Source organism: Dama dama, chromosome 4 (genome assembly GCF_033118175.1).
Source record: "Dama dama isolate Ldn47 chromosome 4, ASM3311817v1, whole genome shotgun sequence".
In the NCBI taxonomy this organism is placed as follows: Eukaryota; Metazoa; Chordata; class Mammalia; order Artiodactyla; family Cervidae; genus Dama; species Dama dama.
This window is the reverse complement of record NC_083684.1, coordinates 64,793,917-64,919,200: the sequence shown is the minus strand read 5'-3', so window position 1 is coordinate 64,919,200 and position 125,284 is coordinate 64,793,917. Positions and strand designations below refer to the sequence as shown.

Below are 125,284 nucleotides of genomic sequence, written 5' to 3'. Positions count from 1 at the left end.
CCCACTCCAGATTTCTTGCCTGGAAAATACCATGGACAGAGGAGTCTGTGGGTTACACTCCATGGGGTCTCAAAGAGTCAGACACGACTGAGGTGACTTAGCATGCATGCAAACAAACATTCCTGAAGCTAGGCCCCACACAACTGTCTGAAGAGAGTCTCTGATAGGAAAAGGGGCATAAAACCTGTCTATGCAAAATGCTTCATGGACCTAACGTGAAGCCTGGGTTGTGCACCACTCAGAGGCACACCCAGCACGGCCCCAAGTTCTCTCTCTCTCTGACCCGGGGTGAACTGCTATCACCAGCAACCAGCCACGGAAGGGGAAGGAGCAGAAAAAAATACGCCAAGCAGCCCTTAAGAACAGAGGTGGGGGTGAGGGTGGGGCTGGCACGGGCGCAGGGAGCTCAGAGATGGCTGCACTCAGAAAGTGACGTCAGAACAAAGGCCTGGGGGAGGAGGCCATCTGCATCTGCTTGGCCAGAGAGTTCTAGGCTGAGGGACACTCCCTTAAGGTCCCTGAGCCAGTAGCAAACTTAGGGCTGGAAGGGGAAAGAGGACTGTGCGCTTGGAGCAGGGGAAGGGGAGGGGGAGACAGGAGAGGAGGCCAGAGAGGCATGGGGTGGGGAAGCCAAAGAGGAAGGACCAGACGTTCTTCTTCCATCACTTAAGAGAATTTTGAAAGCTATGTGTTCCTTCTTTCACTTTAAGTAAACATCTAACCTCTTCTTTACCTTATATAGTAAAACATTTACAAATTATGGAGTGCATATTTCAAAGCATGCTGAGATATTCACCTAAGTCCTGGAAAGTACAGGGTTGCCCTTAAGCAACCTTAAGGAGGGCGGCAGAGGGAATAGGACTGGAGGCGACCAAGACCAGTTCTGGACAAGTTAAGGCGGAGATGCCTGTTGGTCATCCCAGGAGAGATGTTGAGGAGACAGCCGGACGCAGTACTGACAGTTTAGGGCAGCAGTGTGGATGGAGAGGATAAACTGGGAGACGAGTAGGTGGGGCTGAAAACCATTTAGTGAGATGATGAGGAAAGTCAGCGGGTGTAGACAGAGAAGAGGTTCATGGACTAAGTCTTGGGGTGCTCCCATATTCAGAGACCGGGGAGTTCAGGAATTCATCAGAGGAAACTAAGAAGTGAACAGGGAGGGGAGAAAAAAATAAAACAAATAGGCAGATAGGTCTGTAGAGGTTAGTGAGACATCCTCAAAACCAAGGTCTCAAGGAAGAGGGAGTGATGACTGGTGGCACCTGCGGCTGACAGGAAAAGCAAATGTGCCCAGGAAGTTAAATACTGGACTTAGAAATGAGGTGCTGCTGGGAAGGTAAACTGGTGAAGCCACTATGGAAAACAGTAGGGAGGTTCCTCAAAACACCAAAAATAGAGCTACCATATGACCCAGCAATCCCACCCTTGAGCATATATTCAGATAAATCTACAGGACATGGAAGCAGCCTAAATGTCCATCGACAGAGGAATGAATAAAGAAGATGGGGTACTTAGGAATATTACTCAGGCATAAAAAAGGATGAAACAAAACCATTTGCAGTAACATGGATGGACGTAGAGATGATCATACTAAGTGAAATAAGCCACAAACAGAAAGCACAGGCAACTATATTTAACATCCTATGTTAAACCATAATGGAAAAGAATATGGAAAGAATGTATATATGTGAAAGTGAAAGTGTTAGTCGCTCAGTTGTGTCCAACTCTGCGACCCCATGGACTGTAGCCTGCCAGGCTCCTCTGTCCATGGAATTCTTGAGGTAAGAATAGTGGAGTGGATAGCCATTCCCTTCTCCAGGGGATCTTCCTGACCCAGGGATCAAACTCGTGTCTTCTGCATTGCAAGCAGATTCTTTACTATCTGAGCCATCCGGGAAGCCTCTGCCTCAGATGGTTAAGAAACTGCCTGTGATGCAGAAGATGCCACAGGTTTGATCCCTGGGTGCGGAAGATCCCCTGGAGGATGGCATGCAACCCCCTCCAGGATCCTGAGTAGGTTGAGTCACTTTGCTGTACAGCAGAAATTAACAGAACATTGTAACTATACTTCAAGAAAATAATTTTTTAAACAAAGAGATCATCAGTGACTCTGAAAAACAAAGTGTCAGTGCGGCTGGGGAGCATGCAACCAGCAGACAGTAATCTCCACTCCCCTGGCAGCGAGGAAGTTAGACTGTGTCTTTCCAATGGGAGTCCCAGCTAGTGGTGATCACACTAAGGGGAGTGAGCCAGACACAGAAAGACAAACATTGCATGATACGGCTTATATGTGGTATCTTAAAGAAAGAAAGACACAGATGAGCTTATTTACAAAACAGAAATACACTCACACAGGAAACAAACTTACGGCTACCAAAGGGGAAAGGAGAGGGTAGGAATAAATTAGGAGTTTGGGATTAAACTATTCACTACTATACATAAAAAATAACCAACAAGGACCCACTGTATAACACAGGAAACTCTACTCAATATTTTGTAATAACCTATAAGGGAAAAGAATCTAAAAAAGAACACATATATATTTATATATATATCTGAGTCACTGTGCTGTACACTTGAAATTGGGGCATTTCTAGTGGCTCAGAGGTCCAGAACCTGCCTGCCAATGAAGGAGACCTGCAGAAGACATGGGTTCGACCCCTAGGTGGGGAAGATCACTTGCAGGAGGAAACGGCAACCCATTCCAGTATTCTTGCCTGAAAAATCCCATGGACAGAGGAGCCTGGCAGGCAGTCCATGAGGTTGCAAAGAGTCGGACATGACTGAGAGACCAGACAATAACAACACTTGAAGTTGACACACCAACGTAAATCAATTATAGTTTAAAAAAAAAAAGAGTCCCCAGGAGGAGCCTGTCTGCTGCAGATGTTTTGCTGTCGCGTCACTGCCCTCTGATTCTTCAGAGGTCTTTCCCTACGTCATGGCTCTCTTCTGGTGTTTTGCCTCCAGGCCCACTCCCAGCAAATTCTCCCTTGTGAAAACCATCTGCCGGTTAAGCTGTTTGAAAGGCCCCACCGATCTACTTCTGGAATCAGATGCACTAACAAACTCCCATGGGGTCCCCACACACTTCCCAGATACTCCGTGATGAACCTCCCGCCTGTGACGAAATCCCACCAACCCCAGCAATTCATGAATTCACAATGAGCCCACTGCAGGCCTTGGTTTCAACACTGCAGGATGTCTTTTCGCTCGGCCTAATTCCACTTCATTCCTCAAGTGTGACCATGAGTTTCTCAATTAAACCCACACCTGCAAATCTCAGTCTCTGCATCTGTGTCCCAGGGAACTTAAGCTAAGGTAATAGCACCCCTCGCAGCCCCATAACCAGCCATTAACCCATCTGCAGGTGTTCTAGGCAGACCTTAGACTGCCTTTCCAATGGTTCTACACTTGCTCCAGGACCCTTGATGTAATTCCTTGGCAGTTCAGTGTGAGGACTCAGCGCTTTCACTGCAGGGTGTATGGGTTCGATCCCTGGTGGGGAACTAAGATCCTGCAAAATGGACAGTGTGGACACAACCAAACAGCACCATGTAGGGACAGCCATTGCGTGCCCTCCTTCTGACCTCCCTGACCTTTTACCCCACACTAAGAAAAGGGAAGAGGGTGACCGACAACCAGCAGAGTCAAATCATTGCCTCCTGGCTGAATAGGGACTGCAAATGGAAGTTATCTTCTGATACAAATAATTATAAAAATGTACAAGCCCTTTAGAAAGGAATTTTGCAAATGTCATCTTCATGTGCCTAATTTAACCAGATCTTGAATGCATTCTATGAGAAGTGAAGTGAAAGTCACTCAGTCGTGTCTGACTCTTTGCGACCCCAAGGACTATAGTCCATGGAATTCTCCAGGCCAGAATACTGGAGTGGGTAGCCTTTCCCTTCTCTAGGGGAGCTTCCCAACCCAAGGATTGAACCCAGGTCTCCTGCATAGTGGGTGGATTCTTTACCAGCTGAGCCACGAGAAAGCCACACCCAAATATCTCATCCCCTCATCATCCATCTCCAGTCAACTCAGCACTCATCTGGCTCCTTCTCTTTCCACAGCTCCCAGTTCCCCTCTCATCATTTCCACTGGCTTTCCCGTGTTTTCCTCCCAGGTTACTGCTGATTTTGGTGTCCTCCCCTATCTGCTGTTTCTCCCCTTGGCTGAACGATCCCTCCTCTCAGCCTTGTTCTGCTCCACTCTGGGGACTTGTTTCTCGCCCTGTTGTTCTTCCTCCTCAATCTCCCTGATTGCTTCACATCTTCATGGATTTCTGCCTCTTTCTTCCCCCACCTTTGCTCTCTGCTGTGTGCACTCTTTTCCTGTTACACCTGCCTCATCCCCACCCCCTCTGCCGCTCCCCGCCCCCAGCTTGCTCTGCTTTCTCCCTGCTTTCTTCTCTTTCTGCCCCTCTCATCTCCCATTGTTCCTTCTTTCTGTACCAGCTCCAAGTTGCTCTGTCTGCCCACTCTCTTACCCTTCTCCCCCACTCTAGGTAAAGTGCTCCTCTTGCGGATCACGGGCCTTCTCTCCCTGTTTTCCTCCCCTCATCTCCCTGGAGAATCTCCCCATCCCAACCTTACTCTAAATAATCTCGGTCTTCTTTTCTCCCCCTGCTACTTTCTCAGCTTATCCTTTCACTCTGTGAAACAGAACAAAGAAAATTTCGAAAATGTGGAGTCTGGACGTTTTCAGGGAAAGGCCTCAGTCACTACCACTGGAGTTCAATTACAGGGACTTTCCCTGGTGGTCCAGTAGTTAAGAATCCCCCTTGCAATGCAAAGGATGACAAGGGTTCGATCCCTGGTGTGGGAACTAACATTCCACATGCCCCAGAGCAAGGAAGCCCACAAGTCACAGCAAAGAAGATTCCCGGTGTCTCAACTAACACCCAATGCAGCCAAATAAATATTTCAAAACAGAAAAAGATATTGAGCACTTGGCGGGGGGTGGGGGCAGTAAAAAAAAGAATTACAAATGCCAAGAAGACAATTACAAACCCAACAGGGATTATCCACCACACCCAGGAGCCCAGCCAATGGGAGACACCTTGGCTGTGTTTCCAAACTCTCCACTTCCCTCCATGAGACTTCTGTTCAAAACAACTACTCCCAGCTTTCTCCTTTTTCTCCATAAAGCAATTCCTCATCATGGCTTGTTGGTCTTGTCTATGGTTTTCTGCTACTGTTTGCCTGTCCTGTTTTGCAATTCCTTAATAAACCCAACTGCTGGTAAAATAACCTGCTGTTTTATTTTTTAGGACAATAACCGTTTCTTAGGCCTTCCCTTGGTGGCTCACAGTAAAGCATCTGCTTACAATGTGGGAGATCTGGGTTCAATCCCTGGGTCAGGAAAATCCTCTGGAGAAGGAAATGGAAACCCACTCCAGTACTCTTGCCTAGAAAATCCCATGGCCAGAAGAGCCTGGTAGGCTACAGTCCATGGGGTCGCAAAGAGGCGGACACAACTAAGTGACTAAACTTCATCTATCCTTCCCTGTGCCATCTGTGGATGGTTCCCCTTCAGTTTTCTTTCCTCATTTTACTAATTCTCTCAGTTGAGTCAGTCCCAGGTATGGGATGTGTGGTTGAAGAATGTCGCCAGCCTTATCTAAATAAAGGATGTTGCAAGAGCCACAGCAGCCACCCCAACTGTGCACTCTGAGGGAATTCAGGCTGGAGAAAAGCCAGATACTATGATAAGGTGCATACCAAAGGAATGACTTCAATGTACCCAAACGCTAACATTTTCCTATGCATAGAAAAGTACTAAATTCATTAGCTTGAGATGTCTGGTTTCCTTAAATCTTTTGATGTTCCAACTACCTGTTTTTTGTTTTTGTTGCTGCAACACTCCTATATACCCTGGTTCCTCCCTTACTTCTTGAGAGCTCTGGGAGGCTGTCTTACATGCCTAAGTCCTCAGTTTTGTCTGCCAAATAAAACACAATTCTCAGCTTCTATGTGGTGCACTCCCGTCCCCCGTCCCCCAAGTGGATACATGGGATTATATTGTTTTTAGCCCTGTCTGACTCTTTTGTGACCCCATGGACTGTAGCCCGCCAGGCTCTTCTGTTCATGGGATTTCCCAGGCAAGAATACTGGAGTGGGTTGCCATTTCCTTCTCCAGGGGATCTTCTCGACCCAGGGATTCCCCCCACGTCTCCTGTTCGGCAGACGGCTTTTTTTTGGGTCACTGAGCCATTAGGGAAGCCCTGGAATTAGATACCTATTAATTTCACATTAATAGGACACATTATTCAGTGGGGTAGAATTTCGGACAGAAAAATCCTGGGTGTCTCAAGACAGGCTCTTTTTAGCCTCCTTCCCCAACGCAAGCTGAGGAGAGGCGGTGACTAACTCGGGGAGGCCTGGGGATGGGTACGACTTTGCTGAGGAGTGTGCGAAGTGAAGGGACGTGTGTCTCGGGAACGCAGCGGACTCTCCAGAGCCCCAGCGTCACAAAGCTGCACCCGGGCAGCTGGCGCTGTCCTCCAGGGGCCGAGAGGGCGAGGCTGAAGGGGGCGCGCAGCGCACGGTGACAGCTCGCGGATTTCAAAAAGACGGAGAAGCGGTACCCCACCCTTCCCCCCTCTCAAGGCGACGTCCGTATTTACTTCGGGTGGAGGATGAGTGCCGGAAGGTTAAGATTCGTACTGACCCTCAGACCCAGGTATGGAGGACGGCGTACCGCAAAGCGCAGGTTTAAACAAGAAAGATGAAACTCACGCTCCCGTAGGGCGACCTTCGCTCCGCGATAACCACTTCCGGGTCTGCAGGAAACTGCGCAAAGGAACGAAGAGAAGAGGCGGGGCAATCCAGAGGCGGGGCAACCAGGGGGCGGGGCCTTGGCTGGGCGGGAACGTAGAGGCGAGAAAGAGGCATAATTGGACGGGGCCAAGCAGGGGCGGGGCCAGGGCTTTCGCTCTCAGCTCCGCTGCGTTGTCAGGGCTTGGAAGGGCTTGACTTGTTTATTCTGTGCATGCCTGTTGCTTTCGTTTGCTTTTTTTTTTTTAAACGATACATGACTTTATTTACACAACTGAAATTATTAGTCACCTTGATTACAAAAGCAAATTAACATGGTAGGCTTTAATAACCTTTAAAAAATAGATTTAACAAATTTTAAACGTAAAGATTGCTACTTAATATTCAGTAATACTTAACAATAACTGCTGTATATATCCATATGAAATTTTTGTCTGATAGGACGAACAAATATGAGTACCTTTATAATTTAGGAATAGACAATTAGATTATGAGTCAAGGGTTAATTCCTCATCACTCGGTCAGCCAGGCCGGCTTCCCAGGTAGCACAGTGATAAAGAATCCGCGTGCAATGCAGGAGAGGCGGGTTCAAAGCCTGGGTCGGGCAGATTCCCTAGAAAAGGAAATGGCAACCCACTCCAGTATTCTTGCCTGGGAAATCCCATGGACAGAGGAGCCTGGCATGCATCCATGGTGTTGTAAGAGTTGGACACTACTGAGCATGCTTGCAAGTTGTCCAGTTAGACCTGCAGTTCTCACTCTGCCGAGGACAAACCTGCTGCAGCCACTCACACTGAGTAGGCCTTCTTAATAACTTGAGCAAGTTTATCCCCTCTTGTTCAGAAACACCTTACAAACATCTAGTTGTGGTAAACTTTTGGGTTTCAGATGTGCTTAGTGATAGTCCTGCTTATTTTAAGTTCCTGTGAAAATGGAGCAGCACACTGTCAGACCCTCTTGGGGATAGATCTTTTCTGTGTCCCCCTTCTTTCCAGCCACCCCCCCACCCCCCCCCCCCGCCCTCCGGCCCATCTTATTTGTAGGAAATAGGTTTCCGCCTCCAAGACCTTCCCTGAGCACCAAAGGAGGCTTCATTCAGCATCCATGATCCGCTCTGAGTTCCAAAGGGCAGATTCAATTGCTAATCAGGGAAGGAAGCGGGTGCTGAGACAAGGGAGAAGCAATAGAGCAGCTTTGGGGCAGGAGTCCTTGCTCCTCCTCAAGGAATGTATTCAATGCAGAACAATATCTTTGAGCTTTTCTGCAGGAACTAAGGAATAGGCAATGGCACCCCACTCCAGTACTCTTTCCTGGAAGATCCCATGGATGGAGGAGCCTGGTAGGCTGCAGTCCATGGGATCGCTAAGAGTCAGATATGACTGACCGACTTCACTTTCACTTTTCATTTTCATGCATTGGAGAATGAAATGGCAACCCACTCCAGTGTTCTTGCCTGGAGAATCCCAGGGACCGGGAAGCCTGGTGGGCTACCATCTATGGGGTCGCACAGAGTCGGACATCACTGAAGCGACTTAGCAGCAGCAGCAGCAGCAGCAGCAGCAGGAACTAAGTCCCCCAACTCAGGTGGAGGATGGTAACTTCAGGCTGAGCACAAGATTCTTGGAGCATCGCCACCAAACAATGAGAGTCACACAACATGCAGCCTTTGCTTCAAATTCTGCCTATAAAACTCCTCTCTGAAAACCCTGAGGGAGTTAGAGGTTGTTGGGCATAAGCCACGAATCCTCCTTGTACTGGTGCTTTTACAATACAAATACAAATTCCATATTTTCCTTTTCCATAACCTGGTGTCAGTAGATTGGCTTTATTGCACTCATGTGAGCAGACCCAAGTTTGCTTCGGTAATAAAAGAAGAAAAGGAAATTTTAATTTGAGCACATGGAAGTGTCATAGGAACCTAATTTTTGTTGTTGTTTAGTTGCTAAGTCACATCCAACTCTTTTGCAACCCCATGGACTGTAGCCTGCCAGGTTTCTCTGTCCAGGAGATTTTCCAGGCAAGAATACTGGAGTGGGTTGCCATCTCGTTCTCCAGGGCATCTTCCAGACCCAGGGATCGAACCTGTGGCTCCAGTAGCATCTCTTGCATTGCAGGCAGATTTCTGTACCACTGAGCCACCAGGGAAACCCCATAGGGATGTCGTAAGAAGTGGCCAGAACAGGCAGCTTTTATATTTGTTGGAGAAAGAAATAACAAATTTGCAAGGAATTGACAGGACATAGAAACTTAGGCTTTGCATGCTTGATTAATGAAGAATCTAAACAGAATCGGGTATTTGGATAGTAAATTAAAGAGTAATAAGGTGGTGGGTTCTTTTTTTTTTGGCTGCTCCACGAATTTTGCAGGATCTTAGTTCCCCGATCAGGGATTCAGCCTGTGCCCTAGGTAGCGAAGATGCAGTGTCCTAACCACTAGCAAGACTCTTGCTCCTTGGAAGAAAAGTTATGACCAACCTAGACAGCATATTAAAAAGCAGAGACATTACTTTGCCAGCAAAGGTTCATCTTGTCAAAGCTATGGTTTTTTTTCAGTAGTCATGTATGGATGTGAGAGTTGGACTATAAAGAAAGCTGAGCACCAAAGAATTGATGCTTTTGAACTGTGGTGTTGGAGAAGACTCTTGAGAGTTCCTTGGACTGCAAGGAGATCCAACCAGTCCATCCTAAAGGAAATCAGTCCTGAATATTCATTGGAAGGACTATGCTGAAGCTGAAACTTCAATACTTTGGCCACCTGATGCGAAGAACTGACTCACTGGAAAAGACCCTGAGGCTGGGAAAGATTGAAGGTGGGAGGAGAAGGGGATGACAGAGGATGAGTTGGTTGGATGGCATCACCGACTCAATGGACATGAGTTTGAGTAAACTCCGGGAGTTGGTGATGGACAGGGAGGCCTGGTGTGCTGCAGTCCTTGGGGTTGCAAAGAATCAGACAGGACTGAGTGAACTGAACTGAACAGAACTACGAGACCACCAGGGAATTTCCAAAGTTTGTTTACACAGGCATCTTGCCTGGATTTCTTATCTCTGGTGATAAGGGCATCCTTCTACCTCCAGAGGCAGGGAATGAATCTTCCACATGAAAGATTTATTTCTTGCTTTCAGGAGATAGAAAGGAGGATCAGAGTGTCTCCCTCGCACTGGTTGTTTCTTAAGTAGATTTAATTCAAAATTTGCACTGAGGCACATTTTGGGGTGGCCCACTCTGGGCTTCTTGTCACAGATGCCACGGAGAATGAATATATGTATATATGGCTGAGTTCCTTTGCTGTTCACCTGAAACAACATTGTTAACAAGGTATACCCCAATACAAAATAAACAGTTTAAAGTTTGGAAAGAAAAAAACCCAAACAGATGCCAATTATTAAAGATTCAAAAATAAGAAGGGAGTTCCCTGGTGGCCTAATGATTGGGGAACTGAGATTCTGCAAGCTCCATAGCATAGCCAAAAAGAAAAAGAAAGAAAAAAAAAATAAAGGAACTAATTTTTTGTTTGTTTTTCTTTTTGGCCACACTGAACAACTTAAAGAATACCCTACCAGGGATCAAACTCATGCCCCTCCTGCAGTAGAAGTGCAGAGTCCTAACCACTAGGCAATTAGGGAATTTCTACAAGGAACTCTTTTTTCTCTTTTTGGTTGTATTCATGGTCTGCAGGATCTTAGTTCCCCAACCTGTGCCCCCTGCGGTAGAAGTTTGGAGTCTTAACTACAGGACCTCCTGGGAAGTCCCACATAGGCATGGTTGATCATTAACTTCATTATCAGTCCTCCTCTCTCTGGAGACTGGGTAGGAAGTGAGGAATGGAAAGTTCCCACCTTCTAATCATAGACTGGTCTTTCTGGTGACTAGCTCCCATCCAGGAACCCACCAAGATTTGTCTTATTAATACAAAAGACACTCCTATCACTCTGGGAAATTCTAAAGGATTTGGTGCCCTATGTCAGGAATCAAAGACCAAAATTAGAACAAAAGATGCGCCTAGTGCCCTCATCACTTAGGAAATCATAAGAGTTTTAGGTGCTCTGTGCCAGGAACCAGCGGCAGAGAGTAATAAATACATTTTCCATGATTTCACACTATCACACATAAAACATCATTATCTGTTATAACACAATATTGTAAATCAACTGTATTTCAATAAAATTGTTTTTAAAAGACATCACTATCTGTCAGAAGACATGGCTCTAAATAACCAAAGTCAGAGAGGTCTCTGTGACTGTTAAGTTGAACAAGAACCTAGGGACAGGGTAGTGGAGGGAAGCATTGGAAGTTTGGGGAGCAGATGCAAACTATTATACATAGGGTGTATAAACAGCAAGATCCTACTATATAGCTCAGGGAGCTATATTTAATATCCTGCAGCAAACCATAATGGGAAAGAATATGAAAAAGAATACATATACACATATAACTGAGTCAGTTTACTGTACAGCAGAAATTAACGCAACATTGTAAATCAATTATGCTTCAATAAAATAAAAGTACCGTGGGGCTATATTAAGAAAAATATTTGTACCTTTGTCATTTTTCTGCTGATCATGGGAAAAAATTTTTGAAGACAGTATTATGAATTTTATGGTCACGATTAGATACCACAAGCAATGTATAAACAAAGCCATGGTCAGAAGGACACGACAGAACCTCGCCAGGACACGGGTCTTCAAGAGGTAGCTTCTCCCTGGAATTTAGGAAGTGACAGCCTAGGCCAGCAAGCCCACTAGACGCTTTACGCCTCTGTACGTTGCGCCTACACAAGCGCATGCGCACAAGAACTTGAGGTAGCCCCGCCCCTCGTGGGACGAGACTCCGCCCTCAAGAGTCATTTCCCAAGGCGTCTGCGCTGCTTTCCTGCCCAGATGGTACACCTCTGCCCAGAAGTCTTCTATCTCAGTGCCCCTTTAGAGCCCCTTTATCCAGGATCCAAACTTGCAGCAACAACTTGGTGCTTATATCGGTCTGGGGCTCTGATCAATCATCCAGAATCCAATCTGACCCAAGCCCACAGGAAGAAGCTGCGGGGTTCAGTCCCCTGGGACGTATTAAATCGGCAGCGCAAACCAGTCCTACCACCATCCCATGCGGTACTTTGTCCCCCCCCCCCCCCCCCCCACCCCACCCCCCGCCTTCCCCTTTCTTGCCTAAACCCTCCGGCCTACACACAAGGGAAAGCCTACAGCCCCTCAGGGCCTGAATCCAGCACTAGGACCGCAGGGGACTGGCCGTCCAGATTTACCTCGTGCTGTATAAATAGAGGGGCTTGGGCCCACAGGCCCTAACTAGAGCTGCTCCTCCAAATTTGCTAGGTTTCTACCTCACACTTCTGGCCCAACAATAGTTGTGCACACAAAACTCAGTTGTCTCCAAAGCTGCACCCTAGAGGAGATCGCTGCCTAGCTGGGGTCTCTGGGGTTCAATAAAACTCTCAGGTACCCTCTAAAATAACTTAGATGCGAATTTACCTCTTGAATCTCTCCGATCCTCTACCTGTCCTCAGATCCTCCCTTCTCACAACTACTTAGAGGGGAACTCAGTTTAGGGCGACTTCTGCTGCTAACTGGCCTCAGAATTCCCAGTTTCCGGAAACCTGGCCACACACAGAAGGGAGCAAAGAACTTAAAGTTTGGTAAGTTTATTTGCTTTTTTGCTTATAACTTGTATTTAGAGAATTCCTCAAAGCATCATGCTCTTAGGGGCCCATTGGTTGTTTCACGAGTTAAAAACAAAATATGTGAACACAAATGGACAAAGCATCTGAAGATCACTCAGAATGACTAATCCCACCATCCTTTTTTTTTTTTTTTTTTAAATAAATGTATTTATTTATCTATCGTGTGGTAGTGCTGGGTATTTGTTGCTTTTGCTCAGGCTTACTCTAGTTATGGTGAGTAGGGGCTACTCTTTGTTGTGGTGTGAAGACTTCTCATTGTGGTGGCTTCTATTGTCGTGGAGCACAGACTCGGGAGCTGTGGTACACAGGCTTAATTGCTCCAAGGCATGTGGGATCTTCCAGACCAGAGATGGAACCCATGTTTCCTGCATTGGCAGGCAGATTCTTATCCACTTGGCCACCAGGAAAGTCCTAATTCCACCATTCTTTTCTGCCTTCCTCTCTTCTGTGTATACTGAGTGAGCTGCCATCACATGTAAGATTATTTTAATGGTCACAGGGAAACTGAAGAGGCATAGGAATCTCTACCTGCAAGAAAGGCACAGCCCAGCACTCAAATCCTCCTAGGGAAGATAGACATATAACACCCAACTCCCACAGTATTATAAGAATTGAAACACATAATTCATGTGAGGTTCCCAGCACAGTCATGAGATAGAGAGAGGACATGCTACCATTCTTGTGAACCTATGGTAGATGTTAAAAAAATAATGCCTTAATGTATGAATGCATGCTGTTTCTATAAGGACAAATACAAACTAAAAATAATAACAAAAAAACCTGGCTTAATTTTCTTTGTTGAGCATAAGAGAAGAGACTATTTCCCCTCCTTTTCTTAGAGCATTTCCTTTAGAAACTTGTAAGTTCTTTTTCTGCTTCCTTGAAATGTATGTACAACCTTAAAAAAAAGCTATATAAGGCTCTTGTCAACTTTGCAACCCAGGAATATTTCCTTAAGGATCTGGAAGCCATCTCTTTGAATGGTAAACATCAAAGGAGATAGCAAACTTACCTCCCAGTTTCTTTAAGGGTAAGAACCTAACTTGGGCTTCTCAGGTAGCTCAGTGGTAAAGAATCTGCCTGCCAATGCAGGAGACTCCAGTTCAATCCCTGGGTGGGCAAGAACCCCTGGAGAAGGAACTGGCAACCCACTCCAGTATTCTTGCCTGGGAAATCCCATGGACAGCAGAGCCTGGCTACAGTCCATGGGGTCACAAAGAATTGGATACAATTTAGCAACTGAACAACATCAAGAACCTAACTTAGCAGGTGCCTTGCTCCATGCTGCAGAACTCTCTCCTGTCATAAAGATAGAAGTTTGTTTTTCCTCTGGATAAAGACAATTAGCTAACACAGTTGGTTAGTCCAATTACCTAGTGAGGTTAGGATGAACTTTTTGTGACAAATGATGCTATCACATCTTCTTATCTGAGAACTAGTTATTGTTTGTTTTGAGAACAAGTATGTAAACACTTGTATCTGCTTATCTAATATAGGACTTTCTAATATAGGTTAGGACTTTGAGTCTGCAGTCTCTTAGCAGATTGCCTGTGATGGACATCACTCTCTGGTTTAATACTTGTTTTATAGTAAAACTGTTTCCTTCCTCTACTACCTTTGTGGAGAGGACTTCTAGGTTGTAAGATGACGTAATTTTAAATTATATTACCCAACACTACCCGCTAGCAAAAGAGCGTTGACTTAAGCCATTTTCAACTTAAGAGGAAAACATCTCAGCTTGAAATTTAAGTGGCCCTCACAACTTTAATCTTTTATCTTCACTGATGAAAGTGAAGTCACTCAATCGTGTCCGACTCTGCGACCCCACAGACTGTAGCCTACCAGGTTCCTCTGTCCATGGGATTTTCCAGGCAAGAATACTGGAGTGGGTTGCCATTTCCTTCTCCATCATTGATGAAACATTAACTTAAAATAGCAAAGAAGCGGTAGGGTCCAAGGGACACCAAAGGGATTTTACTGATCCAGGAAAATCTCACTTGCCGCGGAGTAAATAAATCCGTGCGCACAACTACTGAGCCCGAGGGCTGCAAATACTGAAGCCAGACGCCTATAGCCCGTGCTCCCCAACAAGAGAAGCCACTGTTAGGAGAAGCCCAAGCCCAGCAAGGAACACCCAGAGCAGCCGAAAATAAATAAATAAATTTTAAAAATAAAAAAAAAATTAAAGAAAATTCAGAAGAAGAGGATTATGCCCTGCTGGGCAGAACAACAGTGGGACGAGAAGCCAGATTCTGATTCCTCCAGGCCCTGCCCTGTCGGCTCCGCCCTCAGTCGGCCCCGCCCCCAATCAGCCCCGCCCCTCTTGCTTTCAGTTCTGTCCCTGCCACCGCCCACGCCCCGCCCCTCACCGGCCACGCCCCGCCCCTCACCGGGCCCGCCCTCGCTCCGCCTGCGCAGGCGCAGTTTCCCGCAAACCCGGAAGCGGAGAGAGGGGCGCAGCCCTTGTTTTTTCTGTCACGACTGGGTATTTTAGACGCCCCTCAAGTCCCCGATCCGCCACATCCGAGGTTCAGGGGTCGTCACGTACGTTAAGACCCCTTCAACCACTCGTTCCGCGCTCGGTAAGTCCCCGCAGCATCGCGAGGCACTGAAGGCCTGACAGCTCCGCGGCGCGTCGGAGGTCCTTGTCTATTTCGAGTTAAAATTGCTCTGTAAAGCGGGTCCCCGCACTGGCCTTTCGGCCTTGGGTCCAGGTGACGCCTCTTGCCTGCTTGAAGTGCTTGCAGTGACTTCCACAGGCTCCGATCCTCTCTCTTTCTCAGCCGCGCCGTGTAAAGCTCTCACTCCCGGGATGGATTCTGGTCTGCCACTCGGCCGTGCAGACCTGGAGGCCACATCTTCTCCTTGGCCTCGGGGTCTTGGAGACATATCCCTCTCCTGACATCCTCCCTATCTACGCAGCCCTGGAGTCGGCCCCTCCCCTCCGTAGTCATCCTTTGCACTTTGCACTCACCGCCTTGGAGTTCTCTGCCCCCCGCGCTGGAAGAGGGGACACACACCCATTTGGTTACATTCTTTGTGTTTCTTCTGCACAAAACGCATCCCACTGTCTGTGCTTGTCGTGGTGTGTTTACATTCCCGAAGCCCCACTGGAAAATGCATTTCGTGGGTAGGGGACATCTCCCTATCTCTTCCGTACCTGTGAATGTACAGGGTAGGGGATGAGAAAGACCGAGAGAGAAAGGAAGAGTGAAAAAGAGAGGCTGAAACAGACGATGGACCAGGTGGATGTGGAGATACAGTCAGAGCAAAAGAGTGAGTCAGAAGAAACCTAGATAGAAAGGCGCCTCCAAAAAGACAAAGGGAAGCAAACTGGGTGAGAGAGACCTTGATCAGGGTAGATGTGGAAACTGCAAGGGGTAGGTACGTGGAACTGAGAGAATGAAGGGGAAATAAAAGCATCCGTGCCCTGGACAACAGAGAGAGTGGTCCTGGGACAGAAAGAGGGGGAAAGAGACGAAAGACAGGGAAAGCAGAGGGGGAAACAGAGCAGGGAAGAATTCTCTGGTATTAATCCCTCCCATGTCTTCCCTTTGCCCTCAGGGTGAGAATCCAGACTCCACTGTAGGACTTTACAGGAGCGGGCTCCAGAGGTGGGGTGACCCTCCAGAACTGGTCCAATTTGAGGGAAGATACAGGCCCTCCCATCCGGGGCTGAGCAGACATTGTCCTGTCCAGGGAGGTGCTGTGATGTTGCGGAGGCCACTCCCTATGGCTGAGCCCCGTTTTCAAGGAGGCGGGAGGGTGGTTGGGATCTGAGCTGTGAGCCATCAGCAGCCAAACTCCTGGCTGTGAGGGAGTTCGTGTCTGAATTCTGAGAGGCAGACTGAGGACGTTTACTCTATGTAGTAACCTCTGTGGGGTCTCTTAGGAGTGTGAGGACCATTGACCCATAAGAGGTTAAAGGGAAGAATTTCACAGACCATTTTGGGGGTAATCTGCTGTGTTTTGCGGAGAAGGTAATGGCATCCCACTCCAGTACTCTTGCCTGGAAAATCCCATGGACGGAGGAGTCTGGTAGGCTGCAGTCCATGGGGTCTCGAAGAGTCGGACAGGACTGAGCAGCTTCACTTTCACTTTTCACTTTCATGCACTGGAGAAGGAAATGGCAACCCACTCCAGTGTTCTTGCCTGGAGGATCCCAGTGATGGTGGAGCCTGGTGGGCTGCCGTCTATGGGGTCACACAGAGTTGGACACGACTGAAACGACTTAGCTGCAGCAGCAGCAGCTGTGTTTTGAGTGGGTGGATCTCATTATTACTGCCCAAGCTTTACTGTCCTGTGGGTTCTGCAGGATACAGATGACATCTTAGAAGTGTTTCCAAGATGGAAGATATTAGAGTCTCTGTGGAAAACGTGGATTGTTGGAGACATCACTCTTGCATTAGGATGTTCTGGTTGTGCCTGACTTTAGGGTGGGGTCTCCAAGAAGGAGGGCTTTCCTGATGGCTTGGACAGTAAAGAATCTGCCTGCAATGCGGGAGACCCAGCTTTGATCCCTGGGTCAGGAAGATCCCCTGGAGGAGGGCATGGCAACCCACTCCAGGATTCTTGCCTGGAGAATCTCCATGGGCAGAGGAGCCTGTCAGACTCCAGTCTCTGGGGTCGCAAAGAGTCCAACATGATTGAGCGACTAACATACAACACTCCAAGAAGGAATATACAGGATCCTGGGTTGGTGGGTGTCCTCCTGCTGGAACAAAAGCTACTGACATTTGGGACGTGCTGTGGGATCCTGTGGCAGAGTGTGCGGTCAGTGGGAGTTTCTGTCCTGTAATATTGTGGGGGACCCACTGGGAGCTTGTAGGAGTGTCTAGGGGACTGGGGTCAGGTGCTAGGGGTTTTCATTGGCAAGGAGGTGAGGGGGGCAGGTCTCTGGGCACGAATCTGAAGGGGCTGTAAGTCAGGACAGGATGGCACTCTTCTGCCACTCCTCACCAGGAGGGTAGCATGGTCTGAAGGAAGGTGTGGGAAAGTCCGTGTTGGACTCTGTGCGGGAGTTGCCTGTCCTGTCTCTCCTGAGACAGTGGGCACAGAGGACTATCTGTTCCATGTGGTGAGGTCCTCCCTGTGTGTGTGTTTGGGGCACAGGAAGGGGGTGTGTTGATCCCAAGCACTAAACGGCATATTTCTGACACTCAGGACCATCTTCTCAAGACCAGGCTTCGCCTGAGGAAGAAACCTAGAAGAGGAGGAAGAAGAAAGAAAAGGAGTCAGGCATGGCTCTTTCTCAGGTAAGGTCATACTCAGCCTGTCCTTCCTGAAATGCCCTTCTCTGGACTCACAAATCATGTCTGACTCTGAAGTGTCCTGTCTGACTCCTGTAGACACACACTCACCCGGGGCCTTCCCTCAGGACCTGTCGTCTCCACTTAGATCCCGTATCCCCATTACCCGGTGACCTGGCCCTTGTGAGGAGGCTCCCCTGGGCACCGTCCTGGGCAGGGCTTCTCACCCACAGGTTGGAGACGGGGTCTCAGTGCTGTTGGGCAGCAGGGATTGCTTAGGGCCCCTCTGGATGTGCTGTCTGCTCTCTGTCAACCAGGATGGAAGTCACGTTCTAATGTATAGGAATGGTTGGAAAATTCTGGAGAAGAAAAGTGGTAAGAGGAAACCAGCTCTGCTTGATTTAATAATGCATTCACAGCTAAGCAAGTGAATTGTGGTGTTTTTGGTTCCAAAATATTAATGATTCAGAATGCAGAAGAAAGTTCAGAAACAGACATCAGGGATTCAGGATGCTTTGTTTGATAATTGGCTTTAAAATATGGAGTCAGTCTAATTATCTAACAGGAGGTTTTAAAAAATTATTCTCAGTACATTCATCCCACAGGGATAATGTCATTCCTGCAAAGACTGCCTCCCAGCAGGTGTTTTAGGTAAAAAACAAAGACAGTGGAGCACGGAACTTTATCTTTGTCATCAGAGAGGCTATAGCCAAATTCTGGCTCCACCATTATTAATAAATTATTAAATTTTCTTGTAAGATCATGCGAGATATTTATTTATTTATATTTTTGTGGTAAAAATTCCAACAAAGCAGTGGCTTAGGTGCTAAGATGTGAGGCATCTTCTTCTCTGTCACTATGCCTCACGTCTCATTGAAGAACCACTGTCGTCAGTTTTGTGGCGAGACTCAGCTCAAATCTTGTAACACTGCATTTCACATCATTATGAGATTTTTAGGAAAAATTCTTCAAGGCATGTTTGTGATAATCCTTTATTCTGCACATTTTAAAACCGACACAGCATGTGGCTAGAAGTGGTTTTCATATTAGTAAACACAGATACACCTTGATCTTCACTGGGACATTCTCTTAATGAAGACACAAGGGACCTTTGCAGTTTTTTGCTGATGTAGAGAATGTGTTAGTGGCTACCCCTGAGCCTGCCGACTTTTCAGCAGATGTCTGAGGATTTCTTGGGCGTCTTAACATGTGACTGCTGGGACAAGAATGGCACATTTTGGGCTGCCCTGGTGGCCCAGTGGTAAAGAATCTGCCTGCCAATTCAGGAGACACGGGACCGATCCCTGGTCCAGGAAGATCCCATGTGCCTTGGAGCAACTAAGCCCATGCAACACAGCTATTGAACCTGTGCTCTGGAGCCTGGGAGCTGCTACTACTGAACCCATGAGCCCTAGAGCCTGTGCTTCTAAACAAAAGAAGCCATCCCAGTAAGACGCCTCTGCACTGCAACTGGAGAGTAGCCCCTACTCACCACAACTAGAGAAAAGCCTGGGCAGCAGTGAAAACCCAGCGCAGCCAAAAAAAAGAATGGCGCATTTCATATTTTGATAGATTTTGTCAGATGTCCTCCCCTAAAGCTGCAAAGGTCCCATCCCCACTGCCAAGCTGTGAGATTTCCTTCAATGTAAGCAAAACTTGATACTGTTTTCATCTTTCATACTGTTTTCATCTTTTGAAAATTTGGGGGAAAATCACAATCCTTTGTATTTCTGTTTTCCAACTACTTGTGAGTTAGTTTCATGCTTTTATGGAAATAAAACATGATTTTCATACTTTGCTCAGTTCTCTTTTGATATCTTTTTCTTTTTTTTTTATATATCTTTTAAAAAGCTATGTTTTGTAGTTGAATTCTTTATACATGCCCTGGTGTCTTTCCTAGTTTAGCATGTCTTTGCTGCTGCTGCTAAGTTGCTTCAGTCGTGGGCGGCTCTGTGTGACCCCACAGACGGTAACCCACCAGCCTCCTCTGTCCCTGGGATTCTCCAGGCAAGAACACTGGAGTGGGTTGCCATTTCCTTCTCCAGTGCATGAAAGTGAAAAGTGAAAGTGAAGTCTCTCAGTCGTGTCCGACTCTTCGCGACCCCATGGACTGTAGCCTACTAGGCTCCTCCATCCATGGGATTTTCCAGGTACTGGAGTGGGTGCCATTGCCTTCTCCAGGCGTGTCTTTGCAGTGAAACACAAATCTTTTTTTCCTGCCTTTGCTTTCTGATCTTGCTTGAGAAGGCCTCACCTGGCATAAGTTAAAAACACTGTCTTCCGTACAGTTCTAATCCTTCCTGTTTAAAATTATCTCTGTATTTCTTTTCATATCTTTCCATTATGGTTTAGCGCAGGATACTGAGTAGAGTTCCCTGTGCTCTACAGTAGGACTTGGTTGCTTATCCCTAAATCATCCAGTGTTTCTCCAAAGGTCTATTGCTGTGATAAGTTCTTTTTTTTTTTTTTATTGAATCTGCTAAATTAATGTACAACATTAGTACATTTCCTTAATATTGAATCATTTTTTAAAATTAGTGGAGTAAACTCCAGCTGACTTTTGTTAATGGCTTCCCTGGTGGCTCAGGTGATAAAGAATCTGCCTGCAATGCAGGAGAACCGGGTTCGATCCCTGGATCGTGAAGATCCCCTGGAGGAGGGAATGGCTACCTAGTCTAGTATTCTTGCCTCGAAAATCCCATGGAGAGAGGTGCCTGGGGGGCTACAGTCCATGAGGTCACAAAGAGTAGGACATAACTGAGCAACACTTTTCAAATACCTGAGTTAAATGGACAGATTTATGTTTCTGCATATATGTGGCCCCTGATTCTGCATATATGTGGACCCTGTCATGCTTGAAGACACCGTTCATGCTCTGGCCTTCTCCAGGTACTGAATATCATATAGTGTGTAAAACATAACCTGTATCTCCTCCATATGAACAATCCTATGTTGGATAATTTTCATCCGTGTATTTCTTTTATTATCCTCACAAATGGGAAATCTATAGTGATTCAGTGGATTTGATATCCTTTGCTGGAAAAATATAATAAAACTGAAAAAGTGAAAGTGTTAGTCAGTCATGTCCGACTCTGTGACCCCATGGACTGTAGTCTGCCAGGCTCTTCTGTCCATGGAATTCTCCAGGCAAGAATACTGGAGTAGGTAGCCTTTCCCTTCTCCAGGGGATCTTCCTAACCCAGGGATCAAACCCAGGTCTCCCACATTGCAGGCAGATTCTTTACTGTCTGAGCCACCAGGGAAGCCCCATAAAATTAGGAACAAATAGTTACTCACAATTACCTTACTCAAAATGATCCATCACCTCAACTGAATCAGTCCTTACTGCCTCTTTCCTATTCACATCTTGTGTGAAGATAAGCACTCTTCACCTGGTTCCTCAGTGAAAATGTGTTTTTTCATTTCAGGCACAGGTGACCGTCAAGGATGTGGCCATCGAAGTCTCTCAGGAGGAGTGGGAATTCCCGGACCCTGCTCAGAGGACCTTGTACCGGGACGTGATGGTGGAGACCTACAGGAACCTGCTGTCTGTGGGTGAGGATCACTTCCCTCCGGGAGTTGGGATCTGCCCCACTGAGTCTCTGGGGAACCCCTGTCTTGCTTGGTTGAGACTGAGGCTGAGCTGACTGTGAAGTGAAACAGAGCATAATGCAGCATCCAGAGTTGAACCTTCCCCTCTCTTTAGATGATCACACACTCCACACTAGATTTTTTTTTTTGTTTAATATTTATTTAATTTTTGACTGTGCTGAGTCTTTGTTGCTGCACGGGCTTTCCTCTAGTTGCGGCGCAAGGGCTTCTCGCTGTGGCGGCTTCTCTCTTGTGGAGCATAGGCCCTAGGTGCGCAGGCTTTAGTAGTTGTGGCACGTGGGCTCAGCTGTGGTTCCCCAGGTTCTGGAGCGCCGGCTCAGTAATTGGTGCATGGGCTTAGTCATTCCACAGCATGTGGGATCTTCCCAGACCAGGGATTGAACCCGTGTCTCTTGCATTGGCACGTGGATTCTTTACCACTGAGACATTAGGGAAGCCCTCCATACTAGATTAGTAATGGCTCCAGAAGATGAGTAAAAATAAAATCTTATGGCAAACTTCTAAAAATAACTGATTCTGTACCCACTCTTACCGTGTACTTTTGATTTGGTAGTTCTTGGAAGACAGCTAGGTATCTTTTTAAAAAATACTCCTTAAGCATTCAGAAAGAGACAGCCAGGAACAGATTTGTGCAATATTTCCCCCCACCCCTTTTCCTCTTAATATTTATTTGGCTGAGCTGGGTCTTGGTTGTGGCATGCAGGATTTTAGTTGCAGCATGTAGGATCTAGTTGCCCGACCAGGGATCAAACCCGGGTTCCCTGCATTGGGAGTGCAAAATCTTAGCCACTGGACCACCAGGGAAATCCCAGAATATTTTTCTAGGCACCCTGATGTCCTCTCTCCTTAGAAGAACACAGGGCTGGCAGTGTACTCTGGAAAATATACAGCCTGTTATGTTCCTCTCTTCTAAGCAGAAAACTCTCTTTTTGACCTGAATATTATTTCCATTTTGGAGCAAGTGAGAGAGCCCCAGAATGTGGAGAACAAGGTGAAAAAAGTGAATGTGTGGGGACATATCAAAGGTGTGAACACCAGGAAGAGCTCAGAAGGGCAGAGAGGAAGCCACACCGTTAACAGTTTTGGGGAAACTTCCCGGAAGTGGGGAAATTCTATGGGAAAACAAATGTTTATTTCCTGTGAGCTCTCAAAGGAAAAATTTTTTTCCTTCCACTCTTGGCTTTTCTTCTTCAGACATGTGAAAGTTCACCCTTCCACTACCAGTGGTGCTCCACTTGTGCAAAGACCAAGGTGAAATCTTGATCATGACCTATGACAGTCTTGTATACTTTGACCTCGTGGGGTTCTGGGAGGGCTGATTATAAGCGGTCCTCTTTCTTCTTTGGTTTCTTTCTTTCTTTGCGATTGCACTTGGTCTTCATTGCCACACAAGGGCTTTTCTCTAGTTGTGGTGGGCAGGGGCTACTCTTCCTTGTGGCATGCAGCCTTGTCATTGCAGTGGCTTCTCTAGTTATGGAGCACAGGCTCTGGGGCACACAGGCTCAGTATTTGCAGCTCCTGGGCTCTAGAGCGTGGGCTCAGTAGTTGTTGGGCTTATTTGCTCCATGGCATGTGGAATCTTAGTTCCCAGACCACAGATTGAACCCATGTCCCCTACATCGCAAGGTGGATTCTTAACTACTGGACCACCAGGGAAGTCAGGGTTGCTCAGTCGTGTCCGACTCTTTGTGACTCCAAGGACTGCAGCACGCCAGGCTACCCTGTTCTTCATTAATTTCTAGAATTTGCTCAAACTCATGTCCACTGAATCTATGCTGCCATCCAACCATCCCATCCTCTGTCGTCCCCTTTTGCTGCCTTCTATCTTTCCCAGCATCAGGATCTTCTCCAATAAGTTGGCTCTTCCCATCAGGTGGCCTTGGTATTGGAGCTTCAGCTTCAGCATCAGTCCTTCCAGTGAATATTCAGAGTTGATTTCCTTTAGGATTGACTGATTTGATCTCCTTGCTGTAAAAGGGACACTCGAGAGTGTTCTCCAGCACCACAGTTTGAAAGTATGAAAAGGAAAAAAGTGTCTTTATAGTCTTCCTCAAACTCTGTATCCTTATTGAACTGCTGCCTGGATGTTTTCCGTATTATTAAAAGGGAGGAAATGAAAGTCTCCAGATATTATTCTAGAATTGTTTTCTATTTCTTCCTTAAACTCTGTCAATGTTTGCTTCATGGATTTTGGGGTTCTCTTGTTTAGGTGCATATATTCATACGTATTGTAATTCCTTGATGAGTTATTATCCTTTTTTTAAACATATAATGGCCTTCTTTGTCCAGTAAAAAAACTTTGACTTAGAGTCTATTTTGTCTGATATTAGCCTAGCACTCCAGGTCTCTTGGGTTACTGTTTTTGTGTGAAACTTGTATTAGCTTGCTTGGACTGCCCTAACAAAGTACCATAGCTTGGGTGGCTTAAACACCAGGAATGTGTTTTCTTAACGGCTGTTTCATCTCCACAGGAGATTTGTTCAATAGCTTACCTTCCTGAATTATCTCAGCTGGATCTTCTGGGTAACTTACTGCAGCTCCTACATCAGCGCTTGTGGCTTCACCTTGCACTTCTATGTCCTGGAGGTGGCTTTTTTTTAAACCTCACGAGGCAACCTCAGCTAGCTTCAGACTTTTCTTCTGCAGCATCCTCTCTTCTCTCAGCCTTCTGAGAAGAGAGTCAGGGCCTTTGCTCTGGATTCAACTTTGGCCTAAGGGAATGTTGTGGCTGGTTTGTTCTTCTCTCCAGACCATGAAAACTTTCTCCACATCAGCAACGTGACTTTTTCGCTTCCTTATCATTTGTGTGTTCACTGCAGTAGCGCTTTTAATTTCCTTCAAGAACTATTCCTCTGAGTTCACAACTTGGCCGTCTGGTGTGAGAGGCCTAGCTTTTAGCCTGTCTCAGCTTTCAACATGCCTTCATCACTGACTGTAATCATTTCTAGCTTTTGTTTTAAAGTTAGAGATATGTGACTCTTCCTCTGGCTTGAAAGCTTAAAGGCCATTGTAGGGTTATTAGTCGACCCAATTTCAATATCTCTGTGTGTGAGAGAATAGAAATGTGCCAAGGGAGGGAGAGGGATGGTGGAATAGCCAGTCAGCGGAGCAATCCGGGCACAACACATTTATTAAGTTAGCTGTCTAGCTGTTGTTCAAGGGTCAGCTGTATATATTAAAAAAAAAACAAAACCACTTTTATTTATTTATTTGTTTTTGGCCGTGCTGGCTCTTCATTGCTGTGCGGGTTTTCTGCTCTAGTTGCGGTGAGTGTGCTTCTGATTGTGCTTGCTTCTCTTATTGCAAAGCACAGGCTCTAGGGCCTGCAGGCTTTAGTAGTTGCAGCAGTGGGCTCAGGAGCAACTGTACATTTTCAAATTGTGTTGTTAGTAGTTGTCCTGGGAATTACAGATAAAATCTTACTTTAAACAATGTAGTTACGATTAATACCCACTTAATTTCCATAGTATACAAAAACCTTGTTCCTTTTATATTGTCTCTCCCTCCTTGCTTGTTATTGTCCCATGCCAGATCTCCATACATTGTCTGTCCATCAGCATAAATGCAAAATTACTGTTGTATGTTGTCTTTTAAGTCAATAGGGCATAAAAAGAGAAGTTACAAACCAAAAGTATTTATTAATACTGACCTTATATTTGGCTATGTAAGTATCATTTATCATTTTTTATAGAATGAGTCTGCTGGCAACAGTGTCTCTCTGTTTTTGTTTCCTTGGCAATGTCCTAATTTTTCCTTTATTTATTTTTAGGTGTATATTTAATTTTTTAAAGACTTTATTTATTTTTAATTGAAGGATAATTGCTTTACAATATTGTATTGGTTTCTGCCATACCTCAACATGAATCAGCCATAGGTAATTTTTCCTTTATTTTTATAAAGAATAATTTAGACATACATAGAATTCTTGGTAGACAGTTATTTTTCTTGGCAGTTTGAAAATGTCTTCCCATTACCTTCTGACTTCAAATATGAGACACCTATGTGTCTGCTGTCAATCTGTATGTGCTCTGGTGTGGTAGTCAAAGGACACACTTGCAGAGATTATATAAGTTTACACAGTGTGAACAACCTGGTTATAGTGTTTTTGAGAGTAGGCTTCACTTGAAATAATTTGAAATGCATGTATCTTTTATTAAAGAATTCTATTTAGCTTTCTATTCTTAAACATTTATAGAGTTTGGTGGAGAAGTTTTTATCTCTTCAATGTAAATATTCAATGTAAATATTACTTTTAGGGTAATGTTCACCTTCCAACTCTAGTTAATATGAAGGCAGTAGTTATCTTTCAGATAACCTCCATTAGGTTCATGACCAAGGAATTATTACAGAAGAAGTATATTAATAACAGAGAATTATACCAACCAGTGGTCTTGGGAAGATTCGGAAACCATGGTAATAAAGAATCTGACTTCAGTGAAGTCTGGGGAAATACCTTTGAATTTGAGAATAAGTATGGATATGAAGGAAGAAATTCCAAAGGAACACTTATGGCAAATAACATAAATCTCACTGGTAGAAAAGGTGAACAAGACAGCAAACCCAGGATTAATTTACCTTTAAAACCAAGTGTTTCTTTAAGAAAAAGTACATGTCAGTTTTTAAAAAATAGGAGGTCCTTTGTAAAGAATTTGTTAAAAATAAAAAATGGCACAGTTTATGCAGGAAACAAGTATACAAAATGTTTTGAAAATAGAACTGGATTAAGCTTTCAGTCACATCTGATGGAATGGAAGAAATTTCAAACTGAAGAGAAAATTTATGAGTGTAATTAAGTTGAAAAGTCTATCAAAACTTGTTCCTCAATTTTATCACTTCAAAGATTTCCTCTTAGTGTCAAAACCAACATTTGTAATAAATATGGAAAGGACTTTGTGTATCCTTCATTGCATACACAGCAACAGAAAACCAACATTAGTGGAAAACTGTACAAATGTAACGACTGTGAAAAGACTTTTAGCCATCTTTCAGTCCTTACTAGCCATCAGAGAATTCATTCTAAGCAGAGACGTTACAACTGTAATGAGTGCAGTAAAGCATTTAAACAGTTCTCAAACCTCACAAGACATCAGAGAATCCACACTGGATAGAAACCATATAAATGTAATATATGTGACAAGGTCTTTAATCAAAATTCCCACCTTAAAAATCACTGGAGAATTCATATGGGAGAGAAACCCCACACATGCAATGAATGTGGCAAGGCATTTATCAAATGTTCAGACTTTTGGTGTCATGAGCAAATTCACACTGGAGAGAAACCTTACAAATGTAATGAGTGTGGCAAGGGTTTTACCAAACGTTCATATCTTTGGGATCATGAGAGAATTCATACTGGAGAGAAACCATACAAATGTGTTGAATGTGGCAAGGTTTTTAGGCAGTGGTCTACCTTCGGGATTCACCGAAGAATTCATACTGGTGAGAAACCCTGTAAATGTAACGAGCGTGGCAAAGCTTTTAAACAGTGACTAAGCATCAGAACATACATCCTGGAGAGAAGCCACACAAATGTACCGTGTGTGGCAAGGCTTTCATCCACATTTCAAGTCTTGAAACATCAGAAAATTCATACTGGAGAAAAACCATATAAATGTAATGAATGTGGTAAGACTTTCATCCAGTGTTCAAGTCTTACAGAACATCAGAGGATCCACACTGGTGAAAAACCTTACAAGTGTAATGAGTGTGGCAAAACCTTCACTGTGTGTTCAAGCCTAATAAAACATAAAAGGAACCATACCAGAGAGAAGCCTTACAAATGTCATGACTGTGACAAGGCCTGTACACAATTTGTACACCTTACTAGACATCAGAAAATACATACCAAAAAGAAACACCTTGAATGTAATATACTTGATAATGCTTTTAGTCAGAGCTCAAGCTTGGAGGCTCATCAGAGAATTCATGGTAGAGAGGAAACTTACAAATGTAATGAATGTGGCAAATCCTTTAACTGGGGCTCACGTCTCACCAGACATCAGAGGATCCATATGGGAGAGAACGCTTATAAATGTAACATATGCAGCAAGGCCTTTAGTAAAAACTCAAACCTTAGAATTTATCAGAGAATTCATACTGGAGAGAAACCTTACAAATGTAATGAGTGTGGCAAAGCCTTTAAGCAGTACTCAAGCCTCACTGAACATCAGAATATGCATCCTGGAGAGAAGCCACACAAATGTAATGTGTGTGATAAGGCCTTTATCAAACACTCACATCTTTGGGGTCATGAGAGAACGCATACCAGAGAGAAGTCACACAAGTGTACTGAATGTGGCAAGGCCTTTGGACAATGGTCTGACTTTAGGATTCACCAAAGAATTCATACTGGAGAGAAAGCCTTAGAAATGTAATGAATTGGGTAAATCACTTGATCCTTTTAAACAACAGACTTACAATTTATACTTGGGAGAACTAAGTGTCTAGTCTTAGATGATTCAGCTTAAGATGTTAAGTTCTTCACAGTTATTAAAAGTCAAAATCATTTGAAATTTATGACATGATGGGTGTTGGTAGAGCAAGGAGATCTTTGGAAATGTACCATTTATTCTTTTTAAAAATACTTTTATTATATGAAGTTTCTGGAAAAGGCTGTGTTACTCTTGATGTCTTTCAACCCAAAGTTTAAAACTGATTGATACCCTCCTCCAGGGGATCTTCCCAACCCGGGATAAACCCAGGTCACATGCTTTGATTCCCTGGTGGCTCAGATGGTAAAGAGTCTGCCTGCAATGTGGGAGACCTGAGTTCGATCCCTGGGTCACGAAGACCCCCTGGAGAAGGGAATGGCTACCCATTCCAGTATTCTTGCCTGAAGAATCCCAAGGACGGAGGAGCCTGGTAGGCTGCAGAAGAAGTGTGACCCTCTTCACACTTAGGGTCGTTAAGAGTCGGACAGGACTGAGTGACTTCTTTTTCACTTTTTTTTCATATGTTACCATCATGGGCTCTGGGAAGGGATCAGAAAGATAAAAAGGCCTACTTTTATTAGGTGGAAGTGAAGTGAAGTGAAGTGTTAGTCGCTCAGTCATGTCTGACTTATTTGTGACCCTAAGGACTGTAGTCCGCCAGGCTTCTCTGTCCGTGGAACTCTCCAGGCAAGAATACTGGAGTGGGTAGCTATTCCCTTCTCCAGGGGATCTTCCCGACCAAGGGATTGAACCCAGGTCTCCTGCATTGCAGGCAGATTCTTTACTGTCTGTGCCATCATGGGGATTGTTCATATTCATGTTTCTGGAAAGGACAAGGACACTGAATTTTAACATACAATATAGTGTTTCTGAATGAGAGCACAGGGATGGGAGGAGAATATATGTACAACAATGACGTAAGTCATAATAATTTCAGATCCTCTTGTACAGGTCTGTTGCTATGACAGAGGACCCACTGGATTCTGAGAAACCAATGTTCTACCAGTCGAGTGTGAAACAGAGCAGCCATTAAGAGACTGAGATATTCTTGACAATAGCATGATATGTTAGTAGGGATTGCTTTCTGTGGTAGAAATAATGGAGAGGAAATCACGGTCATCCTCTCTTTTCAAAGAAAGTAACTGTTGTATGTCAAAGATGAGGGAAGAATTAGTCTTACTCTTAGTGACTAAAGATAGCAGTTATCTGGGACATCCCTGGTGGTCCAGGGCTTCCCTGGTGGCTCAGACTATAAAGAATCTGCCTGTATTGCAGGAGACCTGGGTTCGATCCCTGGGTCGGGAAGATCCCCTGGAGGAGGGCATGGCAACCCACTCCAGTATTTTTGCTTGGGAATTCCATGGACAAGGAGCCTGATGGGCTATAGTCCATGGAGTCACAAAGTGTCAGACATGACTGAGCAACTAACACCTCAAACTTCCCTGGTGGTCCAGTGGCTAAGACTCCTTGCTTCCAATGCAGGGGGCCCAGGTTTGATCCCTGGTCAAGGAACTAGATCCCCCTTGCTGCAAAAAGATCCTGTAAATAAATTCAAAAAAGAGAAATCAGTTATCAGAGAGGAAAACTTAATCAAAACACCCAGAATGCACTATACATGTGTAAGATTCATGTTTAACCACTGTATCACTATGATACTATTTTATTCAGAATGTGTCATAGTTGTCATGCTTTATTAATAAAATTTAATCATTGTAAAACTCTAAATGAAGTTTTTTCTATCTTATCAAGCCTATCCACCTCACTGTGGTACTTCATAACAAATACTAACAATACATCTGTAGGCAGTCAGGTTGAAAGGCACCTGTAACAATTTCTTTGCATGATGGAATCAAACAACATACAATCTTATGAATATATATTCATAACTTCCTTGAGTTTTTTTTTTTTTTTTATCTACACTCCACCCCGTGCATATTTACGTGCCTATGAATAAATACCACAGCAGTACAACTTTAGACTATGGCTTCCCAGGTGGCACTAGTGGTAAAGAACCCATCTGCCAATGCAGGAGACGTAAGAGATGTGGGTTTGATCCCTGGGTCAGGAAGATCCCCTGAAGAAGAAAATGGCAAGTATTCTTGCTTGGAGAATTCCGTGGACAGAGGAGCCTGGTGGGCTACAGACCATGGGGTCCCAAAGAGTCATACAGCTGAAGCGACTTAGCATGCACACATTGCCCTCTTTAATGTTTGAAGTACTATTTGTAAATGTGTACCAATGATTGTATTTCAACATGCCCTTTTTTTGTGTGCCTGTGTAAGACCCGTGGCTTGCACTGGCCTTGATTTGTGCTTAGTCACTGAGTCGTGTCCGACTCTTTGTGACCCCATGGACTGTAGCCTACCAGGCTCCTCTGTCCTTGGGATTCTCCAGGCAAGAATACTGGAGTGGGCTGCCATTTCCTTCTCCAAGGCCTTGATTTCCATGAGGTCAACATTAATAGTGTAGCATATGTAATGGGATTGAATTACAGCTGAGGAATTGGTATAGGAAAACCCAACCTAGGGAACTTTCCTGGTGGTCCAGTGGTTAAGAATCCACCTGCCAATGTAGGGGAGGTGGGTTCGATCCCAGATCTGGGAAGATCCCACGTGCCTTGGGGCGACTAAGCCCATGCACCACAACTATTGAGCCTTCCCACTGCAGCTACTGAGCCCTGTCCCGCAACTGCTGAAGCATGCGTGCCCTCGAACCCGTGCCCTGCACCAAGAGAAGAGCCTGCACAGCAACCAAGACCCAGCACAGCCATAGATAAATAAATAATCTTTTTTTTTGAAAGGGAACTGACAGTGAGCCTGACTTACCATTTGCCCCAAAGAGGAACATCTTTATTTACCCATAGAGCAAACAAATCTATGCACTGTCCCAGAGGGTGACCCTGTACCTTTTTCCCCAAAGCTGTTTTTCAGGCAAACAGGAAAAAAACTGTCTATAAGACAGGCCCATACATGAGAAATCCATAATTGTCTTCCAACAATGTCTGTCCCTTGTTTCTTTGCCATATTCACTGCTGGCAAACATTCGCACATGTACACCAGATGGTCGACTGTTCTTTTTTCCTGACACATAAGACCAGATCTATTTGTTTGCCTCAAGCAACATTTGATTAAGTTTAATATCTACAGGATACTATGTATCAGGATGAGGCTTAATTCACCCCAGTACAGCAATGTAGGGGACTTCCCTGGTGGCTCAGACAATAAAGAATATCTGCAATTCAGGAGACCCGCGTTTGATCCCTGGGTCAGGAAGATCCCCTGGAGAATGGAATGGCAACCCACTCCAGTATTCTTGCCTAGAGAATTCCATGGACAGAGGATACTGATGGGCTACAGTCCATAGGGTCATAAAGAGTTGGACACGACTGAGTGACTAATACTTTCACATTTCATAGCGATGTAGGTTCCACACTGAACCAGCTGTAAAGCTCAATACCCATTAGCATGGATTTTATTTTTTAATTAAAAATCTTTTAAAGGATGACTGTTTTAAAAAAGTTAATTACAGATTTTATTAAACCCAAATGGCCATTCACATATAATCAATACACTGTGACTTTTTTTTTGGTCATGCCTTTCAGCTTGCAGGATCTTAGTTCCCTGATAAGGGATCAAACCCGCTGCCTGGCAGTGGAAGTGTGGAGTCTGAACTACTGGACTCCCAGCGAAGTTCCACAAGCATGTCTATTAGAAAGACTTTTGATTTTTCCCTAAGTTTCTGCATTAACATTCTCAAGTGATGAGTGAATAGACAATGGATTATTGTGCAAAAACTAGCAATTTACATAATTCTGACTAAAAGTGACAGCTTTTGTATTCATTATCCACGCAAAGTAGAGCCTGGGTGTCGTGGAGTCAAGTCTCTTGAGCAGAAAGGGGCTAATCGTTGAAAAACACAGAAATTAGGGCAGAAGTTTTCAGGAACCACCAATTGGGATTATGAAAAACAAAGTAAGGAATGTGAAAGATGGAGGAAAGGGTGTAAAAAAAGATACAAAGGTGCTCACAAGAACAAGGATGTTCTGGGTAGCTCTGGACTCAGCAGAGGATCTGGGAGACACTCTCTTCCTAGCAATGTGTTGGACTCATTGTTTGTGTCTGTGTACGATGATAACAATGAAGCCTCTGGTCCAGATTGTGAGCACAAAAAATACAGCTTCAGGGACCACTGTCAGTGCTGCATACACTGAGCCTGTTTCTTTCTCATGATAAGTAATAAAACAGTACTCTATGTCTCTGTGATGTTTGTCATGCTCCATTTGCTTAACATATACAATGTATACATAGGAAAAATTAAATTTACAAACGTGTATTGGGTCCAGAAGAAGAAAACGCAAAAGCCAACATTTTGGGGGGCTTTGACTTTAGGATCCTTTCAACAGGAGTTCATTGGGCTGATGGTAATGGCTTGGAAGACACTCAAGAGGCAGACGGTGCTGATAGACATACCCCTGCCCGCTCTACGAACATACAAAAGAAGCTTCCTGGCAAAATTACTGAAAACACGTTTCAACCTAAAAGGTGCTATTGTCTGCGGAACTCCTTTAGAGAGAATGACCAAGAAGTTGGCTATCGTCAGGTGCTTGTGAATCAAATCCATGGCCCTTATCCTGCATTCAGTGTGGTAAAAGAATAGGTACTGACAAAGAAGGGAGAAATCGCCCAGAATTCCAATCATAGTCTGTGACAGGAAGATGATTCCTATTGCCACATCCCTGAGGGGAGATTCTGTCATTTGACATGTTTTCCTTGAAGTTATGGCAACAAACATTCCTCTGAGCAAAAAGACTCATTGAACTTTTGACACCACGAATAATGGTACTTGTTGGCTCCTGATCAATTGCCAAGACTTCATGAGATGGAAAGAGATGGAGAGATAGCCAGTCTATTTCAGTGGGAAAGTCAGCAGTAAGGATGAAATGAAGTTAACCTGGGGCAAACAGTGACAAGTGATAGAAATGGAACCAAAGTGTAATACAACATGAAAAAACAGAATAGGCTGACATTTGCTAGACATGTTGGAGAAAAGAAAAGCCTCAGGGACTTCCCTGTGGTCCACTGGGTAAGACTTTGCCTTCTAGTGCATGGGGTGCAGGTTCAATCCCTGGTTGGGGAACTAAGCCCACATGCCTCTAGGCCAAAAAACTGAAACAAAACAGAAGCTATGTTGTATGAAATTCCATAAAGACTTTAAAAATGATCCACATCCAAAAAAACTTTAAAAAGTCTCTATCACTACCCACATCACTTAACAAATGAATTCTACATGGATTGCTCATCTCAGTTTTAAAGAGAAATAGTGTTTGTATTGCTATGGTCTTGCAATTAAGATATATCCTAAACAGCTCCAAAAATATTACCCATATAGGTGAAATGACTGTAGCTAATATGAATAAAAACTGATTTTTATCAAAACACACACACTGAGATATGACTTGTAACCAGAACAAAGAAGTCTTGCAGACGACACAACAAGATACACAATGGGCAAATCTTTGCTACAGAAGTTTTGAAAACCAGATTAGTCAGTGCATAGTACCTGTGTAAAATAATTTAATGTCTTTAGTCATCAAAAATTAAAATATAACCACCACCTATCTATTGTCAAACACCAGCAAGAAATCAAAAATAGAAATGACAGTGATAACAAGTTTTGGCTAAGATATGGTCTACCAAGAATCTCATGCACTGGTGGTAGTTGTTACAGCTGGTACCAAAATTTTGGAAAATTGTGGTACCTATTTCAGCAGACCAGATGTAATCCTATATGCCAATAATTCCACTCCCATGAATATACTCAGAAACTTGTACATGTATCACTGAAAGATTAGTTATAGGATTTATATGCCATAATTATGAATTACTCATTCCTCATATTAGTCCTAGACTCATAACTACCCACTTGCCCATTAACAGTAGAATGAATCAATTAATTTACTCATATTCACAATGGTATCCTAAACAGCAGTGTGAATGAATGCTAGCAGTAGGATGCAATGATACAGACAAATTCTCAAAATTATCTGGAATGGAAACAAAGTCAATATGAAAGAGTTCCTGGAGTATAATTCCAATTAAGTAAATTATCAAATGAGCAAAAGTGATCTGATCTCTTAACTGTTAGAATAAATCAAATCTACATCCCAACAATTCCACTTCTACCAATATACATGATAGAGTTATGTTCTTGGAGACAGTTACTCAAGGAGGCATGGGAAGGGTTTTGGAGGGCTGAACATTCTGTTTCTTGATCTAGGTGTTGCCTATGGAAGTTTGGGCATCAAGGAGTTCCACTGAACTGTGCAATTATAATCTTGTGTATATGTCTTGAGTTTTTAAAAAATTCTTATCACACACACAAAAAACTTGGGAGTTGCCGGGAAAAACTTGTCCTGTGAATGTGTTTGATCTGCTGACTGTGCCTGTGCAGGATGAAGCTTAGTTACAGATCTGCAACCCAGATGGTGAAACATCAGACAATAATAACCCTGCTCCATGTAGTGAGTCACTGACTTTGTTAATGAAATTCAGCGGAGCAGTATCGCATTTTTTTGTTCTTTGTGATGGTTTTGTCACTCTATTTGGCAATCATATACACAGCAATAAAATGATATTTACCAGCATATACAGTGTTCAGCAGAGCAAAGTGGGAGCTTTACTTCAAGTTCCACCCACTTGGGTTTCCTAGGGCTGATCCATGATGACTGGAGACACTTAAGGGGCAAGTGGTGTCCACAGACATGCTCTGCCAGCTCTGTAAGGAGAGAAAACAAAATCTGGATGGATAAATCACAGAAGGCATGCTTCAACTAGAGGCTGCCCTTGTCTCTGGGACACCTTCAAAGGGAATGGCCAAGAAGTGACTGTAGTCAGGTGTTTCAGAATTGAATCTGTGGGTCTCAACCTGCATTTGCTGTAGTAAAGGAAGAGATAAAGGTAAAGAAGAGAGAAAATGCCCAGGATTCCAACAATAGTCTGAGATAAATAGACCTTTCTTAATTGCCAAAAATCTGAAGGCCATTCTGCTAGTTCCCAGTGGCTGATATTTGTCTTCAGAGCAGTGTATCCTCTGTGGGAACATATAGTATGGGCTATATTTATGATATCAACTGATAGCCAATATACCCTCTGAGAAATATTTACTTCAAGTTTGGTTTTGTAAAGAGGCTTCCCAGTGTGAATAAGTGCTTACTTAGCACTTATATGAAATTATTGCTATTCTGTCATATATTTGGTTGTTGTTTTTTAGTTGCTAAGTCATGTCTGACTCTTTGCTACCCCTATGGACTGTAGCCCACCAAGTTTTTCTGTCCATGGGACTCTCCAGGCAAGAATACTGGAGTAAGTTGCCGTTTCCTTCTCTAGGGGATCTTCTAGACCCAAGGATCGAACCCCCATCTCCTATGTTGGCAGGCGGATTCTTTACCACCAGGGAAGCCCCGTATATAGGGTACCTTCTTTGATTTTCATAACTGCGTGAGATGGGCACTGGCATTATTTTCATTAAAAAGACAAGGAAGCCTAAGTTACATAGAGTTTAAACAGTTTGTCTAAACTCACCCCAACACTGGTTTGGATCTAATGGTTTAAATATGGCTAGGCTGGTTGCTAATACTATGTCCCAACCAGTGTGATACACTAACTGATCATGTCAGCTGGTTATCTAGTAATCTAGACCTATATTTTAGTTTTGTAGTTATACTTTTATTTCATATAATTTTAATTTAATTTTATAATTTTGGTTGTAAAAAATTTCCTTTTTATTTATTCTATAGGTCATTATCAAATATGAATAACATTTTAGAGATAATAAAGTATAGATGCTGTAATTAGAGGCTAATTCTACAGAGACTTCCACATGTCCAAGTTGCATTGAATGAATATAAGATTTGTTCAATATTAATTTGGCAGCAGAAGGTCTCATTTGCTATCATGCCAGGGACAAAAACACAATGACATCTTCCACATTAATTATCAGATAATACTACCTTGTTCCTACACTGTGATACATGAAATACTAATAGGTGATAAAACAAGGGAGGCTGGAAATAGGGTTATTAATAATTTTAGTCTCAGTGCTCAGTATTTATTAATACTTATATTAAATGAAACTATTTGTAAGGCAAGATTTGTGAAAGATACTAAAGTACAAGAGATGTACAAAGGAGTCGGGAGAATATGGAATCTTGTGCATCATATAAATTGAAATAATAAAATGAGCTGTGAGCTTAGATAGATGTTAGAATACTGTTAAACTTAATTTTTTTTTCAGGTGAACATTTAAAAAATTTATTTATTTTAATTGGAGGCTAATTACTTTACAATATTGTCGTGGTTTTTGCCATACAGTGACATGAATCAGCCGTGGGTGTACATGTGTTCCCCATCCTGAACCCCCCCCCCGCCTCCCTCCCCATCCCATCCCTCAGGGTCATCCCAGTGCACCAGCCCTGAGCACACTGTGTCATGCATTGAACCTGGACTGGCGATCTGTTTCACATATGATAACATACATATTTCAGTGTTACTCTCTCAAATCATCCCACCCTCGCCTTCTACCACAGAGTCTGAAAGTCTGTTCTTTATATCTGTGTCTCTTTTGCTGTCTTGCATATAGAGTTATTGTCACCATCTTTCTAAATTCCATATATATGCGTTAGTATACTGTATTGGTGTTTTTCTTTCTGACTTACTTCAATCTGTATAATAGGCTCCAGTTTCATCCACCTCATTAGAACTGATTCAAATGAGAATACTGTTAAACTTTAGATTAAAGAAAACAAGATAATGTTAGGTCATGACAACTGTTTTCTGAAACACATAATTTTAAAGGGCTTTCCTAGTGGTTCAGTGGTAAAGAAAACACCTGCCAATGCAGGAGACAGGGGTTCCATTCCTGGTCCGGGAAGATCCCACATGCCATGGAGCAACTAAGCTGCACACCAGAACTACTGAGTCTGTGCTCTAGTTCAGTTCAGTTCAGTTCTGACGCTCAGTCGTGTCTGACTCTTTGCGACCCCGTGGACTGCAGCACGCCAGGCCTCCCTGTCCATCACCAACTCCCGGAGTTTACTCAAACTCATGTCCACTGAGTCCGTGACACCATCCAACCATCTCATCCTCTGTCGTCCCCTTCTCCTGTCACCTTCAATCTTTCCCAGCATCAGGGTCTTTTCCAATGAGTCAGCTCTTCGCATCAGGTGGCCAAAGCATTGGAGTTTCTGCTTCAGCATCAGTCATTCCAATGAATATTCAGGACTGATTTCCTTTAGGATGGACTGATTGGGTCTCCTTGCAGTCCAAGGGACTCTCAAGAGTCTTCTCCAACACCATGGTCCAAAAGCATCAATTCTTTGGTGCTCAGCTTTCTTTATAGTCCAACTCTCATGTTCATACATGACTACTGGAAAAACCATAGCCTTGACTCGACAGACCTTCGTTAGCAAAGTAATGTGTTCTAGAGCCTGGGAGCTACAATTACTGAGCCTGCCCTCTGCAACAAGAGACAACACAGCAATGAGAAACCCGTGCACTGCAACTAGAGAAAAGCCTGCATAGCAACGAAGATGCAGCACAGCCGAATAAGTAAATATAAAATAAATAAAAATTTAAAAATCCTACAGTCCTTAAATACCTAATAAATGATCCTTCTTTATCATTGGGATTGTTTATCATTGATCATCCACAATGAGGATTTAATTAGGTTATATTAGGAGCCATCAGGTTTGATGCAAGGGCTAATACCCTAGTTTCTTTTTAAAAGCTCAGCTCACAACTAAGAAATTATTCTGCCTCCCTGTCCTGCTTTGCCACTGGATCTGATCCTTCTCTATCCACCAGAATTCCTTTTCCAGACATGAACACTTGCTCAGATTACCTCCTTTCCTGACTCTGCCTCAGACTGAAGCAGAAAATACCATACCTGACTCCTTCCTTTTTCCAGGGGGGTGGGCTCAGTGTGAAGGTCATGGATGCCAGGAAGTGTGTGAGAATGAGGTGGCCAGACCCTGAGATAATGGGTTTGTGATCTGTGACCTCACCCCCTTGAGAACTGCAATTACCACTTCTCTTGTAGTGGCAATGACAGGGCAGTCTTGGGGAGCTGAGAATGTTTATGATAAAAGTTTTTCCCAGTTGCTAATTACAAAAAACAATTCCAATTTTCTTGTAAGTGTCTCCAAAGAGACTGTTGACATGCTTGGAGAGGCCCTTAACTTTTTCATGATTCACAATGGAGACAGGATCTCTGATGGAAGGAGCAGTAGAAATCGGAGTCTTGACTTGGGAGTGACAGGCAGCAGAATATATGTGCCTCCCAGGATTCCCTGAGAAGTTCTTCCACTAAGTATCCATTTTATTCTTCTTAAGCTTCAGAGTATCTAGCTGCATGGTTAACTTAAGTACTCAGCAGATACATGGAATCAGAGAGAGTTCAAGATGAATTTTTAATGAAATAAGTATAAAAGGAACAATATGTCGATAGTTTACATTAGAAATCGCTGTCCTGGGAGAATGGAGACAGGTATATGTATGACTGAGTCCTTTCCCTGTTCATCTGAAACTATCACAATACTGTTAATTGATTATGTGTGTGCTAAGTTGCTTTGGTCATGTCCGACTCTTTGCATCCTTATGGACTGTAACCTGCCAGGCTCCTCTGTGCATGGGATTCTCCAGGCAAGAATAATGGAGTGGGATGCCATGCCCTTCTCTAGGGGATCTTCCTGATTCAGGGAATGAACCTAAGTCTCCTGCAGGTTCTTTACCTCTAGTGCCACCTGGGAAGCCCCATTAATTGGCTATACTCCAATATAAAATAGAAAGTTAAAAAAAGAGAAATCATTGACCTAATTTGTACCAATTTGTATAAGTGAAAATTAATTTGGAAATGGTGATAATAGACATTTCTAGAACATTGTATTTTATCAATACAGATCCCAACACTGATATGAAGTGCAAACAGAGAAATATCCACAGAAGACAGAGTGGTATTTATAAAAGTGCCCGTCACAAATGAAAACACCAGGAACAGATGGTTTAGCAGACAGTATCAACTATTCTTTTTTTAAAATGTATTTTTGGTTGCACTGGGTCTTCACTGATGCACATGGCCTTTCTCTAGTTGTGGTGAGCAGGGGCTACTCTCTAATTCTGGTGCATGGACTTCTCATTGTGGTGGCTTCTATTCTCCCAGAGCACAGGCTCTAGACCCATGGTCTTGAGTAGTTGTGGTGCACAGGCTTAGTTGTCCCATGGCCTGTGGAATCTTCCTGGACCAGGGATCGAGTCCATGTCCTCTGCATTGACAGGGGGGTTCTAAATCACTGGACACCAGGGAAGTCCTCTGCTATTCTTTTAACCATTCAGCAGTACTGAATGCTTACCAGAGGTCTTTGCACATACTTTCCCTGAATTTCATTAAGGGCCACTCATTGGTTATACAATGAATGATGAGACATGAACTTTAAGGGGCAAAATCACTCCTTTTCATTTTCCAGCAGGCAAACACACAATCTGAACAAAGCCCACTATCCAGTTGCCCTGTGAGAGTTTTCAGTCCAACTGAGAAGTTTGAGAGTGAAACATAATCAGTCAGGCCACACCTATTTTTGACACTAACTGCAAGTGTGCGGGTTCCCAAAACCACACTCAGTTTCAATAATTCTCTAGAAGGACTCAGCACTCACTGAGAGCTGGTCCACTCACTGTAATGCTTGATTACAGGGTAAAGATACATTCCCTGGTGGAACAGATGATAAGGAATTCGACTGCAATGCAGGAGGCCTGGGTTCGATCCCTGTGTTGGAACGATCTCCTGCAGAAGGGAATAGCAAGCCACTCCAGTATTCTTGCCTGGAGAATCCCATGGACTTCTGTGGGCTATAGTCCTTGGGGTCATAAAGAGCTGGACACGACAGAGCGACTAAGAAAATAACATCTGTCAGTGGAGGAGATGCATGGGCCAGAGTTCAGGAAAAATAGTCAAACTGGAGCTGCAGTTTTCCTCTCCCCATGAAGTGATGGTATGTCATTTTCCTGGCATTGATACCTGACTTCACAGGAGTACGGCCACCAGGGAGCGTCACCCAAGCCCAGGTGCCCAGAGTGTTGTACTTGAGCTCCATCAGGATCTGTCTGTGTGGTTGACCTTTAGTCTCCAGTTGTTCTGAGAGTCAGGCTATTCCTGTTATCTCCAGTTCCTCTAGAAGCCAGCCTGATAGCACACAGCCTAAAGCCCCAGCTGACTTATAATGTGAGACAGGCTGGTGTCCACCCCATGAAACAAACTAAACTATTCCTGCTATCAGAAAGGCAATCTACAGAATGGGAAAAAATATTTGCAAATGATGCAACTGATGGGGATTAATCTCCAAAATATACAAACAGCTCATACAACTCAATACCAGAAATTCAAGCAAACCAATCAAAAAGTGGGCAGAAGATCCAAATAGACATTTCTTCAAAGAAAGTGTACAGGTGGCCAACAGGCTCAGGAAAAAATGCTCAACATCACTAATTACCAGAGAATTGCAAATCAAGACTAGTGAGATATCACCTTACCCTGGTCAGAATGGCCATCATCAAAAAAGTCTACAAATAATCAATGGTGGAGAGGGTGTGGAGAAAAGGGAATCCTCGTTCATTGTTGGTGGGAATGTAAATTGGTTCAGCCACTATCAAGAACAGGATGCAGTTTCCTTAAGAAAACTAAAAACAGAGCAATTAATACCATATGATCCTACAATGCCACTCCTGGGCATATATCCAGAGAAAACTATAATTTGGAAAGATACATGCATCCCAGTGTTCACAGCAGCACTCTTTACAGTAGCTAAGATATGGAAACAACCTAAATGTGCATTTCCTGATGAATGGATAAAGAAGATATGGTATATAAACACAATGGAATATCACTCAGCCATTAAAAAGAATGCAATAATGCCATTTGCAGCACCGTGGATGGACATAGGGATTATCATACTAAATAAAGTAAGCCAGATATAGAAAAACAAATAGCATATAAAATCGCTTATATGTGGAATTTTTTTTAAAAAGATGCAAATAAGCTTGTTTACAAAGAGAAAGAGGGGGAAAAAAAAAGAGAAAAAAAAAAGACTCACAGACATAGAAAACAAACTTATGATTATCAAAAAGGAAAAGAGGGAGGAGGGATAAATTAGGAAGTTGGAATCAACTTATACATATTACCATATATAATATAGATAAACAACAGGGACCTAGTGTATAGCACAGGGAATTGCACTCAATATTTTGTAATAACCTATAAGGGAAAAGAATCTGAAAAAGAAAAAAAAAATAACTGAATCACTTTGCTTTCTACACCTGAAAATAACATAACATATACTTCAATTTGTTAAAAATATCTTAATTAAAAAAATATCTTAATTAAAAAACAAAACAAAAACAAACAAACAAAAGCCCTCATTTACCCAGCAATCCCACTCCTGGGCATGCACACTGAGGAAACCAGAAGTGAAAGAGACACGTGCACCCCAATGTTCATCGCAGCACTGTTTACAATAGCCAGGACATGGAAGCAACCTAGATGTCCATCGGCAGACGAATGGATAAGAAAGCTGTGGTACATATACACAATGGACTATTACTCAGCTATTAAAAAGGATGCATTTGAATCAGTTCTAATGAGGTGGATGAAACTGGAGCCTATTATACAGAGCAACATAAGTCAGAAAGAAAAACACCAATACAGTATATTAACACATATATATGGAATTTAGAAAGATGGTAACAATGACCCTATATGTGAGACAGCAAAAGAGACACAGATGTAAAAAACAGACTTTTGGACTCTGTGGGAGAAGGCAAGGGTGGGATGATTTGAGAGAATAGCATTGAAACATGTGTATTATCATATGTGAAAGAGATCATCAGTCCAGGTTTGATGCGTGAGACAGGGCGCTCAGGGCCAGTGCACTGGGATGACCTTGAGAGATGGGATGGGGAGGGATGTGGGAGGGAGGGTCAGGATGGGGAACACATGTACACCCATGGCTGATTCATGTGAATGTATGGCAAAAACCACCACAATATTGTAAAGTAATTAGCCTCCAATTAAAAAAAAAAGCTGTCATTTAAACTGGAGTAAGAACTTGCTCATGGATTGTTTATACATTTGAGCCCATGGTGCAAATATCTTAGGCACATAAACTGTGCCTGGAAAACCTTTACCCTTTATACACTAAAGGAAGGATCACAAGTGGAATTTTATTTATTTAGGCTGTGCTGGGTCTTCTTTGTTGCGTGCGGGCTTTCTCTAGTTGTGGTGGGTGTGGGCTCCTCACTGCAGTGGCTTCCCTTGCAGAGCACAGGCTCTAGGCACACAAGCTCCGTAGTTGAGGTGCATGGGCTCAGTTGCCCTGTGGCATGTGGGATCTTCCTGACCCAGGAATCGAACTGGAGTCTCCTGCATTGCCAGCCGGATTCTTTATCACTGAGTCACCAAGGAAGCCCCAAACATACACTACTAAATATAAAATAGGTAACTAATAAGGGCTTCCCAGGGGGCTCAGATGGTAAAGTGTCTTCCTGCAACGTGGGAGACCCGAGTTCAATCCCTGGGTCAGGATGATCCCCTGGAGAAGGAAATGGCAACCCACTCCAGTACTCTTGCCTGGAAAAGTCCATGGATGGAGTAGCCTGCTAGGCTACAGTCCATGGGGTTTCAAAGAGTCGGACATGACTGAGCAACTTCACTTTAATAAGGACCTAGTGGAGACTTCTTAGATGGTCCAGTGGTTAAGAGTAAGTCCTTTCTAGGCAGGGAGTATGGGTTCAATCCCTGGTCAGGGAACCAAGTCCCCCATGCCCTGAGGCCTGGTTTACAACAAAAAAGAAGGGACCTACTGAATATCATAGGGAATTCTACTCAATCCTTTAAATGGCCTATATGGGAAAAGAATCTAGAAAAAGTAGATATACATATATATCTACAACTGATTCACTTTGATATACACCTGGAACTAATACAGCATGATAAATCAACTATACCTTGATAAAATTTTAAAAACATACAATTTACATTTTTCTGATAAGATTAGGGGATACTGAGTTCTTCATGTACAGAAAGCAGAGACTGGATACAATGGAATCACGGCTCATGAGCAGAAAGGGGTTGATAAAGGGAAAACACACAGAAATCAAGGCAGCTGTATTCACCAACCACCAACTGGGGTTATGATTAAGAGCAAGAGTAACGTTAAAGATGCAGGACAGGGTGTGGAAACACATGAAGGTGCTCACCAGGAGTAGGATGCTTTGGGTGGCTCTGGACTCAGCGGAGGGTCTGGGAGAAACACTAGCCTTGTGAATATACTGGACTCGCCGACTGTGTCTGTACAGGGTGAGAATCATGGAGCCACTGGCCCAGAAGATGAGCACAGAAAATGAAACTTCAGGGAACACTATCAAAGCTGCATATATTGAGCCTGAAATGTTCTCAAGATCTGTGGCAGCACAGTACTCTGAATCTCTTGTATTTGTCATGTTTGTGCTGTACCATTTGTCAGAAACATATAATGCTACAGAGGAAAAATGAGATTTACAAACATGCACTGGATCCAGCAGAAGGAAATGGAGAAGGCAATGTACTTTGGGGCTTTGACTTTAAGATTCTTCCAACAGGAGTTCATGGGGCTGATTGTGATGGTCTGAAACACACTCAAGAGGCAGGTGATGCCAAAGGACACACTCCTGCCCACTCTCTCAACATATAAAATAAGTTTGCAGGCAAAATCACTAGCAAAATGTTTCAACTTCAAAGTTGTAATTGTCTGAGGGACTCCTTTTGAGAGAATGAGCAATATGTTTGCTATAGCCAGGTGCTTGCCAATCAAGTCTGTGACCCTCAACCTACACTGAGTGTGGTAAAGAAAGAGGTAATGGTACAGAAGGGAGAAGTTGCCCCAGATCCCAAGCAGAGTTTGTAAGAAGAAGATTATTCCTACGGCCAGTTGGCTGGAGGCTGTAGTGTCATTCAAGATACTCCCCTTTAAATGATGACAACAGTGACTCCTCAGAGCAGAATGGCTCAGATAAATTTGTGACATCGGGAGCCAACTTTCCTTGTGTGCTTTTGTGAAATTGCCAAGGCTTCTCAAGACAGGAAACGATGATGAGAGAATCAGTATATGTTATGAAAAAGTCAGTAGGAAGGATGAAGTGGTGGTAACCTGGAGGAAGCAATGACAAATGAGAGTAAATTGAAAGAAAGCATACAACAACATTTTAATAAGAAGCTTACTGGAGGAAGAAAAAATATCTCCATCAGTGCCCTCATCTTAAAACAGGTTAATTCTAAATGCATTCCCTTCTAAATTTTAAATAACATATTGTTTTATTGTATGGACAACAAAGCTCCCACATGATGCAGCTAAAACCCAGTGCAGCTAAATAAATAAATATTTTAAAAATATATATATGATAAAGAGCACAGAATATATATGCCATATGTTGAAATAACTTTGCACAGATTAAAATTAAGATTGGTTCTCATCAATACACACATACACACATAGATACAACATAGAACCGCACAAGTATCTCCTGAAAACCACAGAATAAAATAAACAGTGGACAGAGTCTTCAGACAGAAGCTTCGATAAAGAAGTTATTCAGTGGATAAGACATGTGGAAAAATATTCCACATCGTTGGTAATCAGGACAATTAAAATATAACCACTACTTATGTGTCATCAAATACCATCAAGAAATCTGAAACAGAAATGACAAAAATGCCAAGTTTTGGCATAGCTGTGGATCAACCAAGAATCTCATACACTGATGGTGGGTGTTCAAATTGGTACGAACATTTTGGAAAACTGTGGTGTCTACTTAGCAGATCTGATGTAATCCTGTTCTGAGAAATCCACTCCTATGAATATACTCAACAGGATTTTGTACATGTATCACCCAAAGATTAGTTATACTAATAAAATTTATATGAGAACCCTAATCATTACTAGCAAAGGAGAAAGGGAAAGATATACCCATTTGAATGCAGAGTTCCAAAGAATAGCAAGGAGAGATAAGAAAGCCTTCCTTAGTGATCAGTGCAACGAAATAGAGGAAAATAATACAATGGAAAAATCTAGAGATCTCTTCAAGAAAATTAGAGATACCAAGGGAACATTTCATGCAAAGATGGGCTCAATAAAGGACAGAAATGGTAGGGACCTAACAGAAGCAGAAGATATTAAGAAGACGTGGCAAGAATACACAGAAGAACTGTACAGAAAAGATCTTCACGACCCCGAAAATCACAATTGTGTGATCACTCACCTAGAGCCAGACATCCTGGAATGCAAAGTCAAGTGGGCCTTAGAAAGCATCACAAAGAGCAAAACTAGTGGAGGTGATGAAATTCCAGTTGAGCTATTTCAAATCCTGAAAGATGATGCTGTGAAGGTGCTGCACTCAATATGCCAGCAAATTAGGAAAGCTCAGCAGTGGCCATAGGACTGGAAAATGTCAGTTTTCATTCCAATCCCAAAGAAAGGCAATGCCAAAAATGCTCAAACTATTGCACAATTGCACTCATCTCACACACTAGTAAAGTGATGCCTAAAATTCTCCAAGCCAGGCTTCAGCAATATGTGAACCATGAACTTCCAGATGTTCAAGCTGGTTTTAGAAAAGACAGAGGAACCAGAGATCAAATTGCCAACATCTGCTGGATCATCGAAAAAGCAAGAGAGTTCCAGAAATACATCTATTTCTGCCTTATTGGCTATGCCAAAGCCATTGACTGTGTGGATCACAATAAACTGTGGAAAATTCTGAAAGTGATGGGAATACCAGACCACCTGACCTGCCTCTTGAGAAACCTGTATGCAGGTCAGGAAGCAACAGTTAGAACTGGACATGGAACAACAGACTGGTTCCAAATAGAAAAAGGAGCACGTCAAGGCTGTATATTGTCACCCTGCTTATTTAACTAATATGCAGAGTACATCATGAGAAGTGCTGGGCTGGAGGAAGCACAAGCTGGAATCAAGACTGCCGGGAGAAATATCAATAACCTGAGATATGCAGATGACAGCACCCTTATGGCAGAAAGTGAAGAAGAAATAAAGAGCCTCTTGACGAAAGTGAAAGAGGAGAGTGAAAAAGTTGGCTTAAAGCTCAACATTCAGAAAACAAAGATCATGGCATCCAGTCCCATAACTTCATTGGAACTAGATGGGGAAACAGTGGAAAGAGTGACTGACTTTATTTTTCTGGGCTCCAAAATCACTGCAGATGGTGATTGCAGCCATGAAATTAAAAGACGTTTACTCCTTGGAAGGAAAGTTATGACCAACCTAGATGGCATATTAAAAAGCACAGACATTACTTAGTCAACAAAGGTCCATCTCATCAAGGCTATGGTTTTCCAGTGGTCATGTATGGATGTTAGTTGGACTATAAAGAAAGCTGAGCACCAAAGAATTGATGCTTTTAACTGTGATGTTGGAGAAGACTGTTGAGCGTCCCTTGGACGCTAAAGTCCATCTAAAGGAGATCAGTCCTGGGTGTTCATTGGAAGGACTGATGTTGAAGCTGAAACTCCAATACACTGGCCATCTGATGCGAAGAGCTGACTCATTTGAAAAGACCCTGATCCTGGGAAAGACTGAGGGCAGGAGAAGAAGGGGATGACAGAGGATGAGATGGTTGGATGGCATCACCGACTCAATGAACATGGGTTTGGGTGGACTCCGGGAGTTGGTGATGAATAGGGAGGCCTGGCGTGTTCCAGTTCATTCGGTCATAAGAGTCGGACACGACTGAGTGACTGAACTGAACTGAATAGCCCCTAACTCTTAATACCCACCTACCCATTTAACAGTTGAATGATCAATTAATCCTTTGATAGTCACACAGTGAAGTCCTATATGGCAATGATAATGAAAAACAGCAATAATATAAAACAATACAGATAAATTCACAAAGATGTAATGGAATGGTGGACAAAAGTCCAAATGAAATATGCTATATGATTTCTTTCATGTGAAGGCCAAGAGAGGCAAAGTGATCTAATATTAAATGTCATAATACTTGTAAATGTATGCCCAATAATCCAGGCCTACCAATATAACCAACAAAGCTATATCCTTGGAAACAGTCAGTAAGAAGGAGCACAGAAGAGTTTCATGGGAATTGAGAACATTCTCTTTCTTGATCTAGTTGTGATCTCCAGAGGTGCAATCATTCCTGAAATTTCACTGAGCTGCCCACTTATAAACTGCGAACATGTATTTAATTTTTAAAAACACATGTATTATCAAAAAATGTGGAATGAGCTTGTGAAAGGCTGTTTCTGTGAATGTGTCTCATCTGTTGCCAGTGTCTGTGAAGGAGGGGAGCTAAGCTGAGATCATAACTCCAACAATGAAACTTAAGAGAATAGTCACACTGCTGCATACACTGAATCATTGATTTTGTCATAAAATACAGCAGAGCAGTATCCTAAGTCTTCATGTTTTGTGTTGATTTGTTGCTCCATTTGGCATCATATCCATGGTGAAATTAATGTGTACAGAGAGATACGACTTGTGACCACACAATCTTCTCCTAAAGACCAGGAAATATAATGAACAGTAAACATAGTTTTCATACAGTAACTTTGGGAAAGAAGTTACATACTCTCCAGTAGTGCAAAGTGGAGACCCCAATATGCTCGGGAGACTGTTGTTTCAAAAAAGATTTTATTTATTTTGTCTTATTTATTTGGGTGTCCTAAGTCTTAGTTAATGGCATGTAAACACTTAGTTATGGCACGTAAACTCTCAGTTATGGCATGTGGCTTCTAGTTCCCTGACCAGGGGTTGAACCTGGACCTCCCAGCATTGGGAGCACAGCCTTAACCTCCGGACCACAGGGAAGTCCTCTCCTTGGGAGCTTTTGCTTTAAGTTCCACCCAGCTGGATTCCCTGGGGCTGATCATGATGGCTGGAGACACTTAAAGGGCAAGGAGTGCCAATGGACCCACACTATTAGTTCTGGGGGCATAGAGAGCACATTTGCATGGCTAAATCCCTGAAGACAGGTTTCAGTTAAAGGCTGCTGTTGTCATGGAGATGCCTTTAAAGGGAATGACCAAAAAGCAACTACAGTCCTGTGCCTGAAGGTCAAATCTGTGAACCTCAACCCTCATTCATTGTAGTAAAGGAAGAGATTAAGGTAAGAAGAGAAAACGCCCAGGATTCCAACTACAGTCTGAGAGGCCCAACTCCCTGGAGGCCATTCTGTCAGTTGTTTGATGTTCGTAACTGCATGGGGTAGGCACTGGCACTGATTTTGTTGCAAAGATAAGGAGATCCTAGGTACAGAGAAGTCAAGGGATCTGTCTAAATTCACAAGCTGATTACAGGCTGAGTGGTGGTATGAACCTGGAAGGCTGAGTCCAAGACAGTGTCCTAACCACTGAGACGCACCAACCAAACACATCAGCTGTGTTTCTGAATAATCCAGTCTGAAATTTAGTTTTGTTTTTGTATCATATAGCTTCTTCTATCAGTTCAGTTCAGTCACTCAGTCCTGTCCGACTCTTTGCAACCCCATGGGCATCAGCACACCAGGCCTCCCTGTCTAACACCCACTCGCAGAGCTTGCTCAAACTCATGTCCATCGAGTTGGTGATGCCATCCTACCATCTCATCCTCTGTCATTCCCTTCTCCTCCTGCCCTCATTCTTTCCCAGCATCAGGATCTTCTCCAGTGAGTCAGTTCTTCACATCAGGTGGCCAACATATTGGAGTTTATCCCAAAATGTTGATATAATTTTGGTTGTAAAAAGTTTCCGTAACTGCATTGATATTTATTCTGTGGTCAATAACACATCAAGAAGATGCCCTAGATGAGGAAATGGCACCAACCCCAGTATTCTTGCCCGGGAAATCTTAGGAACAGAGGAGCCTGGCGAACTACAGTCAATTGGGTTGCAAACTGAGCCACTAATATGTACAAACACACACACATACACACACACACACACACACACACACACACACACACACACACACACAGAATGCTATAGGAAAGTACCTCGTGTCCATACTGGACATAATGAATGCAAGATTTCCTCAATATAAGTTTTGCAACAGAAAGATGCATTCCCATCATTTCAGGCAAAAATTCACTATAGTATCTATCAAAAAAGACTTGGACAACATTACTTTGTTTAAAAAACTATGAACCATGAAATACTACTATATGATAAACGAGTATAGGATAGAAATGAAATAATTATTTTGATAGATCCTTAGGTATTTTTAAAATTGAGGTTAAGTGAGACTACAATATAACAAGAGTTGTGAAGAATATTAACATACTGCTGCTGCTGCTGCTAAGTCGCTTCAGTCGTGTCCGACTCTGTGAGACCCCATAGACAGAAGCCCATCAGGCTCCCCCATTCCTGGGATTCTCCAGGCAAGAACACTGGAGTGGGTTGCCATTTCCTTCTCCAATGCATGAAAGTGAAAAGTGAAAAGTGAAAGGGAAGTCGCTCAGTCGTGTCCGACTCTTAGCGACCCCATGGACTTCAGCCTACCAGGCTCCTCCATCCATGGGATTCTCCAGGCAAGAGTACTGGAGTGGGGTGCCATTGCCCTCTCCGATTAATGTACTAGACACATGTAAAAGCATAATCTGGAGAATATTGACTCTTGTGTGTTGCAAAAGTGAAACCATAAAGAAATGAATGTGTGCTTGGAACTGGTGTTAGAGTATTATGAGATTAGACAACATATGAGAAGATCCATTTGGTCCTGACAACTATGTTCCAAACCTCAGCATTCCAAAGCTGCCTTTTCCTGAAATGCTGCTTCTCTATCTTGAAGAGGGATAGCAATCTTGCCATTGTCATCAGCCCTCAAATGTTTCACAAAAGACACCGTTACTATGTCCAGTAAGCACATTATATGCTTAGGGTTAGATATATATATATATATATATAATCATTTCTATTCTTCAAATAAAATCATATTCACTATTTCTGTAGAGTTTAAGAAAATCGTTACTTTTTTATCCTAGTCATTATGGAAAGCATAAAGGCATTATGATAACACTTTTAATATAAATTTAAAATTAATCTAGAATTTCTGAAAGGTTACGTTACAGCAGATTGATCTTAAAAATACAACCCTTAAGCTCCTTGAAGATGATCTTCTGGCACTTCCCTGGTGGTCCAGTGGCTAAGACTCTGCCCTCCCAATGCAGGGAACCTGGGTGTGATTCCTGGAGAATTTAGATCCCACATGCTGCAACTAAGAGTTCACATGCTGAAACTAAGACAAATACTTTTAAAAATGATCCCTCATTATCATCACTAGGGTTGTTCCTTGAGTCCTCCACTGTAAGAGTTTCACAAAATAGCTTTAGGAGCCATCAAGTTCGGTGTTACCTGGTGGTAGGAAAGATTGAAGGCCGGAAGAGAAGGGGACAACGGTGGATGAGATGGGTGGATGGCATCAGTGAGTCGATGGTGATGAGTCTGACCAAACTCTGGGAGAGAGTGAAGGTTAGGGAACCCTGGTGTGCTGCAGTCCATGGGGTTGCAAAGAGACAGACCCAACTGAGTGACTGAACAACAACAAAGATGTTGATCTCGCTTTAAGTAAGCTCTCTCCTAAGGAATTATTCTGCCTTCCTGACCTGCTTTGCCACTGGATCTGTTCCCACTCTACCCCTCGCCCCCCAGAATGATCCCTTTTCCAGACATGAACAGTTACTCAGACCTCCTTCCTTACAGACTGTGCCTCTTAGACTGAAATACAAAGTACTCGACTGCTTCTCATTCCTTCTCATGGGAAGGATGCTGGTCTCATGGTGAAGGTCATGGCAGCCAGGACGTGATTGGGAGGGAGGCAGTCAGACCCTGAGATACATGTTTATGAGCTGTGATCTCATCCTCCTTCAGAACTGCAATTATCATTTCACTTGAAGTGGCAATGACAGGGCCAGCTTGAGGAGCTAGTGATCTTTCTGAAAAACTTTTTTTGAGTTGCTAATTACCAAAACCAATTGTGAGTCTCCTGTGAATATCTCCAAAGAGACCACTGATGTGTTTGAGAGAAGCTCATGATTTTTCATGATGAAGGATATTTTGAAATGATTAGCATTTTTATACAACTCTGAAATCTGTTGCCTTTGTAAGCAGGTTGTTTGATCTTAGATTTCTCCCCAGCCACCACCAAACCACTTAACAAAGTCAATTGTTAATCTACCAGGGTTTGTTCTGGAAACAAACAAAAAACACCCGATAAAACTTGAGTATGACACAAGAATTTTTCTTGAGTGTGTTCATTTATTTATTTACTTGGCTATACTGGGTCTTAGTTGTGGCACACAAGCTAAGCAGCATGTGGGATCTAGTTCCCTGATCAGGGATCAAACTTGCACACCCACTGCAAGTTTGTGGGAGTCTAGGAGTCTTAGACACCAGGCCACCAGGGAAGTCCCTATATGGGACCTTCTTTTGTGTATTCAAAACAGCTCTACCTCTTCTTCTCTTTCTTGTATCTCTGATCCTACACTGGACTACACAGATTTAGATCCTGGGTGAAGACTGCAGTTCAGTTCAGTTCAGTCACTCAGTCATGTCTGACTCTTTGCAACCACATGGACTACAGCACACCAGGCCTCCCTGTCCATCACCAACTCCTGGAATTTACCCCAACTCATGTCCATTGAGGTGATGATGCCATCCAAACGTCTCATCTTCTGTCGTCCCCTTCTCCTGGCTTCAATCTTTCCCAGCATCAGGGTCTTTTCAAATGAGACAGCTCTTCACATAAGGTGGCCTAAGTATTGAAGTTTCAGCTTCTCTATCAGTGCTTTAAATGAATAGTCAGGACTGATCTCCTAAGGATGGACTGGTTGGATCTCTTTGCAGTCCAAGGGACTCTCAAGAGACTTCTCCAACACCACAGTTCAAAAGCATAAATTCTTCAGTGCTCAGGTTTCTTTATGGTCCAGCTCTCACATCCATACATGACTACTGGAAAAACCACAGCCTTCACTAGACGGACCTTTGTTGGCAAAGTAATGTCTCTGCTTTTTAATATGCTATCTAGGTTGGTCATAAGTTTCCTTCCAAGGTGTCAGGGAATGTTTGACGGGAGGATTCCTACGTGCTGTCTCTCATGAGTCCTTTGTCCCTCTTCAAGTGGAACAGCACGCTGCTCCCAGGGACTGAGGTCATTGTGTGAAGCAGACTTGGGTCTCCTTTAGTAAACATTCTCTTTAGGACAAAACTGCTTAGTCTCCTTCCCCTTTCTTGAGATAGGGATTGTCTCCTGAACTTGTGACTAACATTACCACTTGTTCCCCTGGTAACAGTTGCTGTACATTTGGTTTTCTGATCTGTATCATTCCCGAAAGAAGTTTCTTGTACCACAGCCTATATATACTCATAGAAAAATCATTAAAGCACCTTTGCTCCATCAGAGCTTAGGTCCCCGCATCTTTTTTGTCTCTCTCTCTCTTTCTCTCTTTTACTTTCTTATCGTCGACTCCGTACCACCAGGTTCCGGTCCATTAAAGGACCCCAACACAAGGAGTAAGCGTCTTTTAATTTCATGGCTGGTATCACCATCTGTATTGATTTTGGAGCCCCCGAAATAAATTCAGTCACTGTTTCCACTGTTTTCCCATCATTTGCCATGAAGTGATGGAAGTGGATGCCATGAACTTAGTTTACGAATCTGAGTTTTAAGCCAACTTTTTCACTCTCCTCTTTCACCTTCATCAAGAAGCTTTTTAGTTCTTCTTTCCTCTCTACCATAAGGGTGGTGTCATCTGCATATCTGAAGTTACTGATGTTTCTCCCAGAAATCTTGATTCTAGCTTGTGCTTCATCCAGCCCAGCATTTCTCATGATGTACTCTGCATATAAGTTATATAATCAGGGTAACAATATAAAGCCTTGATGTTCTCCTTTTCCTATTTGGAACCAGTCTGTTGTTCCCTGTCCAGTTCTACCTGTTGCATCTTGGTTGTCATATAGTCTTCTCAGGTGGTCTGGTATGCCCATCTCTTTCAAAATTTTCCAGTTTATTGTGATCCACACAGCCAAAGGATTTGGCATAGTCAATAAACTAGAAATAGATGTTTTTCTGGAACTGTCTTGCTTTTTTCGATGATCCAGCGGATGTTGGCAATTTGATCTGGCTCCTCTGCCTTTTCTAAAACCAGCCTGAAAATCTGGAAGTTCATGGTTCACATCTTGTTGAAACCTGGCTTGGAGAATTTGAGCATTACTTTACTAGTGTGTGAGATGAGTGGATTTGTGTGGTAGTTTGAGCATTCTCTGGCATTGCCTTTCTTTGGGATTGGAATGAAAACTGACCTTTTCCAGTCCTGTGGCCACTGGTGAATTTTCCAAATTTGCTGGCATACTAAGTGAAGCACTTTTACACCATCATCTTTTAGAATTTGAAATAGCTCAACTAGAATTCCATCACCTCCGCTATCTTTGTTGGTAGTGATGCTTCCTAAGGCCCACTTGACTTCACATTCCAAAATGTCAGGCTCTAGGTGAGTGATCAGACCATTGTGATTATCTGGGTCATGAAGATCTTTTTTGTACAGTTCTTCTGTGTATTCTTGCCACCTCTTCTTAATATCTTCTGCTTCTGTTAGGTCTATACCATTTCTGTCCTTTATTGAGCTCAGGTTTGCATGAAATATTCCCTTGGTATCTCTAATTTTCTTGAAGAGATCTCTATGTTTTTCCATTGTATTATTTTCCTCTATTTCGTTGCAGTGATCACTAAGGAAGGCTTTCTTATCTCTCCTGGCTATTCTTTGGAACTCTGCATTCAAATGGATATATCTTTCCTTTTCTCCTTTGCTTTTCTCTTATCTTCCTTTCACAGCTATCTGAAAGACCTCCTCAGACAGCCATTTTGGTTTTTCACATTTCTTTTTCTTGAGGATGGTCTTGTTCCCTGTCTCCTGTACAATGTCACGAACCTCCGTCCGTAGTTCGTCAGGTTCTCTGTATATCAGATCTAGTCCCTTAAATCTATTTCTCACTCCCACTCTATAATTGTAAGGGATTTGATTTAGGTCATACCTGAATGGTCTAGTGGTTTTCCCTACTTTCTTCAATTTAAGTCTGAATTTGCAATACCGAGTTCATGATCTGAGCCACAGTTGGCTCCTGGTCTTGATTTTGCTGACTGTATAGAGCTTGTCCATCTTTGGCTGCAGAGAATATAACCAATCTGATTTCGGTGTTGACCATCTGGTGATGTCAGTGTGTAGAGTCTTGTGTTGTTGGAAGAGGGTGTTTGCTACGACTAGTGCATTCTTTTGGCAAAACTCTGTTTGCTTTGTCCTGCTTCATTCCGTACTCCAAGGCCAATATTGCCTGTTACTCCAGGTGTTTCCTGACTTCCTACTTTTGCATTCCAGTCCCCTATAATGAAAAGGACATCTTTTTTGGGTGTTAGTTCTAAAAGGTCTTGTCGGTTTTCATAGAACCATTCAATTTTAGCTTCTTCAGCATTACTGGTCAGGGCATAGACTTGGAACACCGTGATATTGAATGGTTTGCCTTGGAAACGAACAGAGACCATTCTGTCATTTTTGAGATTGCATCCAGGTACTGTGTTTCGGACTCTTTTGTTGACTATGAAGGCTACTCCCTTTCTTCTAAGGGATGTTACCTCATTGTGGTGTTGATTTGCATTTCTCTGATAATGAGTGATGTTGTGCATCTTTTAACGTGTTTGTTAGCCACCTGTATGTCTTCTTTGGAGAAATGCCTGTGTAGTTCTATGGCCCATTTTTTGATTGGGTGGTTATTTTTCTGGAATTGAGCTGCATGAGCTGCTGGTATGTTTTTGAAAGTAATTCTTTGTCAGTTGCTTCGTTTGCTGCTATTTTCTCCCATTCCGAAGGTGGTCTTTTCACCTTGGTTATGGTTTCCTTCGTTGTGCAAAAGCTTTTCAGGTTAATCAAGTCCCTTTTGTTTATTTTTGCTTCTATTTCCATTACTCTGGGAGGCGGGTCATAGAGGATCCTGCTGTGATTTATGTCACAGAGTGTTTTGCCTATGTTTTCCTCTAGGAGTTTTACAGTTTCTGGTCTTTCATTTAGATCTTTAATCCATTTCTAGTTTATTTTTGTGTGCAGTGTTAGAAAGTGTTCTAGTTTCATTCTTTTACAAGTGGTTGACCCGTTTTGCCAGCACCACTTGTTAAAGGGATTGTCTTTTCTCTTTCCTTGCCTCTTTTATCAAAGATAAGGTGTCCATAGGTGCATGGATTTTTCTCTGGGCTTTCTGTGTTGTTCCATTTCTTTACTGGAGTTAAATCTCTGAAATATATGCCTGACCATTTTGGAGGAGCTCTCATTTTGATGGCAGAAATGGATGATCCTGCTCACATTTTTTATTGTCTGACTAGGGCAGGAAAACTACCCTCTGGAATGGGAGGTCCCAGTTCTGCATTCTCTCCTTAATGTTTTCCTGATTTCAATCTTGAAGGGTCATCACGTCATTCACAGACAAAGCTTTGGACTTTGGGCTCTAGGGATCCAAGGGTACCTGCCTGTCCCTTATGCCCTGCACATGGCTTTAAGTAGCCCTGGTTTCTTATTTCATATTTCATATTTCTTCGAAGGACAATCTGGATATGGGACAATGAGTCAGACATGAAAAGCCAAGTTTTCTGATACAAGGGTGGTGTGATGGCAACTCTGAAGCTGGTTCTGGAGCTCTACCTCAAATTTAACATTCCACTCAGCGGCAAGATGGGTTTTAAGGAATGGCATCAGCATGCAGAATAGAGGAGAGCATGGAATGTTTACTGGAGCCCTCAGTTGACTTTTCCTCATGTAAATTTTGGGCTGTTTTCCACTATATCTAAAAAGACTTCTCCTAATATTGTTGAGGACCAGAGAACTTCTTAGGATTAACTTTCATCCTTAATCTATGAAATTTCTGTCAGCAGTACTCATTCAGGGGCACTCATTGGTTATGCAATAAATGATGAGACAACAACTTTAAGGGGAAAAATCACTCTTTTCATTTTCCAGCAGGCAAACACACAATCTGAACAAAGCCCACTATCCAGTTGCCCTTTGAGAGTTTTCAGTCCAACTGAGAAGTTTGAGAGTGAAACATAATCAGTCAGGCCACACCTATTTTTGACACTAACTGCAAGTCTGCGGGTTCCCAAAACGACACTCAGTTTCAATAATTCTCTAGAAGGACTCAGAACTCTCTGAGAGCTAGCCCACTCATTGTAATGGTTGATTAGAAGGTAAAGATACATTGGTGTATCAGACCGTCAGGAATTCGCCTGCAATGCAGGATACCCGGGTTCGATCTGGGTTAGGACGATCTCCTGGAGAAGGGAATGGCAACCCACTCCAGTATTCTTGCCTGGAGAATTCCATGGACCTCTGTGGGCTATAGTCCTTGGGGTCATAAAGAGCTGGACACGACAGAGCGACTAATAAAATAACATCTGTCAGTGGAGCAGATGCGTGGGTCAGAGTTCAGGAAAAATAGTCAAACTGGAGCTGCAGTTTTCCTCTCCCCATGAAGTGATGGTATGTCATTTTCCTGGCATTGATACCTGACTTCACAGGAGTACGGCCACCAGGGAGCGTCACCCAAGCCCAGGTGCCCAGAGTGTTGTACTTGAGCTCCATCAGGATCTGTCTGTGTGGTTGACCTTTAGTCTCCAGTTGTTCTGAGAGTCAGGCTATTCCTGTTATCTCCAGTTCCTCTAGAAGCCAGCCTGATAGCACACAGCCTAAAGCCCCAGCTGACTTATAATGTGAGACAGGCTGGTGTCCACCCCATGAAACAAACTAAACTATTCCTGCTATCAGAAGGGCAATCTACAGAATGGGAAAAAATATTTGCAAATGATGCAACTGATGGGGATTAATCTCCAAAATATACAAACAGCTCATACAACTCAATATCAGAAATTCAAACAACCCAATCAAAAAGTGGGGAAAGATCCAAATAGCTATTTCTTCAAAGTATACACGTGGCCAACAGGCTCATGAAAAAATGTTCAACATCAGTAATTATTAGAGAAATGCAAATGAAGACTAATGAGATATCGCCTTAGACTGGTCAGACTAGCCATCATCAAATGTCTACAGATTGTAAATGCTGGGGAGGGTATGGAGAAAAGGGAATCCTCGTTCATGGTTGGTGGGAATGTAAATTGGTTCAGCCACTATCAAGGACAGGCTGCAGTTTCCTGAAAAAATCTAAAAATAGAGCAACTAATACCATATGATCCAGCAATCCCACCCCTGGGCATATATCCAGAGAACAGATACATGCATCCCAATGTTCATAGCAGCACTGTTTACAGTAGCTAAGACATGGAAACAACCTCAATGTCCATCACGTGATTAAAGGATAAAGAAGATATGGTATATAAACACAATTGAATATTACTCAGCCATTAAAAAGCATGAAATAATGCCATTTGCAGCACCATGGATGGACCTAGGGATTATGATACTAAATGAAGTCAGCCGGACAGAGAAAAACAAATAGCATATAATATCGCTTCTATGTGGAATCTTTTTTTCAAAAGAGATACAAATGAGCTTATTTACAAAACAGATAGAGACTCAAACATAGAAGAGAAATTTATGATTATCAAAAGGGAAAAGGGGGAGCAGGGACAATTTAGCAAGTTGGAGTTAACATATACACACTACCATATATAAAATAGATAAGGAACAAAGACCTAGTGTACAACACAGGGCACTGCACTCAATATTTTATGATAATCTATGAGGGAAAGAATCTGAAAAAGAAAAAAAAATATATATATATATAAGTGAGTCACTTTGCTGTGTACACGTGAAACTAACATATACCTCAATTTTTTAGAATATCTAAATTAAAAAAGCAAAACAAAAGACAAACAAAAGCCCTCATTTAAAGTGGGCTAAGTCTTGCTCATGGATGGTTTCTACATTTCAGACCATGGTGCAAATATTTTAGGCATATAAAATATGCCTGGAAAACCTTTACCCTTTATACACTAAAGGATCTCAAGTGGAATTTTATTTATTTATTTATTTAGGCTATACTGGGTCTTGGTTGTTGCATGCGGGCTTTTTCTAGGCGCGCTGAGCATGGGCTCCTCAATGTGGTGGCTTCCCTTGCAGAGCACAGGCTCTAGGCACACAGGCTCAGTAGTTGAGGTGCATGGGCTTAGTTGCCCTGTGGTATGTGGGATCTTCCCGACACAGGAATCAAACTGGCATCTCCTGCATTGCCAGTCGGGTTCTTTCACACCCAGGCACCATGGATGCCCCAAATATACACTACTACATATAAAATAGGTACCTCCTGAGGACCTAGTGGAGACTTCCCAGGTGATCCTGTGGTTAAGACTAAGCCCTGTCTAGGCAGGGAGAAGGGGTTCAATCCCTGGTCAGGGAAACAAGTCCCACATGTCCCGAGGCCTGGTTTACAACAAAAAAGAAGTGGCCTACTGTATAGCCACTCTGCTCAATACTCTGTAATTGCCTACATGAGGAAAGATCTAAAAAGAGTAGATATACACATATACGTATAACGGATTCACTTTTTATATACCTGGAACTAGCACAACACTGTAAATCAACTATAGCTTGATAAAATTTTAAAAACATACAATTTACGCTTTTCTGATAAGATTAGGGGATTCTGAGTTCTTCATGTACAGAAAGCAGAGACTAGATACAATGGAGTCACGGCTCATGAGCAGAAAGGGGCTGATAAAGGGAAAACACACATTAATCAGGCCAGTTGTATACACCAACAACCAACTGGGGTTATGAAAAATAGCAAGAGTAATGTTAAAGATGCAGGACAGGGTGTGGAAACACATGAAGGTGCTCGCCAAAAGCAGGATGCTTTGGGTGGCTTTGGACTCAGCAGGGGTTCTGGGAGACACACTAGCCTTGTGAATATACTGGACTCGCTGACTGTGTCTGTACAGGGTGAGAATCATGGAGCTACTGGCCCATAAGATGAGCGCAGAAAATGAAACTTCAGGGATCACTACCAAAGCTGCATATATTGAGCCTGAGATATTCTCAGCATCTGCGGCAGCACAGTACCCTGAATCTCTTGTATTTGTCGTGTTTCTGAAGCGCCATTTTTTAGAAACATATGCATACATGGGAAAAATGAGATTTACCAACAGGCACTGGATCCAGCAGAAGGAAATGGAGAAGGCAACGTACTTTGGGGCTTTGACTTTAATATTCTTCCAACAGGAGTTCTTCGGGCTGATTGTGATGGTCTGAAACACACTCAGGATGCAGGTGGTGCCAATGGACATACTCCTGCCCACTCTCTCAACATACAAAATGAGTTTGCAGGCAAAATCACTGGCAAAATATTTCAACCTCAAAGTTGTAATTGTCTGAGGGACTCCTTTCGAAAGAATGACGAAAATGTTGGCTATAGTCAGGTGCTTGCAAATCCAGTCTGTGACCCTCAACCTACACTGAGTGTGGTAAAGAAAGAGGTAACGGTACAGAAGGGAGAGGTTGCCCCAGATCCCAAGAACCGTCTGTAACAAGAAGGTTATTCCAATGGCCAGTTGGCTGGAGGCTGTTGTGTCATTCAAGGTACTCCCCTTTATATGATGACAACAGTGACTCCTCACAGCAGACTGGCTCATATCAGTTTGTGACATCGAGAGACAATTCTCCTTGTGTGCTTTTGTGAAATTGCCAAGGCTTCTCGAGACAGGAGATGATGATGAGAGAATCAGTCTATTCTACAAAGAAGTCAGCAGGAAGGATGAAGTGGTGGTGACCTGGAGGAAGCAATGACAAGTGAGAGTAAATTGAAAGATAGCATAAAACCACCTTTTAAGCAGAAGCTTACTGGAGGAAAAAAATATCTCCATCAGAGCCCTCATCATAAAACAGGTCAATTCTAAATGCATTCTCTTCTAAATTTTAAAGAAGATAATATATTATTTTTGGGACTTCCCTGATGGCTCAGTTGGTAAAGAATCTGCATGCAGTGCAGGAGACTCTAGTTCGATTCATGGGTCAGGCAGATCCACTAGAGAAGGGATAATCTTACCCACTCCAAGAATACCCACTTCAGAATTCTTGGGCTTCTCGTGTGGCTCAGCTGGTATTTAAAGAAGATAATGTATTATTTTAGAAAAAAAGACAGGAGTTATTATAGGGTCTTACAATCTAAAATATATGCTGAAGGTTCTTCCCTGGTTGTCTTGTAGTTAAGAAACTGCCTTGCAATGTAGGGGACACAGGTTTGATACCTGATTGGGCAACTAAGACCCTATATATTCCACGGGGTTTCTAAGGCTGGGATCTGCAACTAGAGAGTCTGTGCACCAAAACAGAAGATCCTGCATGATACAACAAAGATACCACATGATCAAGACCCAATGCAGCTAAATAAATAAATATTTGAAATATACTAAAGAGCACAGTATATATAAACCATATGGTGAGATAACTTTTGCACACATTAAAATTAAGACTGGATCTCATCAATACGCACACAGAGACACAAATATAACTTAGAAATACACAAGTATGTCCTAAAAACCACAAGATAGAATATACAGTGGACAGAGTCTTTCAGGAGAATCCTGGAGAAAGAATTTCTTCAACGGATAAGACATGTGGAAAAATATTCCACATCCTTGGCAATCAGGTCAATTAAAATATAACCACTGCCTATATGTCATCAAATACCATCAAGAAATCTGAAACAGAAATGACAGAAATGCTAAGTTTTGGCATAGCTGTGGATGAACCAAGAATCTCATACACTGATGGTGGGTGTTCAAATTGGTACAGACATTTTGGATAACTGTGGTATTTGCTTAGCAGACCAGATGTAATCCTGTTCCTAGAAATCCACTTCTGTGAATATATTCAACAACATTTTGTACATATATCACCCAAAGATTAGTTATATTGATAGAATTTATATGAGAGCCCTAATCATTACTTGTAATAGCCCAAAACTCTTAATACCCATTAACAGCTGAATGATCAGTTAACCCTTTGATAGTCACACAATGAAGTCCTATATAGCAATGATAATGAAAAATAAACAATAATATAAAACAATAAAGATAAATTCACAAAGATGTAATGGAATGGAGGACAAAAGTCCAAATGAAAGATGCTGTATGATATCTTTCATGTGAAGGCCAAGACAGGCAAAGTGATCTAGAATTAAATGTCACAATAGTTGTAAATGTGTACCCAACAATCCAGGCCTACAAATACACCCAAGAAAGCTATAGTCTTGGAAACAGTGAGTTAGAAGGGGTGAAAGGAATTTCATGGGAACTGAGAACATTCTGTTTCTTGATCTAGTTGTGGTCTCCAGAGGTGCAATCATTCCTGAAATGTCACTGAGATATTATGCACTTATAACCTGGGAACATGTCTTTAATTTTTTTTTAAAGAAAACATGTATTTCCAAAAAATGTGGAAGAGGCTTGGGAAAGGCTGTTTCTGTGTGTCTCATCTGCTGCCTGTGTCTGTGAAGGAGGGGAGCTATAAGCTGGGATCATAACTCCATAAATGAAACATCAGAGAATAATAACACTGCTGCCTACAGTGAATCGCTGATTTTGTCATAAAATTCAGCACAGCAGTATCCTAAGTTTTCATGCTTTGTGTTGATGTGTTGCTATGTTTGGCATCATATTCATGGGGAAAATAATGTGTACAGAGAGATATGACTTGTGACCACATAATCTGCTCCTAAAGACCAGGAATTATAATGAACAGTAGACATAGTTTTCATACAGAAACTTTGAGAAAGAATTTATATACTCTCCAGTAATGCAAAGTGGAGACTCTGATATGCTCAGGAAGTTTTTTTGGTTGTTGTTGTTAAATGATTTTATATATTTTGTCTTTTTATTTATCTATTTGCCTGCACCAGGTCTTAGTTAATGGCATGCAGACTCTTAGGTACGGCATGTAAATTCTCGGATATTGCATGTGGCTTCTAGTTCCCTGACCAGGGATTGAACCTGGACCCCCTGCATTGAGAGCACAGTCTTAACCTCTGAACCACAGGGAAGTCGCTTCCTTAGGAGCTTTTGCTTTAAGTTCCACCCACCTGGATTTCCTGGAGCTGATCTTGATGGCTGGAGACACTTAAGGGGCCAGGAGAGTCAATGGACACACCCTGCCAGGTTTGGGTACATAGAGAACACATTTGAATGGCTAAATCACTGAAGACAAGCTTCAGTTAGAGCCTGCCATTGTCACGGAGATGCCTTTAAAGGGAATGACCATAAAGTTAGTACAGTCTGTGCCTGAAGGTCAAATCTGTGAACTTCAACCCACGTTTATTCTAGTAAAGGAAGAGATTAAGGTAAGAGAGGAAGCACCCAGGATTCCAGCTAAAGTCTGAGAGGAGCACGACATTCTTGTTGCCAACTCCCTGGAGGCCATTCTGCCAGGTGTTTGATGTTCATAACTGCATGGGATAGGGACTGGCACTGATTCACTGCAAAGATAAGGAGATCCTAGGTACAGAGAGATGAAGGGATCTGTGTCAATTCACACGCTGATTACGGGCTAAGTGGTGGTAAGAACCTGGTAGGCTGAGTCCAAGACAGTGCCCTAACCACTGTGACGCACCAACCAAACACTTCAGCTGTGTTTTTGAATAATCCATTGTGAAATTTAGTTTTGTGTTTATATCATACAGTTTATTCAGTCAGTTCAGTTTAGTCATTCAGTCGTGTCCGACTCTTTGTGACCCCTGGGACGGCAGCACACCAGGCCTCCCTGCCCATCACCAGCTCCTGGATGTTCCTCAGACTCATGTCCTTTGAGTCAGTGACCCCATCCAACCATCTCATCCTCTGTCGTCCCCTTCTACTCCTGCCTTCAATCTTTCCCAGCATCAGGGTCCTTTCCAATGAGTCAATTCTTCACATCAGGTGGCCAGAGTATTGGAGTTTATTCCATAGTGTTTGTATATCAAAATTTTCATTGCAGAAAGTTTCCATATCTGCATAAGTATTTGTTCTGTAGGTCAATAACGTATCAAAAAGATTCCCTGGATTCAGAAATGGAAACCCCCTCCAACATTCTTGCCTGGGAAATCCTATAAACAGAGGAGCCTGGTGAGCTATAGTCCATGGGGTCACAAACTGAGCCACTAACATGTACACAGACAGAGACACACAGTCCTGTAGGAAAGTACCTCCTGTCCATATTGGATTTAATGAATGCAAGATTTCCTCAATATAAGTTTTGCAAGAGAAAGATGCATTCCTAACATGCCAGGCACAAATTAGCTATGGCATCCATCAAAAAAAAGTCTTGGACAATAGTACTTTAATAAACTATGAACCATGAAATACTAGTATATGATAAATGAGTGTAGGATAGAAATGAAATAATATTTTTGATCTAAATCCTTACGTCTTTTTAAAATCGAGGTTAAGTGAGACTACAATATAACAAGATTTGTGAAGAATATTACCATCCTAGACCCATGTAAAGTACAATCTGGAGAATATTGACTCTTGTGTGTCGCAAAAGTGAAACCATAAAGAAATGAATGTGTCTTTGAAATTGGTATTAGAATATGAGATTAGACAACATATGAGAAGATCCATTTGGTCCTGACGAGGGTATTCTAAAACTCACCATTATAAAGCTGCCTTTTCCTGAAATGCTGCTTCTCTGTCTTGAAGAGGGAAAGCAATCTCACCATCATCATCAGACCACAAATGTTTCAGAAAAGGCACGATTGCTATGTCCAGTAAGCACGTTATAGGCCTAGTGATAGACATAAATATATAAAAAATCATTTCTGTTTTTCAAACAAATTCACATTCATGCTTTCTGTAGAGGATTAGAAAATCATTAGTCTTCTATCCTAGTCTTTCTGGAAAGCATAGAGGCAGGCAGTATGATAACACTTTTAATACAAATTTAAAATTAATCTAGAATTGTTGAAAGGTAACATTACAACACATTGAAGTTAAAAGCACAACACTTAAGCTCCTTGAAGATGATCTTTTGGCATGTTTATGGTTGTCCAGTGGCTGAGACTCTGCCCTCCCAATGCAGGGAGCCTGGGTTTGATTCCTGGTTAGGAAAATAGATCCCACATGGTGCAGGTAAGAGTTCACATGCTGCAAGAAAAACACATGCTCATTAGGGTTGTCCCTGTGAGTCTTCCACAGTCAGAGTTTCACAAAATAGCTTTAGGAGCTGTCAAGTTCACTGTTACCTGATGCTGGGAAAGATTGAAGGCAGGAGAGAAAGGGGAGGACAGAGGATGAGATGGGCGGATGGCATCACTGACTCGATGGACATGAGTCTGAGCAAACTTTGGGAGACAGTGAAGGAAAGGAAAGCCTGGTGTGCTGCAGTCAGTGGGGTTGCAAAGAGTCGGACACACCTGGGGGACTGAACAACAAAGATCTTGATCTTGCTTTACCTAAACTCTCTCCTAAGGAATTGTTCTGCCTTCCTGACCTGCTTTGCCACTGGATCTGTTCCAACTCTACCCCCAGCCCACAGAAAGATCCCTTTTCCAAACATGAACACTCACTCAGACCTCCTTCCTTACGGACGCTCCCTCTTAGACTGAAATACAAAGTACTCGACTCCTTCTCATTGCTTCTCCTGAGAAGGATGCTGGGCTCAGGGTGAAGGTCATGGCAGTCAGGACATGAGTGGGAGGGAGGCAGTCAGACCCCTAGATAAAGGTTTAGGAGCTGTGATGTCATCCTCCTTCAGATCTGCAATTATCATTTCACTTGAAGTGGCTATGACAGGGCCAGCTTGAGGAGCTAATGAACTTACTGAAATACTTTTTTTGAGTTGCTAATTACCTAAACCAATTGTGAGTCTCCTGTGAGTATCTCCAAAGAGACCACTGATGTGTTTGAGAGAAGCTCGTGATTTTTCATGATGAAGGTTATTTTGAAGTGATTAGGATTTCTACACAACTCTGAAATCTGTTGCCTTTGTAAGCAGGTTGTTTGATCTTAGGGATTCCTCCACAACCACACCCAACCCACTTATAAAGTCAGTTGTGAGTCTACCAGGCTTTTATTCTGGAAACAAAGAAAAAACACACAAGAATTAAACTTGAGCACGACATAAGAATTTTTTTGTGTGTGTGTTCATTTATTCATTTACTTGACTGTGCTGGGTCTTGGTTGTGGCATGCACACTACTAGTTGCAGCTAGTGGAATCTAGTTCCATGATCAGGGGTCAAACTTGCACACCCCCTGCAATAGGGGCTTGGAGTCTCAGCCACCAGACCACCAGGGAAGTCCCTGTATGGGACCTTGTTTTATGTATTCAAAACAGCTCTACCTCTTCTTCTCTTTCTTGTATCTCTGATCCTACACTGGACTACACAGATTTAGATCCCGGGTGAAGACTTCAGTTCAATTCAGTTCAGTCACTCAGTCATGTCTGACTCTTTGCAACCACATGGACTGCAGCACGCCAGGCCTCCCTGTCCATCACCAACTCCCGGAATTTACCCAAACTCATGTCCATTGAGGTGATGATGCCATCCAAACGTCTCATCTTCTGCTGTCCCCTTCTCCTGGCTTCAATCTTTCCCAGCATCAGGGTCTTTTCAAATGAGACAGCTCTTCACATAAGGTGGCCAAAGTATTGAAGTTTCAGCTTCTCTATCAGTGCTTTAAATGAACAGTCAGGACTGATCTCCTAAGGATGGACTGGTTGGATCTCTTTGCAGTCCAAGGGACTCTCAAGAGACTTCTCCAACACCACAGTTCAAAAGCATAAATTCTTCAGTGCTCAGGTTTCTTTATGGTCCAGCTCTCACATCCATACATGACTACTGGAAAAACCACAGCCTTCACTAGACGGACCTTTGTTGGCAAAGTAATGTCTCTGCTTTTTAATATGCTATCTAGGTTGGTCATAAGTTTCCTTCCAAGGTGTCAGGGAATGTTTGACGGGAGGATTCCTACGTGCTGTCTCTCATGAGTCCTTTGTCCCTCTTCAAGTGGAACAGCATGCTGCTCCCAGGGACTGAGGTCATTGTGTGAGGCAGACTTGGGTCTCCTTTAGTAAACATTCTCTTTAGGACAAAACTGCTTAGTCTCCTTCCCCTTTCTTGAGATAGGGATTGTCTCCTGAACTTGTGACTAACATTACCACTTGTTCCCCTGGTAACAGTTGCTGTACATTTGGTTTTCTGATCTGTATCATTCCCGAAAGAAGTTTCTTGTACCACAGCCTATATATACTCATAGAAAAATCATTAAAGCACCTTTGCTCCATCAGAGCTTAGGTCCCCGCATCTTTTTTGTCTCTCTCTCTCTCTTTTACTTTCTTATCGTCAACTCCGTACCACCAGGTTCCGGTCCATTAAAGGACCCCAACACAAGGAGTAAGTGTCTTTTAATTTCATGGCTGCTATCACCATCTGTATTGATTTTGGAGCCCCCAAAATAAATTCAGTCACTGTTTCCACTGTTTTCCCATCATTTGCCATGAAGTGATGGAAGTGGATGCCATGAACTTAGTTTTCGAATCTGAGTTTTAAGCCAACTTTTTCACTCTCCTCTTTCACCTTCATCAAGAAGCTTTTTAGTTCTTCTTTCCTCTCTGCCATAAGGGTGGTGTCATCTGCATATCTGAAGTTACTGATATTTCTCCCAGAAATCTTGATTCTAGCTTGTGCTTCATCCAGCCCAGCATTTCTCATGATGTACTCTGCATATAAGTTATATAAGCAGGGTAACAATATAAAGCCTTGACGTTCTCCTTTTCCTATTTGGAACCAGTCTGTTGTTCCCTGTCCAGTTCTAACTGTTGCATCTTGGTTGTCATATAGTCTTCTCAGGTGGTCTGGTATGCCCATCTCTTTCAGAATTTTCCAGTTTCTTGTGATCCACACAGCCAAAGGATTTGGCATAGTCAATAAACTAGAAATAGATGTTTTTCTGGAACTGTCTTGCTTTTTTCGATGATCCAGCGGATGTTGGCAATTTGATCTGGCTCCTCTGCCTTTTCTAAAACCAGCCTGAAAATCTGGAAGTTCATGGTTCACATCTTGTTGAAACCTGGATTGGAGAATTTGAGCATTACTTTACTAGTGTGTGAGATGAGTGGATTTGTGTGGTAGTTTGAGCATTCTCTGGCATTGCCTTTCTTTGGGATTGGAATGAAAACTGACCTTTTCCAGTCCTGTGGCCACAGGTGAATTTTCCAAATTTGCTGGCATATTAAGTGTAGCACTTTTACACCATCATCTTTTAGAATTTGAAATAGCTCAACTAGAATTCCATCACCTCCGCTATCTTTGTTGGTAGTGATGCTTCCTAAGGCCCACTTGACTTCACATTCCAAAATGTCAGGCTCTAGGTGAGTGATCAGACCATTGTGATTATCTGGGTCATGAAGATCTTTTTTGTACAGTTCTTCTGTGTATTCTTGCCACCTCTTCTTAATATCTTCTGCTTCTGTTAGGTCTATACCATTTCTGTCCTTTATTGAGCTCAGGTTTGCATGAAATATTCCCTTGGTATCTCTAATTTTCTTGAAGAGATCTCTATGTTTTTCCATTGTATTATTTTCCTCTATTTCGTTGCAGTGATCACTAAGGAAGGCTTTCTTATCTCTCCTGGCTATTCTTTGGAACTCTGCATTCAAATGGATATATCTTTCCTTTTCTCCTTTGCTTTTCTCTTATCTTCCTTTCACAGCTATCTGAAAGGCCTCCTCAGACAGCCATTTTGGTTTTTCACATTTCTTTTTCTTGAGGATGGTCTTGTTCCCTGTCTCCTGTACAATGTCACGAACCTCCGTCCGTAGTTCGTCAGGTTCTCTGTATATCAGATCTAGTCCCTTAAATCTATTTCTCACTCCCACTCTATAATTGTAAGGGATTTGATTTAGGTCATACCTGAATGGTCTAGTGGTTTTCCCTACTTTCTTCAATTTAAGTCTGAATTTGCAATACCGAGTTCATGATCTGAGCCACAGTTGGCTCCTGGTCTTGATTTTGCTGACTGTATAGAGCTTGTCCATCTTTGGCTGCAGAGAATATAACCAATCTGATTTCGGTGTTGACCATCTGGTGATGTCAGTGTGTAGAGTCTTGTGTTGTTGGAAGAGGGTGTTTGCTACGACTAGTGCATTCTTTTGGCAAAACTCTGTTTGCTTTGTCCTGCTTCATTCCGTACTCCAAGGCCAATATTGCCTGTTACTCCAGGTGTTTCCTGACTTCCTACTTTTGCATTCCAGTCCCCTATAATGAAAAGGACATCTTTTTTGGGTGTTAGTTCTAAAAGGTCTTGTTGGTCTTCATAGAACCATTCAATTTTAGCTTCTTCAGCATTACTGGTCAGGGCATAGACTTGGAACACCATGATATTGAATGGTTTGCCTTGGAAACGAACAGAGACCATTCTGTCATTTTTGAGATTCCATCCAGGTACTGCATTTCGGACTCTTTTGTTGACTATGATGGCTACTCCCTTTCTTCTAAGGGATGGTACCTCGTTGTGGTGTTGATTTGCATTTCTCTGATAATGAGTGATGTTGTGCATCTTTTAACGTGTTTGTTAGCCATCTGTATGTCTTCTTTGGAGAAATGCCTGTGTAGTTCTATGGCCCATTTTTTGATTGGGTGGTTGTTTTTCTGGAATTGAGCTGCATGAGCTGCTGGTATGTTTTTGAAAGTAATTCTTTGTCAGTTGCTTCGTTTGCTGCTATTTTCTCCCATTCCGAAGGTGGTCTTTTCACCTTGGTTATGGTTTCCTTCGTTGTGCAAAAGCTTTTCAGGTTAATCAAGTCCCTTTTGTTTATTTTTGCTTCTATTTCCATTACTCTGGGAGGCGGGTCATAGAGGATCCTGCTGTGATTTATGTCACAGAGTGTTTTGCCTATGTTTTCCTCTAGGAGTTTTACAGTTTCTGGTCTTACATTTAGATCTTTAATCCATTTCTAGTTTATTTTTGTGTGCAGTGTTAGAAAGTGTTCTAGTTTCATTCTTTTACAAGTGGTTGACCCGTTTTGCCAGCACCACTTGTTAAAGGGATTGTCTTTTCTCTTTCCTTGCCTCTTTTATCAAAGATAAGGTGTCCATAGGTGCATGGATTTTTCTCTGGGCTTTCTGTGTTGTTCCATTTCTTTACTGGAGTTAAATCACTGAAGTATATGCCTGACCATTTTGGAGGAGCTTGCATTTTGATGGCAGAATTGGATGATCCTGCTCACATTTTTTATTGTCTGACTAGGGCAGGAAAACTACCCTCTGGAATGGGAGGTCCCAGTTCTGCATTCTCTCCTTAATGTTTTCCTGATTTCAATCTTGAAGGGTCATCACGTCATTCACAGACAAAGCTTTGGACTTTGGGCTCTAGGGATCCAAGGGTACCTGTCTGTCCCTTATGCCCTGCACATGGCTTTTAGTACCCTTGGGTTCTTATTTCATATTTCATATTTCTTCGAAGGACAATCTGGATATGGGACAATGAGTCAGACATGAAAAGCCAAGTTTTCTGATACAAGGGTGGTGTGATGGCAACTCTGAAGCTGGTTCTGGAGCTCTACCTCAAATTTAACATTCCACTCAGCGGCAAGATGGGTTTTAAGGAATGTCATCAGCATGCAGAATAGAGGAGAGCATGGAATGTTTACTGGAGCCCTCAGTTGACTTTTCCTCATGTAAATTTTGGACTGTTTTCCACTGTATCTCAAAACACTTCTCCTAATATTGTTGAGGACCAGAGAACTTCTTAGGCTTAACTTTCATCCTGAATCTATGAAATTTCTGTCAGCAGTACTCATTTAGGAGCACTCATTGGTTATGCAATAAATGATGAGACAACAACTTTAAGGGGAAAAATCACTCTTTTCATTTTCCAGCAGGCAAACACACAATCTGAACAAAGCCCACTATCCAGTTGCCCTGTGAGAGTTTTCAGTCCAACTGAGAAGTTTGAGAGTGAAACATAATCAGTCAGGCCACACCTATTTTTGACACTAACTGCAAGTGTGCGGGTTCCCAAAACGACACTCAGTTTCAATAATTCTCTAGAAGGACTCAGAACTCTCTGAGAGCTAGTCCACTCAATGTAATGGTTGATTAGAAGGTGAAGATACGTTGGTGTATCAGACCGTCAGGAATTCGCCTGCAATGCAGGATACCCGGGTTCGATCTGGGTTAGGACGATCTCCTGGAGAAGGGAATGGCAACCCACTCCAGTATTCTTGCCTGGAGAATTCCATGGACCTCTGTGGGCTATAGTCCTTGGGGTCATAAAGAGCTGGACACGACAGAGCGACTAATAAAATAACATCAGTCAATGGAGGAGATGCGTGGGTCAGAGTTCAGGAAAAATAGTCAAACTGGAGCTGCAGTTTTCCTCTCCCCATGAAATGATGGTGTGTCACTTTCCTGGCATTGATACCTGACTTCACAGGAGTACGGCCACCAGGGAGCGTCTCCCAAGCCCAGGTGCCCAGAGTGTTGTACTTGAGCTCCATCAGGATCTGTCTGTGTGGTTGACCTTTAGTCTTCAGTTGTTCTGAGAGTCAGGCTATTCCTGTTATCTCCAGTTCCTCTAGAAGCCAGCCTGATAGCACACAGCCTAAAGCCCCAGCTGACTTATAATGTGAGACAGGCTGGTGTCCACCCCATGAAACAAACTAAACTATTCCTGCTATCAGAAAGGCAATCTACAGAATGGGAAAAAATATTTGCAAATGATGCAACTGATGGGGATTAATCTCCAAAATATACAAACAGCTCATACAACTCAAAATCAGAAATTCAAACAACCCAATCAAAAAGTGGGGAAAGATCCAAATAGCTATTTCTTCAAAGTATACACGTGGCCAACAGGCTCATGAAAAAATGTTCAACATCAGTAATTATTAGAGAAATGCAAATGAAGACTAATGAGATATCGCCTTAGACTGGTCAGACTAGCCATCATCAAATGTCTACAGATTGTAAATGCTGGGGAGGGTATGGAGAAAAGGGAATCCTCGTTCATGGTTGGTGGGAATGTAAATTGGTTCAGCCACTATCAAGGACAGGCTGCAGTTTCCTGAAAAAATCTAAAAATAGAGCAACTAATACCATATGATCCAGCAATCCCACCCCTGGGCATATATCCAGAGAACAGATACATGCATCCCAATGTTCATAGCAGCACTGTTTACAGTAGCTAAGACATGGAAACAACCTCAATGTCCATCACGTGATTAAAGGATAAAGAAGATATGGTATATAAACACAATTGAATATTACTCAACCATTAAAAAGCATGAAATAATGCCATTTGCAGCACCATGCATGGACCTAGGGATTATGATACTAAATGAAGTCAGCCGGACAGAGAAAAACAAATAGCATATAATATCGCTTCTATGTGGAATCTTTTTTTCAAAAGAGATACAAATGAGCTTATTTACAAAACAGATAGAGACTCAAACATAGAAGAGAAATTTATGATTATCAAAAGGGAAAAGGGGGAGGAGGGACAATTTAGCAAGTTGGAATTAACATATACACACTACCATATATAAAATAGATAAGGAACAAAGACCTAGTGTACAACACAGGGCACTGCACTCAATATTTTATGATAATCTATGAGGGAAAGAATCTGAAAAAGAAAAAAAAAATATATGTATATATATATAAGTGAGTCACTTTGCTGTGTACACGTGAAACTAACATATACCTCAATTTTTTAGAATATCTAAATTAAAAAAGCAAAACAAAAGACAAACAAAAGCCCTCATTTAAAGTGGGCTAAGTCTTGCTCATGGATGGTTTCTACATTTCAGACCATGGTGCAAATATTTTAGGCATATAAAATATGCCTGGAAAACCTTTACCCTTTATACACTAAAGGATCTCAAGTGGAATTTTATTTATTTATTTATTTAGGCTATACTGGGTCTTGGTTGTTGCATGCGGGCTTTTTCTAGGCGCGCTGAGCATGGGCTCCTCAATGTGGTGGCTTCCCTTGCAGAGCACAGGCTCTAGGCACACAGGCTCAGTAGTTGAGGTGCATGGGCTTAGTTGCCCTGTGGTATGTGGGATCTTCCCGACACAGGAATCGAACTGGCATCTCCTGCATTGCCAGTCGGGTTCTTTCACACCCAGGCACCATGGATGCCCCAAATATACACTACTACATATAAAATAGGTACCTCCTGAGGACCTAGTGGAGACTTCCCAGGTGATCCTGTGGTTAAGACTAAGCCCTGTCTAGGCAGGGAGAAGGGGTTCAATCCCTGGTCAGGGAAACAAGTCCCACATGTCCCGAGGCCTGGTTTACAACAAAAAAGAAGTGGCCTACTGTATAGCCACTCTGCTCAATACTCTGTAATTGCCTACATGAGGAAAGATCTAAAAAGAGTAGATATACACATATACGTATAACGGATTCACTTTTTATATACCTGGAACTAGCACAACACTGTAAATCAACTATAGCTTGATAAAATTTTAAAAACATACAATTTACGCTTTTCTGATAAGATTAGGGGATTCTGAGTTCTTCATGTACAGAAAGCAGAGACTAGATACAATGGAGTCACGGCTCATGAGCAGAAAGGGGCTGATAAAGGGAAAACACACATTAATCAGGCCAGTTGTATACACCAACAACCAACTGGGGTTATGAAAAATAGCAAGAGTAATGTTAAAGATGCAGGACAGGGTGTGGAAACACATGAAGGTGCTCGCCAAAAGCAGGATGCTTTGGGTGGCTTTGGACTCAGCAGGGGTTCTGGGAGACACACTAGCCTTGTGAATATACTGGACTCGCTGACTGTGTCTGTACAGGGTGAGAATCATGGAGCTACTGGCCCATAAGATGAGCGCAGAAAATGAAACTTCAGGGATCACTACCAAAGCTGCATATATTGAGCCTGAGATATTCTCAGCATCTGCGGCAGCACAGTACCCTGAATCTCTTGTATTTGTCGTGTTTCTGAAGCGCCATTTTTTAGAAACATATGCATACATGGGAAAAATGAGATTTACCAACAGGCACTGGATCCAGCAGAAGGAAATGGAGAAGGCAACGTACTTTGGGGCTTTGACTTTAATATTCTTCCAACAGGAGTTCTTCGGGCTGATTGTGATGGTCTGAAACACACTCAGGATGCAGGTGGTGCCAATGGACATACTCCTGCCCACTCTCTCAACATACAAAATGAGTTTGCAGGCAAAATCACTGGCAAAATATTTCAACCTCAAAGTTGTAATTGTCTGAGGGACTCCTTTCGAAAGAATGACGAAAATGTTGGCTATAGTCAGGTGCTTGCAAATCCAGTCTGTGACCCTCAACCTACACTGAGTGTGGTAAAGAAAGAGGTAACGGTACAGAAGGGAGAGGTTGCCCCAGATCCCAAGAACCGTCTGTAACAAGAAGGTTATTCCAATGGCCAGTTGGCTGGAGGCTGTTGTGTCATTCAAGGTACTCCCCTTTATATGATGACAACAGTGACTCCTCACAGCAGACTGGCTCATATCAGTTTGTGACATCGAGAGACAATTCTCCTTGTGTGCTTTTGTGAAATTGCCAAGGCTTCTCGAGACAGGAGATGATGATGAGAGAATCAGTCTATTCTACAAAGAAGTCAGCAGGAAGGATGAAGTGGTGGTGACCTGGAGGAAGCAATGACAAGTGAGAGTAAATTGAAAGATAGCATAAAACCACCTTTTAAGCAGAAGCTTACTGGAGGAAAAAAATATCTCCATCAGAGCCCTCATCATAAAACAGGTCAATTCTAAATGCATTCTCTTCTAAATTTTAAAGAAGATAATATATTATTTTTGGGACTTCCCTGATGGCTCAGTTGGTAAAGAATCTGCATGCAGTGCAGGAGACTCTAGTTCGATTCATGGGTCAGGCAGATCCACTAGAGAAGGGATAATCTTACCCACTCCAAGAATACCCACTTCAGAATTCTTGGGCTTCTCGTGTGGCTCAGCTGGTATTTAAAGAAGATAATGTATTATTTTAGAAAAAAAGACAGGAGTTATTATAGGGTCTTACAATCTAAAATATATGCTGAAGGTTCTTCCCTGGTTGTCTTGTAGTTAAGAAACTGCCTTGCAATGTAGGGGACACAGGTTTGATACCTGATTGGGCAACTAAGACCCTATATATTCCACGGGGTTTCTAAGGCTGGGATCTGCAACTAGAGAGTCTGTGCACCAAAACAGAAGATCCTGCATGATACAACAAAGATACCACATGATCAAGACCCAATGCAGCTAAATAAATAAATATTTGAAATATACTAAAGAGCACAGTATATATAAACCATATGGTGAGATAACTTTTGCACACATTAAAATTAAGACTGGATCTCATCAATACGCACACAGAGACACAAATATAACTTAGAAATACACAAGTATGTCCTAAAAACCACAAGATAGAATATACAGTGGACAGAGTCTTTCAGGAGAATCCTGGAGAAAGAATTTCTTCAACGGATAAGACATGTGGAAAAATATTCCACATCCTTGGCAATCAGGTCAATTAAAATATAACCACTGCCTATATGTCATCAAATACCATCAAGAAATCTGAAACAGAAATGACAGAAATGCTAAGTTTTGGCATAGCTGTGGATGAACCAAGAATCTCATACACTGATGGTGGGTGTTCAAATTGGTACAGACATTTTGGATAACTGTGGTATTTGCTTAGCAGACCAGATGTAATCCTGTTCCTAGAAATCCACTTCTATGAATATATTCAACAACATTTTGTACATATATCACCCAAAGATTAGTTATATTGATAGAATTTATATGAGAGCCCTAATCATTACTTGTAATAGCCCAAAACTCTTAATACCCATTAACAGCTGAATGATCAGTTAACCCTTTGATAGTCACACAATGAAGTCCTATATAGCAATGATAATGAAAAATAAACAATAATATAAAACAATAAAGATAAATTCACAAAGATGTAATGGAATGGAGGACAAAAGTCCAAATGAAAGATGCTGTATGATATCTTTCATGTGAAGGCCAAGACAGGCAAAGTGATCTAGAATTAAATGTCACAATAGTTGTAAATGTGTACCCAACAATCCAGGCCTACAAATACACCCAAGAAAGCTATAGTCTTGGAAACAGTGAGTTAGAAGGGGTGAAAGGAATTTCATGGGAACTGAGAACATTCTGTTTCTTGATCTAGTTGTGGTCTCCAGAGGTGCAATCATTCCTGAAATGTCACTGAGATATTATGCACTTATAACCTGGGAACATGTCTTTAATTTTTTTTTAAAGAAAACATGTATTTCCAAAAAATGTGGAAGAGGCTTGGGAAAGGCTGTTTCTGTGTGTCTCATCTGCTTCCTGTGTCTGTGAAGGAGGGGAGCTGTAAGCTGGGATCATAACTCCATAAATGAAACATCAGAGAATAATAACACTGCTGCCTACAGTGAATCGCTGATTTTGTCATAAAATTCAGCACAGCAGTATCCTAAGTTTTCATGCTTTGTGTTGATGTGTTGCTCTGTTTGGCATCAGATTCATGGGGAAATAATGTGTACAGAGAGATATGACTTGTGACCACATAATTTGCTCCTAAAGACCAGGAATTATAATGAGCAGTAGACATAGTTTTCATACAGAAACTTTGAGAAAGAATTTATATACTCTCCAGTAATGCAAAGTGGAGACTCTGATATGCTCAGGAGGTTTTTTGGTTGTTGTTGTTAAATGATTTTATATATTTTGTCTTTTTATTTATCTATTTGCCTGCACCAGGTCTTAGTTAATGGCATGCAGACTCTTAGTTACGGCATGTAAATTCTTGGATATTGCATGTGGCTTCTAGTTCCCTGACCAGGGATTGAACCTGGACCCCCTGCATTGAGAGCACAGTCTTAACCTCTGAACCACAGGGAAGTCGCTTCCTTAGGAGCTTTTGCTTTAAGTTCCACCCACCTGGATTTCCTGGAGCTGATCTTGATGGCTGGAGACACTTAAGGGGCCAGGAGAGTCAATGGACACACCCTGCCAGGTTTGGGTACATAGAGAACACATTTGAATGGCTAAATCACTGAAGACAAGCTTCAGTTAGAGCCTGCCATTGTCACAGAGATGCCTTTAAAGGGAATGACCATAAAGTTAGTACAGTCTGTGCCTGAAGGTCAAATCTGTGAACTTCAACCCACATTTATTCTAGTAAAGGAAGAGATTAAGGTAAGAGAGGAAGCACCCAGGATTCCAGCTAAAGTCTGAGAGGAGCATGACATTCTTGTTGCCAACTCCCTGGAGGCCATTCTGCCAGGTGTTTGATGTTCATTACTGCATGGGGTAGGGACTGGCACTGATTCACTGCAAAGATAAGGAGATCCTAGGTACAGAGAGATCAAGGGATCTGAGTCAATTCACACGCTGATTATGGGCTGAGTGGTGTTAAGAACCTGGTAGGCTGAGTCCAAGACAGTGTCCTAACCACTGTGACGCACCAACCAAACACTTCAGCTGTGTTTGTGAAGAATGCAGTCTGAAATTTAGTTTTGTGTTTATATCATACAGTTTATTTTATCAGCTCAGTTTAGTCATTCAGTTGTGTCCGACTCTTTGTGACCCCTGGGATGGCAGCACACCAGGCCTCCCTGCCCATCACCAGCTCCTGGATGTTCCTCAAACTCATGTCCATTGAGTCAGTGACCCCATCCAACCATCTCATCCTCTGTCGTCCCCTTCTACTCCTGCCTTCAATCTTTCCCAGCATCAGGGTCCTTTCCAATGAGTCAATTCTTCACATCAGGTGGCCAGAGTATTGGAGTTTATTCCATAGTGTTTGTATATTAAAATTTTCATTGCAGAAAGTTTCCATATCTGCATAAGTATTTGTTCTGTAGGTCAATAACGTATCAAAAAGATTCCCTGGATTCAGAAATGGAAACCCCCTCCAATATTCTTGCCTGGGAAATCCTATAAACAGAGGAGCCTGGTGAGCTATAGTCCATGGGGTCACAAACTGAGCCACTAACATGTACACAGACAGAGACACACAGTCCTGTAGGAAAGTACCTCCTGTCCATATTGGATTTAATGAATGCAAGATTTCCTCAATATAAGTTTTGCAAGAGAAAGATGCATTCCTAACATGCCAGGCACAAATTAGCTATGGCATCCATCAAAAAAAGTCTTGGACAATAGTACTTTAATAAACTATGAACCATGAAATACTAGTATATGATAAATGAGTGTAGGATAGAAATGAAATAATATTTTTGATCTAAATCCTTACGTCTTTTTAAAATCGAGGTTAAGTGAGACTACAATATAACAAGATTTGTGAAGAATATTACCATCCTAGACCCATGTAAAGTACAATCTGGAGAATATTGACTCTTGTGTGTTGCAAAAGTGAAACCATAAAGAAATGAATGTGTCTTTGAAATTGGTGTTAGAATATGAGATTAGACAACATATGAGAAGATCCATTTGATCCTGACAAGGGTATTCCAAAACTCACCATTATAAAGCTGCCTTTTCCTGAAATGCTGCTTCTCTATCTTGAAGAGGGAAAGCAATCTCACCATCATCATCAGACCACAAATGTTTCAGAAAAGGCATGATTGCTATGTCCAGTAAGCACTATAGGCCTCGTGATAGACATAAATATATAAAAAATCATTTCTGTTCTTCAAACAAATTCACATTCATGCTTTCTGTAGAGGATTAGAAAATCATTATTCTTCTATCCTAGTCTTTCTGGAAAGCATAGAGGCAGTATGATAACACTTTTAATACAAATTTAAAATTAATCTAGAATTGCTGAAAGGTAACATTACAACAGATTGAAGTTAAAAACACAACACTTAAGCTCCTTGAAGATGATCTTTTGGCATGTCTCTGGTTGTCCAGTGGCTGAGACTCTGCCCTCCCAATGCAGGAAGCCTGGGTTTGATTCCTGGTTAGGAAAATAGATCCCACATGGTGCAGGTAAGAGTTCACATGCTGCAAGAAAAACACATACTTAGAAAAATGATTTCTCATTATTATCACTAGGATTGTTCCTGTGAGTCCTCCACAGTAAGAGTTTCACAAAATAGCTTTAGGAGCTGTCAAGTTCGGTGTTACCTGATGCTGGGAAAGATTGAAGGCAGGAGAGAAAGGGGAGGACAGAGGATGAGATGGGTGGATGGCATCACTGACTCGATGGACATGAGTCTGAGCAAACTTTGGGAGACAGTGAAGGAAACGAAAGCCTGGTGTGCTGCAGTCAATGAGGTTGCAAAGAGTCGGACACACCTGGGGGACTGACCAACAAAGATCTTGATGTTGCTTTACATAAACTCTCTCCTAAGGAATTGTTCTGCCTTCCTGACCTGCTTTGCCACTGGATCTGTTCCAACTCTACCCTCAGCCCAAAGAAAGATCCCTTTTCCAAACATGAACACTTACTCAGACCTCCTTCGTTACGGACTCTGCCTCTTGGACTGAGATACAAAGTACTCGACTCCTTCTCATTCCTTCTCATGAGAAGGATGCTGGGCTCAGGGTGAAGGTCTTGGCAGTCAGGACGTGAGTGGGAGGGAGGCAGTCAGCCCCTGAGATAAAGGTTTAGGAGCTGTGATGTCATCCTCCTTCAGATCTGCAATTATCATTTCAATTGAAGTGGCTATTACAGGGCCAGCTTGAGGAGCTAATGATCTCACTGAAAAACTTTTTTTCAGTTGCTAATTACCAAAACCAATTGCGAGTCTCCTGTGAGTATCTCCAAAGAGACCACTGATGTGTTTGAGAGAAGCTTGTGATTTTTCATGATGAAGGTTATTTTGAAGTGATTAGGATTTCTACACATCTCTGAAATCTGTTGCCTTTGTAAAGTTTGTTTGATCTTAGGGATTCCTCCACAACCACTCACAACCCACTTACAAAGTCAGTTGTGAGTCTACCAGGCGTTTATTCTGGAAACAAGGAAAAAACACACAATTAAACTTGAGTATGACTAAGAATTTTTTTTATGTGTGTGTTCATTTATTCATTTACTTGACTGTGCTGGGTCTTGGTCATGGCATGCACACTATTAGTTGCAGCTAGTGGAATCTAGTTCCATGATCAGGGGTCAAACTTGCACACCCTCTGCAATAGGGTCTTGGAATCTCAGCCACCAGACCACTGAGGAAGTCCCTGTATGGGACCTTCTTTCTTGTACTCAAAATAGCTCTCTACCTCTTATCTTTCCTGCATCTCTGATCCTACACTGAACTATGCAGTTTTAGATCCTGGGTGAAGACTTAGTTGGTCGTTAGAGCTAGAGGAACATAAATGATAGTGAAGGAATATCTTTGGGGCTTAAGCGTGGCTTTTCCGTGTTGGCTGGAGCACTCATCTGTCTTACAGCACTCTCAGGGCCTTTTTTCATGGTACACGGAAGGCTTCTAGTCACGGATATATCCACCATGGCTCCCTTTGGGCCTGGAGCCAAATCCTTGACTTGACCTTTCTCTACCATTTATGGTTCATACCTCAACTCCATTTTCTCACCTGGAAGTAGGCCAATGATTGCCTTCAGTACAGTCACCCCGTCAACTCTTTGCAACCCATGGATCTGCACACCAGGCTTTCCTGTCCATCAGCAACTCATTAACCTTGGTGAAACTCATGTCCATCAAGTCTCGGATGCCATCCAACCATGTCACCCTCTGTCATCCCCTTCTCTTAGTGCCTTCAATCTTTCTGAGCATCTGGGTCTTTTCTGATGAGTCAGTTCTTAGTATCAGGTGGCCAAAGTATTGGAGCTTCAGCTTCAGCATCAGTCCTTCCAGTGAACATTCAGGACTGATTTCCTTTAGAATTGACTGGATTGATCTCCTTCCAGTCCCAGGGACTTTCAAGAGTCTTCTCCAACACCATGGTTCAAAAGCATCAAGTCTTTTGTGCTGAGCTTTCTTGATGGTCCAACTCTCACTTGCATACATGACTACTAGAAAAACCATAGCTTTGACTAGATGGAGCTTGTCAGCTAAGTAATATCTCTGCTTTTTAGTATGCTGTCCTGGTGTGTTATAGCTTTTCTTCCAAGCAGCAAGTGTTTTTTAATTTCATGGCTGAGTCACCATGTACAATGATTTGGGAGCCTAAGAAAATGAAGTCTCTCACTGTTTACATTTTTTCCCCTTCTATTGCCATGACGTCATGGGTCCAGATGCCATGATCTTAGTTTTTTTGAATATTGAGTTTAAGTCAGCATTTTCACTGTTCTCTTTCACTTTCATCAAGAGGCTCTTCAGTTCCTCTTTGCTTTCTGCCATAAGGGTGGTGTCATCTGCATATTTGAGGTTATGGATATTTCTCCCAGCAAGGTTGATTCCAGCTTCTGCTTCCTCCAGCCTGGCATTTGGCTTGATGTACTCTGCATAGAAGTGTAATAAACAGGATGACAACATACAGCCTTGACATACTCCTTTCCCAATTTGGAACCAGTCCATTGTTCCATGTCTGGTTCTAACTGTTGCCTCCTGACCTGGATACAGGTTTCTTAGGAGGCAGGTAAGGTGGTCTGGTGTTCTCATGTGTTGATGAATTTTTCGCAGTTTTTTGTGATCCACACAGTCAAAGGCTTATGCTCCTGAGTCCTGAGTTTCAGTGTCTCTACTGTGCATGAAGAAAGCTCTGGCTGAAAGGGTTTGGAATTAGTCAGAGGCAGTCTGTGTCATAACTTTTTGCAAAGGAATTTCTACTCATGTCTTTACTGGGGTTAAAGCACTGAAATATATGCCTGATCCTGTTGAAGGAGCTTGCCATTTAGGTGGCAGAAATGAATGATCCTGCTCTCATTTTTTATTGTCTGTATAGGGCAGGAAAGCTACCCTCTGGAATGGGAGATCCCAGTTCTTTATTCTGTCCTTAATGTTTTCCTGATTTCAGAGTTCTAGGGTCATTGCTTCTTTCAGAGACAAAGCTTTGGGCTCTGGGCTGTAGCGATTCAAGGACACCTGGCTGTCCCTTCTACCCTCCACATAGCTTTAAGAACCCTTGGGAGGGGGAGGAGCCAAGATGGCGGAGGAGTAGGACGGGGAGACCACTTTCTCTCCTACAAATTAATCAAAAGAATAACTGAACGCAGAGCAAACTTTATAAAACAACTTCTGATCGCTAGCTGAGGTCATCAGGCACCCAGAAAAGCAGCCCATTGTCTTCGAAAGGAGGTAGGACAAAATATAAAAGATAAAAAGGGAGACAAAAGAGCTAAGGACGGAGATCCGTCCCAGGAAGTCATAGGCGGCATTGCTTGGGGTAGGGTCCGGGCCTGAGTGCCCTGAGGACAATCGGAGGGAGCTTCTGTGAGTTGCCAACTTGAACTGTCGGAGACCAAAAGAGAGAGATTAAATTAACTGGCCCGAACACACTGCTGGCCGTTCGCAGAACAAAGAGACCGAGAAAATCCAGAGAAGAGCTCGCAGGCTGCGGACCAGCCCAGCCCGGCCAGAGGCAGGAGGCAGTGGGGAGGGGAAGGTCGCGGCGAGACACAGGGCTCAGGCACCCGAACGGCGCAGGCGGGGACTGGGGCTGGGGATGCGGAGGGCAGAAGGCGCAGGCATCCGACTGGCGCCATTGGAAACTGAGACTGGGACCGTGGAAGGGAGTGGGCGCGCCACACCTGGGGAGAGTGCGCCCACCAAGCCCCTGGCTGCCTGGACCGCTCTGACGGGGAAGGCACTGAGAGCGGGCGCAGCTTTTCGTTCTGCGCTTTTGTGGAACACCCGAGGGCTGGAGCCTCGCGGAGCGCGGGGCGCGCTCCATATAGAACAGCCGGGAGCCTGAGCAGTGCAGACGGAGAAAGCAGTGTCAGCCCCTTCCGGCAGAGCCAGCCCGTCCCCGCGGCGCAAGCGCGTCCCCACAGCGCCAGCCCCTCCCTCAAGTGCCAGCCCCTCCCCGCAGCGCCAGCCCCTCCCCGCAGCGCCAGCCCCTCCCCGCAGAGCAACGGAACTAGCTACCTGAATGAGTCCACCTCCGCCCGCCTGTGTCAGGGCAGAAATGAGGCTCTGAAGAGACCGGCAAACAGAAGCCAAATAAACAAAGGGAACCGCTTCAGAAGGGACTGATGCAACAGATTAAAATCCCTCTAGAAAACACTGACTACACCAGAAGGGGCCTGTAGATATCGAGAAGCGTAAGCTGGAACGAGGAGCTATCTGAAACTGAGCCGAACCCACACTGACCGCAACAGCTCCAGAGAAACTCCTAGATATAATTTTACTTTTTTCTCTCTCTCTTTTTCTTTTTTTCTTTTCTCTTTTTCTTTTTTCTCTTTTATTTTCCTTTAAAATCCCCTATTACTCCCCCATTACTCCTTAACTTTCATTTCCATAGATTTTTACGATTTTTTTTTAATTAGGGAAAAAATTTTTTTTTCTTTCTTTTTTTTTCTTTTTTCTTCTTTTTTTTCTTTCCTTTTTCTCTTCTATTTTCTATTTTTCTTTTTCTCTTATTTCTTTTAAAGTCCTCTAGTACTCCTCTACTACTCCTTAATTTTCATTTTCAATACACTATAACCTTACAAAAAAAAAAAAAAAAAGAAGAGAAGCCCTATTTTTAAACCGAAGATTATTCTCTCCCAATCTTGACTCTCTGTTTTCTACCTCAGAACACCTCTATTTCCTCCTTTCCCCTTCTCTTCCCAATCCAATTCTGTGAATCTTTGTAGGTGACTGGGCTACGGAGAAGACTCTGGGAACAGACAACTGCGTAGATCTGTCTCTCTCCTCTTGAGTCCACCTTTTTCTCCTCTTGCTCATCTCTATCTCCCTCCTCCCTCTCCTCTTCTTCATGTAACTCTATGAACCTCTCTGGGTGTCCCTAACGGGGGAGAATCTTTTAGCCATTAACGTAGAAGTTTTCTTATCAGGGCTGTATAGTTGGAGAAGTCCTGAGACTACAGGAAGAATAAAACTGAAATCCAGAGGCAGGAGACTTAAGCCCAAAACCTGAGAACACCAGAAAACTCCTGACTACATGGAACTTTAAGTAATAAGTGACTGTCCAAAAGCCTTCATACCTACACTGAACCCAACCACCACCCAAGAGCCAATAAGTTTTAGAGCAAGACATACCACGCAAATTCTCCAGCAACGCAGGAACATAGCCCTGAACATCAACATACAGGCTGCCCAAGGTCACACCTAACACATAGACCCATCTCAAAACTCATTACTGAGCACTCCATTGCTCTCCAAAGAGAAGAAATCAAGTTCCACACACCAGAACACTGATGCAAGCTTCCCTAACCAGGAAACCTTGACAAGCCAATCGTCTAACCCCACCCACTCGGTTAATCCTCCACAATAAAAAGGAACCACAGACCTCCAGAATACAGAAAGCCCACTCCAGACACAGCAATCTAAACAAGATGAAAAGGCAAAGAAATACCCAACAGGTAAAGGAACATGAAAAATGCCCACCAAGTCAAACAAAAGAGGAGGAGACAGGGAATCTACATGAAAAAGAATTTAGAATAATGATAATAAAAATGATCCAAAATCTTGAAAACAGAATGGAGTTACAGATAAATAGCCTGGAAACAAAGATTGAAAAGATCCAAGAAATGTTTAATAAAGACATAGAAGAAATAAAAAAGAGTCAATTAAAAATGAATAATGCAATGAATGAGATCAAAAACACTTTGGAGGGAACCAAGAGTAGAATAACAGAGGCAGAAGATAGGATAAGTGAGGTAGAAGATAAAATGGTGGAAATAAATGAAGCAGAGAGGAAAAAAGAAAAAAGGATCAAAAGAAATGAGGACAACCTCAGGGACCTCTGGGACACTGTGAAATGCCCCAACATTCGAATCATAGGAGTTCCAGAAGAAGAAGACAAAAAGAAAGGCCATGAGAAAATACTTGAGGAGATAATAGCTGAAAACTTCCCTAAAATGGGGAAGGAAATAGCCACCCAAGTCCAAGAAACCCAGAGAGTCCCAAACAGGATAAACCCAAGGTGAAACACCCCAAGACACATATTAATCAAATTAGCAAAGATCAAACACAAAGAACAAATATTAAAAGCAGCAAGGGAAAAACAACAAATAACACACAAAGGGATTCCCATAAGGATAACAGCTGATCTATCAATAGAAACCCTCCAGGCCAGAAGGGAATGACAGGACATACTGAAAGTAACGAAAGAGAATAACCTACAACCTAGATTACTATATCCAGCAAGGATCTCATTCAGATATGAAGGAGAATTCAAAAGCTTTACAGATAAGCAAAAGCTGAGAGAATTCAGCACCACCAAACCAGCTCTTCAACAAATGCTAAAGGATCTTCTCTAGACAGGAAATGCAGAAAGGTTGTATAAACGTGAACCCAAAACAACAAAGTAAATGGCAACGGGACCACACCTATCAATAATTACCCTAAATGTAAATGGGTTGAATGCCCCAACCAAAAGACAAAGATTGGCTGAATGGATACAAAAACAAACCCCTATATATGCTGTCCACAAGAGACCCACCTCAAAACAAGAGACACATACAGACTAAAAGTGAAGGGCTGGAAAAAAATATTTCATGCAAACGGAGACCAAAAGAAAGCAGGAGTCACAATACTCATATCAGATAAAATAGACTTTCAAATAAAGGATGTGAAAAGAGACAAAGAAGGACACTACTTAATGATCAAAGGATCAATCGAAGAAGAAGATATAACAATTATAAATATATATATGCACCCAACATAGGAGCACCGCAATATGTATGGCAAACACTAACGAGTATGAAAGAGGAAATTAATAGTAACACAATAATAGTGGGAGACTTTAATACCCCACTCACAACTATGGATAGATCAACTATACAGAAAATTAACAAGGAAACACAAACCTTAAATGACACAATGGACCAGCTAGACCTAATTGATATCTGTAGGACATTTCACCCCAAAACAATCAACTTCACCTTTTTCTCAAGTGCACACGGAACCTTCTCCAGAATAGATCGCATCCTGGGCCATAAATCCGGTCTTGGAAAATTCAAAAAAATTGAAATCATTCCAGTCATCCTTTCTGACCACAATGCAGTAAGATTAGATCTCAATTACAGGAAAAAAATTGTTAAAACTTCAAACATATGGAGGCTAAATAACACGCTTCTGAATAACCAACAAATCATAGAAGAAATCAAAAAAGAAATGAAAATATGTATAGAAATGAATGAAAATGAAAACACAACAACCCAAAACCTATGGGACACTGTAAAAGCAGTGCTAAGGGGAAGCTTCATAGCATTACAGGCTTACATCAAGAAACAAGAAAAAAACCAAATAAATAACCTAACTCTACACCTAAAGCAATTAGAGAAGGAAGAAATGAAGAACCCCAGGGTTAGCAGAAGGAAGGAAATCTTAAAAATCAGGGCAGAAATAAATGCAAAAGAAACTAAAGAGACCACAGCAAAAATCAACAGAGCTAAAAGCTGGTTTTTTGAAAAAATAAACAAAATTGACAAACCATTAGCAAGACTCATTAAGAAACAAAGAGAGAAGAACCAAATTAACAAAATTAGAAATGAACATGGAGAGATCACAACAGACAACACTGAAATACAAAGGATCATAAGAGACTACTACCAGCAGCTCTATGCCAATAAAATGGACAACTTGGATGAAATGGACAAATTCTTAGAAAAGTATAACTTTCCAAAACTGAACCAGGAAGAAATAGAAGATCTTAACAGACCCATCACAAGCAAGGAAATCGAAACTGTAATCAAAAATCTTCCAGCAAACAAAAGCCCAGGACCAGATGGCTTCACAGCTGAATTCTACCAAAAATTTAGAGAAGAGCTAACACCTATCTTACTCAAACTCTTCCAGAAAATTGCAGATGAAGGTAAGCTTCCAAACTCATTCTATGAGGCCACCATCACCCTAATTCCAAAACCAGACAAAGTTGCCACAAAAAAAGAAAACTACAGGCCAATATCACTGATGAACATAGATGCAAAAATCCTTAACAAAATTCTAGCAAACAGAATCCAACAACATATTTAAAAAATCATACACCATGACCAAGTGGGCTTTATCCCAGGAATGCAAGGATTCTTTAATATCCACAAATCAATCAATGTAATATACCACATTAACAAATTGACAGATAAAAACCATATGATTATCTCAATAGATGCAGAGAAAGCCTTTGACAAAATTCAACACTCATTTATGATTAAAACTCTCCAAAAAGCAGGAATAGAAGGAACATACCTCAACATAATAAAAGCTATATATGACAAACCCACAGCAAGCATCACCCTCAATGGTGAAAAATTGAAAGCATTTCCTCTGAAATGAGGAACAAGACAAGGGTGCCCACTCTCACCACTACTATTCAACATAGTGTAGGAAGTTTTGGCCACAGCAATCAGAGCAGAAAAAGAAGTAAAAGGAATCCAGATAGGAAAAGAAGAAGTGAAACTCTCACTGTTTGCAGATGACATGATCCTCTACATAGAAAACCCTAAAGACTCTACCAGAAAATTACTAGAGCTAATCAATGAATATAGTAAAGTTGCAGGATATAAAATTAACACACAGAAATCCCTTGCATTCCTATATACTAACAATGAAAAAACAGAAAGAGAAATTAAGGAAACAATACCATTCACCATTGCAACAAAAAGAATAAAATACTTAGGAGTACATCTACCTAAAGAAACAAAAGACCTATACATAGAAAACTATAAAACACTGATGAAAGAAATCAAAGAGGACACAAACAGATGGAGAAACATACCGTGTTCATGGATTGGAAGAATCAATATTGTCAAAATGGCTATTCTACCCAAAGCAATCTATAGATTCAATGTAATCCCTATCAAGCTACCTACGGTATTTTTCACAGAACTAGACCAAAGAATTTCACAATTTGTATGGAAATACAAAAAACCTCGAATAGCCAAAGTAATCTTGAGAAAGAAGAATGGAGCTGGAGGAATCAACCTGCCTGACTTCAGACTCTACTACAAAGCCACAGTCATCAAGACAGTATGGTACTGGCACAAAGACAGAAATATAGATCAATGGAACAGAATAGAAAGCCCAGAGATAAATCCACGAACTTATGGACACCTTATCTTTGACAAAGGAGGCAAGGATATACAATGGAAAAAAGATAACCTCTTTAACAAGTGGTGTTGGGAAAACTGGTCAACCACTTGTAAAAGAATGAAACTAGAACACTTTCTAACACCATACACAAAAATAAACTCAAAATGGATTAAAGATCTAAATGTAAGACCAGAAACTATAAAACTCCTAGAGGAGAACATAGGCAAAACACTCTCCGACATAAATCACAGCAAGATCCTCTATGACCCACCTCCCAGAATATTGGAAATAAAAGCAAAACTAAACAAATGGGACCTAATGAAACTTAAAAGCTTTTGCACTACAAAGGAAACTATAAGTAAGGTGAAAAGACAGCCCTCAGATTGGGAGAAAATAATAGCAAATGAAGAAAGAGACAAAGGATTAATCTCAAAAATATACAAGCAACTCCTGCAGCTCAATTCCAGAAAAATAAATGACCCAATCAAAAAATGGGCCAAAGAACTAAACAGACACTTCTCGAAAGAAGACATACAGATGGCTGACAAACACATGAAAAGATGCTCAACATCACTCATTATCAGAGAAATGCAAATCAAAACCACAATGAGGTACCATTACACGCCAGTCAGGATGGCTGCTATCCAAAAGTCTACAAGCAATAAATGCTGGAGAGGGTGTGGAGAAAAGGGAACCCTCTTACACTGTTGGTGGGAATGTAAACTAGTACAGCCGCTATGGAAAACAGTGTGGAGATTTCTTAAAAAACTGGAAATAGAACTGCCATATGACCCAGCAATCCCACTTCTGGGCATACACACTGAGGAAACCAGATCTGAAAGAGACACGTGCACCCCAATGTTCATCGCAGCACTGTTTATAATAGCCAGGACATGGAAGCAACCTAGATGCCCATCAGCAGATGAATGGATAAGGAAGCTGTGGTACATATACACCATGGAATATTACTCAGCCATTAAAAAGAATTCATTTGAACCAGTCCTAATGAGATGGATGAAGCTGGAGCCCCTTATACAGAGTGAAGTAAGCCAGAAAGATAAAGAACATTACAGCATACTAACACATATATATGGAATTTAGAAAGGTGGTAACGATAACCCTATATGCAAAACAGAAAAAGAGACACAGAAATACAGAACAGACTTTTGAACTTTGTGGGAGAATGTGAGGGTGGGATATTTCAAAAGAACAGCATGTGTACTATCTATGGTGAAACAGAACACCAGCCCAGGTGGGATGCATGAGACAAGTGCTCGAGCCTGGTGCACTGGGAAGACCCAGAGGAATCGGGTGGAGAGGGAGGTGGGAGGCGGGGATCGGGATGGGGAATACGTGTAAATCCATGGCTGATTTATATCAATGTATGACAAAACCCACTGAAATGATGTGAAGTAATTAGCCTCCAACTAATAAAATAAATAAATAAATAAATAAATAAATATAATAAGAGAAAGCGGAAAAAAAAAAAAAAGAACCCCTGGGAAGCTACCATATGTCTCCCAAGGACAGTCTGGAGATGGGACAATGAGTTGGTCATTAAAAGCCAAGTTTTGTGATACAGGGATGGTGTGATGGCAACTCTGAAGCTTGCTCTGGAGCTCTAGCTCTAGTTTTATACTCCACTCATCAGAAAGATGGGTTTTTTCCTTTTTCTGGAAAATTCTCACTTTATAAAATTTTTATTAATTTAATTGGAGGCTAATTAATTACAGTATTGTAACAGTTTTTGCCACACATTCACATGAATCAGCCATGGGCTTACATTTGTTCCCCATCCTGAACGCCCCTCTCACCTCCCTCCTCACCCATCCCTCTGGGTCATCCCAGAACACTGACCCTGAGTGCCCTGTTTCTTGCATTGAACCTGGAGTGGTGATCTATTTCAAATATGGTAACATACATGTTTTGGTACTATTCTCTCAAATCATCCCACCCTTGCCTTCTCCCACAGAGTCCTAAAGTCTGTTCTTTACATCTGTGTCTCTTTTGCTGTCTTGCATGTAGGGTCATTGTTGCCATCTTTCTAAATTCCATATTTATGAGTTAATATACTGTATTGGTGTTTTTCTTTCTTACTTACTTACCTCTGTATAACAGGCTTCAGTTTCATCTACCTCATTAGAACTGATTCAAATGCATTTTAATAGCTGAGTTATATTCCACTGTGTACCTCTTCCACAGCTTTCTTATCCATTCGTCTGCCAATGGACATCTAGGTTGCTTCCATTTCCTAGCTATTGTAAACAGTGCTGCGATGAACATTCAGGTACATATGTTTCTTTCAATTCTGGTTTCCTCAGTGTATATGCCCAGCAGTGGCATTGCTGGGTCATATGGCAGTTCTATTTCCAGTTTTCTACGGAATCTACACACTGTTATCCATAGTGGCTGTACTAGTTTGCATTCCCACCAACAGTGTAAGAGGGTTCCCTTTTTTCCATGGCCTCTCCAGCATGTATTGTTTGTAGACTTTTGGATGGCAGCCATTTTGAATGGCATGAGATGGTACCTCACTGTGGTTTTGATTTGCATTCTCTGGTAACGAGTGATGTTGAGCATCTTTTCATGTGTTTGTTAGCCATCTGTATGTCTTCTTTGGAGAAATGTCTGTTCTGTTCTTTGGCCCAGTTTTTGATTGGGTCATTCATTTTTCTGGAATTGAGCTGCATAAGCTGCCTGTACGCTTTTGAGATTAATTCTTTGTCAGTTGTTTCATTTGGCATTATTTTCTCCCATTCTGATGGCTGTCTTCTCACCTTGCTTATGGTTTACTTTGTTGTGGAAAAGCTTTTAAGTTTCATTAGGTCTGATTTGTTTATTTTTGCTTTTATTTCCATTACTCTGGGAGGTGGGTCCTAGAGGATCCTGCTGTGATTTATGTTAGAGAGTGTTTTGCCTATGTTTTCCTCTAGGAGATTTATAGTTTGTCTTACATTTAGATCTTTAATCTATGTTGAGTTTATTTCTGTGTGTGGTGTTAGAAAGTGTTCTAGTTTCATTCTTTTACAAATGGTTGACCAGTTTTGCCAGCACCACTTGTTAAAGTGATTGTCTTTTCTCCATTGTATATTCTTGCCTCCTTTGTCAAAGATAAGGTGTCCATTGGTGCATGGATTTATCTCTCGGCTTTCTATTTTGTTCCAATGATCTACATTTCTGTCTTTGTGCCAGTATCATACTGTCTTAATGACTGTAGCTTTGTAGTATAGCCTGAAGTCAGGCAGGTTGATTCCTGCAGTTCCTTTCTGGTGGTATCTTTAGGGTTTTCTATGTAGAGGATCATGTCATCTGCAAACAGTGAGAGTTTCACTTCTTCTTTTCCAGTCCAGATTCCTTTTATTTGTTTTTCTTTTCTGATTGCTGTGGCCAAAACATCCAAAACTATGTTGAATAGTAGTGGTGAGAGTGGGCACCCTTGTCTTGTTCCTGACTTTAGGGGAAAGGCTTTCAATTTTTCACCATTGAAGATAATGTTTGCTGTGGGTTTGTCATATATAGCTTTTATTATGTTGAGGTATGTTCCTTCTATTCCTGCTTTTGGAGGGTTTTTTCATAAATGGGTGTTGAGTTTTGTCAAAGCCTTTCTCCACATCTAAAGATAATCATATGGCTTTTATCTTTCAATTTGTTAATATGGTGTATTGCACTGATTGATTTGCTGATATTGAAGAATACTTTCATCCCTGGGATAAAGGCTGCTTGGTCATAATGTATGGCCTTTTTACTATGTTGTTGGATTCTGTTTGCTAGAATTTTGGTAAGGATTGTTGCATCTATGTTCATCAGTGATATTGTCCTGTAGTTTTCTTTTATTGTGACTTCTTTGTCTGGCGTTGGCTTTACGGTGATGGTGGCCTCATAGAATGAGTTTGGAAGTTTGCCTTCCTCTGCAATTTTCTGGAAGAGTTTGAGTAGGATAGGTGTTCACGCTTCTCAACATTTTTGGTAGAATTCAGCTGTGAAGCCATCTGGCCCTGGGCTTTTGTTTGCTGGAAGATTTCTGATTACAGTTTCGATTTCCATGCTTGTGATGTGTCTGTTAAGATTTTCTATTTCTTCCTGGTTCAGTTTTGGAAAGTTATACTTTCCTAAGAATTCATCTATTTCTTCCAAGTTGTCCATTTTATTGGCATATAGTTGCTGATAGTAGTCTCTTATGATCCTTTGTATTTCTGTGTTGTCTGTAGTGATTTCTCCATTTTCATGTCTAATTTTGTTGATTGATTCTTCTCCCTTTGTTTCTTGATGAGTTTGTCTAATGGGTTGTCAATTTTATTTATATTCTCAAAGAGCCAGCTTTTTGCTTTGATTGTTGCTAAGGTCTCTTTTGTTTCTTTTGCATTTACTTCTGCCCTAATTTTTAAGATTGCTTTCCTTCTGTTAACCCTGGGGTTCTTCATTTCTTCCGTTTCTAGTTGCTTTAGGTATAGAGTTAGGTTATTTATTTGACCTTTTCCTTGTTTCTTGAGGTAAGCCTGTATTGCTATGTACCTTCCCCTTAGCACTGCTTTCACAGTGTCCCGTAGGTTTTGGGTTGTTGTGTTTTCATTTTCATTCATTTCTATGCATATTTTGATTTCTTTTTTGATTTATTCTGTGATTTGTTGGTTATTCAGAAGCGTGTTGTTCAGCCTCCATATGTTGGAATTTTTAATAGTTTTTCTCCTGTAATTGACATCTAATCTTATTTCATTGTGGTCAGAAAAGAAGCTTGGAATGATTTCAATTTTTTTGAATTTACCAAGGCTATATTTATGGCCCAGCATGTGATCTATCCTGGAGAAGGTTCCATGTGCACTTGAGAAAAAGTGCAATTTATTGTTTTGTGGTCAAATGTCCTATAGATATCAATTAGGTCTAACTGGCCCATTGTATCATTTGAAGTTTGTGTTTCCTTGCTAATTTTCTGGTTAGTTGATCTATCCATAGGTGTGAGTGGGGTTTGAAGTCCCCCACTATTATTGTGCTATTGTTAATTTCCCCTTTCATACTTGTTAGCATTTGCCTTACATAATGCGGTGCTCCTATATTGGGTGCATATATGTTTATAATTGTTATATCTTCTTCTTGGACTGATTCTTTGATCATTATGTAGTGTCCTTCTTTGTCTCTTTTCACAGCATTTATTTTAAAGTCTATTTTACCTGATATGAGTGTTACTACTCCTGCTTTCTTTTGGTCTCTATTTGCATGGATTATCTTTTTCCAGCCCTTCACTTTCAGTCTGTATGTGTCCCTTGTTTTGAGGTGAGTCTCTTGTAGACAATATATATAGGGGTCTGGTTTTTGTATCGATTCAGCCAGTCTTTGTCTTTTGGTTGGGGTATTCAACCCATTTACATTTAAGGTAATTATTGATAAGTATGAGCCCATTGGCATTTACTTTGTTGTTTTGGGTTTGAGTTTATACACCCTTTCTGTGTTTCCTGTCTAGAGAAGATCCTTTAGCATTTGTTGAAGAACTGGTTTGGTGGTGCTGAATTCTCTCAGCTTTTGCTTGTCTGTAAAGCTTTTGAGCTCTCCTTCATATCTGAATGAGATCCTTGCTGGGTAAAGTAATCTGGGTTGTAGGTTTTTCTGTTTCATCATGTTAAGTAGGTCCTGCCATTTCCTTCTGGCCTGAAGAATTTCTATTGAAATATCAGCTGTTATCCTTATGGGAATCCCCTTGTATGCTATTTTCTGTTTCTCCCTTGCTGCTTCTAATATTTGCTCTTTGTGCTTGATCTTTGTTAATGTGATTAATGTGTGTCTTGGGTGTTTCACCTTGGATTTATCCTGTTTGGGACTCTCGGGCTTGGGTGACTATTTCCTTCCCCATTTTAGGGAAGTTTTCAACTATTAGCTCCTTAAGTATTTTCTCACGGCCTTTCTTTTTGTCTTCTTCTGGGACTCCTATGATTCGAATGTTGGGGTGTTTAACATTGTCCCAGATGTCTCTGAGGTTGTCCTCATTTCTTTTTATTCTTTTTTCTTTTTCCGTCTCTGCTTCATTTATTTCTACAATTCTATCTTCTACCTCACTTATCCTATCTTCTGCCTCCATTATTCTTCTGTTGGTTTCCTCCAGAGTGTTTTTGATCACATTGATTGCATTATTCATTATTGATTAACTCTTTATTTCTTCTAGGTACTTGTTAAAGATTTCTTGCATCTTCTCAGTGCTTGTCTCCAGGCTATTTATCTCTAACTCCATTTTGTTTTCAAGATTTTGGATCATTTTTACTATCATTATTCTGAATTCTTTTTCAGACTCCCTATCTCCTCCTCTTTAGTTTGGTTTGGTGGGTATTTATCACATTCCTTTACCTTCTGAGTATTTCTCTGCCCTTTCACCTTGTTTAGATTGCTGTGTTTGGGGTGGCCTTTGTGTATTCTGGCAGTTTGTGGTTCCTCTTTATTGTGGAGGTTCCTCACTGTGGGTGGGGATGGACAGGTGGCTTGTCAAGGTTTCCCAGTTAGGGAAGCTTGCGTTGGTGGTCTGGTGGGTGGAACTGGATTTTTTCTCTATAGCGTGCAATGAAGTGTCCAGTAATGAGCTTTGAGATGTGAGTGGATTTGCTGTGACTTTGGGCAGCCTGTATAATGAAGCTCAGGGATATGTCCCTGCATTGCTGGAGAGTTTGTTTGGTATGTCTTGCTCTGGAACTTGTTGGCTCTTGGGTGTTGCTTGCTTTCAGGGTAGGCATGGAGGCTTTTTGGATGAGGTCTTATTGACTAATGTTCCCTGGAATCAGGAGTTCTCTGGTGTTCTCAGGTTTTGGACTTAAGCCTCCTGCCTCTGGTTTTCAGTCTTATTCTTATAGTAGCCTCAAGACTTCTCCATCTATACAGCACCAATGATAAGCCATCTAGTTTAACAAAAAGCTCCTCCATGGTGAGGGACACCTGAAGAGGTTCACAGAGTTACATGGAGAAGAGAAGAGGGAGGAGGGAGATAGAGGTGACCAGGAAGATAAGAGGGGGATTCAAAAGTAGAGCAAGAGCAAGCTAGCCAATAATCCATTCCCTATGTGCTCTCTACAAGTCTGGCCCCCTCAGAGAGGTTCACAGAGTTATATAGAGAAGAGAAGAGGGAGGAGAGAGACAGAGGTGAGCAGGAGGAGAAAAGGGGGAATCAAAAGGAGAGAGACAGATCCAGCCAGTCAGTTCCCTAAGTTTTCTCCATAGCTGGGAACACACATATAGGTTCATAGCATTCGGTAGTGAAGAGAAGGGAGAGGGAAGAAATAGAGGCAGCCTCGTGGAGAAAAAGGAGAGTCAAAAGGGGGAGAGAGCAATCAAGCCAGTAATCACACTCTGAAGTAAAAATGGGTGCTGAAGATTGGGTTCTAAAGGTACAAAATTGATAACAAATATCAAGGTGCAAAGATTAAAAATCTAGAATAGAGGTTAGACTCTCAAAAATACAATATTAAAAAGACAAAGTCACAAAAATTATAAAATATATACATAAAGCTTGCTTTAAAAACAGGGTCTTTTTTTTTTTTTTGCAAGGTAAATGTAGGTTATAAAAATGAAAATTAAAGGAATAATAGAGGACTTAAAAATAAAAATTTTTTTTATTAAAAAATAATAATTGTAAACATATATCTAGGAATTTCTCTGGAGCCATTGCAGGCAGTGTTGGGTCAGTTCAGTTTCAGATAGTTTCTTGACCCAGTTTATACTTCTCAAGACTTATAGGCCCCTTCCAATGTAGTCGGTTCTAACTACAGGGCTGCAATCTGTTGCACCTGTCACTTCCAAAGCGGTTCCCTCTGTTTTAGCTTCTTCTGTTTGCTGGTCTCCTCCGTGTCTAATTTCCGCCCTGACACAAGGGGGCAAAGGTGGTCACTTATTTAGGCTCATTTGTTCAGTCATGCTGTGGGGAGGGAGGAACACCGCGAACAAATATCACTGGCATGTGTGGGGAGTGCTCGCAGTGTCTCGGCCACACTGAGTTTGCTGCCACTCAGGGCAAGTGTGCTTTCCCAGTCTACACTTCTGAGATTCTAGGTTCCTCTGCTGGGGAGCTGTCTGAGGCGGGCCCTGGGTTGCGTACACTTTCCAGGTCGAAGTCGCTGAGATTCAGGTTCTTGGGTATTCCACAAAGGAGCAGAACCAGTTGGGCCTGCATTCTTTGCCCTTCCCGGGGGCGAGCAGCTCAGGTTACCAGGTGCTTGGCTAGCACAGTCTCCCCAGGTGGAGAGTGCGTCTTATCACCTCCCAGGTCCCAGCCGTTTGGTTTCCTAGGTGGCAGCGGGCACGCCTGTCTTAGGTGTGCCCTGTGTCTCTTCTGCGCAGCTGATCTCTGACTGCCACCCTCTCGGTGGATATCAAGCATCCAGAATCCCAAGAAGTCTTGGCTAACAACTGGGGACCTGCTTGCAGTTTGGTAGAGGATGCCTCTCTGTGGCCGAGATTGCCCGTTTCTGGCTCTGGCTGACCCCGCCTGCCTCCCTCCTTTGGCGGGGATTGGGCCTATCTGCAGCTGGCTAGCTCTCCTCTGGTATTTGCTCAGTCCTTTGTTCTGTGAGTGGGCCTGGAAGTGCCTTAGGTTAGGGCTTTCGCAGGATAGTTCTCTGTCTCTCTCTCTTTTTTTCTCTTTCCTTCTGGCTATCCCACAGTTTGGATTACAATCTCACATTAGTTCCCTCAGACTGCCCTCATGGCATTCAGGCCCAGTCCTTACCCTAAGCAATGCAGCCTGCCAGTCCTTGTTCAGCCACTTGCTGGTGGTGGATGTGAGCGCTGGGTGTTGCCATTAGGCACGTAATCTGTGGGTTTGATTTATCTATTTATTTATTTATTTTTCCTCCTGGTTATGTTGCCCTCTGAGATTCCAAAACTCCCCACACACCCGCTGGTGAGAGTGTTTCCTGGTGTTTGGAATCATCTCCTCTTTTAAGACTCCCTTCCCTGGATGGATCTCCATCACTACCACTTTTTTCTCTCTTTTTATCTTTGTATTTTGTCCTACCTCCTTTTGAAGACAATGGGCTGCCTTCTGGGTGCCTGATGTCCTCTACCACCATTCAAAAGTTGTTTTGTGGAATTTGCTCAGCGTTCACATGCTCTTTCCATGAATTTGTCAGGGAGAATGTGGTCTCCTCATCCTATACCTCTGCCATCTTAGCAATGCCCCAGAAATGGTAATGAAACACAATGCAATATTACTCAGCCATTAAAATGAATGAAATAATGCCATTTGCAGCACCATGGATGGACCTAGGGATTATCATACTAAATGAAGTAAGCCAGACAGACAAAAGCAAATAAAATAACATATCACTTTTATGTCGATTTTTTTTTTTTAAAGATCCAAATAAACTTATTTACAAACCAGAAAGAGATTCACAGACATAGAAAACAAACTTATGATTATCAAAAGGGAAAAGGGGGAAGAGGGATAAATTAGGAAATTTGAATTAGCCTGTACACACTACCATATATAAAATAGCTTAACAATAAGGACCTAGTGTACAGAACAGGGAATTGCACTCAATATTTTAAAATAACATATACGGGGAAAGAATCTGAAAAAAAAAAAATAACTGAATCATTTGCTGTGTACACCCAAAACTAACATAACATATAATTCAATCTTTCAAAATATCTTAATTAAAAAAGCAAAACAAAAAACACACAGAAAGCCCTCATTTAAACTGGACTAAGAACTTGCACATGGATTGTTTCTATATTTGAGCCCATGGTGCAAGTGTCATAGGCATATAAAGTATGCCTGGAAAACCTTTACTCTTTATGCACTGAAGGAGCAGAAGTGGAAATTTATTTAGGCTGCCCTGGGTCTTCGTTGTTGCGTGAGGGCTTTCTCTAGTTGCAGTGAGTTTGGGCTCCTCACTGCGGTGGTTTCTCTTGCAGAGCACAGGCTCTAGGCACACAGGCTCAGAAATTGTGGTGCATGGGCTTAGTTACCCTGTGTCATGTGGGATCTTCCCGACCCAGGAATTGAACTGGAGTCTCCTGCATTGGCAGCTGGATTCTTTACCATCAAGTCACCAGGGAAGCCCTAAATACACACTATAATATATAAAATAGGTAACTAATAAGGACCTAGGGGGAATTCCCAGATGGTCCAGTGGTAAAGACTAAGTCCTTTCTAGGCAGGGAGAGGGGTTCAATCCCTGGATGGGGAACCAAGTCCCACATACCCCAAGGCCTGGTTTACAACAAAAATGAAGGGACCTACTGTATAACACAGGGAACTATACTCAATACTCTGTAATGGTCAATATGGGCAAAGAATCTAAGAAGAGTAGATATACATACAAACATTCAACTGGTTCACTTTTTTATACACCTGGAAGTAACACAACACTATAAATCAACTATACCTTGATAAAATTTTAAAAACATACAGTTTACGTTTTTCTGATAAGATTAGGAAATACTGAGTTCTTCATGTACAGGAAGCAGAGACTGGATACAATGGAGTTACGTCTCATGAGCAGAAAGGGGCTGATAAGGGGAAAACACACAGAAATCAGGCCAGTTGTATACACCAACCACGAACCGGGATTATGATAAAGAGCAAAACTAACATTGAAGATGCAGGACAGGGTGTGGAAACACATGAAGGTGCTCACCAAGAGCAGGATGCTTTGGGTGGCTCTGGACTCAGCGGAGGATCTGGGAGAAACACTAGCCTTGTGAATATACTGGACTCGCCGACTGTGTCTGTACAGGGTGAGAATCATGGAGCCACTGGCCCAGAAGATGAGCACAGAAAATGACATTTCAGAGAACACTATCAAAGCTACATATATTGAGCCTGAGATTTTCTCAAGATCTATGTCAGAACAGTACCCTGAGCCTGTTTTTTTGCTCATGTTTGTGCTGTGCCTTTTGCCAGAAACATATAATGCATACAGAGGAAAAATGAGATTTACAAACATGCACTGGATCCAGCAGAAGGAAATGAAGAAGGCGATATACTTCGGGGCTGTGACTTTAAGATTCTTCCAGCAGGAGTTCATGGGGCTGATCGTGACGGTCTGAAACACACTCAAGAGGCAGGTGGTGCCGATGGACATACTCCTGCCCACTCTCTCAACATACAAAATAAGTTTGCAGGCAAAATCACTAGCAAAATATTTCAACCTCAAAGTTGTAATTGTCTGAGGGACTCCTTTCGAGAGAATGACCAAAATGTTGGCAATAGCCAGGTGCTTGCAAATCAAAACTGTGACCCTCATCCTGCACTGAGTGTGGTAGAGAAAGAGGTAACGGTACAGAAGGGAGAAGTTGCCCCAGATCCCAAGCACCGTCTGTAACAAGAAGGTTATTCCTATGGCCAGGTGGCTGGAGGCAGTTGTGTCATTCAAGATACTCCCCTTTATATGATGGCAACAGTGATGCCTTAGAGCAGGATGGTTTATATAAATCTGTGACATTGACAGCCAACTTTCCTTGTGTGATTTGTGAAATTGCCAAGGTTTCACGTGACAGGAAACGATGATGAGAGAATCAGTATATTTTATGAAAAAGTCAGCAGGAAGGATGAAGTGGTGGTGACCTGGAGGAAGCAATGACAACTGAGAGTAAATTGAAAGATAACATGAAAGAAGAGTGTAAGAAGAAGCTTACTGCAGGGAAAAATATCTCCATTACTGCCTTCATCATAAAAGAGGTCAATTCTAAATGCATTCCCTTCTAAATTTTAAAGAAGATTATATATTATTATTGTAGGGGCTTCTGTGATGACTAAGTTGGTAAAGAAAATTTGCCTCCAGTGCAGGAGACTCCCGTTCAATTCCTGCATCAGGAAGGTCTGCTGGAGAAGCCATCGGCTTCCCACTCCAGTATTCTTGGGCTTCCCGTGTGGCTCAGCTGGTATTTTTAAAGAAGATAATGTATTCTTTTAGGAAGAAAGACAGGAGTCTTTCTAGGGTCTTAGAATTTAAAATATATGCTAAAGATCTTCCCTGGTTGTCTGGTAGCTAAGTATCTGCCTCGCAAAGCAGGGAATGCAGTTTTGATTCCTGGTTGGGCTACCTAGACCCTATATGCCACGTGGTAACTAAGCTTGGGATCTTCAGCTAGAGAGTCTGTGCACCACAACAAAAAATCCTGCATGATACAACAAAGGTCCTGTATGATGCAACTAAGACCCAATGCAGATAAATAAATAAATATTTAAAAAAAATATATACGCTAAACAGAAGAGAATATATAAAACGTGGTGAAGTAACTTTTGCACACATGAAAATTAAGACTGGTTCTCATCAATACACATACACACACAAAGATAGAACTTAGAACTATGCAAGCATGTCCTAAAAACCACAAAGTAGAATAAACAGTGGACAGAGTCTTCAAACAGAAACTTTGAAAAGGAAGTTATTCAGTGGATAAGACATTCAAAAAATATCCCACATCCTTGGTAATCAGGACAATCAAAATATAACCACTACCTATATGTCATTGAATACCATCAAGAAGTCTGAAACAGAAATGACAAAAATGCCAAGTTTTGGCATAGCTGTGGATGAATCAAGAATCTCATACACTGATGGTGGGTGTTCAAATTGGTACACACATTTTGGAAAACTGTTGTATCTACTTAGCAGATCAGATGTAATCCTGTTCTGAGTAATCTGCTCCTATGAATGTACTCAATAGGATTTTGTACATATATCACCCAAGGATTAGTTATATTAATAGAATTTAATGAGAGACCTAATTATTACTTGTAATGGCCCCTCTTAAAACCCACCTATCAATTAACAGTTGAATGATCAATTAATCCTTTGATAGTCACAGAATGAAGTCCAATATAACAATGATAATGAAAAAATGACAATAATATAAAACAATACAGATAAAGTCATAAAGATGGAATGGAGGAGAAAGTCCATAAGTGAAACATGCTGTATGATTTTTCATGTGGAGGCCAAGAGAGGCAAAGTGATCCAATATTCAATGTCATAATAGCTGTAATCATATACTGAATCATCCAGGCCTACAAATATAGCTAACAAAACTATAGCCTTGGAAACAGTGAGTTAGAAAGGGCACAAGAGAGTTTCATGGAAACTGAGAATATTCTGTTTCTTGATGTAGTTGTGGTCTCCAGATGTGCAATAATTCCTGAAATTTCACTGAGCTTTGCACGTATAACCTGCGAACATGCCTTTAGTTTTTAAAAACACATGTATTATCAAAAAATGTGGAAGGAGCTTGGGAAAGCCTGTGTCTGTGAATGTGTCTCATCTGTGTCTGCAAGGGAGGGGAGCTGTAAGCCCAGATCAGAACTCCAACAATGAAACATCAGAGAATAGTAACACTGCTGCATACAGTGAATCACTGATTTTGTCATAAAATTCAGCAGATCAATATCCTAAGTCTTCATGCTTTGTGTTGATGTGTTGTTCCATTTGGCATCATATCCATGGGAAAATAATGTTTACACAGAGATTTGATTTCTGACCACACAATCTTCTCCTAAAGACTAGGAAATATAATGGACAGTAGACATAATCCACATACAGAAACTTCGAGAAAGAAGTTACATACTGTCCGGTAGTGCAAAGTGGAGACACCGATATGCCCAGGAACTTTATTTTTTAAGAGGGTTTTATTTACTTCTTCCTATTCATTTATTTATTTGGCTGCACCAGGTCTTAGTTAATGGCATGTAAACTCTCAGATATGGCATGTGGCTTCTAGTTCCCTGACCAGGGTTTGAACCTGGACCCCCTGCATTGGGAGCACAGTCTTAACCTCTGGACCACAGGGAAGCTTTTGCTTTAAGTTCCACCCACCTGCATTTCCTGGGGCTGATCTTGATGGCTGGAGACACTTAAGGGGCAGTGGTGCCAATGGACACACCCTGCCAGCTCTGGGGGCATAGAGATCACATTTGCATGTCTAAATCCCTGAAGACAGGCTTCAGTTAAAGGCTCCTGTTGTCATGGAGATGTCTTTAAAGGGAATGACCAAAAAGTGACTACAGTCCTGTGCCTGAAGGTCAAATCTGGGAACCTCAACCCTCATTCATTGTAGTAAAGGAAGAGATTAAGATAAGGAGAGAAAATGCCCAGGATTCGAACTACAGTCAGAGAGGAGCACACCATTCTTATTGCCAACTCCCTGGAGGCCATTCTGCCAGGTGTTTGATGTTCATAACTGCATGGGGTAAGCACTGGCACTGATTTTATTGCAAAGATAAGGAGATCCTAGGTACAGAGAAGTCAAGGGATCTGTCTAAATTCACACGCTGATTAGAGGCTCAGTGGTGGTATGAACCTGGAAGGCTGAGTCCAAGACAGTGTCCTAACCACTGAGACGCACCAACCAAACACATCAGCCATGTTTCTGAATAATCCAGTGAAATTTAGTTTTGTTTTTGTATCATATAGCTTCTTCTATCATTTCATTTCAGTCACTCAGTCCTGTCCGACTTTTTGCAACCCCATGGACATCAGCACATCAGGCCTCCCTGTCCAACACCCACTCCCAGAGCTTGCTCAAACTCATGTCCATCGAGTTGGTGATGCCATCCTACCATCTCATCCTCTGTCATCCCCTTCTTCTCCTGCCCTCATTCTTTCCCAGCATCAAGGTCTTTTCCAGTGAGTCAGTTTTCTTCACATCAGGTGGCCAACATATTGGAGTTTATTCCAAAATGTTGATACAATTTTGGTTGTAAAAAGTTTCCATAACTGCATTAGTATTTATTCTTTAGGTCAATAACATATCAAGAAGATGCCCTAGATGAGGAAATGGCACCAACCCCAGTATTTTTGCCCAGGAAATATTAGGAACAGAGGAGTCTGGCGAACTATAGTCGATCGGGTTGCAAACTGAGCCTCTAATGTATACAAACAGAGACACACACACAGAAACACACAGAATCCTATAGGAAAGTACCTCCTGTCCATACTGGACATAATGAATGCAACGTTTCCTCAATATAAGTTTTGCAACAGAAAGATGCATTCCCATCATTTCAGGCAAAAGTTCACTATGCTATCTGTCAAAAAAAGACTTGGACAACATTACTTTGTTTAAAAAACTATGAACCATGAAATACTACTATATAATAAATGAGTATAGGATAGAAATCAAATAATTATTTTGATAGATCCTTAGGTATTTTTAAAATTGAGGTTAAGTGAGACTACAATATAACAAGAGTTGTGAAGAATATTAACATACTGCTGCTGCTGCTGCTAAGTCGCTTCAGTCGTGTCCGACTCTGTGTGACCCCATAGACAGAAGCCATTCAGGCTCCCCCGTCCCTGGGATTCTCCAGGCAAGAACACTGGAGTGGGTTGCCATTTCCTTCTCCAATGCATGAAAGTGAAAAGTGAAAGGGAAGTCGCTCAGTCGTGTCCGACTCTTAGCGACCCCATGGACTTCAGCCTACCAGGCTCCTCCATCCATGGGATTCTCCAGGCAAGAGTACTGGAGTGGGGTGCCATTGCCCTCTCCGATTAACGTACTAGACACATGTAAAAGTATAATCTGGAGAATATTGACTCTTGTGTGTTGCAAAAGTGAAACCATAAAGAAATGAATATGTGCTTGGAACTGGTGTTAGAGTATTACAAGATTAGACAACATATGAGAAGATACATTTGGTCCTGACAACTATGTTCCAAACCTCAGCATTCCAAAGCTGCCTTTTCCTGAAATGCTGCTTCTCTATCTTGAAGAGGGATAGCAATCTCGCCATCGTCATCAGCCCTCAAATGTTTCACAAAAGACACCGTTACTATGTCCAGTAAGCACATTATATGCTTAGGGTTAGATATATATATGATCATTTCTATTCTTCAAATAAAATATTATTCATGGTTTCTGTAGAGGATAAGAAAATTTTTGCTTTTCTATCCTAGTCATTATGGAAAACATAAAGGCTTTATGATAACAATTTTAATATAAATTTAAAATTAATCTAGAATTTCTGAAAGGTTACATTAAGCAGATTGAACTTAAAAATACAACCCTTAAGCTCCTTGAAGATGATCTTCTGGCACTTCCCTGGCGGTCCTGTGGCTAAGACTCTGCCCTCCCAATGCAGGGAGACTGGGTGTGATCCCTGGAGAATTTAGATCCCACATGCTGCAACTAAGAGTTCACATGCTGAAACTAAGACAAATACTTTTAAAAATGATCCCTCATTATTATCACTAGGGTTGTTCCTTGAGTCCTTCACAATAAGAGTTTCACAAAATAGCTTTAGGAGCTATCAAGTTCAGTGTTACCTGATGGTAGGAAAGATTGAAGGCCGGAAGAGAAGGGGACAACAGTGGATGAGATGGGTGGATGGCATCAGTGAGTCGATGGTGATGAGTCTGACCAAACTCTGAGAGAGAGTGAAGGTTAGGGAACCCTGGTGTGCTGCAGTCCATGGGGTTGCAAAGAGACGGACCCAACTGAGTGACTGAACAACAACAAAGATGTTGATCTCGCTTTAACTAAGCTCTCTCCTAGGGAATTATTCTGCCTTCCTGACCTGCTTTGCCACTGGATCTGTTCCAGCTCTACCCCTCGCCCCCCAGAATGATCCCTTTTCCAGACATGAACACTTACTCAGACCTCCTTCCTTACAGACTGTGCCTCTTAGACTGAAATACAAAGTACTCGACTGCTTCTCATTCCTTCTCATGGGAAGGATGCTGGTCTCATGGTGAAGGTCATGGCAGCCAGGACGTGATTGGGAGGGAGGCAGTCAGACCCTGAGATATATGTTTATGAGCTGTGATCTCATCCTCCTTCAGATCTTCAATTATCATTTCACTTGAAGTGGCTATGACAGGGCCAGCTTGAGGAGCTAATGATCTTTCTGAAAAACTTTTCTTGAGTTGCTAATTACCAAAACCAATTGTCAGTCTCCTGTAAATATCTCCAAAGAGACCACTGATGTGTTTGAGAGAAGCTCATGATTTTTCATGATGAAGGATATTTTGAAATGATTAGCATTTTTATACAACTCTGAAATCTGTTGCCTTTGTAAGCAGGTTGTTTGATCTTAGCTTTCCCCCCCAGCCACCACCAAACCACTTAACAAAGTCAATTGTTAATCTACCAGGGTTTGTTCTGGAAACAAACAAAAAACACCCGATTAAACTTGAGTATGACATAAGAATTTTTCTTGTGTGTGTTCATTTATTTATTTACTTGGCTATACTGGGTCTTAGTTGTGGCACACAAAGTATTATTTGCAGCATGTGGGATCTAGTTCCCTGATCAGGGATCAAACTTGCACACCCACTGCAAGTTTGTGGGAGGCTTGGAGTGTTAGACACTAGGCCACCATGGAAGTCCCTGTGTCGGACCTTCTTTTGTGTACTCAAAACAGCTCTACCTCTTCTTCTCTTTCTTGTATCTCTGATCCTACACTGGACTACACAGATTTAGATCCCGGGTGAAGACTTCAGTTCAGTTCAGTTCAGTCACTCAGTCATGTCTGACTCTTTGCAACCACATGGGCTGCAGCACGCCAGGCCTCTCTGTCCATCACCAACTCCTGGAATTTACCCAAACTCATGTCCGTTGAGGCGGTGATGCCATCCAAACGTCTCATCTTCTGTCGTCCCCTTCTCCTGGCATCAATCTTTCCCAGCATCAGGGTCTTTTCAAATGAGACAGCTCTTCACATAAGGTGGCCAAAGTATTGAAGATTCAGCTTCTAAATCAGTGCTTCAAATGAACAGTCAGGACTGATCTCCTAAGGATGGACTGGTTGGATCTCTTTGCAGTCCAAGGGACTCTCAAGAGACTTCTCCAACACCACAGTTCAAAAGCATAAATTCTTCAGTGCTCAGGTTTCTTTATGGTCCAGCTCTCACATCCATACATGACTACTGGAAAAACCACAGCCTTCACTAGACGGACCTTTGTTGGCAAAGTAATGTCTCTGCTTTTTAATATGCTATCTAGGTTGGTCACAAGTTTCCTTCCAAGGTGTCAGGGAATGTTTGACGGGAGGATTCCTACGTGCTGTCTCTCATGAGTCCTTTGTCCCTCTTCAAGTGGAACAGCATGCTGCTCCCAGGGACTGAGGTCATTGTGTGAGGCAGACTTGGGTCTCCTTTAGTAAACATTCTCTTTAGGACAAAACTGCTTAGTCTCCTTCCCCTTTCTTGAGATAGGGATTGTCTCCTGAACTTGTGACTAACATGACCCCTTGTTCCCCTGGTAACAGTTGCTGTACATTTGGTTTTCTGATCTGTATCATTCCCGAAAGAAGTTTCTTGTACCACAGCCTATATATACTCATAGAAAAATCATTAAAGCACCTTTGCTCCATCAGAGCTTAGGTCCCCGCATCTTTTTTGTCTCTCTCTCTCTTTCTCTCTTTTACTTTCTTATCGTCGACTCCGTACCACCAGGTTCCGGTCCATTAAAGGACCCCAACACAAGGAGTAAGCGTCTTTTAATTTCATGGCTGCTATCACCATCTGTATTGATTTTGGAGCCCCCGAAATAAATTCAGTCACTGTTTCCACTGTTTTCCAATCATTTGCCATGAAGTGATGGAACTGGATGCCATGAACTTAGTTTTCGAATCTGAGTTTTAAGCCAACTTTTTCACTCTCCTCTTTCACCTTCATCAAGAAGCGTGTTAGTTCTTCTTTCCTCTCTACCATAAGGGTGGTGTCTTCTGCATATCTGAAGTTACTGATGTTTCTCCCAGAAATCTTGATTCTAGCTTGTGCTTCATCCAGCCCAGCATTTCTCATGATGTACTCTGCATATAAGTTATATAATCAGGGTAACAATATAAAGCCTTGATGTTCTCCTTTTCCTATTTGGAACCAGTCTGTTGTTCCCTGTCCAGTTCTACCTGTTGCATCTTGGTTGTCATATAGTCTTCTCAGGTGGTCTGGTATGCCCATCTCTTTCAAAATTTTCCAGTTTATTGTGATCCACACAGCCAAAGGATTTGGCATAGTCAATAAACTAGAAATAGATGTTTTTCTGGAACTGTCTTGCTTTTTTCGATGATCCAGCGGATGTTGGCAATTTGATCTGGCTCCTCTGCCTTTTCTAAAACCAGCCTGAAAATCTTGAAGTTCATGGTTCACATCTTGTTGAAACCTGGCTTGGAGAATTTTGAGCATTACTTTACTAGTGTGTGAGATGAGTGGATTTGTGTGGTAGTTTGAGCATTCTCTGGCATTGCCTTTCTTTGGGATTGGAATGAAAACTGACCTTTTCCAGTCCTGTGGCCACTGGTGAATTTTCCAAATTTGCTGGCATACTAAGTGAAGCACTTTTACACCATCATCTTTTAGAATTTGAAATAGCTCAACTAGAATTCCATCACCTCCGCTATCTTTGTTGGTAGTGATGCTTCCTAAGGCCCACTTGACTTCACATTCCAAAATGTCAGGCTCTAGGTGAGTGATCACACCATTGTGATTATCTGGGTCATGAAGATCTTTTTTGTACAGTTCTTCTGTGTATTCTTGCCACCTCTTCTTAATATCTTCTGCTTCTGTTAGGTCTATACCATTTCTGTCCTTTATTGAGCTCAGGTTTGCACGAAATATTCCCTTGGTATCTCTAATTTTCTTGAAGAGATCTCTAGATTTTTCCATTGTATTATTTTCCTCTATTTCGTTGCACTGATCACTAAGGAAGGCTTTCTTGTCTCTCCTGGCTATTCTTTGGAACTCTGCATTCAAATGGGTATATCTTTCCTTTTCTCCTTTGCTTTTCTCTTCTTTTCTTTTCACAGCTATCTGAAAGGCCTACTCAGACAGCCATTTTGGTTTTTCACATTTCTTTTTCTTGAGGATGGTCTTGTTCCCTGTCTCCTGTACAATGTCACGAACCTCCGTCCATAGTTTGTTAGGTACTCTGTATATCAGATCTAGTCCCTTAAATCTATTTCTCACTCCCACTTTATAATTGTAAGGGATTTGATTTAGGTCGTACCTGAATGGTCTAGTGGTTTTCCCTACTTTCTTCAATTTAAGTCTGAATTTGCAATATGGAGTTCATGATCTAAGCCACAGTTGACTCCTGGTCTTGTTTTTGCTGACTGTATAGAGCTTGTCCATCTTTGGCTGCAGAGAATATAACCAATCTGATTTCGGTGTTGACCATCTGGTGATGTCCACGTGTAGAGTCTTGTGTTGTTGGAAGAGGGTGTTTGCTACGACTAGAGCGTTCTCTTGACAAAACTCCGTTTGCTTTGTCCTGCTTCATTCCGTACTCCCAAGGCCAATATTGCCTGTTACTCCAGGTGTTTCCTGACTTCCTACTTTTGCATTCCAGTCCCCTATAATGAAAAGGACATCTTTTTTGGGTGTTAGTTCTAAAAGGTCTTGTCGGTTTTTATAGAACCACTCAATTTTAGCTTCTTCAGCATTACTGGTCAGGGCATAGACTTGGAACACCGTGATATTGAATGGTTTGCCTTGGAAACGAACAGAGACCATTCTGTCATTTTTGAGATTGCATCCAGGTACTGCATTTCAGACTCTTTTGTTGACTATGATGGTTCCGCCCTTTCTTCTAAGGGATGTTACCTCATTGTGGTGTTGATTTGCATTTCTCTGATAATGAGTGATATTGTGCATCTTTTCACATGTTTGTTAGCCACCTGTATGTCTTCTTTGGAGAAATGCCTGTTTAGTTCTATGGCCCACTTTTTGATTGGGTGGTTATTTTTCTGGAATTGAGCTGCATGAGCTGCTTGTATGTCTTTGAAAGTAATTCTTTGTCAGTTGCTTCGTTTGCTCCTATTTTCTCCCATTCTGAAGGCGGTCTTTTCTCCTTGCTTACGCTTTCCTTTGTTGTGCAAAAGCTTTTCAGGTTAATCAAGTCCCTTTTGTTTATTTTTGCTTCTATTTCCATTACTCTGGGAGGCGGGTCATAGAGGATCCTGCTGTGACTTATGTCACAGTGTGTTTTGTCTATGTTTTCCTCTAGGAGTTTTACAGTTTCTGGTCTTTCATTTAGATCTTTAATCCATTTTTATTTTATTTTTGTGTACAGTGTTAGAAAGTGTTCTAGTTTCATTCTTTTACAAATGGTTGACCCGTTTTGCTAGCACCACTTGTTAAAGGGATTGTCTTTTCTCTTTCCTTGCCTCTTTTATCAAAGATAAGGTGTCCATAGGTGCATGGATTTTTCTCTGGGCTTTCTGTGTTGTTCCATTTCTTTACTGGAGTTAAATCACTGAAGTATATGCCTGACCATTTTGGAGGAGCTTGCATTTTGATGGCAGAAATGGATGATCCTGCTCACATTTTTTATTGTCTGAAGAGGGCAAGAAAACTACCCTCTGGAATGGGAGGTCCCAGTTCTGCATTCTCTCCTTAATGTTTTCCTGATTTCAATCTTGTAGGGTCATCACTTCTTTCAGAGACAAAGCTTTGGACTTTGGGCTCTAGGGATCCAAGAATACCCGGCTGTCCCTTATGCCCTCCACATGGCTTTAAGAACCCCTGGATTCTTATTTCATATTTCATATGTCTCCAAAGGACAGTCTGGATATGGGACAATGAGTCAGACATGAAAACCAAGTTTTCTGATACAAGGATGGTGTGACGGCAGGTCTGAAGCTGGCTCTGGAGCTCTACCTCAAATTTAACATTCCACTCAGTGGCAAGATGGGTTTTAAGGAATGGCATCAGCATGCAGGGTAGAGGAGAGCACGGCGAGCTTAGTGGAGCCCTCAGTTGACTTTTCCTCATGTAAATTTTGGACTGTTTTCCACTATATCTCAAAAGACTTCTCCTAATATTGTTGAGGACCAGAGAACTTCAGCTTAACTTTCATCCTGAATCTGTGAAATTTCTGTCAGCAGCTACTCTTTGCTGGAGTCCCTAAGTTTCCTGTATACCAAAGAAGCAGTCCTCTTCGAACTTCCCAGGTGGTCCAGAGGTTATGACTCTGCACTCCCAATGCAGGGGCTCTAGGTTCCATCCCCTGAATGGGGAACTAGACCAACCAGGTGCATCTAAGAGTTCGCCTGCAGAGTAGGACCATCAGGAAAGCTGTGCACCAAAGAACTGATGCTTTTGAACTGTGGTGTTGGAGAAGACTCCTGGGAATGCCTTGTACTGGAAGGAGATCCAACTAGTCCATCCTAAAGAAATCAGTCCTGAATATTCATTGGAAGGACTGATCCTGAAGCTGAAACTCCAATACTTTGGCCACCTGATGGGAAGAACTGACTCATTTGAGAAGACCCTGATGGTGGGAAAGATTGAAGGTGGGAGGAGAAGGGGAAAACACAGGATGAGATGGTTGATGGCATCACTGACTCAACAGACATGAGTTTGAGTAAACTCTTGGGGTTGGTGATGGACAGGAAGGCCTGGTGTGGTGCAGTCCATGTGGTTGCAAAGAGTCGGACAGGACTGAGTGACTGAACTGAACTGAAATGTTAAAGGAGGAACATGTCAGTAGTTTACATTAGAATTCACTGTCCTGGAGGAATGGAGACATGTATGTGTATGACTGAGTCCCCCCACTGTTCGTCTGAAAGTATTACAAAACTGTTAATTGTTTATGTGTGGGCTAAGTCACTTCAGTTGTGTCCGACTCTTTGCAACCCTATGGACTATAGCCTGCCAGGCTCCTCTGTCCATGGGATTCTCCAGGCAAGAATACTGCAGTGGGATGCCATGCCCTCCTCCAGAGAATCTCCCTGACTTAGGGATTGAACCAGTCTCCTGCATTGGCAGGCAGGTTCTTTACCACTAGTACCACCTGGGAAGCTCCATTAACTGGCCATACTCCAATATAAAATTAAAAGTGAAAAGAAATCATTGACCTAATTTGTACAAATTTGTTTTAATGAAAATTAAAATGGATATGGTGATAATAGACATTTTCTAGGATATTTTACTTTATCAATACAGATCCCAAGACTGATATGTAGTGCAAACTAAGAATTATCCACAGAAGACAGAGTGGTGGTTATAAACGTGCCCGTCACAAAGAAAACACTAGGGTCAGATGGTTTAGCAGGCAGTATCAATTTTTTTTTAACGTATTTTTGGTTGCACTGGGTCTTCACTGATGCACATGGCCTTTCTCTAGTCACGGTGAGTGGGGGCTTCTCTCTAATTGTGTTATGTGGACTTTTCATTGTGGTGGCTTCTATTCTCCCAGCGCAGAGGCTCTAGACCCATGGTCTTGAGTAGTTGTGGTGCACAGGCTTAGTTGTCCCATGGCCTGTGGAAAATTCCTGGACCAGGGATGGGCCCATGTCCTCTGCATTGACAGGTGGATTCTAAACCACTGGACACCAAGGAAGTCCTCTCCTAGTCTTTTAACTATAGACAATGCTGCTTTCTCCATTCAGCAATACTGAATGGTTACCAGAGGTCTTTGTACATACTTTTGCTGAATTTCCTTAAGGAGCACTCATTGGTTATGCAATGAATGATGAGACATGAACTTTACTGGGCAAAATCACTCCTTTTCATTTTCCAGCAGGCAAACACACAATCTGAACACAGCCCACCATCCATTTCCCCTGTGAGTTTCAGTGCAACTGAGAAGTTTAAGAGTGAAACATAATCAGTCAGGCCATGCCTGTTTTAAAACTACCTGCAAGTGTGGGGTTTCTAAAACCAACTTAGTTTCAACTTAGTCCTTCTCTAGAAGGACTCAGCACTCACTGAGAGCTGGTCTACTCACTGTAATGATTGATTACAGGGTACTGATACATTCCCTGGTGGTTCAGATGGTAAGGAATTCTGCTGCAAGCAGGAGACCTGGGTTTGATCCCTGATTTAGGAAGATCCCTTGAGAAGGGAGTGGCAACCCACTCCAGTATTCTTGCCTGAAGAATTCCATGGACAGTGGAGCTTGGTGGGCTATAGTCCTTGGGGTCACAAAGAGTTTGACACGACAGAGCAGCTAAAAAAGACATCAGTCAATGGAAGAGATGCATGGGTCAGAGTTCAGAAACAAATAGTTAAATGGGAGCTCCCGTTTTCCTCTCCCCATGAAGCCTTGGTGTGTCGTTTTCCTGGCGTTGATACCTGATGACTCAGGGAGCACTGCCGCCAGGGAGCGTCACCCAAGCCCAGGCGCCCAGAGGGTTGTACTCGAGCTCCATCAGGGTCTGTCTGTGTGGCTGAGCTTTAGTCTCCAGTCGTTCTGAGAGTCAGGCTAATCTTGTTATTACCAATTCCTCCAGAATCCAGTCTGACACTATGTAGCCTAAAGCCCCAACAAACTTAGCCTGTGAGAGAGGTTTGTGGCGCTGCCATCAAACAAAAAAATACTTCTTATACCAGAACGACAACCTACAGAATGGGAGAAAATATTTGCAAGTGATGCAACTGACAAAGGATTAATCTCCAAAATATACAAACAGCTTATACATCTCAATATCAGAAATTCCAGCAAACCAATCAAAAAGTGGGCAGAAGATCCAAATAGACATTTCTTCAAAGAAAGTATAAAGGTGGCCAACAGGCTCAGGAAAAAATGCTCAGCATCGCTAATTATCAGAGAAATGCAAATCAAACCTAGTAAGATATCACCTATCACTGGTCAGAATGGCCATCATCAAAAAGTATAAAAAAATAAATGCTGGAGAGTGCATTGAGAAAAGGGAATCCTCCTTCATTGTTGGTGGGAGTGCAAATTGGTTTAGCCACTATCAAGAACAGAATGCAGTTTCCTCAAAAAAAAACAAAAAACAAACAAACAAAAAAAACAAAACAAAAAACAAAACAAAAAAAAAACCTAAAAATAGAGCAATTAATACCATATGATTCCACAATTACACTCCTGGGCATATATCCAGAGAAAATTATAATTTGAGCATACACACACATCCCAATGTTCACAGCAGCATTATTTACAATGGTTAAACCATGGAAACATCATAAATGTGCATCACCTGAAAAATGGATAAAGGAGAGATGATATGAAACACAACAGAATATTACTCAGCCATTAAAAAGAATGAAAAATGCCATTTGCAGTGCCACGGATGGACCTAGGGTTTATCATACTAAATGAAGTAAGCTGGACAGAGAGGAACAAATAGCATATAATATCACTTATATATGGAATCTTTTTGTAAAAAAAGATACAAATAAATTATTTACAAAATAGAAAGAGACTCACATACATAGAAAACAAACTTATGATTACCCAAGGTGAAATAGGGGAGGAGGGATAAATTCAGTTCAGTTCAGTTCAGTCACTCAGTCGTGTCTGACTCTGTGTGACCCCATGGACAGCAGCCCACCAGGCTCCTCTGTCCACAGGACTCTCCAGGCAAGAATACTGGAGTGGGTTGCCATTTCCTTCTCTGATAGGATCAGAAGTGAAATTTTATTTATTTAGGCTGTGCTGGATCTTTGTTATTGCACTCGGGCTTTCTCTAGATGCGGTGAGCATGGGCTCCTCTCTGTGGTGGCTTCTCTTGCAAAGCACAGGCTCTAGGCACACAGGCTCAGAAATTGTGGTGCATGGGCTCAGTTGCCCTGTGGCATGTGGGATCTTCCTGACCTGGGAATCGAACTAGAGTCTCCTGCATTGGCAGCCGGATTCTATCCCACCCAGTCACCATGGAAGCCCCAAATACACACTACTATATATAAAATAGGTAACTAAGTAGGACTTAGGGGGATTCCCAGATGGTCCCATGGTTAAGACAAAGTCTTTTCCAGGCAGGGGTTCAACCCCTGGTCGGGGAACCAAGTCCCACATGCCTCAAGGCCTGGTTTACAACAAAAAGAAGGGACCTACTATATAGCACAGGGAACCCTACTCAATCCTCTAAATGGCCTTATGGGAAAAGAATCTAAGAAGAGTAGATATACATGTATATGTATAGCTTTTATATACATCCGGAAGTAACACAACATATAAATCAACCACAGCTTAATAAAATTTTAGAAACAGACAATTTATGCTTTTCTGATAAGATTAGGGGATACTGAGTTCTTCAGTTACAGAAAGCAGAGACTGGGTTCAATGGCATCATGGCTCATGAGCAGAAAGGGGCTGATAAAGGGAAAACACACAGAAATTAGTCCAGTTGTGTACACCAACCAGCAACTGGGATTCTGATAAAGAGCAAGAGTAACGTTAAAGATGCAGGACAGGGTGTGGAAACACATGAAGGTGCTCACCAGGAGTAGGATGCTTTGGGTGGCTCTGGACTCAGCGGAGGGTCTGGGAGACACACTAGTCTTGTGAATATACTGGACTCGCCGACCATGTCTGTACCGGGTGAGAACCATGGAGCCACTGGCCCAGAAGATGAGCACAGAAAATGACATTTTAGGGAACACTATCAAAGCTGCATATATTGAGCCTGAGATTTTCTCAAGATCTGTGGCAGCACAGTACCCTGAATCTCTTGTATTTGTCATGTTTGTGCTGGGCCATTTGTCAGAAACATATAATGCACACAGAGGTAAAATGAGATTTACAAACAGGCACTGGATCCAGCAGAAGGAAATGGAGAAGGCAATGTACTTTGGGGCTTTGACTTTAAGATTCTTCCAGCAGGAGATCATGGGGCTGATCGTGACGGTCTGAAACACACTCAAGAGGCAGGTGGTGCCGATGGACATACTCCTGCCCACTCTCTCAACATACAAAGTAAGTTTGCAGGCAAAATCACTGGCAAAATGTTTCAACCTCAAAGTTGTAATTGTCTGAGGGACTCCTTTCCAGAGAATCACCAAAATGTTGGCAATAGCCAGGTGCTTGCAAATCAAAACTGTGACCCTCATCCTGCACTGAGTGTGGTAAAGAAAGAGGTAATGGTACAGAAGGGAGAAGTTGCCCCAGATCCCAAGCACTGTCTGTACCAAGAAGGTTATTCCTACGGCCAGGTGGCTGGAGGCTGTTTTGTCATTTAAGATACTCCCCTTTAAATGATGGCAACAGTGATGCCTTAGAGCAGGATGGTTTATATAAATCTGTGACATTGACAGCCAACTTGCCTTGTGTGATTTGTGAAATTGCCAAGGGTTCACGTGATGGGAAACAATGATGAGACAATCATTATATTTTATGAAAATGTCCGTAGGAAGGATAAAATGGTGGTGACCTGGAGGAAGCAATGACAAATCAGAGTCAATTGAAGAAAGCATGAATTAACGCTTTAGTACCAAGCTTACTGGAGGAAAAAAACATCTCCATCACTGCCCTCATCATAAAAGAGGTCAATTCTAAATTCATTCCCTTCTAAATTTTAGAGAAGATAAAGTACTATTGTAGGGACGTCCCTGATGGCTCAGTTGGTAAAGAAAATCTGCCTGTAATGCAGGAAATCCCAGTTCGATACCTGTATTGGGAAGATCCACTGGAGAAGAGATATGCTACCCACTCCAGTATTCTTGGGCTTCCTGTGTGGCTCAGCTGGTAGTTTAAAGAAGATGATGCAGTATTTCAGAAAAAAGACAAGAGTTATTCTAGGGTTTTACAATTTCAGATATATGCTACAGGTACTTCCCTGGTTGTCTGGTAGCTAAGAATCTGCCTCGCAAAGCAGGGGACACATGTTTGATCCCTGGTTGGGCAACTAAGACCCTATATGCCACAGGGACTAAGCCTGGTATCTGGAACTAGAGAATCTTTGCACCACAACCAAACATCCTAGTTGATACAACAAAGCTCCCATATCATGCAACTAAGACCCAATGCAGCTAAATAAATAAATATTAAAAAAAATATATACGCTAAAGAGAATAGAATATATAAACCATATGGTGAAGTAACTTTTGCACACATGAAAATTAAGACTGGTTCTCATCAACACACACAAAGATACAACTTAGAACCACACAAGCATATCCTAAAAACCACAAAATAGAATAAATAGTGGACAGAATCTTCAGACAGAAACTTTGATAAAGAAGTTATTCAGTGGATAAGACATGTGGAAAAATACTCCACATCCTTGGTGATCAGGACAATTGAAATATAACCATTAGCTATATGTCATCAAATACCATTAAGAAATCTGAAACAGAAATGACAAGAATGCCAAGTTTTAGCATAGCTGTGGATCAACCAAGAATCTCATACACTGATGGTGGGTGTTCAAATTAATAGAAACATTTTGGAAGACTATGGCATCTACTTAGCAGACCTGATGTAATCCAGTTCTAAGAAATCTACTCCCATGAATATACTCAACAGGAGTTTGTACATGTGTCACCCAAAGAGTAGTTATATTAATAGAATTTATATGAGAGCCCAATTATACTTGTAATAGACCCTAACTCTTAATACCCACCTACCATTTACAGGTGAATGATCAATTAGGGATTTGATAGTCACGCAATGAAGTCCTGTATAGCAATGATAATGAAAAAACCACAACAAGAGAAAACAATACAGAAAAAGTCACAAAGATGTACTGGATGGAGGAACAAGTCAAAATGAAAGATGCTGTATGATTTCTTTCATGTGAAGGCCAAGAGAGGCAACGTGATCTATTATTAAATGCAATAATAGTTGTAAACATAATCCGAATAATCCAGGCCTACAAATATACCCCACAAAGCTATAGTCTTGGAAACAGTGAGTTTAAGGGGCACAATAAAGTTTCATGGGCACTGAGAACATTCTGTTTCTTGATGTAGTTGTGGTCTCCAGAGGTGCAATCATTCCTGAAATTTCACTGAGATATTATGCACTTATAACCTGGGAACATGTCTCTAATTTTTAAAAATCATGTATTATCAAAAAATGTGGAAGGAGCTTGGGAAAGGCTGGGTTTGTGAATGTGTCTCATCTGCTGTCTGTGTCTGCAAAGGACGGGAGCTGTAAGCCCAGATCAGAACTCCAACAATGAAACATCAGAGAATAGTAACACTGCTGCATACAGTGAATCACTGATTTTGTCATAAAATTCAGCAGATCAGTATCCTAAGTCTTCATGCTTTGTGTTGATGTGTTGCTCCATTTGGCATCATATCCATGGGAAAATAATGTTTACACAGAGATTTGATTTCTGACCACACAATCTTCTCCTAAAGACCAGGAAATATAATGAACAGTAGACATAGTCTTCATACAGAAACTTTGAGAAAGAAGTTACATACTGTTCAGTAGTGCAAAGTGGAGACCCCAATATGCTCAGGAGCTTTTTTTAAAAGAGGATTTTATTTATTTCATCCTATTCATTTATTTATTTGGCTCCACCAGGTCTTAGTTAATGGTATTTACATGTACTCTCAGTTATGGCATGCGGCTTCTAGTTCCCTGACCAGGGTTTGAACCTGGATCCCTTGCATTGGGAGCACAGTCTTAAATTATAGACCACATGGAAGTCCCCTTCTTGGGAGCTTTTGCTTTAAGTTCCACCCACCTGGATTTCCTGGGGCTGATCTTGATGGCTGGAGACACTTAAGGGGCAGTGCTGCCAATGGACACACCCTACCAGCTCTGGGGGCGTAGAGAACACATTTCCATGGCTAAAACCCTGAGGACATTCTTCAGTTAAAAGCTGCCATTGTCATGGAGATGCCTTTAAAGGGAATCACCAAAAAGCGACAGTCCTGTGCCTGAAGGTCAGATCTGTGACCCTCAACTCACATTCATGGTAGTAAAAGGAAGAGATTAAGATAAAGAGAGAAAATGCCCAGGCTTCCAACTATAGTCTGAGATGATCATTCCATTCTTATTGCCAACTCCCTGGAGGCTATTCTGCCAGGTGTTTGATGGTCCTAACTGCATGGGGTAGGCACTGGCACTGATTTTATTGTTGGGGTCCTTCAATGGACCGGAACCTTGTGGTACGGAGTCGATGATAAGAAAGTGAAAGAGAGAAAGAGGCTGATATCCCTTGGTTTATGCAGAGGACCAATAAAGTCCTTGACACAGGACTTGCATCGCTCACAAAGGCACCAGGCGCCCTCTTGAGGGGGTCTTAGAAGCCCGGGCAGAAAAGTGAGCACGACGGGTCTCCACACTCCCGAGAGTCAGCCAGAAAAAGAGAGAGAGAGAGAGAGAGAGAGAGAGAGAAAAGACCCAGGGACCTAAGCTCTGATGGGGCAAAGGTGTTTTAATGATTTTTCTATGAGTATATATAGGCTGCAGTACAAGAAACTTCTTTCGGGAATGACAGAGATCAGAAAACCAAATGTACAGCAACCGTTACCAAGGGAACAAGTGGTAATGTTAGTCACAAGGTCAGGACACAATCCATATCTCAAGAAAGGGGAAGGAGATTAAGCTGTTTTGTTCTAAGGAGAATGTTTACTAAAGGAGACTCATGCTTGCCTCACACAATGACCTCAGTCCCTGGGAGCAGCGTGCTGTTCCGCTTGAAGAGGGACAAGGACTCATGAGAGACAGCACGTAGGAATCCTCCCGTCAAACATTCCCTGACAATTTTATTACAAAGATAAAGAGATCCAATGTACAGAGAAGTCAAGGGATCTGTCTAAATTCACATGCTGATTACAGGCTTAGTGGTGGTATGAACCTGGTAGACTGAGTCCAAGACAGTGTCCTAACCACTGTGACGCACCACCAAACACATCAGCTGTTTTTGAATAATCCAGTCTGAAGTTTATTATTATTTTTTAATATCATATAGTTTATTCTATCAGTTCAGTCTAGTCACTCAGTCGTGTCTGACTATTTGCAACCCCATGGACTTCCCTGTCCATCACCAAATCCTAGAGCATGCTAAACTGGTGTCCATTCAGCCGGTGATGCCATCCAACCATCTCATCCTCTGTCATCCCCTTCTCCTCCTGCCTTCAATCTTTCCCAGCTCAGGGTCTTTTGCAATGGGTCAGTTCTTCTCAAGTGGCCCCAAAGTGTTGGAGTTTATTCCATACCTTTTATATATTATAATTTTGGTTATAAAAAGTTTCCATATCTGCATAAGTATTATTCTGTACATCAATAACATTACAAGAAGACTCCCTGGATTGGAAATGGCAACCCACTCCAGTTTCTTACCTGGGAAATCCTAAGAACAGAGGAACCTGGCCAGCTACTGTCCATGGGGTCATGAACTGAGCCACTAACATGTATACACACACACACACAAACTTATAGGAAAGTACTTCCTGTCCATATTGGATATAATGAATGCAAGATTTCCTCAATATAAGTTTTGCAACATAAAGGTGCATTCCTATCATGCCAGGCACAAATTCACTATGTTATCTATCAAAAAAAGACTTGGACAATATTATTTTGTTTATTAAACTAGGAACCATGAAATACTACTATATGATAAATGAGTATAGGCTAGAAATGAAAGAATTATTTATGTCTAAATCCTTAGGTCTTTTTAAAATTGAGGTTAAGTGAGACTATGATATAACAAGATTTGTGAAGAATATTAACATACTAGACCCATGTAAAGTACAATCTAGGGAATATTGACTCTTGTGTGTTGCAGAAGTGAAACCATAAGAAATGAATGTGTGCTTGGAATTGACTTTAGAATATTATGAGACTAGACAACATATGAGATGATACATTTGGTCCTGACAACTATATTCCAAACCTCACCATTCCAAAGCTGCCTTTTCCTGAAATGCTGCTTCTCTATCTTGAAGAGGGATAGCAATCTCTCCATTGTCATCAGACCTCAAATGTTTCAGAAAAGACACAACTGCTATGTCCAGTAAGCACGTTATAGCCTAGAGTTATATATATGTGAAATACATCATTTCTGTTCTTCAAACAAATTCATATTCATGCTTTCTGTAGAGGATTAGAAAATCATTACTTTTCTATCATAGTCTTTATTGAAAGCATAAAGGCGTTATCATAAGACTTGTAATACAAATTTAAACTTAGTCTAGAATTTCTGAAAGGTAATGGTACAGCAGATTGAACTTAAAAATACAACCCTTAAAGTCCTTGAAGATGATCTTATGGCAGTTCCCAGTGTCCAGTGGCTAAGACTCTGCACTCCCAATGCAGGGAGCCCGGGTTTGATTCCTGGTCAGGAAAATAGACCCCGCATGCTGCAGCTAAGAGTTCACATGCTGCAACTAAGATAAATACTTTTAAAAAATGATTCCTCATTATTACCACTAGATTGTTCCTGTGTGTCCTCTATGGTAAGAGTTTCAGAAAATAGCTTGAGGAGCCGTCAAGTTCAGTGTTGCCTGATGTCAGGAAAGACTGAAGGCAGGAGGAGAAGCGGATGATGAAGGAAGAAATGGGTGGATGGCATCACCGACTTGATGGACATCAGTCTGACCAAACTCTGGGAGATAGTGAAGGATAGAGAAGCCTGATGTGCTGCAGTCCATGGGGCTGCAAAGAGTCCGACCCAACGGAGCAACTGAGCAACCACAAAGATCTTGATCTCTCTTTACCTAAACTCTCTCCTAAGGAAATATTCTGCCTTCCTGACCTGCTTTGCCACTGGATCTGTTCCCACTCTACCCACCGCCCCCCAGATAGATCCCTTTTCCAAACATGAACACTTACTCAGACCTCCTTCCTTATGGACTCTGCCTCTTAGACTGAAATACAAAGTACTCGACTCTGTCTCATTCCTTCTCATGAGAAGGATGCTGGGCTCAGGGTGAAGATCATGGCAGCCAGGATGTGAGTGGGAGGGAGGCAGTCAGCCCCTGAGATAAAGGTTTAGGAGCTGTGATCTCATCCTCCTTCAGATCTGCAATTATCACGTCACTTGAATTGGCAATGAAGGGCCAGCTTGAGGAGCTAATGATCTTTCTGAAAAACTTTTCTTGAGTTGCTAATTACCAAAACCAATTGTGAGTCTCCTGTGAGTATCTCCAAAGAGACCACTGATGTGTTTGAGAGAAGCTCGTGATTTTTCCTAATGAAGGTTATTTTGAAATGATGAGGATTTTTACACAACTCTGAAATCTGTTGCCGTCATAAACCAGTTGTTTGATCTTAGGGATTCCCCCACCACCACAACCAACACACTTAACAAAATCAGTTGTGAGTCTACCAGGGTTTGTTCTTGAAACAAAGAAAAAACACCCAATTAAACTTGAGCATGACATAAGAATTTGTGTGTGTGTTCATTTATTTACTTCCTGGGTGTTAATTGAGGCAGGCAAACTATTAATTGCAGCATGTGGGATCTATTTCCCTGATCAAAGATCAAGCTTGCACACCCCCAGCAATGGGAGCTTGGAGTCTTAGCCAGCAGACCACCAAGGAAGTCCCTGTATGGGACCTTCTTTCTTTCTTTCTTTTTTTTTTTTTTTATTAGTTGGAGGCCAATCACTTCACAACATTTCAGTGGGTTTTGTCATACATTGATGTGACTCAGCCATGGATTTACACGTATTCCCCATCCCGATCCCCGCTCCCACCTCCCTCTCCACCCGATTCCCCCGGGTCCTCCCAGTGCACCAGGCTGGAGCACTTCTGGGACCTTCTTTCTTGTGCTCAAAACAGCTCTACCTCTTCTCTGTCCTGCATCTCTGATCCGACACTGGGCTGCACTGTTTTAGATTCTGGGTGAAGCCTTAGGTTGATGTTGGAGCTAGAGGAACACAAATGATAGTGAAGGAATATCTTTGGGTCTTGTAGGTGGCTTTTCAATGTTGGCTGCAGCAGTCTCACGGCCTTTGCTCATGGTACACAGAAGACTTCTAGTCACTGACACATCCACCATGGCTGCCTTTGGGAGCCAAATCCTTGAGTTGACCTTTCTCCATAATTTAGGGTTCACACCTCAACTCCATTTTCTCCCCCAGACATTACCTGTTGATTGCCTTCAGTTCAGTCACTCAGTTGAGTCTTTGTGACCCATGGACTTCTGCACACCAGGTTTTCCAACTCCCACTCCTGTTGAAAGTCATATCTATCAAGTCGTTGATGCCATCCAAACATCTCATTCTCTGTCGTCCCCTTCTCCTCCTGCCTTCAATCTTTTCCAGCATCTGGATCTTTTCCAGTGAGTCAGTTCTTAGCATCAGGTGGCCAAAGTATTGGAGCTTTAGTTTAAGCATCAGTCCTTCCAATGAATATTCAGGACTGATTTCCTTTAGAATTGACTGGTTTGATCTCCTTGCAGTCCAAGGAACTCTGAAGAGTCTTCTCCAACTCCATGGTTCAAAAGCATCAATTCTTTAGCGCTCAGCTTTCTTTATGGTCCAACTCTCACATCCATTCACGACTAGTGGAAAAACCATAGCTTAATTATGGAAGTTTGTTGGTAAAGTAATGTCTCTGCTTTTTAATATGCTGTCCTGGTGTGTTATAGCTTTACTTTCAAGGACCAAGTGTGTTTTAATTTCATGGCTGCAGTCACCATGTACAGTGATTTTGGAGCCTAAGAAAATAAAGTCTGTCACTGTTTCCATCGTTTCCTCCTTAATTTGCCATGAAGTGATGGGACTGGATGCCATGATCTTCGTATTTTGAATGTTGAGTTTTAAGCCAGCTTTTCACTCTCCTCTTTCACTTTCATCAAGAGGCTCTTCAGTTCTTCTTTGCTTTCTGCCACAAGGGTGGTGTCATCTGCATATCTGAGGTTATTGATATTTCTCCTGGTAATCTTGACACCAGCTTGTGCTTCATCCAGCCTGGCATTTCACAAGACGTACTCTGCATAGAAGTTCAATAAACAGGGTGACAATATACAGCTTTGACATACTCCTTTCCTAATTTGGAACCACTTCATTGTTTCATGTCTTGTTCTAACTGTTGCTTCTTGACCAGCATACAGATTTCTCAGGAGGCAGGTAAGTTGGTCTGGTATTCCCATGTGTTGATGAATTTTCTGCAGTTTGTAGTGATCCACACAGTCAAAAGCTTATGCTCCTGAGTCCTGAGTTTCAGTGTCTCTACTGTGTATGAAGAAATCTCTGGTTTTAAAGGATTTGGAATTAGTCAAAGACAAGCTGTGTCACACCTTTTTACAAAGGAATTTCCACTCATTTCTTTTCTCTTCTTTTTTTTCTTTTCTTTCTTTCTTTTTTTTTTTTTTTTACTAATTTGGAATTGTTTTTCTTTCTTTTCTTTTTTTTTTTTATTGTAGTGGTTTTACTCATACTTTGACATGAATCAGCCATGGATTTACATGTATTCCCCATCCCAATCCCCCCTCCCACCTCCCTCTCTACCCGATCCCTCTGGGTTTTCCCAGTGAACCAGGCCTGAGCACTTGTCTCATGCATCCAACCTGGGCTGGTGATCTATTTCACCCTAGATAATATACATGTTTTGATGCTGTTCTCTCGAAACATCCCACCCTTACCTTCTCCCACAGAGTCCAAAAGTCTGTTCTGTACATCTGTGTCTCTTTTTGTGTTTTGCATATAGGGTTATCTTTACCATCTTTCTAAATGCCATATATATGTGTTAGTATACTCATTTCATTATTGGGGTTAAAGCACTGAAATATATGCCTGACCCTGTTGAAGGAGTTTGCCATTTTGGTGGCAGAAATGGATGACCCTGCTCACATTTTTTATTGTCTGAATAGGGCAGGAAAACTACCCTCTTTAATGGGAGATCCCAGGTCTTCCTTCTGTCCTTGTTTTCCTGATTTCAATCTTCTAGGCTCATTGCTTCTTTCAGAGGCGGAGCTTTGGGCTTTAGGCTCTAGGGATCCAAGGACACCTGGCTGTCCTTTCTGCTTCCACATGGCTTTAAGAAACCATGTTTCTCCCAAGGACAGTCTGGAGATGGGACAATGAGTCAGTCATGAAAGCCACGTTTTCTGATACAAGGATGGTGTGACGGCAACTCTGAAGATGGCTCTGGAGCTCTACCTTCAGTTTTACACTGCGCTCACTAGCAGATGGGTTTTAAGGAATGGCATCAGCATGCAGGGTAGAGGAGAGCATGGCGAGCATAGTGGAGCCCTCAGGTGAGTTCTCCTTATGTAAATTTTGGACTGTTTTCCGCTATGTCTCAAAACACTTCTCTTAATATTGGTTGAGGACCAGAGAACTTCTCAGGCTTAACTTTCGTCCTGAATCTATGACATTTCTGTCACTTGCTACTCTTTGCTGGAGATGCTAATTTCCTGTATACCAAAGAAGCAGCCCTCTGGGGACTTCCCTGGCGGTCTAGTGGTTAAGACTCTGCACTCCCAATCAAGGGGTCTAGGTTCGATCTCCTGGTTGGGGAACTAGATCCCACAAGACACAACTAAGTGTTGGCCTGCAGCTATGGAGTATAAAGAAAGCTGAGCACTGAAGAATTGATGGTTTTGAACTGTGGTGTTGGAGAAGACTCTTGAGAGTATTTTGGACTGCAAGGAGATCTAACCAGTTCATCCTAAAGGAAATCAGTCCTGAATATTCATTGGAAGGACTGATGCTGAAGCTGAAACTCCAATACTTGGGCCACCTGATGGGAAGAACTGACTCATTTGAGAAGACCCTGATGCTGGGAAAGATTGAAGGCAGGAGGAGAAGGAGACAACAGAGAATGAGATGGTTGGATGGCATCACCAACTCAATGGACATGAGTTTGAGTAAACCCTGGGAGTTGGTGATGGACAGGGAGGCCTGGGGTGCTGCGGTTCATGGCTCGCAAAGAGTCAGACTCGACTGCGGAACTTATTGAACTGAAGTATAAAAGGAAGAACATGTCAATAGCTTACATTACAAATCACTGTCTTGGGAGAATGGAGACATGTATGTGTATGGCTGAGTCCCTCCACTGTTCATCTGAAAGTATCACAACACTGTTAATTGGTTATGTGTGTGCTAAGTCACTTCAGTTGTGTCCGACTCTTTGCACCCCTATGGACTATAGCCTGCCAGGCTCTTCTGTCCATGGGTTTCTCTGCCGGAGCCTGCCGGCAAACGAACTGGTCGAGAACGCAATTACCAGAGTACCTAGGAAAAAAAAGACTCAGAAAGAGAAAGATGGGGTTGAGAGGGACGGAGTCTGCTTGCGTCCGACTCCGCCAACTTTATTGAAGAATACCACGCCTATATATACGCTAACAGGAGTTACTAAGAATAGATCAAGGGTTTGAATACGTGCAGAGCTACAGATGTTTTAAATTCCCACACTTAAGATCAGTAAAGCATTAATTACCCTAGCGCCCAACATGATTAAGATCAATAGAACATTAGATAGAAAACAGGCTTCATCAATAGAACATTATCTAGATGGAAAACAGGTTTCGAGCATGATGAGTTTATCAGCACCAGAAAAACAGGCAAAAGGTCACCAGTGTGTTTTTTCCCTGAAGGAGACAAATGACAGTCTATACTTTAACAAGAAGGGGTGGCAGGACAAAGAGAGACACTTTGTTCTCTCTTAGGGCCGAAGGGGCCTGTACGTTCAGGCCGGCTCCCTGCAATTCTCCAGGCAAGAATACTGCAGTGGGTTTCCATGCCCTCCTCCAGCGAGTCTTCCTGACTCAGGGATTGAACCAAGTGTCCTGCTTTGGCAGGCAGGTTCTTTACCACTAGTGCGACCCAGGAAGCCCCATTAATTGGCTATACTCCAATGTAAAATTAAAAGTTAAAAAAAAAGAAATCATTGACCTAATTTGGACAAATTTTTATTAATGAAAATTAAAATGGATATGGTGATAATTGACATTTTCTAGGATATTTTACTTTACCAATACAAATCCCAATGCTGATATGAAGGGCAAACAGATAAATAGCCACAGAAGATGGAGCGGTGTTTATAAAAGTGCCCATCACAAATGAAAACACCAGAATCAGATGATTTAGCAGGCAGTATCAACTATTCTTTTTTTTTTTAAGTGTATTTTTGGTTGCACTGGGTCTTCACTGATGCATAGGGCCTTTCTCTAGTCATGGTGGGTGGTGGCTCCTCTCTAATTGTGGTGTGTGGCCTTCTCATTGTGGTGGCTTCTGTTTCCCAGAGCACAGGCTCTAGACCCATGGTCTTGAGTAGTTGTGGTGCACAGGCTTAGTTGTCCCATGGCCTGTGGAATCTTCCTGGACCAGAGATCCAGCCCTTGTTCCCTGCATTGACAGTGGGATTCTAAACCACTGGATACCAGGGAAGTCCTCTGCTATTCTTTTAACTATAGCCAGGGCTGCTCTCTGCATTCAGCAGTACTGAATGCTTACCAGAGATCTTTGCGCATACTTTCCCTGAATTTCATTCAGGAGCACTCCCTGGTTATGCAATAAATGATGAGACAACAGCTTTAAGGGGAAAAATCACTCTTTTAATTTTCCAGCAGGCAAACACACAATCTGAACAAAGCCCACTGTCCAATTGCCCTTTGAGAGTTTCCAGTCCAACTGAGAAGTTTAAGAGTGAAACATAATCAGTCAGGCCACACCTATTTTTGACACTAACTGCAAGTGTGTGGGTTCCCAAAACCACACTCATTTTCAATAATTCTCTAGAAGGACTCAGAACTCTCTGAGAGCTAGTCCACTCACTGTAATGGTTGAATAGAAGGTAAAGATATATTGGTGTATCAGGCCGTCAGGAATTCGCCTGCAATGCAGGATACCCGGGTTCGATCCCTGGGTTAGGAAGATCTCC

The 125,284-nt window shown here is 42.2% G+C and overlaps 1 protein-coding gene across 4 annotated transcripts; it reads left to right on the top strand.

Annotated features, from left to right (window-relative positions):
* Positions 1 to 14,905: 14,905 nt before the first annotated feature.
* LOC133054800 (zinc finger protein 525-like) lies at positions 14,906 to 115,261 on the top strand. Of its 4 annotated transcripts, XM_061140119.1 has the most exons (5): positions 14,906 to 15,053; positions 17,635 to 17,726; positions 21,149 to 21,275; positions 113,372 to 113,464; positions 115,123 to 115,261. In XM_061140119.1, the coding sequence occupies exons 2-5, from the start codon at positions 17,712 to 17,714 to the stop codon at positions 115,128 to 115,130; spliced, it is 243 nt and encodes an 80-aa protein (XP_060996102.1). In that variant the 5' UTR covers positions 14,906 to 15,053; positions 17,635 to 17,711; the 3' UTR covers positions 115,131 to 115,261. The 4 variants fall into 4 exon arrangements, 3 of the variants coding, with proteins under 3 accessions (XP_060996102.1, XP_060996101.1, XP_060996100.1); XR_009692511.1 differs by lacking the exons at positions 113,372 to 113,464; positions 115,123 to 115,261 and adding an exon at positions 28,715 to 31,957; XM_061140118.1 differs by lacking the exons at positions 113,372 to 113,464; positions 115,123 to 115,261 and adding an exon at positions 108,225 to 108,753.
* The last annotated feature ends 10,023 nt before the right edge of the window (positions 115,262 to 125,284 follow it).

What these genes read in the sequence shown, in the direction of transcription:
- LOC133054800 (XM_061140117.1), top strand. An exon ending in CAGGAACCTGCTGTCTGTGG is followed by an intron (nt 21,276 to 32,165) that starts GTGAGGATCACT and finishes TCCTTTCAACAG; the next exon opens with GAGTTCATTGGGCTGATGGT.